This window comes from Tinamus guttatus, unplaced genomic scaffold, assembly GCF_059628265.1.
Source record: "Tinamus guttatus ecotype Peru unplaced genomic scaffold, ASM5962826v1 Tinamus_guttatus_pri_ptg000149l, whole genome shotgun sequence".
Taxonomy (NCBI): Eukaryota; Metazoa; Chordata; class Aves; order Tinamiformes; family Tinamidae; genus Tinamus; species Tinamus guttatus.
The window spans coordinates 1,852,234-1,996,412 of record NW_028288683.1 but is presented as its reverse complement, the minus strand read 5'-3'; the positions used below and the strand labels follow the sequence as shown (position 1 = coordinate 1,996,412).

Below are 144,179 nucleotides of genomic sequence, written 5' to 3'. Positions count from 1 at the left end.
GCATATTCTTGGTAAACAGACTGGATTGTGTCAGAGCTACCAGCTCCCTTATCTGTTTCTCTCCTCTCAGACGCAGCCTGCAGGATTTCATGCTTTTGCTACCACCTGGTTAGCTGGAATATTTCTTGCTTATGGCTTTGCACATACATCACAAGCTAGGTGTTGTTTTCAGATGCTAATGATCAAAAATAGTTTAAGACTGCCTCCCACTAATCATGTGTTGAGCATCACAAATACTCAATATCAACAAACAGATTTCTCAATGTTTGCTATGTTCTGTCCTTTAGCGAGCTGCGCTCCCAGCAGCTGGGACCTTGTTTCAGCCCTGCGTATCCACATGCTTCTTGCCTCTGCAACACGCTGCTGGTGACTTCTGTGAAGGCTTCTCTTGCCCACTAAAGTTTCTATTAGCTCACGGCTGAGTCAGTAATGAGAGGAGGGAAAGGAAGCACGGAAGAATGGCTATAGCTCATCAATTTTTTATTCATTAATACTTGCACCACAGTCAATGAGAATTAGCTGTAGAGATCTACAGCACTCATATGAGACTAATATAACTAGATTAAGCGTGTGCTGCATTTGTTTAGGTAAGTTTATTAAAACCCTTGAACCCTTATATGGGGCAAAATGAATATACAACTTCTTATATTTTAACTTACATCACTCATAGATTTGAAGATGCTTTGCAGTAGTTCTTGTAAATTGTTTTGGCTACTCTAATATTTTATGACTAATATTAGTTCAAACGAAAGGCAAACAACTGAAAAAATAGGCAGCTAAGGATAAATTGCGTTAACTAACCCCACCTCTTCCACCCTAACTCTTCCATAATACTTTAGAGTTGTTAAATTAGACAAAACAGGAGAAATATCTGAGCTATATCTTCCAGTCCATGCCACTGCTTCAGTGCAGATTCCATTCTAGGGACATCATTCTGCACAGATGTTTGTCTAGCCTGATTTCAGAAAATTTCAGTAAAGAAGATTTGGTCCTAAGCTATCTATTCCAGTGTTACACTAGCCTTACCGATTGAAAGATTTTCCTAATATCTAAACAGTATCTCCCTAACGTCATGGAGGAGAACACATTGCTTTTCTTTTGCAGCTACTATTCAGGATTTTTAAGCCTCTTATGTTTGTCTCCACCTTCTCCCATATAGAGCTCCCATGCAGCCCTCTTTTTGTCACAAATTATGTTTTCTAGACCTTATTCCCACTGATCTTCTCTAATTAGCTCTTGAATTTTGAGTAAACGCCTATCAGCAGAAGCCTTATCAGCAGTGGGTAAAACACAAAGTTTCCTTCTCAGGTCTCAAGTGTTTTCAGAATAACATCTCTGAATAATGTCTATCTTTTTCTTTGAGAGCCTGATGTTGACTCTTGCTAAACTTTGACTGTAACTCAAGCGTTTATTTCTGCTGGATAAAGCCTGTATTTCCTATCACATATTTGCACTACTGATTACAACCACCCAACTATGAAACTTTGCAGTTGTCCTTGCTGAGTTCAATCCTGTTTTTCAGATTATTTTTCTAATTTGTCAAAAAATTTTTGAATTCTATCCCTTCCTTGAACATGACTGCCACCCACTTCCACTTGCTTCCACTTCAGATATAAAAAAATATTTTCTGCTGTCTGAGTCATTACAAAAATTGTTAAATAGCACTTGACCAGACCAGACCCATATGAAGACCCATTTGACATGTAACTCTAAATTGAATATGCACCTCAGTTACCTGGGGACTGAGAACACACCTTCTCTCAGCTGTTTTCCACATAATCATAATTTCATGGGTTTCTGTATCTTGTGCATGAGAATTACATGATACTGTGCCAAAAGCCTACTGGAGTCAAATGTGTACGATGCCTAATGATTCCTCCTATTCTTAATACCCGTTGCTCTGTCATGGAAGAAAATTAGATTGGTCTGACATAATTTGCTCTTGACAAATTCATGTTGGCTGTTGCTTAGCTCTTTGTTGTCTTTTAGAGGCATGCAAATAGTTTAATTAATAGGTTCAGGATCGACATTAAGATGACCGATATTTTAAGAGTTTCTCTTCTCTCATTTATAAATACATAGGTAATACGTTTGCCCCTTCTCAGGGTCTGGGACCTCAGTCATGTGTCTATTCTTTAACAAATAAGCAGTGAAAATGCTGCAACTGCCACTGCTTTATCTCACAATACCCCAGGCTGAATTTCCCTAGGCTCATTTGGATACATCTAATGCTATTCAAGTATCTGAGATGTATTCTCTCCCAATTTTAATCTCAGTTCTTATCCTGTTATCTTTGTTATTGATTATTTTTCTTGCCTGATCATGGGTTTCGGTGCTGTTGTTAAGATGGAAGGAAAAAAAACAGGCCTTTTCCCTATCAGAATCTTTCTCTTCCTTTAGAGAAGGAGACCAACTCTTTCCATGGCTTTCTTCTTCTGGCTACAATACTTTTAGAATACTTCCTTGTTAACCTACCTATTTATTTTTAGTTGCATTTCACTTTTTGTCTCAACCTTTCATTCATCCCCATGTTTTTATACTTACTTTATATAATCTGGCCAAGTTTCCAACTTCCTGTTCTCTTCTTTTTTGTGTTTTCAGTCATTGAAAAACTCATGATTTAGCTACATTTTTCTTTTAACTTGCTTCTGCATTAGAACAGTTTATACTTCTGCCTTTAATATAATTTTTACAAGGAACCATCAAATCTACTGAAACTCATACATTTGTTTTCCAGAAGATGTATCTTTACAATTCTGTGAACTTTTAAAATGATTAGCTATTGAGGTCCACTGCTTCTACTTTTCCTTCCTTGCTTACAGATTAGGAACTCTGACATTTAATGCCCAAGCTGCAAAGCAACTTCTCATTTTCATCCACGTCCATCCAGTTGGCTTGAATCAAATCTAGAAGAGCCACCTCTTTTCCAAAAATTCTAAGGATTTTGTTTCCTAGAACACTCCTAGAACTTGCTGGTTTGTCTCCTGTTTCTCTGGTTTCCTAACAGATGTCCTGAGAAGCTAAATTCCTGCATTTCATTAAGTAAATCAGGAGCCTTCACACAATTTTATCGGTTTATAAGAACGTCATTCTTCTCATCTTCTTTGTATATTCTTGATTTGCAAGTAAACATCACCATTCCATATTCCTTCCATGAGTTATAACCTTCCATATTAATATTCTTGTCATGTAAATTACTCGAACAAGAGCCTGTTATGCCAATTAAGTTATAATTTTGATTGTGTACTATCAGCAATTCCTGTTAATCCCCACAGTTCTGCTATACAGGATTGTAAGGAGTTCAGTAGATTGCCTTGTCCTCTTTCTTATTCCTCTTCTAACCCTATTATGTGTATCTTTCTTTACCTTTCCTACTTTTAGACTTTGGACCTGATCTGCATTTTTCTTCCCAACATAGATGGACTCTTGCCACAAATTAGCATTATATCTAATTTAATGACCTCCTGACTATGATTGCAAGCGTATGCCGTAACAATTAGCAAAGATAAACCAGCACAATGTATTTTAAAGACCGTTCCTTCTCTCCAACTAACCTGTAAGTGGCTTAAAAAGAAAGGAGAGGCCTGGCTAAAACAGGAGACCGATAACCTTTGGCAGGCTTAAAACACAGCCTTCACAGGAGGGAAGGTACTTGTTTGAAGGAACCAGACTGTGACACGGGGAAACATCTGTGCCACAGTCTGGAAGGGCAGAGGTTGGGTAAGATAAATATGTTTGTAAAATGCCATGCAGTTCAAGTCACGCATCACTACGCCCTGCAGAAGCAGAGTTCCAGCATGAGCCATTTTGCACCTACAGGTGAGCACCTCTGCGCATGGGGCCATCAGGACCACAAGCATCTGGGGAGCTGACGTTCAGGCTTCATAAAGGATCAGGACTTAAGAGAACATTTAGAGCTAGACCAAGAAAATCATACAGACAGAGGCTGAAACCAGGAAGAAAAAAAGAATGCTCCTGAACTTCAGAATAACTGAAGCCTGGGGGACTCGTGGATTTAGACCTCCGAAGACAGTCCACATCACTGACTCAAAGGACAAGTCAGTGGCTATACTCTGACCTGACCAAAATTATCATCAAGCATATAAAAAATACATATTCCTATACTGAGTTTTCTGCACTTTTTAAAAGGATGAGTAAGGCTTTTTTTTTCTTTCATTTTTTTCCCTGATATTTGCAAAGGCAGATAACTGAAAGACTCCCTTAACGTAATGTAATTTTACCAGAAGTCATCAAGAACTCTACTGAAAAAAAATGTAAAATAGGACCACGACCTTTGGGTTAACTTGAAAGGGAGGTTTTGAAATGCTTTTTAAAATAAGGCCCAGTTTTGAGGAAATAATTAAAATTGTGAAAATTTCTGCAATTTAATAATATCAAAATTCCCTGAGTTACTGAAGCTCCACAGATAGTTACAGAAGCTATTAGGAAGAATTTGCGGGGATGTAAGAGAGCCTTTCAGCATCTTGTGGAAGTAGATTTTCTACCAGATGTTTTTAAAGAAAGAAAAAAAGCATATTTTGATTCTATTGAATCATCAGCTGCATGAGAATTGTCTTCTCAAAAACCCCTTAAGCACTTTCACTGTATCAAACATTAAGAGGAAATTTTATTAATTATTTTTTTCTCTCTTTTTTTTTTCTTTACATGATAGAAACTGGCTTTGGAAGCTTCTCAGGAAATGTTCTAACATTGTGAGGGAAAGGACCCTATATTCTGGGATTTTTCCAGAACATTACTATCTATCTAGGGCATGATAGTGCTTGTAAGTTTAACAGAAGATGTTGTTTTTAATGCAGAATCCTCACTGCCACAGAATTATGTGAAAAATATCCACATAATATATTTTAATGCCACTGATAATTGCCATCATTTAGTAAAGTAAACCAAATTCATTGGAAGAATTTGCTTTCTGACTAGTCAGGCTTTATTCAAGCAAGATTTTGAAACTCTCTGTGATGATCGCATGCATAATTGCTGCTGTTGCTGCTTTTCTATGCTCCCACTTGATGTTACATTTTTTATGAAAACTGATACAGAGCAGTCACCATGAATTTACCAGGAATTAGCACACAACTGCATCTGAAATACCACAATTTCCACCTACCTAATGTACAAAAGCTATTGGAGTGGTTCAGAGGAGATCTGAAAACTGGATGGCCTAGCCTGCTATACAACTTCGAGGAATCTTAGGCCCTGGTTACACATTTAGTGGCAGAGCTGCTCAAGCCGGTGTAAGCAGCTCTCCCACCCCTCCAGCTGCTTCTTCCCACCCCTGGGCCGCCCACAGCCAAACAGCTGTGCCAGCACAAAGCAGCGGGCGGTACTGGAACAAGGGCTGAGAATGAGGAGGGCTGCCTAAAATCACTGAAGAAACACATGTGATGGTATCATAAAGGACTAAAGTTCCTCAGGTGCTTTTTAAAACTGTGTAACTATCTCCATTCAGTCACTGGGCACAATTCATCTGCATCACTTAAACAGCAGTTATGTCTATCTTTTCCTGGGACCAAACCCTGGGATAATGGAGGGGAAAAAACTATCATGTGGCCAGATGGGACTTCCTTGCTGTCGCTAGTCAGTCCTGAAGACTGAGTCCACTAATTTGTGTCCTCATAAACTAATGAAACCTTAGGTCACGTCATGGAGTTGTAGAACCAGAGCTAATGAGAGAAAAACATCCTACGGATATTCGAGCAAGTTTTGATTTGATGAAGATTTACTGCAGCATATAGCAATATAGCATATATAATCCCATATAGCATATAGCATTAGTTTAGTGTGCTAGTATAACCCCTACCTTCATAATCACAGCAAAAATCTCAGTAATGACTAAATGGCTATGATGATAAGTAAAAGCCTTGTACCCCTGTAGAAGGAATTTGGAAATATCTTAAAACGCACATTTCTGCTGTCTACACTGGAGTAAATCTGAGCAGCAGAGTGAGATATACTGAAAAATGTATTGTCAAGTTTAATGGCTATCATTTCTCTATTTTTTTTTTGCTTGGTACAAACATGGAGAAAAGTTAGAAAGACGATCTCACCTGTTCAACAGCAGCAGTAACATATGTCTCTTTTACACCAGAGGATGGACTCAACACAAGTTGTAGGGGGCGGAGTGGCTATACCAGCAGGCAGCTAAACAGCTAGAAGATGAGAGGGGCAGCAGCGTGTAAGGGTTCAGAAATGCACTTGCACTTCAGTCCAGCAGGGAACCCACTGCGAAGCACAGCCTGTGTAGTGGGGTGGCTGATGACGGAGGGGTTCTGCTATTTGTCTCCTGCACAGGGGCAGGCACGCAGTCACATACAGGAGTACTCCAGGCTAACCAGGATTTTGTTTGCCCAGCTCCGTGAGTTGACTTCCCCAGCCATCCACTTCACCCTGCAGCAGGAGGAATCAAAGCAGGTCATTTAGAGGCTGTTCCTTCCAGCAGCATTAAGCAGATGTGGTAGGCATCTGCATCTCAGGCACTTCAGCAGGGTGGAAGAACCTTATCCTAGCCCTGAATACAGGGTAAGGTGAAACTGTGAATTTAGGGTACTACCTTGCTCCACACCAACAGGGATGCCAGTGACATTATCTAAGGCAACTTACCCTTATATTATGCACACACAGAGGTACTTCCACATAGGAGCTGTAAATGCATATCCTGACTTCCTGTGCGGTAACTTTCTCATGAGCCTACACCCTAAGCTAATTGTGCTTAACAAAGTGCCAGGGTGGAAGTGAGAATGTTGTAACTTTCTTGGCCACATGGTCACACACCGAAAAAAAAATGATTAATTTGCAATCTCTTCTTAGTTCAAAATAAACACTGACATATCACTTTGTGATAAAATCTATTCTCTTCAGATCTTTATAATCTGTCTCAGGAGGAGCCAGAATTGGAAGTTTCACATAAAGGTTCAAGGAATCTTCAGTAAAGATGTGTCATAATCTGCCTAGTATCTCTCTCTATCTCACATGCTTATACTCAGATTCACTAAGGATCTGAAACCTCAGGTTTGGTATCTTCTTCTGTACATATTTATTTTAGTTTAACTGTTATAGATTTAAATATTCTTGTTATCCATGTAAGAGGTAGGAACTTTTTCCTTTGCTGTCTTGGGAAGTTCTTGACCTCGATTGTCTACTGTGGCAATGAGTTCCTTTGTCTAAAATCTAATCTAATATTTTCTTTTATTGGTAGTGGATTTGTAAACTTTCATTTTCACTGACTGTTCCGCTGTTCCTATGTGTCAGACAGTGGGAACAGAAGCTCTCAATCTTTTTTTCAGCAACAAACAATGGAATCAGCTTTGGCAAACCAAGGGAGGGCTGAACTGCACTGAACAGTCTTTATGCAGACATAACTGTCCAAAATGCTGCCTTGCTGCAGCCAGGGATCAAAAAAATCATAAACTTTTGGAAATAGTATCTTAAAATGACTGATTTTTAGTTATGAATAAGTAATAAAGCTCAGACAAGCATTAAAATAAGGGCCTCAAAAGGCCAAGATTCACTTTTCAGTTATGTTGTGCAAGTTTCTAAAGGTGTAATGTGAAAAATTATTTGGCTTTAGGCATTAGGATTGCATGCAGGAAGTTCACCAGTTCCTCGTAAATTCCCTTCTTACCCTGCAAATGGAGATACTTGCACAGACTCCTCCGCAGGCTTCTGTAGGACAAGAGACTTCTTCCAGAATTATCAAAAAAACACTGCAAATAGCTCCTTCAAATACAAAATTAAAACAGTACATGTCATAGCTTGTCTCTCCCCTGCCTGAGGATGAAAAACACTCTTTCCTACTCCCCTTTGACTTAGAAACAAATTCCCAAACTCAAGTTTTTGAGGCGCTAAATCCCTGTGCTGTCCCACTACTCCTTAACAGTGGATGATTTCACTTCATGTTCTTCAGGACATTTGGAGAGGTTAGTTCAGAGCCTCATGGAACCTCAAGACCAAATTCCTCCTTGATTTACCCTCTATTTACCATCTATTCTTCCAAGTTCCATGTTATTTAAACATGAGAAAAAAAAATGGACATATAATGGCTAACACTTGGAAGCTACTTGCATGGAAAGGGAAGACTGCAGCAAAATTCAAGGAGCTAATTGTCATCATCTGCAACTTTAGTGCTTGAAAAAATAACACAGCAAGATCAAAAAACTGCGTTGCAGAAAAACTGGAAAAAAATAAAAGAATGAAAAATCAGTTTTGTACAGGTTGCAGTAGCAAGGATTTGACTGAGAAACACTGTCAGAGCACATGAAATATGTAGAGGTGTTTCATCAGAATTATGAAATTAAATAGGATGAGTAAATTAGGATAAAGAGAAATTACTGTTTGATGGGTGAATGTGGAAAGTATAAAGTTCTGGGTACCACATGTGAAATCTTTATCTCACTTAAGTCAATGGGAATTTTCTAACTGATCTTTCAGCATCTGGATTTCATGTCATTTATTCTTCAGATACTGAAGAGTTAATGTTGGTATATGGGCATGTGTGTGTATTTAATCAAAGTTTTATCTTCTTTCGATAGAAAAAAAAAAACTCAGGCATTAATTAGCAGCAAGTAGTCGAGTTGGGCACAGAGCTGTGTGGAAAATACAGTGGAAACAGCAAAGTGCTCCTTCACTGCGGAATGGAGTTCACAGAATGAAATAAAGCAGTAGGCTGGAATAGTGAACTATCCTGGACAGGGAATTAGGGAAGAAATGAAATAGGCCAGCTAGCCAGGAAGCTGCAGGGCTTACTGGACAGCTCTGATTTTAATGAGTCTCTCACAGGCTATGTTTGCAGAATGTCAATAGTACTCAGGATGTATTTATTTCATTTATGAATAGATACCTCTGTGGCAATGATGAATAAACAAATAAATATCTTAGAGATCGCTTAACACTCAATGCAACGTCTTCGCTTGACGAAGCTCTGTCACAACACAGGAAAACACGTCATGCCACTAAGCAATGGCTGATGCGATGATGAAGTACCAGGATACTGCAGTCAATGGCAACAATAACTCTGCAGATAGCACCACTGATCTGATGTGCATAAAACGTGAGTGGAGGGGCTGCCTAATCTTTAGTGGGGTAAGCACAATGGCTCAATGCTACTATTCCCTGACACGATATACTGCCCAACATTTAAAAAATGAGTGCTTAGGTTCTTATGCACTTATTTAGGAGCCTGACTTTCGAAAGTGGTGAGCAGCAGAGCCAGTGGTCCTTGCAAGCCATTGCACATTTTGTAGAATTAAAATAACCTCTCAGTACGTATTTAAAATATGTGTTTTTGAAACCATAACCCTTGTGCCTTCAAGGTGGACCTGCACTCAGACCCACCAGGTATAGGGAACTCTGAACTGACTTACTCGGGGCAGGATGTGGCCCAGGGTGAAGGCGCGGGGTGCACAGCCTTCGCTCTGGGACTGTGGTCAGCCAGGCCTGGAGGCAGGATGGGTTTTGCACCTCAGGACAGCAGTGCTTGCGAGCGAGGACGTGCGGTCTGAGGCCTCGCACAGCACCCACGTCCCCACAGCATCTCTGGGGACACCCCCTCTTCGGTCCTTTGCGGGGGAAGAGCTCCCCAGTTGCTTTCGTCCTCTCAGGGGGGCAGCGTGCGGAGGCTTCCCCAGCGCAAACGACTCTGCCGCCGCTACCACCGCCACACGGGCCGCGGCACCGCTGGGGCGCGCGCGGGGCCGTTGCGGAGCCGTTGGGGCGCGCGCGGGGCCGTTGCGGGCGCGGGGCGGGGCGGCAGCGGCCGGGCGCCGGCGGGGGAGGAATGTCCGCGCCAGGCCGGGGTCAGCGCAGGGGCCGCCGCCGGCCGCCCCCAAAGCCCGGAGGCGGCCGCCCCGCGCTCGGCGCCGTGCGGATCCGGACTGGGGGCAGCAACTTGGCGACCCGGGGACCGCCGCGCCGCCGACTTTCTGGCAGCGCCCAACGGGTAGCGAAGCGCAGTGTGAATCAGTCCTTGCAAACAAATCCTTTTTTTTTTTTTTTTTTTTTTTGCTCCTATGCCTGTCAGGATTTCTGGAGGCGAGCACGAGAGAGGAGGAAGAAAATATAAAGATCCCCGCAGACCCACAGGCGGAGCCGCGGTGCCCTGCGCGCCCGCGCGGCGGGGCCCGGGCCTCCCCCGCGGGCTGCGCGGAGCGGGCAGCGCGGACCCGGCCGGACCAGGCGGGAGCGGGCGGCCGCCGCCGCCCTCACTTCTCCCTGGCAGGGCACCGCCATCAGACGAAGTGGGAGGAAGAAACATTAACTCCAGCAGCTGTTTCTTGACCCCAGCTGTCAGTCTGCCCGAGAATATTTTTTTTTGGAGGGCCCTAGCGGGGAACAAAAGAGGGAGTTTTGGGGTGCGGGGCCGCGGGGGGTCGCCACTGCCCGCCGCGGGCTGCCGCTCGAGCCCGCGCCCGCCCGCGCGCGCCCGCGCAGCCCCGCGCGCACACACACACAGAGGCGCGCGCGCGCGCACAGGCAGCGCCAGCGCTAAGAGCCGTAGCTAGACTACAGTAATTCCCCAGCATGGGCGGCTTGAAACTGCTCGGGCTGAATAGCATTTGCTGTTCCGTCCCCGCGGCCGCCTCCCGCCGGCCCTGCGAGGAGCTGCTCTCTCATCCTCCTGGAAGTTGTGCTGACACAGTCTCGCTGCCACAAGAAGTTTGTCAACATCAAACTTGCCCTGTAGCCGCGCGCTGCGCGCACTGCCCTGTGCGCAGCCCACGCACCCGCGCCCACTGCGGCTGCCTGGCCCTGCGGTGCCTGTCCTGCCTCGGGCAGCGGCTGTGGCCTTCGCTCCCTGCCTGGGGCTGCGATGGGGAGCCCAGAGTGGGAAGCGGGGAGCACAGCCCGGCCCCGCATAGGCCTCAGCATGGCCCCGTGTCGGTCATGGCCTTCTCTTCCCTCCTTAATCTGCAGGGGGCCGCAGCATTGCTGCCCTGGCGTCGCCGTTGTGATGGGGAGCGGTGTTGCCGCGAACGCAGCCGTGTTGTTGGCGTGGAGGCATCTGCGCTTGTGGTAGCTGCCCGCCCTGCAAACAAAGGGGGATGCCAAAAACGTCCCTTCCTTGCCTCCCGAAACTGAGCAAAATTGAGAAACACTGTGTGGGATTTTCTGTGTATAAACACACGCATATGCACATAGATATGTGCACAGTCAGATAGTTGGACACCTTTATTGCCATAGATCTGAAAACTTTAGTTCATTCCTCACCCTGATCTTACGTTGGACCAAGGTTGCTTGAAGTTGTTTGAACATAATTTTTAGGGTTTGGAGGTTTCGGGGAGGGGGGAGGTTGGTTTTATTGGCTTGGAGCCATTCGAGTTCTCTGAAGGCTTCTTGGAAGGGGGATTAACTCTTTGTGTGGTTTACAATGCATGCTCTGCATGCACAGGCCTTTGCAGTGCTGTCCTCTTAAAAATAATGGGCCTATTTAGCAAAGCCACAACCTGGGCATGCAGAAGGGGCATGACAAAAGGGAGGAAGCAAAACGGAATGCAAGAAACAACTACCACTTAAAACTGCTGGCAACTGCTCTTTTTCCCCCATCTCCTTTGCTTTATATTTTGTATTTTACAGCTCCAGAAGGTTTGTGATGGCAAAGCAAGCAAGCATATCTGCACCAGTGTCCTCATCTGTACTGCGAGACCTGAACACTGAAAAGCTCTGTCCTGCACAGGGCTCCTGACTAGTTCAGCTCACACCAAGGAGGACACATGCTCCTTTCACTAAGAGAGCAATCCCGGCTGCTGGGGAAGGGCTCAGCCTGGCAGGATATGGCCCTGGAAGAATTACAGTATTTTCTGTGCAACAACCATGTTAATCTTAGCATGCTAGTGCCCCAAACATGTTTTTTATTATTATTATTTTCAGCCTGAACTGAGAATCTGTCTACAGCATTCTCTTGGTATCTAATAAGGATGCAGCAGTGGCTCTGTCCTCCCCAGCATCCTTAATAAGGGAAAAGGAAGAGAAGATGAATATTGAAATGAACGCGCCTCTGTGTGTGTGTGTGTTGGGGAGGAAGGTGTAAGGAGGAGCACTGGGAGGACTCTTGAGGGTAACCAATTCACGAGGGACAGACCATCAGCATCACTTGCTGCGTATAGACATCTAACTGTTCACCCTGGTCAACTGTTGGAATAAAATGGTATTTATATGCAATTTCTTCCATATTAACCGTAAAAATCCTGAACACATATGGTAGAGTTGATCAAGGGTATTCATCTTAAGACTAGTGGAGAGCATTTTTGCTGTTCGATTCAGTGATTGTAAACACTAGCTCGTGACCCCTCAGATGTATATAATGCCTCCTTATTTGGGGGCTGATCAAAGCGATACATTTTAATAACCTCTGAATTTAATTTGATCAGAACTGATGAATGAGTGCTCTTGCTTAGTTTTAATAAAAATTATGATTATGCAAACAAAAGATCACCAAGGTCATTCTGAAAGTCTGGAAGCTGCCTGAAGAGAAAACAGAGGTGCTGCTACTGCTCTTTAAGAAAAATCCCACTATGCCCTTGTGAAGTTTCTGGCAAATACCCTCTTACTGACTTTACTGGCTAAGATGATCATGCTGACCTATTTTTTTCTGTCCTTTTTTGTTTTGTTTTGTTTTGTTCTTTTCAGTTAATACAACTATGTTTGGGGGAATGGAGTGAGAGTTCCTTCAATAATTTACCTGGCACATGCTTCTGGCTTCACCAGTTGTGGGACACAGATGAGAAAACTGTGGTGTTTTGGGGCAAGTTTTCAGGAATACTGCCAAGATATTTTCTCCAGTTTTATTTTATAACTGCAGTAAACTGTAGCAGTGAAAACACTACCTAGTTTTTGCAAGCTTCAAAAATTGCTGACTGACTCAGGAATGATTATATGGCTGTACCCATTTGAATATGCAAAATTTGATACTTTTTTTTTTGGTGATACTTCTACCTTGTTACCTGATTTTTTTTCCAATGTGAATTGCCCAGACCTTAAATGAAAGGTATTAGCATATGTGAACACTCTTGAGTGCTGTGCTGATTTGGATTCAAGTACGTGCAAGTCAGATAATAAGTTACTTTGAAAATGTCATCATCAGAAGCATCAGTCAGTGTGAGGCTAAACCAGCATGTGTTCCCAAGCAGGGTTCTTCTGAGAGGACATCCATGTATGAAGTACATGTAGGACTGGGTGGGGAAGATGATAACTAAAAGCCTTCTTGAACTTTTTGTCATGTATTAAAATCACAATGACTACATTTTGACTACATTTTTTTTCTTCAAAAGGTTTTATTTTCATTTAAACATGCATTTTAAAGCTTGTCATGACATAGGGATACAAACCATGGTTCTCCGAGCTGATAGGAAATTCATCTGGTTTTAGGATCTTAATATGTGCCTTCCTTTTGGAACCACATCATTCCCAGGAACTGTTAACTAAGGGACCGTTCAGTATCATTCTTCAGATGTGCAGAGTTATATTGTTTTAATAGGACTACTCATTTATTTAAGTACATAACCTTGTAAGTTCTTTAGTCTCCCTGGAAGACGGATAATATTTTCGGTCCTTTTGACTTCAGCTGGAACCGGTAGTGCTCTTTGCATGTGAGCTGGTTGGCACCTTGATGGATTGGGCCCCAGGCTCTCCTAAGTCTGTTGTCTCAATTGACTGCAGTAGGTCTGCCATGAAAAAATCTGTGAATAATATAATGCTTTAACATCACAGATAAATAATGACTTTTTGTGTGTTTGACTTTTTAAATCTTCTCAGAGAGGGACAAATTATTCAATCAAACTGTTTATCAAAGCTCTTTCTGAATGAGGTCTCAAGCTACAGATTCATCATTATGAGAAACTTCCTTCTGAGACTTTTGCAGGGGTTCCTTCTCCAATCTGTGTCCACAGAAACATTTCTGCAACTGCAAATGAATGACTGAACAGTTTCATGGTTTCATGTATGCACATACAGTGTATAATGTCAGCAATTACTAAGATGACCCATTCATTCGGCTAAATTTGCGGAGGCAGATTGGAGGCTGCCCACACAAACGTCTTTAAAGATGACAAATTAAGAAATCCTGTGCTCTAACTCCACCCACTCACCACCATTTTGTTGGCAGGGCACAGAATAAATAAATAGGACTGCAGAATTTGCTTTTTCATGCACACAAGTAGGCATCGGTAGTGCTTGCACACAGGACACTCCAAAGTAGCAAACATTCTAATTTTCTTGTCATTAGTCATGCGGATCCCATGACAAATTTTTGTAAATTTAGTCCAACATAAGGTAAACAGGAAAGATAGCAGTATAGAGAATAAAAGGTAACCTCAGTTGGATAGTATGTCTTCTGTACTCTTAGTTTGTATATACAAATTACAGTCTAAACTCAGTCTAACAAACTGTGTTTTTAAAATATCTCCATTTATAACAGCTGTAACAGCAAGAACTGGTCATCAGCTCCAGTTAGAATACATTCACATGCGGTTGACCAGAATGCACTGATCATGTTTTTCTTGTTTTCTCAATAGTTAGCCTGTAAGTACACATCTTTTCATTTATTTAGTGTTTGTTTTGAAACTACTCTTTAAAGGTTGAAACAATCTCTGGAATTACAATATATATTAATATTCATTCACTGCTCATTATTCTCACACATTAACTTTTTAATTCCTCATATAACTAACTCCCTAGTATAGTGAATATTTAACCAAGTCCTCCAGGGTTGGTTTTATGCTTATTTAATAATAAGGCAGGTAGAGAGAACATTTTCTTGTGTGAAACTGAAGACACAAACATGGTGCAGCATTGTTCTGTTCAAAAGAAATATGATGGGGCGTTAGATACAGCTAAGATAAACAGAGCGCAATACAGTTGCAGTCCACAGATAGCTGGCATGCAGATATTATACGCAGGTGAAATGAAAGTGTCTGGAACAAAATGGTTATATCTATCTAAGTCATAATGCAAATGCTGTGTATTCCATGACGGCCAAGTCCTAAAATCCTAACTCAATAGATGTGAAATACATAAAAACATCAGAATGCATTCCATTGTAAATAGACTGGCGTTTTAAAAGACACTTCAAAATAGTAGATAAAACTTATCTTCGTTGCCTATTACCTTGTGGTAATTGGGTAGCATCCAAAACTTCTCAAATTAGTTTGAGGATCATTCTGAATCTAATTTGGGCTCTGATCGGTTTCATATTTTACACAAAATTACTTTTGCTTTAACCGTCTTGTAACACATCTTGTGTAGGTTTCTAATAAAAGCACAATATTTTCCATTAATAAAGAGAGGGTAATGTAGTACCGCCAGAGCATAGTCATGGTCAAAATCTCAAAAAAGGAGGCATTTTTGCAGGGCACTACTCCTGTTTCCATCAAGTTGGGGACAAAACGCCCAGAACTCTCACTGATAGAGAATCAGTTTTCTAACAATATTATGGTAATATAAATAAACAGAAATCATAAAAGAGGAGAAGAGGAAACAGTTGAGAAAAACGAACTGTTCCATGGTACATGAAGATGAAAATAATGTTTTTCTAAAATTTTCTGGCTTTTTCTTCATTGCAGTTGATAACCATCTCTGTGATATTTTGTGTAAGAGAAATTTTATGTTAGTGTGGATGCCAGTTTTAACCCGAAAATACCTTGCCTGAAGTTGGAATCTGATGCAGTTTTATAATGTGTATCATGTTTTTACATGTTTAGCAGCAGTGCTAATGAAAGTATGATATATGGAGAGTGTGCCATTTCTATGTTTGGCTAGAATGTATCTAATGCTTACACTTGACAGTGAAGATGAAGATGAGCAGATTTTTGAGATCTGGATACCTAGTTAACCATGGATTAAATTATAATATTAAAAGTATTTTTCTTCTTGGAAAAATACTTTGTCTAATTGTTAAAAAAATCTCTTAGTCTAGAAGGCTGGGGTGCTAAAGAAAATTTGATAACTTACGGTTATTGCCTTTGGAAGTACCTTAAGTTATGGCAGCAGTTTATTCATTGGTTTAGTGGCTACCTGTTTCGTAGTTGTGAATCACAGCAGAGCATTTAAAAGTCACCCCTGTGGACAAAATTTTAAGTGTTTCCTTCTTATAGCATGACTTATAAAATGTTTTGGCTCACTGCATATTAGGAAATTATGTAAATAATGCACCAAATGCCCATTTAGCATGTGGCTTGCCTAATGAATATACACAAGAAAAAGAATAAACATCTGAAGTGTGGATTTAACATTTCAGTGGCTCTCTAAAATGTGAATATGGTCTGCAAATCAACTCAGTAAAAACTGAATTCTGTATTTATACCCCACTAATGAAACAGGCCTAAATTACAGTATAAATTGCAGCATAAAGGCTGCTGATGGTGCCAGCACAACCCTCTATCTGACAGACCTTCTGGAGGATAAACCTTTTTGCTCAGTACCTCATAAAGCCATGCATAAAACTAACCAAGACCCAGCTTGTCTTGTTCTTGATTTATGCATTTTATCCGCTTCCCTTTCTTTTACCTCCACAAGTTAATGGTAGTCTTGAGCTTAGTTTTTGTTTACAGTAAACTAAATTAACAAAAGACGAAAAGGAGGCAAATACTACCGAGCTGCAGGTCCTGCCAAGTAAGTTTTTCTGATTATTTTGAACATTTCAATATGTAACATATGTCAGAAAATTTTGCTCTTGATTGACTGCTGTTGAGTTAGGGCAACATTTCAAAAGTGCTTGTTTCCTCTCATCAGTCATTAAAGGCTAAGTCTTCATCTATGATTTCAGAGTCTTTGCACACCTTTGGTGCTCAGATATATTCTGTGCTTAAGAACTCTTAAATTGATGCTGAGAGTTTCACAAAAGGGTCACGGTCTACACTTAGCTGATCAAGGGAAGGAGAAGCAGCTCATTCAAGGTCGGCTCTGGATCACCTCCTGGATCATTGCACAGGGGGGAAGGATCAGCATAACATAGTGCCAACATGGGCTGTTAATGAGAGCATTGGGCACTGCGTGGTGATACCACCCCGTGCTAATGCACAGTGAAGCAGCATAGTAGGAACCAGTCTTTATTTAAGGAGGAGGGAACATGGCTCTCCTTAGAACAGGCTGGCAGAGAGTACTTTAGAGTAGGGCAAAATGGCTGTGTTCATTCAGCTGGGTGTGTGCTAATGCAACTCCCACAAACCGTAGCTGGAGTTACACTGTAATACACCAGGGATGAACAGCGTGCCACTTGCACAACAATCTCAACTTTTTGCCTGTATGTTTATTGAAAGAGTGTTGCGATGCTCTCAGATTGCATAATAAATGCATCCCAAAATAAAGTGTTTTTGCCTGATAATGCTAAAGATTGAATCTGTCATCCAACAGCTGATTAAATACAGGCATGGAATTTTGATTTGATTAAATACAGGCAAGGAACTGAGCTAACAAGCAAATTTAGTGTTATGTTTTAGTTACAAAAAGGTATCCACAATTTATAATGTGCAGATATTGCTTACAAAAGTCTCATGAGATGTAACCAGCTCCCCTTAGCCTTGCAGACATTCATCATTGGCTGCCACCAGCCTAACCCTTAACTCTAGCCTCCTGTTTTGTTCTGTGGTAGTTCTGCGATAATCTCTTTATTTTGTATACCATATGTTAAAGGGAACACCACTCTGAGGTATACTGAGGTGCATCAGCTTAACTTGTACATGTGCTCCTGCTAGGGTTAGTTAGTGCAGTGAAGAAATTTTCCTTATGAAGAGAATTGCATCAATTGATCTGCTTGGTACTAGGAAATATGTTGATTATATGATTATGTAACTATGTAAATATGTAGACTAGCATGCTTGTATTTTGGCCTGAGAGTATAAATGGCTACATCATCATCAGGCTTGCCTAGATCTATGCAAGTATTTTTAGAGTACTTGCATAGATCTTGCATACATGGTGTAAACTGTGTGGGAATAATATGAGGATGAAAGATTACATAGCTTGTGTGTGGGAAAGGAGACTACTTAGTAACACAGTGAAAGCTGTATTTCTTCCCTGGAATAAAGTTACCTGAGTAAGGTGCAATAATCACACACTAATTTCTGAAAGTTGTGGAGAAAGAAGCAAAACCAAAGCAAACCTAATGCTGCTGGGTTTCTTTTTAGGCCAGAGCATCTGAGGAATTTGGAGAAGGAGGATGTTTGGGCTGTTTACTGTTTTTAAGAAAGAGAGAGAACAAGTAAATCAGTTTATTTTTTTAAAGGGTGAATAGTGAGAAGTGCTGCAGATTTTCCTAGGAGGAAAAATTCTCTTGATATGGTATTAGGAAGAACATCAGGAGGACAGCAACAAAAGAAGTCACCCCCTCTCTGCTAGCCCTGACTTCTGCTATGGTTCTGTGGAAGTGAGATGATAGAGCCAGCACCAGAAGAGCAATTTCTGTTTTTCACCTACGGAAGTCTCCATGCGAGTATGAGCTACAGGACACATTTTTCAGACAGCCCAGCACACTGTGAGTGATACAGAGAGATCAGAGATGACAAAATAGCTTCCAGAGGGTCCTGGGCTGGAGCTCAGCTGGGCTGAAGGTGCCACAGAGTCCTCGATGGAACAGAGATGCTCTCTGAGGGGACAGCTGCACTGTGCCCTCCAGAGCAGGGGCTCAGGCTGCCCACCAGCCCAGCTCCCATCGCCGTCTCCTTGTCTTACCACAAAGCTCTGGCACTTGAGCTGCCAAGGAGATGCGGCAATTCAGAGTCAAATGATTTTTACCCCCAAATCCATGAGCGTTCCCATAGATATGTTTCATGTATTCTGGTAATACTCAAGTGAGTACTTGGCTATTTATTTCATCAATATTTGTGTTATTAAACACAATAAGGACTGTATTCAGTTGGTAGTGATCTTGCCAATCTTCTAGATGAATTTTTGGGGGCGAGGCATCCAAATCCAGCTTAGTTACATATACACTGATCTCTATATATAGAAGTTACGTCATCCTGTGGTGTTTTTCATAGGTGCTCTTCCCAGCCAAGAGCTGTGTAGATCTGCTTGTAGACGAACTGGGGGTTGAAAGAAGGGTATCTTCTGTAGGACCTCTAAGTTGTTTGATCCAGAAGTTTGGAAGGATGTTTTCATGATTAAAACAGCTGAATGCTACTCTGGAAAATTGGATTCTGTCCCTGCCACAGAATTCACATATAATGCAAAGCAAGTCTTTCAACCATTTTTTTCATAGGTGGTCATTAAATGTGTCCTCATTTTTTTTCCTGCGTTCCTGACTCGAGGCTCTGGGATCTAGTTTGTGGAAGTTCTGAGGGCTTACGATTACAGGTGTCTCACAAAAAAATGAAGTCCTAGGCATGCCAAATTAAGAAATACTTCCCATTTCCTGGGAATGGAGATAGCTCAGTTTTCTTCTATAAAACAGGTTACTGTCACACTCCATCTCATGGGGTGCTGGGAAGACCCCTCACATGAAACTGCATGCTCTCCTTACGAGTGGCTTCAAAACCAATCAATAATTCTGTCTTCCAAATTAGGTTTAAATTCAGTACATAAATAAGGCCTACAACAGAATATTAGTGAATGAGGGAAAACATGAAAAATGTATAGCTGCTCATTAAGGGCTCATCATCTATTCTGTGCCTAGAAAGGTGAAAAAATACAGTACAATTCATTCACTAATTAGCTATATCAGAATGCTTATGCATAAGGAAGACAAATTAAGTTTAATTCTGTGTTTTATACCTTCTGATACTTGACTTTGCAAATGCAATGATAATTCTTTTAACACGCTTCTTGTATGTATAATACGTATAAATGCTGGTAATATTGCTAATTTAAATGTCCACAAATGGCCACTTTGCTTGTGGGAGGGTCACTTAAAGCCCTGGATAAATCCCCCTTTTATAAAACTGAAGAAATAATAGACACAGAAGTATACTAAGAAATAAATCTGTATATATATATGTATTAATCCCTTCAGCAATCTTTCCAAAATACTAAAGGGCACTTCTCCTTAATGAGGCCAGTACAACAAAAATTGAAGCCAAGATTTCAGAGAAATGTTTAGCCAAAAAAAATTGTTTGCAAAACAGTGTAGGTCAGGATCTTACTCTATATATTTTACATGGGTCACTTTTAAAAGCATCCCTGGACATGATAAAGGATACCAAATTTTAGGACTTTTTTTTTTTTTTACGGAAGATAAAATACAAAGGGGAGAAAATGCTTAAAAAATGATTATATTAAAAATGAATCCTTACCTTATTTGGAGAAGAGTTTTTGTGACTTTATAAAGACAATATCTTAATGCAAGATCATCACAAATATGAAGATACAGATAACATAAAGATAATGAAGCTGATTTTGTGGCTAGATGGCCGGATTTGGTAAGACAGATGCCTCGATTTTATATATGATTGAAATTTGGGGGTTTTTTGAGGAAGTACATGTTAGCTGCCTAACATATAACTGTGCAGAAGACTTTAGTTCTATTTCAGGCAAAAGCCTTAAAATGTCCCGCTATTCTGGTAGCTCAGAACTGTACTACACACATGGTCTCAGAACTGACATATACACTGTTGACAGCTATACCCAAAATAAGTAACGGGCTCATAAGATAATTCAGATTGGAAGGGACATGGAAGGTCTTTAGACCAGCCTCCTGCTCAAAGTGGGACCGGCTACGGGATCAGACTGGGTTGCTCAGAGCTTTGCTCAGTCAGGTCTTGAAAAGCTCCAAGGCTGGAGAATGCAAAACCTTGGCTCTTCTCATGATTAAAAAGTTTTTCCTGATTTCTAATCAGATCCTCTCTTGGGGCTTATGCCAAATGTATTTTTTTTAAATGTATATTTTAATTGGATTCCAAATAATCATTTCTGACTCCTTAACAATAACTTTTTAAACATGAAATTTCAGATGTAGCTGAGACTGATAGAGATAAAAAGTGATTTTCGCATGGATTAGTAACTTCGTATAATCAGAACATTCTGAATTGCAGACAAAATAGGAACAACAAAATAGATGAAAAAACATTGTATGATAAAATGTTTGTTAGCATCATATATGTAAATGATGAGCAATGCAGGTAGTCCCCAAAAAGGATAAAACTCAACAGAGCAAAGTGTAACTAAATAAACACTGAACAAACTCAAATTTGTATGAACTTGTCTTGCACACACCTTCCAGAAACATTATACACTGCTGCAGTCAGAAAGATCATCTGCAGTTTCTATGTGATTTTCATTTTATGACTGGCATTTATTGTTATAGCTCATGGATACAAACTTTGAAGAAAATTAATAATATCCCATCTAATGACCCTGTGCTTTTTTATATGCTGTGTCTTGGCAGGTCTGCTTAATAAGAAGCTTTTTTTTTTTTTCCCTAATTATCTTTTTCCCAATACCATTCAAAAGGTTTGTGTCAATTCCCTGTCATAGAAGATGCATATGGCACTGAGGTACTGAGTATATAAATCAGGAAAGAGAGCACCAGATGACTGGGAAGGAGGCATTTGCTCATACTACCTAACTACCCTTGTTCATCCATCCCAGGGGCCAGCAGGTCAGAGCTCGAGTACATCACATGTGTGCAGCAAGTCAAAGGACAGAAAAGTTCCCTTGTTACAGAATATTCTTCTTCCAACACACATTTGCCTGAATAAAATCTGCCGGAGTCATAACATTCCGGTATTTCAGGCTCTTTCTTTATAAAGCTTCAGCGAAAATGATGCCTAACCCATGCAGTAGGATTTGACTATCTATAACCAGCTGCTATAGATTCTATATAAACCTATCTTAAATAGACTAAGCACAAATAATAAAGCACAAAGGGGCATGTGTGTATAAGATGGAGACATGCTGCAGAGGTAAGACCAGGTGCCAATACAGTCATGAAGTTTATGTTAAGCATTGCACTGTAACCACACGCCCTGGAATGAATTACTGAGCTGCTTAAATGGTCATGCTGATGTTTTTGCTTATGAGTTCTTACCTGTAAAGGTATGGCCTCATAATTACTGTAATTACAAGGCTTATGAGTCTCATCACTCAAATCACCTTGCTCCCTCAAGACATTCTCAAAATTGCTATCTGTCTGCTTCTCACACACTCAAAAGGTAATTTTGAAGTAAAGTTTCCATACCGAAAAAACAACCCAAACAGTCAAAACAAAGAACTATGCAGCTATGTCATGCAAAGCCACATACGCTCCTCGGTTTCCTCTCTCAACCTCTGCCACGTCTCTCCCACCAGCCGCAGCTGACGTATCGCACCCCCCGTCTTGAGCAACCGTGAGCCGTGGCTCTGACCACAGCATGTGCACACGTTGCAGCACCGCGGCTTGATGATTAGCAAACAGCTAGTGTGGACTGCGTGTGCTGCACAGTAAGAATTACTGCATCGTTTTACTAACTGGTTCATGTCAAACAGCAAATGCTGATGAGGAAATACTGGTCTGTAATGTCTAGAAAACCTATGTGTCTCCAGGTATTTCAAGTAGCCTCAACTATGATACTGAAACCTGCATTTGGGCTGCATTGGTAAATATATTGTGGGTTAAGGTTCTCGATTTTTTTTTTTCTTTAAAATTTTAGTCTGACTTCAGTTAAGCATCACACTGAGCTAAGCAGTTCCCCTGGCTAATCATGGCAGAATTTATTTAGAATGCAAAAGAAATCCTCTATCCTACAGGGAATAACTGCATACTTAATTTTGAAAGTTCAAAATTGCCTTATGGCTATATGTGTGTATGTGTGAAATCTCAAATTTGAGGAGATGATGGCTGTTTAGCCCCAAAATACATAAAAATAAAAGAAAAAGAGGGGCATATTTAAGAGAGAAATATTTAGAAACGTATCGTCTTTCACAGTCCCAAAGAATTACAAAAATGATCATTCTCTCAAAGAATACTAGGTAATTTTTCTATTTAAATTCAGTTATTAAAGAGATCTTAATTCTGCTTTAAGGGTTTAATTGCTGCCTCATTGAAAATAATGTGGAGGGGCATCCAATGAAGAGAGAGTAGTCTATAAATAGAAATCACAACTAGAGAGTTGCTGCTGGAGCGTTCATGTCACTATGTAATCCAAACAAGCAGATAAATTAAAGAAAGTTCAACAAATGAAATGTAGGATAATATAACTTCCACTCTCTTAGTGTTATATCTCATTTATGTCTGACTTTACATCATTTGTAGTACAGTTATAGTTAAATCAGATTTGTGGCAACCTGAGCTTTATAAATGTCATCTCTTTAGCCTTTCCTGAATTGAGTTGTGGATATTCCCTCTCATGAAGTACTAAATATTCTCTGAAAAAGAACATTAGTTACAGAAGGAACGTTGGCTTAGGAGTAGCCCAGGGACTCGATGGCAATATGGGTTAGTTTAGACCTTAGATCTCATAAACAAAAATATAGGGAATCTGGTGATTATGTAATTCTTTAAAAAGCCTTGCGATTATAATAAACTCATATAATCTCCAGTAGACCTTTATCTAATGAAACAATCAAGAATGTTAAAACAATAGAGGTCTAAATCTGGACTTACTTTGTTAATATTTTTGTTGATGATGAATTCACTGGGATTGTTTACAGTTCTCGTTACAAGATTGGGCCCTTAGAAATCTTCTATTACAACTTCTATTTTCCAGTCATATTATAAAATCTTATATCTTCTCAGACACCAGGATGAAAAAAAATGTGAAGGAAATAAACATTGCTTGCTAGGAAAATCCTCTGTAAGCTCAATTAAACATTCTACTTTTTACTTATTTAATATCATGTCTCAAAATCCTTCATTCCAGTGGTCTGATTATCTCATCATCATGTCTTCGATTCCCTTTTACTCTAAACAATAATGTACATTTTCATAATAATTATACTTTGATTTTCTATACACCCATATTTTCATTTGAGTATCTGAAAGGGCCTCAAGTACTATTGAGTTAATCTTCAAAACACCTATTACATTATCATCATCATCCTCATTTTGTAGATAGATGAAAATAACAGCAAGAAGCAAGCAACCTGTCAAAGGTAATAGAGAGAGTTAGTGGCAGAGATGAAACCAGATGTGAACTGAAAACAGATGACACCACCCATGCCATTAGCCCCCGGTAATCCTCTATTTTGATAAAATAGAATGCAGCAGCTGTTCCTAAACTGCTGGATACCTACAAAAAGCTGTAATCTCCCAGTGTGTTAACTACTGCTTTTAACTGCTTCTGTGTCTAAACACTCTGTCCCAAAAAGGGAAAACATTTCCCAGACAGACAGCATTGAGAAGGGCTATTGAAGACATACATAAAAAAGTTTCCTACATAAGCAGGATGCATTCATTGATAAAACAATATAGTTCGAATGGAAACAGGTGAGATGACAGAAGAAGTTACAGGGCATTGAGGTAAAGGAGATTAAACAGAAAGTGACCTGGATTTGGATAAACATTCTGGATGTCAGACAAAGGAAACAGGGCTGGGAAAACGCAGCGCTCCCATTGACTTGGATGGGGTGGGTCTCATTTGAATTTATGCTTGGGGGTACATTCCAGTATTGTTACATATGAAATTAGTACCTCTCTAGCCTCTAACTTACAAATCACATACAATATGTATGCATCGTACATTAGGGATCTACAATTTAAATTTACATCCGATTTTGGCTTTGCTTTTTGAATTTGGCTGTTTTCATGAAAATTCCTAGAAAAAGAAGTCTGTCTATAAAACATGATTTAGTTTGAATCTCATTCAGTTAACTCTCAATTATCTGTGGACAGTGTGTGCCAGATGTAGCCCATTTTGTTATAGATTTTAAGCTAAAAAACTCTATGGATCAAAGTCATCTCTGTGCAGATCTGGCCCTGTGTCTCAGTGCTGCCCTCCAGATGTGGGACGATGGAGGGGCACTGATTCTGCATGTGTCCTTGTGGTGGCACGGAAATGGAGCGAATAAATCCAGCTGCACCAAACCTGGTGCTTGTACGTGGTTTTCTTCGCACTGTGCTTCTCTGTGCACTGGGAGGTCACACTAGCTCTGTGATGTTTACTTGACCCAGAGCCCGTTGGAGCACCTGGAGCACCAAAATGCCAGAGGGGCTCTGCAGAAGTCACTTCATGTCCATCTCTAGGCCTGTGCTGGCTAAGCAGAAACTTGGTTAGTCTCCTGCCAAGGCACTGCAATACTTTCCACTGTGCTCCATAATACCTGTATTATCTGGGTTTTGCCATTAGTCAGGTATTTCAGCCTCGCCATTATGCTGGATAATGGAGAGTAATTGTAGGACTAAATTAATTCTGACATACCTTTATCGACTTCTACAGAGTTACACAGGAGGTGAATTTGGCCCATGGATTTCATTGTTATGTTAAGAAGCTGTCAGTGCCATGTACAGATTAGGGGAGCTGACATTGATGAGTTGGTGATGCTAAAGTGTGCTATTTCACAGTGTTATTAAATAAATCATTCTAATTTCAGTGACAGTCTGCTCTTCATCCTCCTCTTGTCTTCCTGACTTTCTTGAACTCTTACTGTATTATTTACCATGTAAAAATGCTGCAAGTGATTAAAGTATGAGGACTGAACTTCAAGATTCACTGAACTTCAGTGTTTGGATAACTTCTGTGCTTTCCCTGTGTGACATATTCCAAAGAAATGCAACTGTATTGTCAATAAAAGAGCTTCAATGAAAGAACTGGACTTCTGATTTCGTATGCTAAGGGTGAATGTGGTCATTTGGGGAAAACATGTAGGAATAATAAACAAGAACTAGAAAATTAGCAGGTGTGTATTAGAGGGGAAAATGGGGACTGAGACCTCCAGACAATGGGTTAGACGATTCTACTGATGTAGACAGAGTTTGGAAAATTGGACCCCTCTTAAGTCCTTCTTTGCATTGATTTCTTTGGTGGTAACCAGCAGTAGTTTTCTGGGTCAGGAAGGTAATCCAGTGTAGGTTAAAATATCATTCTACCCAATATACTCAGTGCTAGAAGTTAACTATTGTCTGAATGTGCCTGAATAAATGTGCAGTTTTATTGAAAAAAAATACAAACTGCATTTGAGAATATCTCAGGAACTTAGCAGCTGATTTCAATTCTGAGGGGCTCACAAATTTCTGGAGCATAGCTCTCAGCTGAATGAAAAATGACTTTCACTTTGTCAAAATTAGGATAAACAGAGCATCACTGTCATATATTAACTAATATTAGTTTGGAATTTTCTTAAGTTTGGTTTAGGTAAGATATTCTAGAACATGTTAAGCTGCCCAGTTTAAAGCTGAGGGAGGATACTGGGCTTTATTTTACTCCATTTAGCACATTTTTAAAGTGAGGCTTTTAGTCTGCAATCAACTTTTAAAAGTATAGTATTTCCCTACAACATCTTGTTTCAGCATTTTCCTCTACACTAGCTAAAGGTTCTCTGTGTTCAGATATGTATATCTGCATCATTAATATTTTGATCTTTAGACACGGACCTGAGAGAAAGTCAACAGCTCAGCTGATGGGCATGGGCTTGCACATAGTATAGGCCCAGCTTTGAATTGTCTTTATATACCAAGGTCATATGCAGCAGAGTGTTTTTCAGAGGTACCCTCTGTGTCCTTTTTCTCACAGGTCTAGGCACTCTCTTCTTTCCTCCTTCTCTTTTTGCCTACAAGTTTATATCACTATCACTGCACTCAACGTTTAGTCCAGCATTCTCTCTCTACACTGCCTTGTTGAGCCATGAGTGATTTCCCCATAGGCAGCTCGCAGGAGTTAAATATTCCCTTCACGAAACTGAACTTCGAGCATTGAGCCAGGAATCCTCATTTTTTGGGCTGAGGATCTCAGGAACAGAGGATGCTCTTCAAAAGGGATCCTGGGAGCAGGCTGTGGGAAATCGAGATCAACGCATGGTTAACCAGGAACAACCGGCTAAGTAAGATATTCCAGCTAATGTCCTGCTTAGCTCAAACTTGTCCCAGCCAAGGCTGGTTTACCAAGCACCTACATGAGGCTGAAACCAAAAGTAGTCTGCAAAGGCAGAACATAAAAAGAAAGTGCATGATGTTTGCTTTGCAGTCCTTCTATGTTTGCTCTTTCTGTAAAGAATTTTTTCAGTTAGTTTGAAATGGTTTGGGAGGCTACCTGCCTTATTCACTAACATGCTTAGCTTCTGCTCTGGGCAGACAACAGAGTGTTGCTTTCCAGAAATCACTTTCCAGATCTTTTGCAGTCCTCTTTTTAGCAATCCATGACAAAAAAATGCCACACACACAGATATAAATTCATAAGCACAGTTGGTTCCATGTATTACTTTAGCAGTTTTGACCGTGATGTATTTTATGAATGTTTACTATTTTTTTTTTTAGCCTTTGAGTAATTGGGCTTTTTAATGTATCCTGTTCATTTGTATTTTTACTCTAAAAGCACAAATCATGGATTACAGGGCTGTGACCTGTTTAATATGCAATAGTCTCCATGCATCAGCGTGCTCTCTGCTCAATCTGTCAAGAAATTGCACTGAAAGACATGAAATTTCTGCAAGGTTGCTGATCACTTGCTACAGCTGTATGAATTAGAGGCCATCAGTGATATTTCACCAGCTTTAGTACTTGCAATCTTGTCCATTTGAGACTGCGTTGGGTGCTTTGGTGGTGAACAGTACCCGCTTTGCTGCCAATCACCCGCTACTCATTCCAACATTTTATCAGGGTTGTTCCTGGTACTTTCCAGCCCTGATATTTCTATATCTTCAAGCAACAAGAACTTTCTCTGTAAGCCCAGTTGATAGGAAGAAACTCCACAAATTTACTTTTCCATCTCACTAGACTTTCCATTTATGGATATGCTCTTTTTCCCCGGGCTTCTAAAAATCTAACTTGCGAACAGTAACAACGACAAAAAAGCCATTTCTGTCTTACATTCTGAGTTATTCATACATTTTAAATTATTGCTATTATTATATTTAAAATTTTGGTGGCAAACTTGAAAAACAGATAGGACTGATGACAATAACAAATGATGTGGCAAGAATCAACCTTCTCCTCAACTTAAATCATGAACCATAATGATAAAATGAAGGTAATTTTAGGAGGGATTCTCACATTCTTATCATGCTGAGGTCGTTCATTTCCTAGATTTCTCACAAATGTGCAACAAATGTCAACCAGTAAGTCACAGGTTATGACCTGGTGTTGGTGAAGATAATTAAGTGGTGGCCAGTTCTACTTGAAGCTAGAGGCATACACTTTTTTTTTTTTTTCATTGCTTTGCAGACTCTTCCGGAAAAGAATAGGCCACTAACCCATCCTGAAAGTTAAATAAATGACATCCAACTGTGTAGAAAATGAGGGAGAACCACAAAGAATACAGAGTGAGGAAGACAGGTGGATTCGGCAGCTATGAAAGGAAATAGGGAAGAAAGGTAAGAATTTAAGAGGTGTCCTAGTTGGGAAGTTATTTATTACTAAAATACCAGTGGACAGTAATGCTGGGATACAACATGCACTGAAATACATATATAGAGATATAAATATATACACTTTAAATCAGACTTTTCTAAAGGGATTCCTCTAGTGATGGAATCAGCTCTGTGTTAAATGCTTAGATGGTGTTTAAGGCAGAAAAAAGGGTTTGATAGTCTGGAAAACAGCCTTGAAGGGCTGCTATTTAAGTCATTGTAACTTTAAAAAAAAATGTAGGAGGATTTTTTTTCTCCTAGACAGCCTCAAATGAGGAAAGGTGGCTTAGTATATCCTGTGTTTTCTTTCCCTGAGCTGCACTGTGAGTGCAATAAGGCTAGTGGCACGGTTCATCTTGCATTTTGTGTCACAGGTAGCATTTGAAGTATGTTTTGGTTTGTACCTCAACTAAATTTTTTCAAGTGCAGTGTAAAAGAAGTTGATGATAGAAACATCCCTGATGATGACATGTATTTGCAGTCTGCAATTCACTGTGACAAACTAGATGATCTTTTGATGTCCTTTCCAACATCACAAATCTCTAAGAGCTGCATATTAGTCAGATTAGATAGTCAGGTCCAAAAGAGATGCTAAACTAGAATATATTAATAAATGAGACTGAGTGTTATATTTTGTTATATTACAATGCTTCTACCACTGTTTTATTTAATAGCACCATTTGCTTAAAGTAGTCATTGTTAATGGATTTGTTAATGTTCTATTTTGGTGGAATTGGAATTCTAGTTATATTCATTTGTTCAAAAGTATTAGCCTCATAATCACAGAAATTTATCTGCATTGTTTGACCAATGGTCAGTAGCACAGTAAGATGCCTGCTACTATGTCTATTACTTTGAAATGGACAAATTCTTCACATATCTTTCTCTGCAGAAAGGTGGGGGGGTAAGCTTTTTTTTCAGTTTAGGACAGCTTCTACTGTTGAATAATTTTACAAAAAAAAAAAAAAAAAAAGCCTCCGATTCTTCATGCTTCAGTTATGAAGAGATTCCCTCCTGTAGTTTAATTCTGTCAGTCTTCTTAAATAACGGAGTTTTTAACTTTTACATAAAACCTTCTAGCGAAGCTCAATGCCCTCCCCTAGGTGACATAGCTGATAATTGGCCTGCGCTAGCCTGGCATTTCCTATCTGGCCAGTCTCACTCCTGACCTCGGTATCTTATCTTTTGGGGAAAATGTTCACAAAATACATCTTTGCATGTTACACTGTATAATTTGGGTTCATAATGTTTTCCGAGAATGTAAGAGAATAAAAATCTCTTTCCTCAGCATCAATAGCTGTCAGTTTTGATTTGCTTTTATGTTGACTTTGAAATGAGAATTTTATATGTGGACCTGTAGAGCTGCACCAGATAAACTAAGTCTTTGGGATAAATTCTGGAGTTTTAATATTGGGTTATAATTTATAAGAACCAAGTTATATTAATCGTATACATGTAAAATGAATCATGGTTCTTGTCTAGTTAGCATCTTGAAATATTCCAGGCATTATTGTGCTTTGAACTGATTTCTGATTTGCTGATTTTAGTAAAACTGCTAGTGGTAGGGTAGTTTTGCTTGTTTAATAAAACAAAACAGACAGGTGGTATTTGTTCATGATTAACATATGTATTTATTATAGATCCTAATAGTATTTTTATATGGTACTTTCATATAATCCTCCATTATAATGACCTTTGCTCCATTATCTGCAGATATTTTAATGTTGATTTTCCCATGAAGCTGCAAAGATTAATCAAAATTAATTTAGAAAATTATACTCTGTGTATTTATCTCTCTCCATCATTTAGCCCTCTTCATTATTCTCAAAGTCCACCAAATCCAATTTCCCTGCCTAGGAGCATCACTTTTGAGGCCTTCAGCTGCTATTATCTTACATTAATGACATGAGTATTTCACAAACAGCCTGTCTCAAATTGTTTTCAATATGTGTTGGTATAATAGGAAAAAATGAAATAAAACAAGACTGGGACATGAAGAATGAGAAACAAATGGTGGAACATGATGAATGGGCAACAAATGGAAAAAAAATCTGATAGCTGAAAAAATTATTACAATTTTAAAGTAAAACAAATAAAAGGAAAAAGAAAAGCATAAAAAGTGCCCAAACCAGAAGAATACATGATTTTCTGCATTATATGAGTACTTTCTTCAATACTGGTTGGTAGCTACTGGAATGGAGTAAAAATACTCACAAAAAATGTGTGCTGTTGATAGGCCTCTCAGTTTGTTTCCTTTGAATTTTCTCCGAGAACAATCACAGTACCCAAAAGCAATGATGTTGAGGGAAGAGGTCATGGATCTAGAAAATTTAGTTCCATCAGCATCCTAACACTGAGCCATCACAGCCTTCAACATGTTACTTAATACCTCTTTTACTACTACCAGAAAAAACAGACAGAACAACAGAAAAAACAAACAAACAAACACTACAAGCCTACTTCATAAGAGCACTGCAAGAATGAGTATTAGTTATTTTTGGAAAATAAGGTTTGTGTCTCCAATAACAGTTTTGAAATAGTAACTCTCTACCAACCAAGCTCTATCAGAGAGAATTTCCACTATAAAGTCTGCTGAACAACCTAAGCAGAAGAAAGTAGAATATACTATTTTTAATTCTTATTATGTTTCATTGGTACCAAGTTTGCGAGCTCTATTAATTTAATGACAATCAATGAAGGGATTTAAATTAAGCAATCAGCCATGATGGGTGTTTGCTAATACCGATTTCAGCTAGAATGAAGTCCAGCATTTCATTGTTGCAGATGTTGCCCGTATATGTAATCCCTCTTAAATTGTAAATATGGTACATTTGCTCCTGCGAGCATATTAGAACAGCAAATGAAGAAAGAATTTGCTGTAGCAAAAACGATATGTTGGTTTTAAGTAGGCTGTCTGATAGCCTCATGAGACATAAGTAAGAGCATTTTGCTCCGGCTATTCCATTAGTTTTTTATTTGGCTTGACTAGCAATATTCTTTCTTTTTTGTTGTAACACTCTGAAACACTCTGGTACTCTTCCTCTGAGTCAGGTACTAGCAATAATAGATTATTTGGCAACATTGTGCAGCATTGGAAATCAGGAGTTATCAGAAACCCGAAGCGGAAGAAATAGCATTAGAACCACCGTGAATTGATCGGGATCTGCATCACACTAAGGTGGATTTGCAAAATTGAATTTACATCATGTGAATTCCATCAGTTCCAGAACTGCCATGTTACCTTTTTTTCTTTGGGAAGCGTTTATAGTAGAGTGTTGCCTGAATTGCTTGACAGATCAATGGGTTTTGAAAGAAGTTGTTTTTCTTGGGAGTGAATAATAGGAAGAAGAGATGAAAAAAAAACCTTTCAGAGACCATTCAGTCCACCTCCTGTCTGATGAATGATTGTTCTCCACAATCATTGTTCAGGTTAATTCTGAAAGTCACAACCAACAAAGCTCCTATTATGGCTGTATTTTACCCTCAAGAATTATCAGTAGTTTAGAATAAAATGTCTGATGTGCTATTATCTGTTTTCATTGTAAGTTTATCAACATCTGTGTAGTGACACAAGGAACAGGACTATTAATGCTTTCGTAGGGCAGAGACAACATAGGAACTTGGGGCATTTGTTCAGACAGAGCACAGGTAAGGGAAGGCAAGGAAAGGACAGAAACACCCATGTTAGGGACTGTTTTAAAGTAATTTAAACTATGTCCAAGGTGTTTCCCTTTGACTCACTCATTACCCCCTTATGAAAAGCCCTGTCTAGAACACTGCAGGTGACCCAACTGGTACCAGATGCTGTGAGAAAACACTATGAGTCCCATCTGCAAGGAAAGCAGACAAAAAGGAAATGGGCAGAGAAGCATGAACGTAACGTCTCAAATCTGTCAGCAGCTTCAAGATTGAACCCTCCTTTAGTTGGTGCAGTATCCTGAGTCCTCGAAGGTAGATAGCACTTCACTGATACAGTTTGCAATAATGTAGGGATATTAACAGTTTCTCAGAATTAAGCATTTTAGACCTTCACTTCTGTAACATGAATAGTTATGTTTGTGATGGGGAAACTAGCAAGTCCTGAAAGATCAATTATTTATTATTTTTAATAATAATAAGCGAACATAATTAGTGAACATGGTATATGTTCGGTGTCAGGTACATATATAACACTGCTTATTTTTTTACAGATAGAAGTATGGAAAATCCTGTGTTCACGAAAAATATGACAACTGGTTTCAGCTGCCAGTTCCTTGATTTTTACAGGGCTGCATACTCACAATTTCAAATAATGTAGGTTGATCTGTATGTATGGAAACCATGGCTTAGTCTCTTGCAATCTTCTATTCACGGTCACATTTTTGCTAACTTTAATGTAAAATCAGGGCTCCATCAGCCATTTTTAAAATCAGTTACTTTTTAAATACATGATTCTTGCTTAAGAAAACCTGAAGAGACAGTAGCAAGGCTAAAATTAGAATTCAGGAGCTCTAGCTTCCAAGGCAAGGCATATTATGCTGCATCTTTTCAGTAACACGGGCATTTTCTATTAGCAAAAATGGCTTGCAGAATAAATTCTATAACGTAAAATCTTTCTTCAAAATTCAGAGCTGGATGACAACATTGTGTTTCCTCAGCAAATTTAACGAACCCAACAATTAAAGAAAATAGTCAGGAACAAGACAAATAATTAATTCCCATGAAAATTAAATGACTATATCATCGCAACTTATAGTTGTGATACTATACCCAAACTACGCCACTGCTTTTCAAAAAAAGAATCAAAATAATATTATATTGAGTTACTGTAACCTGCACAAAGCATATCACAGAATCATTCTCTAGAAAAATACTTCTCAGCAACAAAATTGCTTGTATAAAGCTCATGTTGAAAGTGATCAGGTTACATGGAACATTTAATTTTTCATGAATACCTGTGAAGATAGTATGAATATGAATCATGGTCTCTGTTTGAAGAACAAGGCTATCAACAGCCAAAATCTAGAAAATGGAATTCCAAAAACATGACGAATGGTTTACCTCAAGAATATTCCAGCAAAAATCCTGGGCCTTTGTGAGGTCTCCACACCCAGCAAATTACAAGCAAATGAGGAACTGCACAGTTGGAAAACTTTATAATATAACTAGCTAGAGCAAAGAATCATTTGCATGTGCAGATTTTACACTGAACAGGATGGTTTCCAAAGCTGATGGGCCATCTCTTATTTACTTTTCCTGTAACATTTTTAAAACTCTGTATATTTATACTGTTTTCAGCCAGATTTTTAAAACCAACACTTGAAAGCCATTCTGCTTACGTCTACTGAAAACTGTGCATTCTGTATGTATGACTGTTTGGATAGCTTAGTTACTCTGGACAATAATTTATTACAGAGAAATACTTGGTTTAACAGACTTGTAATTTTACAAATAATTTATCTGGCATTTGTCTAGCACAAAGGCTCCTGTGCACATAGGAAATACATGTAACTAAAAGCATTTTAAAACAGACAACACAGGTAACAAAATGAGTACTGAAATCTGCAAAAGGTATCTCCTGGAAATAGCTCAGGATTCCATTCTGGGCGAGATCCACATTTCTTTAAAAAAAATAAAATAAAATAAAGGACGAAAACAAAAAGCAGTTATCCCTGTCCAGAAAACTCTATATCTATTTCCTACTTAACCACCATGTTATGCTATACAATAGCGCTCAGGTGATCTGACCATTTTAATTCCATGTTCTTCTCTCCTTGTTTTCATTAGAGAAAAGTCATAATATATCATTATATATTTATATTGTAGGGAGAGAGCAGAGATTAAGTCTGCAAAACTAATTAGAAACATTCAAATAAAACTGGCATTGTTGAGCTTCTGGAAAAAGGCCAATCTCAACTAAATTTATCTAGCTCTAGCATCTTTTTTTTTCAGGGCCGAGGGAGAAGAGCAGATAGAGGAGAGAAAGAAAGGCCTTCCAGAGGCCTGTTGGGTACTAAAAGGTCTGCTGAAAACTGTAATGTCTGCTATATAGTCTCCTACAGCAAAGCCCCATAAATATAAAGGGCTGGAAGATGGAGTTGATTGGTAATCGAATACACAACATTTCACCTTGAGGTCACTGTTTCCTGTCTGTGCTGCCTGGTAGCAACTTTAAAGTTATAACCTTATGTGGGGGAGCTTGAACTTCCTCTGCAAAGTCTGCAGACTGAAAAAAAAAATCAGACTGCAGACCTGCCTTTCGGAAAGCTCTTTTATTTTAAAAGTAATGCAATTATGCAGTATTCCTGTGCCTTCACATGGATGGGAGCACTATGCCCACAGCGCCCCTGGGGTGTCCAGGCAGGGTATCTGAGCGCAGCACCACTGCTCACTGAGAACAAGGAACTGGGCAGACTATCGGGGGCATAACCCCTCTTCGTGCTCCCGTAGCAGCCCGTCCCCAAGCAGACCAACTTTTCGGCTGCCACGGCACGGTACGGCACGGCAGGCCCCGGGGCCACCCGTGCCACCACTGCCAGCAGCTCGTGGCCCTGTGCCAGCCCGCCCAGCGCCGCGCGGCGCGCACGGGCCGCCAGGCACCGAGGGGCCGGGGGAGGGCGCTGCCCCGGGCGGCCGCTAACGGGCCAGCCCGGCGTCTCAGCGCGGCCGTTACGGCCGCCCTCCCCCGGCCGCGCATGCGCGCGCCGCCGCCTCGGCCTCCCCCGCGCGCTCCGCGGGGCTGTTGCGCGGCGCGCGCAGGTGCCGGCGGCGGCCGCGGCCCCGGCGCCGCCCGGGCGGCGGGAGGGGCGAGCGGGGAGGCGGGACCGGCCGCGGCCGCCACCTGGAGCCGGCGGGAGGAGGAGGAGGAGGAGGGCGGCACGGTACGTGGCGGGGTGGCGCGGAGCGGGGCGGGCGCTTCCTCCCGCTCTCCTCACGGTGCCCTTGGCTCGGTGGCCGCGAGCTCGTCGCTCTCCCCGCGCGGGTTTCGGGAGGAGAAGGCCCGCTGTCTCCTTACATCTGCCAATTTCCTAAAACACGTCGCTCTATTTAAAACATGTGTGAGAACTGCAGGGCCTTTACGTGCGCTGTGCTTACAGCTGTTTTGCAATTCCTCATGCGGGCCTGCGAAATGTGGGAAATGCGGACATAAGAGTCTGTTTTCCGTATTTCCTCCTCCTCGGCCAGGTAACACTGGCTAGCTGGTTTAGCTGCCATTGAAAATGGTGTGTTTGGAAGTGCTACGTAGATGATTTGTGGCATGGGCAGACAGGAAGTTGCTATTGAGGGCCACGTCCTGAAAAGTAATGAACGCTGCTTGAGGTGTTGTGGCCCTCTTGGTAAAACAAGATGTAGAGCGGCTCTAGCTCCTGCTAAGTATTTCTGTATGGTGCTGCAGTGGTACCTGGTGTCTGCAAAAGGGTTGGATCAGCCACGTTTTTAACACATGCTCTTTGAAAGGAGAGAGGGGAGGAAAAAAATAAAAAAGGAGGAATCAGGGCAGGTTTTCTGATACAGCCTTTATATGATCCTAACGACCAGAGTTGAGAAGCGCGTGAGCAGTGAGGAAGGTGCTTGTTAAAGCACATTGTGGTAGAGCTGCCTGTATGAGCTGTGCTGCCTGTATGAGCAGGAGAGGCCGCTTTGGCTGGGCTTTCGTGGCCTTGGCCACCAGAGATGTTAGTTCTCTACATGTGCTTTGTGGAGGCATCCGGTTCCCCAAGGAAGAGATGTCAGGCCATGCATGCAGACTCAGCCACCGAGTGGCATTCAGCTTTTTTGATGGACTGATAAGGGAATGTGGACCACATCTGGCGTACTGTGTCCAGTTCTTGACTCCCTGGTGCAAGAAAGACAGGAACACACTGGAGTGAGTCCAGCGAAGGCCCAAGAAGACATTTAAGGGACTGGCGCATCTCATACGCAAGGGGAGACAGAGGAGTGAGGATGTTCAGCCTGCAGAACCAAAGGCTGAGGAGAATGTTATCGGTGTATTAGACAGGAAAGAACTTAGCGGTGAAGGTGAATGTTGGAACAGTTGCCATGGAAGCTGTGGGAGGTCCCCATCCTTGGAGATACCAAAACCCAACTAGTTGTGCTCTTGAGAAACCTGCTCTGGTTGACCCTAATTTGACTGGGGGAGTTTGGACTAGACAGTCTCAAGAGGTCCCTGCCCTGCTGTAGCTGAAGAACTGACTTTGTTGTAGTTTAAGCAACACAGTTTTCTTACGTTGTTTTCTTGTTTTACTGTTTAGTTGCTGCGTATCAGTGAAATTTTATCTATCAGTACTAACATTTAGTTTCTTCTGCAGATGTCCTTTAGTATGGCTCATGAAGAAGACTTCTTTTTGGAAGAAAAAAAATTCAAGCAGTACTGTGAAGAATTTATTAAACATTCACAGAAAATAGGAGATGGTTGGGAGTGGAGAACTAGCAAGGTAAAATAATCAAAGTATTGGCAAATAGTTCCCACCTAATCCTCTTCTGAATTTTTAGATACCCTTGCTGGCCTTTTTAGGCTGTTGTCAACCTTCACAAACTAGAACTAGAACAGGGTGGTTTGCATCGCGTGAAAGAAATAGCATTTTACGCAGCTCATCCGAGAACAAGAAACTGCAAAGGTGATTTAGCAGAGGATACAGGCCTGAGGATTAGACCAGTGCATCTATTACATAGACTGAGAGTTCATGAATCCAGAAGCTGCTGCTGGGTAGGATTTTGTAGAAACAACAAATGGGTAGGATTATCCTGTTCTGATCAGAACTTATCTTTTAACGAATATTTATTAGCAAGCCATTATAATGGTTGACTGTTCGAACTGTCCAGCTTCAACTTCCAGCCATTGGAAGATATTGTTGTCTTGGCTGAAGAGCCTTCTTTTATCAGAATTCTCCTTGTTTCACTGCTTTTAGATTGGAATCAATTCACCTCTTAACCTTGTCTGTGTTAAGCAAAACATATTGAGCTCCTTGGCTGTTTGGCATGTTTTCCAATCCTTTAATCATTCCTGTGGATCTCTTCTGAATCTTTTCCAGTATATCAACATCCCTCTTCAGCTATGGACAGAATGAGAGAGCAGATGTTGTATCACTGCTAGATTCAGATGTTACAACCTTCCTACTCCTACCAGGTTTCTTTGGTTATATACCCAAGGATCACTTTAGCCCTTTAATGCTTTAAGCTAAAATAGCAGATGGTGGGCTCCTGTATAGCTAATAAACCTTTGCAGGGGGTTGTGCCTAAGGACTGAATCCTTCATCCTCCAGTCTTTGTTCTAGATGTGTGACTTTGTATTTTTTATTAAAATGTTTGTTATTTCCTTGCTCACAGCACCTACTAAAATGCCTGTATTAGTAATCAATCCTCATTATTTGCTGCTTCCCTATCATTTTCAAACCTCACCAATAATAATTACATATTGTTTCTAGGTCATTAATCAAAATTTTAAGTAGCATGGGGCCAAACTAGTCCCACAGGACCCCATTAGAATCATTTCTTTTATGATGATTCTCCATTTTTAAGTTACATTTAAGATCTGTGAGTTAACCATTTTTTCATCTTTTTAGGGTGTATCATGTTTGTTTTGGATTATTTTAATTATATACTTTCTGCTCCCTATAGACTCTGTAGATGCCCTATGGAATTCTATATACTGTCATCACTTTTATTTTTATCAAGCAATTACATCTTTCTACCTTGACAAGATCTATTTTTATTAAAAATAATTGTGTTTACTGGCTTCAGCTTTTCATTTAGCGAATTCTATATCAAATGATCCCTGCTTGGGATGATGTCAAGCTATTATGTATGTAGTCACTCAAGCTGTCCAGTATATGTATATTAAACATATTGGTACGTGCGGGCATCCTCTCAAGTTCTCTGAAACTTCCACAGTGCTCAAAGACTCAAAAGAAAATCAGCCGTTCTTATCTGCTGATTTAAGAATATCTAATGATAGCTACTTCATGTTACTGTCCTGCTTAAGCATTCCTGAAATGAATATTTCCTAACAATTGTAGAATATGGCCAAATCATTTATATTTTTCTTCGGAAACAACAGAAATATTCTCAACACTTGCTTTTGCTATTTCAAATGCTGCTGTTATTTGCCATCTGTTTTAGGACTTTTTTTTTCCCCATACTTTTTTTTTTTTTTTGACTAGGTGAGCAACATTGCTTTTCTAGTATTCTCTTGCTTCTCATACCCGTTTTCAACACTCAATACTCTGGATATGTACTTATTATTATTAACTTTTAATTTCTTCTATTTATGGAATTAATTTCGCTATTTTTTATTAATTTTAATGGCTCAATTCCCATCCTTTCATGAATTTTGAGGAGAAAAATCATCCTTGTAACATTTTAAAGTGTAAGAAGTTCCAGTGTAAATATATGATAGCGCTTTTAGATAATTATACATTAGCATTTGTAACCCTTTCGTCACAGTTAAAACTGAATTTTAATAAGAAGTGGGAGCTTGTTTGTAGATACATTCTGTTCAGAACACATCTGGGCTTTTAAAACAGTGAAAATATTAGCCCAGTGTTACAATGCTCCCTTTCTTGCAAACAACCATTTGAAACTTTAGATTTCTGTCCAAGGCTATATTTATGAGGGATTTATTCTGCAAAGAAAGATGCTATGAGCTTCTGTGAGGAATTCAATGCATGGGTCAAAGTTTGAACTTTCTGTGAAACAGGAAGCTTTGCTGGAAATAGTGAAATGAGTTAGATTTTTGTTCTCTCTATAAAAATCATTTTTATCTTTTTTTAGTAGGCCAAGTTGGCAACTCTGTGATTTCAGTGTGTGATTAAAAACCTGGCCTTTGAGAACATCCATTTATGCTATGTAATCTGGAAAGAGGATTTTTGTTTAACAAGCTGTCTCATTGTTTTTCTTTTTTGGTGTTGTTGTTTTTGTTTTTCCTTTTTTTTTTTTTTTTAACAATATATGTGCTGTGGGTATTTAGGGCACTCATCATTTTCCTGATGTAATTCACTTGGATCCCATTCCTCATTCCATACTGGCATGAATAGACCCATTGATAGCAATAAGACCACACAAGTAAATTAGACTTGCAGGACTGTATTCTTATGTTTTCTGTAAAAATTGAATTTTAATGAAATTATATCCTTTTTTTTTCCTATTTTGCTGAGCTGGCTCTTGTGGCATAAATTCACATGGTCCAACCAGACCCTGTATTTAGAGCTTTCAAGTGAAATGTTCAAAACTATGTTATTTTTATCATCCGTTTTAGTTTTTTAATTGGTTTTGTTTTTCCCTTAAAAAGTAAAGCTTGAAAAAGCCAAGAGCACCTCAGTTGTGGGACCTGGTGAAGGCGAATTTGGGTATTAACTCTATAATCTAGCTAAATTCATCAGTGTATGTTGTCCCTTCACCAGCTTTCTGTTTTATATGTTTAGTTAGGTTAATCTAGGTAAAGATATCAAGGGCGCTATTGCTTCACTTCTGTTTGTGATGCTCGCTTATAAGGCGATTGGAAAGGAACTCCCTTTATCCATTTTGAGGATCAAAGTCCATGCTAAAATATTGATTTGTTTATAGGGAAAGATATACACAAATAGGTATACAAAATACCTTCACTATGGGAGTGCAGCAGGAAGGATGCCTCTTGTTCCTTTCACCCTTTCACCTCTCATGTTTAACCAGCAATTGTCAAGGAGGCTGCTGACTCCATGTGTTGCCAGCTGTCCATAGATATTGTTCATGGCATTCAAATGCTATAGATTGTGAAGGCTATAGAGCTTTGGTGAGTTCTTTCCCTTCTCAGGAAAAACTGGTTCAGGGAGGTGAATCTAACCCTTCCTTGTCGGGCAGAGCTCATGGTGCCTTGGAGCAGTTCACCTCTGTGGGTGGCAGCAGTACTTTCTCTGTTGCAGTCAGGGGGATAAATACAAGGCAAGTAGCTTTACTCCCATTGATTTTCACGAGAAGCTCTACAGCAGGAACTGTACTTGGAAGCTCTAGACTTCAGAGAGCTCGGAATAAGTGACTTTTGTATTGCTAAGTTCGGCCTAGTTTTTCTGTCACTGTTGTCCTGTTGTGTGTTTGACTTTTCAGAGCAGAGGATGCAGTTGCTTCTACAGTAGGACAGCCAGCAGTTCGGAGGATTCACACTCTTGATGATATTTAGTGGGAAAATAAAGCATGGCAGTAAGAGAAGTTATGAGCAAGATAATACCATAATACCAAGCTCATTATACTATCCATGCTTAAAAAATTGTAGATAAAAATGCAAACCAAGAACATTATCATTTTGTTTCAGGTATGAAACTTGTTAAGAGCAAAGTACACAAATAGCCCATAACAGATGCTGGAATTAGATATATTCTACAATATCACCGAAAAGACAGAACTAATGTGTCAGAATAGAACACATGTTGATTTCCAAGTCAGAATACATGAAATAAACTGTGTCAGAAATGATAGATTAACCAGAGAGTTAAAGTCATATTTAAATTTGCAGCCTTGTCAGGCAATTTAATGGTTTATTAATGAATTTTGTAGAAAGTGTTTTGAATAGAATTCTTTTACATCAGATGTTGCACATATGCTTTTTGTATTTGTTTGTCTAAAATAAAATGTAATGAAACAGCTAATAAAACCCAAATTTATTTGTTTCCTCTGAGAAATAAGTCCTTAACATGCAACTACTGTTCTTTGTGTTCTCTGTACTCTTTCGCTTTTTCAGAGTGTGTCAGAGTGTTATTAAACTTTTTTCTGTCCCCTTATTTCTAATTGAGGAAATAATGTTTATATATGTGTGAAGACAGTCAGGTCAGCAAGGGGAAAAGCCCTTAAAAGCTTCTTCTGCTATTGTGAAATTGTAGAGAGGCATTTTACAACAGCAGACCATGTGGCCAGGAAAATAGAGTGATAAAAAGGGAATGGCAGAAAGTATGGCTATAGCTTTTTCTGCATTTGACCCTCGGAGCTGATGAGGAGAAAGAAATTGTGACTCTGCACACATGAGTTCTGATTTTTTTTTTTTTTTTTTTTTTTTTAGGACAATAGGAAAGTTAGTGGGGGAGCAAAACTAATATAAATAAAGTATTAAGAATTGGGAAATTTATACTGGTGTAAATGCATTGCTTGAAATAGGTCAAATCATTGTCAGCTATTTAGTTCTGTGCGCCTTTCATGCGCTGCTTCCAATAGTTTGGCCCTAGTCTTGGTCCCCACATATCAGTTGACTCGGTTAATGGATACATTAAATTTTATTTTTGCTGTTCGGTCTTTGACTTGCTTAACACTGAGAACTTACCGAAACTACCTGTGAGGAGATGCTGAAAAGCAATACAATCATTCGTGCCTGCAAAAAGACTTAGAGTTTATGCCTAACTATCGTGCGGTGTTTATTTTTTACCACATTGATAGCATTTAGCTTTTTGGCTACAGAAAATATTTTTTCTTTTCTGTTTTCTGAACACAGGACTTTGCTGATGGTTATCTTAGTAAAACACACTTCCAAATAACAAATAGAAATGTCCCACCAGATCTCAAGGAGAAAAACAATGATAACATTGAACAAACCTTATTTATGCATGTTGAAGTAAGTACAGATTTTTGTATTTATAAACTTCGGGATTTATAAAATAAATCATGAACATTTATTATTATTATTATTATTATTATTATTATTATTATACTATTAAATACTTTAATACCTAGTTCCTCCAGAGGGGTTTCAAATCTTGTTATTTGAGACTGAGACAAAGTTGAAAGGTTATAGCGCCTTAGATATGTGATACTTTCATCATGGGAGGATTTTTTTTTTTTGTATAACGATTCACTACCATTAAACTTTTTGAAATAGATTAAGCATCAAGACAAGGTAAATACTAATTAAAGAAAATGTTGAGGTTAATGTTAATATAAAGTGATATTTACTGAAGAAATAAATAATGCACAGGAGCCTTATACTCACGGGGCTACTGGGCATCTTTCTGTTACGGCACAGATTCTTGCAAATATTGAGCAATTATTTGATGAAAAGAAAAAAAGTGATTTGGAGTTCTTGAAGAAATATAAACTTCTTCCAGAAAACAACGTTCATTAAGCTCAAGACGAATTGGTTTGAATAATTATTTGCTTGTTTGACTGCATTAGGCATCCAGATTATGACTAATCAAGATATAAACAGGAGAAACGTACTCCCTTGTCATGTCATTATCATATATGTGAAATGAAATTTTGGATTTTAATCAACTGAAAACAATGAATTCTTTATATTATAAGATGTTGAATTCATTGACAGGTATATTTTTCAGTTACTTCTGTGATAATTCCTTCTCTTTTTTCATTGGAACATTGATTTTTTTTTCCCGGAGAATTCTGCTACATGGTCTGAAATGAGTATTCTTTTGGCTTGTTTCCTGAAGGAAATGATACTTACAAAATCATGTATCTGTTAGTCTGTGATATCATCCTTCCTGCTGATTTTTGAGTTTACAGACTAATTTCAGCCAAATTTTAAAGAGCGTTTAGCTCAGAAGGAATTAAATTACAGTTTTCTGAAAGCTGATGGCTGGCTAGGTGAAAGATGACTTTTACCAGTGGGCAAAACTCTGCTCTTTGCCTTCTGTTTGGCTAGTCGCTGTGCATTTAGGACTGGCACTTTGGTCCTGCAGAGAACGCTGGGGAGCAGATGTGTGTTGGAATTCTGTTAATTGAAGGCTAGAGTACAGATGACACCAGCAGGAAGGAAACATGACTTCGTTTCACTGGTTATAGAACAACTTGTTTAATACATTGCAAAAATGTAAAAAATTTTACAAGCTCATTGCTGGCATACCAGCTTTTCTACAAATTCGTACCAATTATAAGCACAATATGCAAGTCATCTGAAAGGTACTTGAAGCATTTTAAAATTTTCTTTAAATTAAATTCTAGTATTTTTTAAAGGTTGGTATAGTGCTTCCATGGTTGTTACTTAGATGTCTTTATCATTGTTTGTGTATTTGCATATCACTGTTTGTATATTGGACTGAAGAGGAACCAGGCTACTGAAAGCATAACTATTTAACCTAGAAAATGGGAGAAGCGCACAGTTAATCATACTTGGCTATGGACATGTAAAACTATATATTCAGCAATAAAGAGAAAGATGGAATCAGTGACTGCAAAGGGGACAAATCTGCTCAAGTATGCTCATGCAAGTGTTGAAAGTCTGTTCTTTTCCACCTGTGTAAATTGTGGAAGTCTTGTTGAGCTGTTCTTCTTGAACAGGCTGCTATTTAAATAGATTTTAATTTTATAAAAATAAATTTTGCATCCATAAATTAGTTACTACAATTTCATTATAATTTTTATTAATTTGTGTTCTAATAAGATAAAGTTCATCCAAAAGTGCTGATTTGGGGGAAACTTGGAAACTCTACCACTGGATATGTGTGACCAATATTTAGCATATTTTCTTAGGATTTTTTTTTTAAATTTTATTTGTATATATTTGAAACCTAAAGGAACTCAAGAGAAGAATATAGATTTCTGTCTCAATCTGTGGCCATTTTCTGATAGTTTCGCATCTTTAGAATTACTGTTGTGCTGTAGCTTTTTGTCATACTGTATCTTTACTGCGTATTTCTCTGAGATACATGCATCTGTGTTTGATAGTCTGATCTCAATATGCGGTAAAGGATATTGTACATAGTTATATATAAGACAGTTAATTAAGAACAGCCAGAAAGCGGGGAGAGAGAGAGAGAAAAGAAAAAAAAAAAGGGGGATGAAATTGAAGTCCATGTAATCAATACACACAGATAGGTAATCCTTTTATTGGAAGAAAAAGCCCTGATAAAAACATAGAGAAAAAGACATTCTGTGGTATCTTACATCACGTAGGAGACCACAATATTTTTTTCTAGAGTGTTCTTGAAAATTAATATTAGAAGGGAACTTTAGTTTTGGCTGACAAGGTGAAACTTAGAAAAAAAAATTGAAGATAAATTTTTGAAGCTGGAGCGAAACAGAGTGAAATTATCCATGATGAGGCTGTAATTCTTGCTTAAGTAATTGAACCTAATTAAGTAAAAGAACATATCAGAAAAGAGGTGATGTTGAATAAATCACTAAGGATATTCTGATGTAGCAAAGAATACAAATAGGATGTTGAAACAGCAGAGAGGCAAAATTATTACTTTTCCATTTGTTTTTTAGCTGTCAAAAGATCCTAGAGTATGATAATACAGTGCAGAAAAGATACAGAATAGTTTTAAATAATGTTATTAAAATAGAGAAATAATTATGAGGTATCACAGCATCAGAAAATGCACTAATATTACAAGAGCCACATGGAACCTGGTCAAATTATTTGAAATTTTTTTTTTTCATCTCATTGCTCACGCAGTCAATTAACTCACTATGTGGTACCTAAAATGTGTCTTCTTAGTAGAAAAGGACTGAGAAAGTTCCTCTGAGATGCAGGTCTCTGATTATCTGTTTTAGTTTAATCAGGATGTTTGTTTCAAAATGAAAAAAATAACGTTTTTCCTTTTCCTGGAGGAATTGTTTCCTGCTCCCACCCAACTTTGACTTTTGTTAATATACCTATCCAGGTAGTAAACAGAAACTACTAATGACGTTGTGGCTAACCCTAAACAAACTCTTGAGTGAGTCTGTAGAGGATATTCCTTTTTATCCAGTGAGATAGATTTAATCCTTAGCATATGAGCTAAAGTGATTGTATGTTTGTTTTAGGTTATTTTCCAATGTATTACAAAAGCTTGAGACAAAAATCAAGAAACTGGTGCAAACTCCCTGTGCCTTTTAAAAATTTTCAAGTTGTAACTGTGTTCTGGTTAAACTTTTATTGAATCAGTTGTTACCTGCCTGTGCTATACTCTGATGTCTATCATCTATATTTTTCCACATAAACCTGGTTTAACTCCCATATTGTGTTGGTTGATTGAACAATAAATGTTTGTTCTTGCTTGATCTAGACCAAATCTGTCCTATCAGGTGGTCAATCAGACTATGGTCAGTCAGTCCATGAGTATGGGATCCTACCTTCTTTTGCGTGACTTTTTATATGTGGAAACATATATTTGAAATAAATACTTGTCTATTGACAACCTTTATTCGCCAGGTTTATAAACATAATTCTTGTAAGTTGTTCATTACAAGGTCTTTGTGAAGACTAGCTATGATGATGAGCAGTTCCACTTTCATTGAAATTGGGATCATATCTGTCTGTGTTTGTGCTTCTTTTCCCCTTTTCACTCATTGTTTTTCTTTATTCTAGTCTAGTAAATCACAGTGAACAGATTTTTTTTTCTCCCTATGTCTGAAACTATTCAAATGCTATGAAGTCATATTTCGCTTATTTTATTATGAGCCTTGGGTAGTCCATTGCACTTAAACACTGCCTTTCATTGTAGACTTTAATATTTACCATCAACCGAATCCAGATCCGGTTTTTGTTGAGTGCTGTGTGGTCACCTTTTAAGCAAGGACAGAATAATTATTATCATATATTATGTGAATTGTTGACAAAGTGAAATAAACACTGTACAAAATCCAGAATGAAGAAGTCCTGCCTTAAAGAGCTTAAATTCTAAAAGAGTAAAATAGAAAAATCTGGATTCACTTTATGCATTCTTTTTGTTTATTATTCAAATAGCTCAAGGGAAGCAATAACTGGGAGTAAAAATTCTCTGTGTGTGGTTTGTCTTAGCTCTTTTGGGTATTGCAGAAAAGTGAGTCAGCGTGGAACCATTTCTGAAGCTACAACCATTGCTACTTTATGAAGGAGTGGGCAGGTTGGGAATGTCGAATGTCTGTTAGTACCTGATGCTGCTTTTGGAAAATGAGCACTGAGCTTTGCAAACATGTTAATTGAGTTATGTATTTATTTTTATCTGGACCCCACCTTTGCTGGCAGATATTCCTTACTGCTAGTGAAGATCTGCCCGAAGGAGGATGTGGGAACGTGCCTGACATCTTTCTCATAATTCAGAAATATCATGTGATTTGCTGTTCAGCTGTGCTGTTCAGTTTATAACAACTAGAAAATTCCAATTCTCAGTAATTATTAATCATTTTTTTCTTTAAACAAACTCAGTATTTTTAGAATTAAGAACAACTCTTTTTTTGTGCAAAAGTAAATAAGATACACTCAGTGTAAACATTTGCATAACCACAGTATTTGCTGGATGGTTAGCAAATGTGAAATAAAAACTCAATAAACAATACTTAAGGGGAAAAATGTAAATACACTTAATGGGTTCCAGCACTCACTGGAGATATAATAAATGGACGTTAGTAAAGGGGAAGAAATCATGTATTACATACTCGTTTAACAAACCAGTTGGTCATGAATGATCACAGTTTTACAGCAATGCAGCCACTTCAGAAACAGGTGAGTGTCTGTTTGGTCTTTCCCATAATTTCCCTGTTGCTCTGAGGAGTGAGTAAATGATGCTGCATCTGAACTCAACCCAAAGTATGTTCCAGAAAAGTTGATGTAGGAAGCTTTGGTACCTTTGATAGGAAAGAAGGAAGAATTATGATTTCAGCTGGTCTCACATCTCTTTGGACACTCTTGGGTGTGCTTGGCTTCGAAGGGCACTGCCACTCAGCCTGTGCGTGGCCACAGAATTGCCCTGTGCCTTGTAATTCAGTGTTAGCCAGGCCAGTGACTGGCCCCATCTTCCAGATTTACCGGATGTTTCATTTTGTTTAGCATGTGCACCATGAACTTTTGGAAATGCCAGGTCACAGAAAGGAAACCCAAATGGAAATCTGTAAAAAAATAAATAAAAAAAAACACTTATTCTAAAAGTATTTAAATTATGTTGGAAAATATAGCAAAGATGCTTGTGATTTTGCTTAAAAATATATTAATCAGAAAATAGAGTTAGCTTTTGCTAAACCACAAGAAAAAAATCTGGTGTGGATTTTATTAACTGTGTTTTACATGAAAAGCCGTGGTAAAATAATGACATTGTCCAGAAATATCAAGGCTGGATGAAACTTCAGTATAGACCGTTTTTCTGAGCTGGAGAAACCTCAATAAAGGAAGAATGCTGTGGTGACAGGAGTAATTTGCAGCACAGCTGACTCCTGCTTTGGGATGCCTTCATTAATGGGATATCTCAATCCTAATGGAGGGGTTTCTCTTAAAAAGACCTAGAGGACTGGGAAGTTTCTCTCCCACACAGGCCTCTACAGTTCACTTTCAGCGTGGCATCCCTGGCAAGTCTTGTTAACAGTGGTTACATTTAGCCTGCAACAACTTTGGTGACATGCTGTTGGCTCGACTGTCATTGTGGGTGGTGGGACTCTGATCTTAGTTCCTTATCTTACACAGTCTTTGATTTCTGCTGTTTTACCCAGTAGAATATGCTTAATAAGTTTTCACAAACCTTAGAAAAGATATCAAAGCAAATACATAAACTAATTATGAAGCTTTTGAGAGAACTGAAGCAGCACATTGTATGACCTCCAAAAGTGATTTCTTTTTAGTTCAGATGCTAGTTATATTGATTTCAACTTTTTATCTACTATTTTAGCATTCAGAGTTGTCACTTAATATTAGCAAATAAATGCTACATCAAACACAGGAAAAATATTCTAATTCAGTTTTTCTAACTGGATATGACAGTTCAGTTAGAGTTACAGTAGTTGAAGACATGGCATAACCCCAGCAGCGTGTCTTCCTTGACTTCTATAATAAATAAAGCTCTGTTTCCTGTGAAGCACACATTGAGGCTCAAGTAAGTGAAGATAGTTCTCCCAGAGTCTGAACTTTGAAAGCCTACTAACACCAGTGACAAAATTATTTATAATCTCCCTCACATGGCCCAGTGATCCTGTCTTACAGATGTTAAAAAATATTATTTTGCTTCTATTTAGTGCATTGTTTCCTGACATCTAGCTTGTTTGTTTGTTGGTTTGTTGTTGTTAATGTCTGGTTTTGTCAAATTTAGACAAGAAAAATCCAGACTGAAATCTTTAAACTTTCCTTTTGATTCATCAAGTTACAGTTTAAAAAGATTTTTAAAATATGTTTTGATGACATTAATTTTTTTAATGTGTGCCTTTTAAATAAATCATTTCTGTAAGGTGGTGAATAATAGTTTTTAAAGATGGTGCCAGACATATCTTCAACAGGAGTTGTTTTTGCCCTATGAATTATGCAGGTTAAGTTACCTTAGTGTTATGTTGTATCATATTATTTAAAGTATTACTGTTGACGTGTGTTATAACACCCCGTGGCATTTCCTAACCATTGCTGTACTTGGGGTAATAGCAATGAATAAACTGAGGGGGAGTATTGTCAGTAGGATCCCTTAACTCTTTGTCTTGGATGAAGAGATACCTTTTACTAAATAACTTGCTAGGGGTGCATTTGATTAAAACACTGCCTGGCTACCATACCAAATGCCTGCCCAGTTTGGCCTCCAAAACTGGACTATCAGCAGCTAAAAGGGAGATACACTGTATTTTAATGCAGCTCCTCAGTGGGGATGCAAGCTCGACAGATTGCATGAAAGACCCATATGAGTTACTCTTTATTTTACTCTAGCTTTGCTTTACGACTAAATTGTATAAGGCTAAAATGTTTGTTTCTTTGAATGCTCGTTGCTATTTGTGCTACTTCCTATACTTTGAACATCACTTAGATTATTACTAAATAGTTTCAGTATTAGTAGCGTATCTCACCAGTGCTCTTTAAGACTCAGTAGACTGCGTGAAACGTGGGCGATAGCTATTCTGCACTGATCAGCCCCGAGATATGTACAACACAAAAGGAAAATGCTCCAAACATGCATTAAAATTGACAGTGCCATTAAAATATAATAAAAAACAATATTCATGTTAAAGTCTGCATTCCTAAGAACAATTCTGCGCTATCTTTTTCGAGTAATCAAAAACCTTTGAGTCTTTTACTGAGCAACAGAAATGCTTTTGAAAACAACTGGTAGAGGGCTGTAGTTCGGCTTGGCTGGCAGAGCACAGGGGGATGCAGGAGCGCTGCCCGTGCCACGTGGCGTTCCGGAGGCCTGGGCTGTCGGCGCCCGCGCACGTGTACTGGAGCTGGTGGCTTTTAAATGGGAGTTGTACAGCGTTATCCTCTGAATGTTCTGGGGACTGCTCCTTTTTGCTGGAGTAATACTGTTATTTTGGGTAAGTGCCTGTGTTCTGTAGCAGCATTATCTTTCAGATCAGTGTATTTGTATTATACACCCATAACATACAGATCATGTTGGCTTGGAGCGAGTTTTGAAGGTTTAGGGCCTTGCAGTGAGCAGTGTTTTCTTGCAAAACAGGACAAACAGCCAAACCTCCACATGTTGCTACTTGGTAGAAACTTTTAAAGTTTGACAGCCCGTAGTTGGTGTATTTTGTTTATTTCTTGACATTGTTATACTTCTCTTAAAGTGTTTCTTAAGGTCCCTTGTTTTATTTATGTAGCACAGACCACGATCCAGCAGACAATCTGGAGGACTGTGCTTGGGAAGGTGGAGAGCAGAGCAGTGCAAAACTCCATCCCCTGGTGTTGCTGAGGTTCGACCACCCTCGGTAATACAATTTAAGTGTATCAGAAATAGCAAATTATCTTAAAAGCTGAAGAGTATACTATCCCTAAATAACTTGTTGCTCTAATTGCTCAAGTTAGGCCACACAGTTGCAACGTTATCTTCCTGTCAGTTTATCCACCTTAAGATTTGCTAATCATTGTTCCTGTCCTTCAAGCCGAGTGCTCTAACAATTGGTTTTTCTGTTCTCCCCTTTCCCCCCATCTCACCATCACTGCGTCTGGATGGATCTTGGTATGGAATATGGATCACTCTCAGAGTACAGGAGACAGTTCTTTTCTGCCCTTTAGTACAAAGGACAGTTAATACTCCTTTTTCCTTATGGGAATAGGTGGAATCCCCCCCCCCCTTTTTTTTTTTTTTTTAAGAGTAGTTTGTGTGTCCTGGATATATAACTAAGTCGCATTAAAGTTAATAAGTTAATTGAGATTTAGGATCTTGTGCTGCAGAAAAATATGTTCCATAGGTAATAAATACTTTGGTGCCTGTACTAATAGTAACTTTCCTAGCCTCATATGGGCATTCACAGTGTGAGGAGAGACTGCTTTCTTATTTTTCAAGGGTCAGTGTATGTCCTCTAAAAATGAAGTTATGAAAATATGCCTTTTCCATACTGGGCCGGTAGCCAATATGATACTACCAAAGTACAATGTTAAAATTTGCTGTGATGATGAACAGCCCGACCTCAAAATCATGAGTTTACAGCAGGAATTAATTTGATTTGGTGAATTTGCATGAGGTACAGGTGTTTTCCTGAATGAGTAAGACAATGTGTCTTTAATACACAGCAGTTTTTTTTTCTTTATTAATTCAGCTTGTTAGTGTTACATAATCTTCCTGCCCTGGTTTGTCAGGGACTAGTTCAGGCATTGCTTAGGTCTGTTTATTGACGATTTAAATGAAACCCTCACTCTTGTGCTATACACAATATACTGGAAGCCGATTCCAAGTAAAGGGAACATTGTTTAAATGATCATATATATTTGGGGACAGGAAAATATACCACTTAGCATACACTGACATCTGTAACTGGGAGTATTTCTTGTTGCGCAATGAGACATTTGCCATCGTGATCTGTGGTGGTAGCAAAGAAAATACGCAATCTGAAATGAACTCAAACAGCATTTACTGCTTTCCTCTGTATTCTGCAGAATGACTTAATGTCATATGCCAAATAAGATTTAAGTTTTGCTTTCTGCAAAAGAAAACAGTAAGGGATAGGAGCCCTCCTTGGGATTGAAAAGAATACTTTTTTTTCTATGGAATAAGTGATAAACTAAGATGGAGAAAGACTCTTTTAGCCAGAAGAGAGAGACAGCTGACTCTCTTTATGGCTTGTAAGAGGCAAAAGACTAGTGTTGTGCTGTAAATAATAGGTCATATTTTATAACATAAGCTTTGTGTCCATCTAGTGATTTTTGTAATATGAGTATAAGTATTTATTTCCATTTTTATTTTGTATGTTTTTCCTATTTGATAGCTTGCCAATAAAATTTCTTTCCAAGACAGCTGAACCTAGCATGCAGACTGACAGGGAACAAAAAAACACCTTCAAAGGAAAGCACATTAAAAAGCTTAGAAATCACCAGAAAGCGTTAACGGCTCTGTTGGCTGTTGCACAATGGGATGCAGGAATTGCAGTAATGTTCCTCTTCCATCTGGTGCCTGCAAACTTGCTGTTTTCGGAGGCATTCATTACTGTAGCAAACTGTTCACTTATTCATTCATGTGTAGCTGCCCATTATTCTTTGGAAAAGTCTTGGGTTGAGACCGGCTCAGTTCTTTGTTGCAAAGTGATCAGTGTCAAATATGCTACGAGAAGATGTCAGTCCAAATGCAAATATCATCAACTTTTAAAGTATCTCTTCATGTTGTGTGTGTTTGGAATGCGCTGTGAAGGTGTAGTCCCAGGAACTTGTCTTGACTGACAATACTCAAAGGAAAATCATGCGATATCTGTGCCAACATGTCTGTCTTAGACTGAAATTTCAATTTCTGTTTCAAATTTCCTGGCTTATGTAGCTAGCATCACAGCCTTAAAATTCCTCTATCTCCTAGAATTTCTGTAGCTAATTTCTGTGGTACATCTGGACTGGTTAATTTTCATGATTCAGAGATGGCTACTGGAAGATGTAATTCTGAGGGAAGAAAGGGTTTATGAACCAAAAGATGGGGAAGAATTGGAGTTGGCTTTTTCACTCTCGGTAACAAAAGGGAACAACTTTGTTTCGGAACTTGCCTTCTTATTTCTCCAGTGTGTGGGTTGCCACTCTTGACACTTTACTGTAGAGTGAAGGCCATCTCGGGTCCTCCTGAGGATCATCCGGAGGAGCCATGGCTCAGGAAAGAAAAAATGTGCATATCAACAGAGAGACCAGAGCATACGGTTCAATGAGGAGAGCATAACTTCTCAGCTTGCTGCCAGGGTAGTATTTACAGTTTTCACAAAAAAAGTTGCAAGTTTTTTTAGGAGAAAGGATAAATGAAAAGAAAGGATGCTAAACCAGGAGACAAAAAAGAGACACAGCACAGACCTGTTAAAAATGCCCAGATATTGGTATTCCCAAGTCTCTGAAATAATTATATTCATGTGGTAGCAATTTTTGATAATAGCAGCATACAAAGGCAGGCTAGGTTAGCTGTCTCCTATCGTAATTTTTGTCTCCTAGAAAAGAAACTAGTACTTTTTGTCCAGCAATAATGAGCAAATAAATACATTTTCTAAATAGTTTTCCTGAAAATATTATAGGAATTTCTATAACTGTAATTAGATTTTAAAACATTATTAATGTTATAATTAAAAGTCATGTAATAATAGGCATTTATGTGAATCTTGCTTTCAGAAAGCATGAACAAGAGGCTGAACTGAGAGTATGTGGGGAACATTCATTTTGGCATGTAGAGGATATTAGATACTTAACTATGCAACTTTAACTGTATTTTTCATGCTTTTCTTGAGCATTTGGCCTTCTTTACAATGATACATCTATGCTAGTTTGCTTATGGATTTTATCACTGTGTGCAAGTGATTGAAACCAGACAGGCAGTTAGTGGACCGGAGAACCTTTGTGGAAGAGAACTGTTTCACAGCTGCTGGGACATCACTGGTATTTTTTTAACTATTAATATGTTACTTGTGGGGAAAAAATTCAGTATTTCATGGAAAGCGAAAGGCAATTAAGTGAAACACATTTAGTCTTGCAGCTAATGAGAGAAGTTTGGAGAAACAAGCTACAGCTGGTAGGCTGGCAGTGCTGCAGAACAGCTTTGGAAAGATGTAAAAGTATATTTGTTTATATATATGTTTATATGTGTGTATACGCTTACATATATGTACATATATTTGTAGTTTGTGCAGTAAATGTCCTTATAAAAGATTCTTCAGAATGTTCATACCTTGGCCACTTTTTATTATTCATTATTATAATATGCTAATAATTTCCACATTTCCATTTCAAACAACCAGCCATTGTATTATAAAAATTTATAATTATTTAAATTCATGTGAAACTTCGTGTGTAGTCAAGTTTGTGCTAAGATCTTCGGTTCAGGGTTTTAGTATCAAAAGCATTAGGATGCAAGCGTCGCTTCTATAATCAGAAATTTGAGAAAGCCAGGGGCTATGAATATAAACTGTTTTCTTGACTGATTTCCTAAGGAAATAGGTCTAATGAGGTCATCCCACTGTGATGTACTTTAAAAGTTGTTGGCCAATTTTAGTCACATCACATTTGGCAGAACATCTTCATGCTTCAAAGATGCCAACGTCCTAGCAAATTTTGCAGAACTAGTCAGTGAGGTAGAGGAGAAAGGCCCTGGTAGTAATGCACTCCAATGACTGATTTCTACCTGGGAAATAAGATAATGGAGAAGAAGAAACAGGAACCATAATGGAATCATCAGATTTATGCAGGCTCTGTCTGCATTAGCCCTGTAGTTCAGTACTACGTTAGTGCTGGAGTTCAGATGTAGTTTTGGAGCAAATCCACTTCCCTTGGTTGAGTTCACAGAGCAGTTGTAGTGTGGGGAACTAGGGTTCTTTTGGAGGAAACTGAGGGGCACACTAAACAGTCACCACATCTTAGTGGGGACAAAAGTGTCCAAAACAGTAACTGTTTTTTTTTTTTTTTTTCCACAGCTTAAAACTCGTGTGTTCCTTTTTTCCTTTTTTTTTCCCGCAGTTTGGAGAATCAGACTAAGACCAATCTGAAGTAAAATCCAAGATCTGCATATACTGTAGGTGTAGGGGTGTCTGCACCCAGCACCTAATGTGTACCAGTATCTGTGGGTAATGGAGTAGTCCTTCTAAAGTAAGAGTCTAAGTTCCTATATAGCAAGTGGAGAGTGGTGATGCTTAAAATGTTAAGTATTTCCAAATAGAGATTTTGTCTCTCTTGGATTAGAGAGTAATCGTGCAAACATGGTTTTCTTTTGAAGACCCTCAAAGCCAGTTACTTCTCCACTGAAAAGGTCAGAACTTAAGCCCTCTAGGAACACCATTCCATTAGATGTAAAACAAAAGTGTAGATTAAGGTCTAGCTTAAGCAAATGGAATCCCATCTCCAACTTCTTTAGTTCTGCATTGTTCATTTAAAGGTCACTTTTGAGATGTTAGCAAATGATACTGACACTGTGGGAAGTGAAGGATCTGAAACAAATGAGTCAAACATGACCAAAGATCATCATTCATGAAATTAAATGGTTGAGTAGAGGGCAGGGACCATAAAAGTTCTCTGCCTGTGGAAAAACTTGTAGCATTATGTGATAACTTAATATGCGACAGAGAATCCACATGAAAAAGATTTTATAAATGTCCCAGCTCTAGGAATAGCCTTGTGTTTCCTCGGTCCAGAGACTCAATTGACCATAAGGCCCAAATCTGAAAGTAAGAAAAATCAAGCAGACAAAACGTATCAAAATAATTCAAGGTAATTCTAAGTGTATAATATTTAACAAACAACTTGATGAGCAATTTGAAAATGTTTTGTCACGTGAATTTGATGCATTATATAAAAACAAACATGAGCTGATTAAAGAACTGTGTGTACATAAATAAAGGGCTGCTTTTTCCTATTGAGATCTTTTCCTCTTTTTTTTTTTTTTTTCTTTCCCAACACCTGTGCTGTGGGAACACAGAGAGTACATTTGACTAACAGTAAGTAAAGTCATAAACCTGATGAGCCTATGGGCCTTTCAGAACATGTTGGGTATATGGATGTCACGACTCTACATTCTTCAGCATAGCCCAACATCTCTTTCGCAGATGCATAGAGCACATAGAAATCTTCCACTCTGTGCCCATGAATGGAAGATCTGTATGTGTGTGTGGAGAGTAGAACTGTGCCCAAACGTTCTTAGTGTCAGATGTTAACATCACCATACAAACTGTCAGCCTTTTATGCCGGCATGAATTACCGATCCTGTGTTTTATAGACATTCTGGTCTTGGTAAATCTGTCCTTAATGTCTGGACATACACATTCTTATCCCTTGCTATTGTGCATATGTGTTGCTCTAAATATACGTATAAAATAAATCCAGAATGTACAAAGAAAGTCTAATGATTGCACCAAGCTTTATTACCCTGTTCATCTGTGCAAAAAGTTCTCACTTCTTGGGAAAACACTGGACTTAATAGGCATGGTAAACTGCTACCAATCCCTCATACTTACAGGAATGGCTATCTTTTAAAAGAAAATATAATGGGAATTCTTACAGTTAATTTGGCATGAGAAATACTTTATGTGTGGCTTTTTGCATATTTGAAGATTTTTTTTCTGGTTGTTTTTGTAATTATATAATGATATTATTGCATGAGTATTGGTAGCTTTAGCAGATTTCTGAGCAAAGGTATGGTAAATAACCCAGCCAGCTTTCGCTGAAGTTCATCAAAGGGCTTGTGCTGACTCCTCTGTGAACTGTATGTGATCCTGCTTTACATAGTAGACTGACTTGTCAGACATGCAAGGCTCCATTATATCCAGGCTTTTAAATCAAACTGAATCATATTTTACTAATGAAGTTAAAATATTTCTAAGCCTAATTTTCAAACATTTTAACTAATCTAAGCACTCTTTTACACAGAGGTTTCCAGACATCCAGAATAATCTGGCCATCATTGATGTAGGTACCATGTTTCTTGCCACTGCTGATCAGATCTGTTGTATGAGACTTGTGCCCCATGTAGTTCTCCGCGTTTTTTCACTTCTTATTCTAACAGTATATATTTTCTTTGTCCATGCATCAGAAGGGCATTCTGCTGCAACAGTAGATTCTAATTAATGTAATTTCAAACTCATCTCTAAAATTACCTCCTACAATATCAAACTTTCTTAAATCTGTTTTCTTAAATGATGGAAGAACACAGTAACTATGCATGAGGAACACGACAGCAAAGTGCTCAGGCAAGTCAAATCAAACCCAAGTGCCTAGGAAATTTAAAAATAATAGTTATTAGGATCTGAGCACTTACTCCATGAACAACACTTAGTGGTAATATGTAGACATGCTTACAAGAAGAAGATGAGTGAACAGAAACAAGCGTTATGAGTAGATGGGGGCTGAGCTGGAGCTGATGCAATTCTTTGGTAGAAAAGCAGATGAGTCCATTCTAGTCAGTTAGAGACTAATTTTAGAGCAGTTTGCAGGATGCCATAAGTTAGATTAAAGATAGTTTCACTTTCAGGATCAGGAGAATGGAAAGGAGATCAGAATGGTGGTTTTCCCCCTGCTTTTATTTTTTTGGTCGCAGAATCTTCTAAGTTCTCCGCTACCAGGACCTAACTCCTGGCAAGTAAAGGAAAATCTCTAGAAATTCTAAGTGTTAATTAATTAAGTTTTATACAAATTATTGAGTTAGCCAATAGCATGCCAGTTTAAGGGGGAAGAATCCTTGTAAATACTCTCTCCTACTGCCCTTACACATTCTGTATTTACATATTATTTATTACAAATAGCAGAAAAGCAATAAAAATAACATTTTTAAAGATTTTTTAAGCATTTAGCCAAACCCTGAAATAATTTATGCTGTAAAGTGTTTTTTTCCCACAGACCTTGTTTTTCTGCTGTTTTTTTTTTTTTTTTTGAAGTAGTTATAAGTGCTAATTCATGGAAACAGAGTAGCTATTTCAGTTCATTGCTTTGTTAGACATAATTAACTCTGTAGAGAAGTAAGATACTGTGTTAACCCAAGCAGAGTATCATGCTAATGTGGCTATGTTGTTTCTGATACGTGAACCATGTATTTCTAGAAGTTGTACATAAGCTTTTGCTAATACAGATGATTAATACTGATATTGTCAGGAAACCAGTTCAAACAAAAGAAAATAACTGCTTACACTGAATATTTTCCATCTATATGGAAGGTCTACACCTTCCATATTTGTATTCAGTAGTGTGTTATTCCCTGAGTCCTACTGTAAAATGAAAAGGAATACATACAATCCTCTTCCTCTCCTTATTTTCCTTCTATCCTTTTGCTGCAGTTTATAGATAATGTTTCTTCTTGAGTATTTTTAGTAATGGTAGATAAATAGCAATCATATCCGTAGTATTTGGAAGAATACAGAAACCTTCCACAACTCATCCCTCCAAAAATAGGTTAAGAAAAATATTTGTCATGGAACTAGAAATCAGTTTTGGAGGATTTGCAGCTTTTTTTAGGTTAAAATAACATTTGAAACAAGAAGTTTTCACCATGTCAATAATAGCATTTGAAGACAGGCTTATAAAATTACACTGCTCCACTGATCTGTTGCAAGTAATTTGTTGGTGAGTATGGTGTTACTGGATTTAATTGTTCTTCATTTATTATTTTTCAAGTCAGAGTCTCTTGAATGTAACAGCCAGTGGGTTTATTTTCACCATTTGGATTTCTCAATCAGTAGAAAAGAAAACTTTCAGATTTGGCTTTAGCAATCCTAAATGTAATGAGGGTTACAGAATAATTGGCCTTGGAAAGCAGGCTTGAACGGATGTGTTATGAGTTCAATCATTTTAAAATAAGCAGTTGAACAGCTTAAATCTTTTAAGTTTCTTAATTGCAAAAGAGAAGTTTATTTTCTTAAATTTGTGTAGTGATATTGGCTGAAAGCAATATTTGAATGCTTGGACTTCTTTTGAAGTGCACAAAACAGTCTGAAATGCAGAAAATTAGGAAAAGAAAGCATCTTCAAGGAGTGGAGGAAAGATAGAACTTAAAATTTTTTCTATGAAATGAGAATTGCCAAAAAGTAAATCTGCCTTAATTTTTGAAAATAGGTCTGAAAAGTTCCCAAGACAAGTGACAAAATGCTCTTTAACCTTCCACATCAGTTTAAAAGAGACTTAAATATAGGGAAAAGATTATTTTTTACCTTCCACTTCAAGTAAATGAAAATTAATTATTTTCAGTAGAGACCATTTCAGAAACGGAAAAATGGCTAATGAGAATGGAAATGTATAAAAAAAAGGAGGCAAGAAGGAAGCAAAATTTGAGGGGACACTTTAAAGTGGAAAGTAACAGATCGTTTTCATTGCAGAGTTGTTCTGAGGTATCTTCTGGGTTGATAATGTTCGACTGCAAAAAATAAACTTGTTTATTTCTATTAAAACAGGCAAAAACTGTGGGTTTATTAGCCTGATATTGATGGTATTCAAGAATTTTTGAACAAATTCTTAATGTAGAAATGATGAAAGGTTTAAATTGAAATAGCAAGATGAGTTTATGAAAGTTAGGGAGGGTATTGATTGAACTGTAACCAATATTATTTGTCAAAAGATAACTGATTTGTGGGGAAAATGGAACTCCTTGCTTCCAATCCATTTATATTAATATCACACAGGAAAATTAATATCACACAGGAAATACTGGTAGTGCCAGTACTACTAGAGACCAGTACCAGTACTGGCAGTGCTACTGGTCCTACCAATCAGAAGCTGGTCTTTAAAAATATCTTATATTTTAACTATTAGTGGAAGAAGTAGGAGAGAATTAATTAAATTTGCTGATGGTGAAAAAGAAAAAAAGAAAGAAGCACTGCCAATACAGCAGAAGATAAGAAATTTCTGCAGAAATAACCAGAGGACCTTAAGGAATGACATAGCAGAAATGGGATGAAATGTGTTGGGGCGAAGTCTAGGTCATGTACTTAGAGAGTAAGGACAAGATGGTTCTCTTTGAGAAGTTAGTGGCTCATTAGAGGGAAAGGATCAAAGAGAAGCAAAAAATGAGTGTTTTACTTGATCACAGAATGACTGTGAGTTAGAGAGATGAAGTGATCATGAATGATACACGGACAGCTTGGATTCTGCGTGGTGATGTGCTCCCAGCTGAAAGAGTTACTAATGCTGTTATACAGTCACTGCTAAGGCCTCATCTGGGGCACGGCTTTTGTAGAGTTTCAGTCTCTCCTCCTCAGGAGAGTAAAAAGAAAAAAAAGGATATTCAAACAAAATAGTGTAGAAAGTTGTTGTGGTCAGCAGGCAAAAGCAAAGCTTATCTTATGAGAAAAGACCAGAAGAATTTCACTTCTTTAGCCTAGAAAAATACAAATCCGGAAACGGAATATGATTTATCCTTGTTAATACACTGGGGAAAAGAGGTTTTAAATGCCAGGGAGTGAAAGAGTTGTTTAAGCTAAACTAAAATGTTGGCACTAGAATTAAAGATTATAAATTGACCGATTTAACCGGTAAAGATTCTGAAATAACTTTCCAAAAAGAACAGTAGTATCCTGAAAACAGTTCGTTTCCAGATAATAGTATATAAATTTAGGAAAAGATATACTATAATGTGTGGTACCTGTGATAATGAGAGACTGAACTCAGTGACTCAGGAGGTCCCTCCTTCTCCTATCTTTCTGCATTGCTGTTAATAATTTTGTGCTATCCAAAGACATGTGTTCAGAGTTAATGCTTGTGTTAATATGTATTGCATTTTGCAAGGCTGCTTTAAGGGTCAGAATAGGAAAGCAAGAGTTGCACAAAAATTTTTATTTGCCCCTGTGAAACAGGGCTTCCATCCTTGCAGTATCCCTGTGAGAAAGATTTTCACTTTTGAGCTAGACAAAGGGTCTTAAAAATGTGGAATCTTATCTTGAGAAAATGTTATCCAGAAAACTGCTCATTTTTTGAATTTTTTCTTATTTTTTGAAAATCTGGCTCCTAAAAGTTCTGTTTTCGCATGACGTGGCATGGGAATCCTTCCTCCTTTTGTGACTTCCCCCAAACAGATTAAATACACGTTTCCTGCAGAAGAAACAGAGAGAGAAGAAGAAAAGGAAAGCTGGTCAAGAACTACGCTATCAATTCACTGTTCCAGCATTTTCCCCTTAATGTTTGGAGTCCTGTTTCATTACTGAGACTCCAATGTAGCACAGGGAATAAGTGTTTTAGCAAAAGCCATAATGATTGTGAATGACACTGAGCTAAACAAAGCCTTTCTTTTTGCTTCTGCCCTAGGGCAAAGAGCAATGGACATTTCTCCGTTCAGAAGCCTTGCAAGGGGGACTGGAGACTCCTCTTTTCCTCTCTCCCTCTGCTGAGTTTTGTGTTTTTTTGTTTTTTGGGTTTTTTTTTTTTTGAGTTTTAGATGCCAAAATCTTTTCAAGACTATTGTAAATAAAATGCTTCTTACAAATTGTTTAAGTTTAAGAAATGCAGTGACTGTTTGGTGGTTTGAGATGACACAAAAACATACTGGGAACCTGAAGTGTTTTCTTCATTACGTAGCAGAGCTATGTCGGGTTGAAGTCTCTGCAAACAGCTAGGTAAGTGAGCAGAAGGGGACAGGGAAATGTTGAGGGATCTGTGGAATAAATTGGAAGAAGTCTGTGGGGCAGGGCGAATAAGTGGGATGGGTTAGACCTAAACAGCCTGTGCTGCTGCTTCTGCCGGCTCCCCGCTAGTAGCCAGCAGCAGTGATGAGCTCTTGCTGGTCTTGCCTCTTGATGCCCAGTCTTAGAGGGAAACATTCTGACCACCACCTTCCGTGGCCCATCTCAAAACCAGTTTCTTTGGGAGGATGTCTGCATCAGAGGGGTTTTCCAAAGAAAATGAGAAAAGAACTTCTGCCTAAAAACTGCATTCTTATTAGATAAAAGGAACCAGGAAGTGCTTAAAAAGCCAGGAAGGAGATGTGATGGGAGATCCCCTCCTGAGCACAAAGCGCAGAGAACTGAGAGCCCCAAGGAGGTAATCTTTTGTTTTGTGAGATGAAATTTGTTTTCATTTGTAAGTCATCTACTGTTAAAGATGAACAGACCTTGCAAAGTTACTTCTCCGGGGAAGATGTATCCGAGGAAAGCTGGGTGTAAAGCTGTCAAGCAATCTACAACCTGAAAGAAGGCTGGGGTTTTCTGGAGTTGGGCAACAGGAGGAGTCAGTGTGCACCTGGCAGGAGCTCCAACTGGTCTGGCAAATGTCTTGGCAGGAGAGGGAAGAGAGGGAATAAAGGAGAACCCTGAGTTATCCCCCAGATCCAGTTTGCAGCTTCAGAGAAGCACTTTTTAACCAGTCCTTGCAAATGGCTGATATTGAGGGACCATGCTGGAAAGCATGGAGAGCTTCTGGAGAGCAGGTCTGCAGAGAGGGACCTGGGTGTCATGGTGGACGACAAGTTGACCATGAGGCAGCAGTGTGCCCTCGTGGCCAAGAAGGCCAATGGGATCCTGGGGTGCGTTAAGAAGAGCGTCTCCAGCAGGTCGAGGGAGATGATCCTGCCCCTCTACTCAGCCCTGGTGAGGCCAAATCTGGAGTATTGTGTCCAGTTCTGGGCTCCACAGTACAAGAGGGATGTGGAGCTTCTGGGGAGAGTCCAGCGCAGGGCTACAAGGATGATCAGGGGCCTGGAACATCTGCCCTATGAGGAGAGGCTGAGGGAGCTGGGCCTGTTCAGCCTGGAGAAGAGAAGGCTGAGAGGGGATCTAATCAGTGTATATAAATACCTCAAGGGAGGCAGTGAGGAGGATGGTGCTGGTCTCTTTTCACTGACAGAACTAGAGGTAATGGCCATAAACTGAAGCACCAAAAGTTCCGCATGAACTTAAGAAAAAATTTCTTAACAGTGAGGGTGACAGAGCACTGGAACAGGCTGCCCAGAGAGGTTGTGGAGTCTCCTTCTCTGGAGATCTTCAAAACCCGCTTGGACGCAGTCCTGTGCCACGTGCTCTAGGTGACCCTGCGTGTGCAGGGGGGTTAGACTAGATGACCTCTAGAGGTCCCTTCCAACCTTGAGCGTTCTATGATTCTATGGTTCTATGTTACAAGGTGGAGCATATGTGCTATTAAATGGTTCTTATAACTCACTTTCTCCTGGCTGAAGGTGCAGTCATTTGGAAAAAAGAATAAATGTTTTTAAAAGTGCCATTTTATATATCTGTGCTGAAGACTTGCCCTAGTGAAATAGATGAGTTTTGAATATTAACACTTCTTAACTTCCCTTGTTCTTGCTCTCAACCCCATGCATCTGCATGGACTTGGTTCAAGCTTATTATTTTACTTTCGTGAAGGAAAAATGAGCCAATATGAGGTAAAGGGTTTGAGGTGAATGCCTTTTTGATAATGATAAAATGAAGACTGAATAAAAGTCATCCATAAATGAGTTGAATTTTCATTTCCTTCTTTTTTTTTTCAAACTGGAGGAGCATTTTCTTTTTTTTTTTTTTTTTTCAGAAATACTGTCTTCTATTTCGTTTTTAATACCCAGCTGTTCAGCCAGCTTTATGCCCGTGTTAGGAAAACAGCCTAGCTTTGGGTTTTGTGTAGGCGCTGATCTATTATGGCCTGCTAGGGCTCTCTCCCTAAGGTGCCTCAGAGGCTCAAAAGGATCCCAAAAGCCGAAGCTGCAGCATATAAAAGATTAGTGTGTTCTCCACACAGGCTTCTGGAGGCCCGTCCTTTTCTGGTCAGGTGTGCTTGGTAGAGAATGTCCATACAGTCAGGACTGGGCTGGGGATATACCTACCATCTGTGCAGGCAATGTCTTAGTCAAGATTTGTGCTGGAAAAAAAGAGAATATTAACCTTGATTATAGAATTATGGTTTTCTACCAGAAAATCTAATATTAATGTGCTCTTTTTAGGTTAATTTTGTCTGAGTGAGTCAGACAGTTCCCAATTGTGATTGGCAATCAATAGCAATAATATGAGCACTAAGTCATGTTTCTTCATCAAAATGACAAGCCTTAGAGCAGACAGTGTAATTGTTTGCTTTTCTGCGCAGATAGAGACATGATTGCTGTGCTTTTTCCTAAGGAATGGCTTTATGGGGGCTGAAAGAATTAATGTGTAGAGTACCAGAGGCAAAGACTTATGTAAAAATAGGAAAGCATAAATGGAAAACAGAACGGACATTAAAAAAAAAAAAGTCAGGCTAACCATTCACAGCCGTAGTTAATGACAGATAGTTCCTAAATATTTCTTCAGAAGTCTGAAACAGCATGGAGCACTTTAATGCATATCTTCTCAGAGAGCCTTCTTACGTAAAACAGAAACAATATTGGGTACATACATACGTATGTCTTTTAGGGAGAGAAACAAGGATTTCTGAGGTTATACAAGTAAAATAACTGCTAATTCTCAACAGAATCTAACTTAAAACCTGTAAAAGTCTGTAACCAATTTCTTAACTTCCCAACAGGGCTGATGAGCTTTCCTCTTCTCTGTAGCCTTATCTCCATAATGAAGGATTAGATATTATTGATTCTTTTTATTTTCAGTTAGGAGGTTATATATTTATATCTAGCATCTGTTTTATGTGAGTGTTCCAAATGGCATATATCTGCTGGCTCAGTATATTACTCAGTATATTATATGTATATTACTTAGTATCTGTAATCACACTCAGAACCAGTGTGATTAATAGACAAGCCAGAAAAACTTAGCTATTTCTAAGGTACTGAGTGATGAAAGCTACAGAAATTTTACTGAAAATTAGATGGTTTCTCACCACGAAATTTCAAGGCAGTCTGTCAGGAGGAGGACTGAGGCAATGCTTAATGGTTTCAACATGGAGCTAGCATCTGAAAGGGAATATGCTGTGTAAGACCGGAGCCTAGCCCTGATGCCTTGTGCAATTGCTGTGCTCACAGTCATCTGATTCACACAGTTAACATGTAGATATGACTTTTATTTAACACACACTCAGCTGGGAAAACCTGGGCCTCAGAAATGCCCAAGAAGGAAGCTGCAAGGCCAATCTGACCCAGGTATCCCATATTTACTTTTATGTCTTTTCCTTTCTATTCCCAGTCTAACAGAGTCGTGTAAAACTGTGTCATGTGTCAAGGAGATTGCTCGTGTGCGACTTCCATCAACCACAGCAAAACGAAACAAACCAAATCACCGGGAGAATAAGCAGTTATATCAAGCGCAGGGTCTGTAGCCAGACAGTCAGTTTTGGAAAGCTCAGACCAGCCCTGTTGGACACGCACACCATCCATTATAGCTGTCAGTAACAGCTAGCTACAGGCGTAGCTAGTTGTTCTTATAAAAATCTTATTTCATTTTTCATTCTCCATTTGTGCTTTCTGACAAAGATTACATTAAGATTTGGGATTTTTTTACTGTTTTATGTTAAAAATAAAGATTCTCTGAGAGAAACTGTGATTGAAGAGCTAACAGGAATGCTTACCCAGGAAAAGGTGAGAGAAGAATTTTCAGTCAAAATGTGAAAATCTGTGTTTTAAGTATGCTTTCCGCACTGACCTCCTTGATTAATCCTTATTTGCACAGCAGGGAGATTTCTGAAGGCACAAACCCTCTCCGTGGTTCGGTTAGAGTGCAAAGCTAAAGACACAAGCACACCTTGCATCTCCTGCTGATTCCCAGGTATTAAATTCTGTGGTGGATTTTACACTAGAAATTATTTATTAGCATAATAATATTAGTTACAGGCATGGGCATATTGTTTTCTGTAGTTATCACCAGCAATAGCCTTGTGCTATTGCATCTCTAAAGAGATTCACCAGTTTTGGTGTACGCAGGTTGAGGTGTTTCTGCATGTATTTTTTTCACTGTTCCTGAAAAGTCAATTTTACTTTTGCTGACGTGGGGACATCCAGCTCTCAAAAGCACGTTGTCTTGTAGTTCATAGAACTATTTGTCAGTCTTTTTGGGTCTTAAGCTTAGGTATTTAATACAGAGGTATTAAGTGGTATAATACCATTATTCCTTTCCAGATTTTTTTTTTCTCAAAGCACAAGTTTCAACAGTGGCTAAAGCTGTGAAGGTTTTAAGAGCTATTTCAATGTCCTCTGAGACATGGTTATGTTAATATGGCCCTGTGATTAAAAATGCTACAGACCTTTTGATAAACCATTAAGCATGGTTAGTACTGATTTCAGTTTTAAATTTAAACGGCTATGAAAAGGACTTTCTAAACACATTGATATTTTACCACTGAGTGATCACAGCTTGATAATATTTGATTTTTGTTCTGGAATGTCTGATTCTGAAAACAAGAGTGTCTTTAAAGTATATTTTACTGTTATCCATCGGTTTAAATGTTGCTGACCTTCATAAATACTTAACTCACTGAAGCTTCAGAGCTGTTTTTTAAAGTCATTTTGCTAAAAAAAAAAATAGAACTCGAAGGTAGCTAATTGTTGTTTGGGATGCTTGAAAATACAGAACACTGTAATGCAAGTAGCCAGAAAAATTAAATTCAGCTTTCAGTCTGTTGGTAATTTAACACATACACTTGATCAAAGTTGTTCACCTTTCTATCTTAGGTTTCATGGACCAGTTTGTAGGAGTAGAAGTTAGCAAAATAAAATACTTTCTAATCTTGATACCGAATAAACAGTAAACCTTGTAATGTCACTTTGTAAGGAAAGTGCTTTATACTATCCCATAAAACTGCTAGGTCGAGACCTTTACCTTGAATTAGTCCCTCATTGCACTGTGTTTACTTTCCTGTCAGCTATTCCCAGATTACACAATGAATATTTAGGATCTTGCCTTCCTTCCATTTTGCCTTTTTTGTTTTTTAATCTGGAATTGAGCAAGAAGCAAATGTGGTGCTGCTGGAAAAAAAAAAAAGTTTTGTACACAAAGACTATTTGTGAGGAAAAATTCTCAAAATGGAGCCTTTTGGTAATTACGTTACAGGTGACAAACCTAAACGTTAAAGTTAGAATAAACTGTTTTCACAATGAAACTGTATATAACCAGTGTTTAGCACAATAGTCTACGTTCATCTTCTGTGTGACACACTGAAACATATAGAATTAAGCAAGGGATAAATTTGACCCCGTTTTTCTTGTTTTTATTGTCATCCAGTTTCTAACTCTACAGTTTTCCCTGAACAGTGGAGAGGGGAAACATTAGACTGTCCAAATGAAACACAGCGTATGATCTGAGGAATTCCTGCTGCATGTTTTGTAGTAATGAGAGCATGTATATCATTATGGATTCCCCTGCTGCAGGTTGTTTATTCGGCTGGAGTAGCAACCGCATTTTCTATTTGAGTACTAACATATTGTGTTGTAAGTGGTTACATATTTCTCTGGTGACCCATATCTCTGAGCGATGGGAGGACAATTCCAAAACAACAAAGAAGAAATGCCATTTGAACAAGACTGGAGGGCTGGCTGAGCCCCCTCTACCCGAGGAGCCCCTTTGAAATCCAGCTTCCTGTTGGGGAGCGGGGCCTCTCTCGCTGCTGGGGAGGAGATCCTGGTTTTTCTTGCTAGGTATGTTCTAGTTGCTAGGAAGGGTGCAATGGGTAGATACGAGTGTTTGTACTTGAGGGAGAAAACAGGAACACCGTTTTTAATTCCACTGAAATACAGATATTTTTAAAGCACTCTTAGAAAAATATAAGAAACTACTGGAAAGTCCCTGAACATTAAGCCAAGTGTGTAGTGAGTATGCTCTGCCAGCGAGCCATATCCCAGCAAAGTCCCAGCTCTTAGTGGGGCTTAGTTAGGCTGCCCCGGCTGTGGTCTGTGCTGTGCCAGCGTAACCACCCCTCGTCCCCGGGGGGACGGACGGGCTGGTCCCTGCGTTCCTCTGAGCGCCCCTGCGCTGCGCGGCAGCCGCTGCCCTCCCACCTTCGCTGTGCGGCTGATATACAGGGCACATCCACAGGGGCTGTAGGTGCTCTATCCCTAGACCTTGGACATCGAACAGTTTCAAAGTGACATCTTTGGTTTTATCTAAATTCAGATTTGTGCATTGTCAGTTGTTTTCAGAGACAGAACACAACCGGTATAAAAGTAGCCTTGTACGTGGTGAGCTGTAATAAATTGATTTTGGTTTCACAGTGTATCATGTAAATGTGTTCTTCAGCTTGTGAAGTACTGTGCTCGATATGTTCACACAGTAAAACCCTTGTAAAATGATTTGAGAAGTTCCTCATGTCAATATTCAATGGATGATTTTTTTTTTTTTTGTGACTAGTGAGTGGCTTCATTTTTCTTTTTCCACTTTATAGTCCACTTTCTTTAGTCCACTTTATATTTTTAGTCAGACTTATACACATGCAATTCTCTTTTCCTTAGTACTGTTTAAATGAGCACTATATTTTTTTTAGCTCTTTCCCGATGTTACAGTGTGGAAAACTGCATTATGCTTCTGATGGCACAGTACGGTATTTTCACTGTCCACAGTACCATGGTGGATATAGGCTGAGTAGAGACCCTTTTTATGAGTGAGAATCAGGCTTGATTCCCAGTATCTGTTAGGTTGTGCACGCTGCTAGGATAATCAAATTGAATGTCTGGCTGATTAATGAATTAACTAAATGAATCAGGTCAGCAAACTGATAGGGCTTTAATTTGGAATTGCCTCCGGCTTTAAGGTACCCTAAAAGTTCCTCCACCTTCGTCAAAGCCATGTCGTGTTGCTACTCACAATCATCCAAGAAATAAGTTGAGATCTTTCTACTTTAGGGTAATGTCTCACTCATAAAACCCTTGTTTGTACCTTACCTTTGTCTTACCACCTGCCCCAAATGTGTGTCCCTGTACTTGCTACCAGCAATTTCACACCACAAGTGTGGATTTCTGCCTCCTGCACTGTAGACAGGGCTCCCCAATTTGTATCATCTGCAACATTTGTCAAAAATATCTGCTTTTCTACTAAGATTTTCAATGAAAAAATGAAGCGAATTTGTTTTACAAACTAGTTTTTGAGGTGTTCAGCTAATCAACTGTCTCCAGGTCAGATATTCTCCTTCTGGCACATCCCATTACTATCTCCCCTTTTTCCAGTTTCTTATATATTTTTAATATAATCCCAATCTTCTCCAGTTTAAATAATAATTTCCAGTTGGCACAGTATCAAATGATTTACTGAATCCAAGAAGATTTAATCTATTGCATTTCCTTGTCCACTAATTCAGTTATCTTATCAGAGAACGATATCAGGTCAGTCTGGCATGCTCTTCCTTTGGTAAACCAATGTTACATCTTATCCCATTTTCAATATAGCTCTGTATGTTTAATTATTCTTTCCTTCAAAAATTGTTTCAACTGCTGTATACTACTGAGGTCAGGCAGGAGTTACCTAGACAATTCTTTCTGTTTTCTTGAGTACAGATACTTTACTTGCTATTTTTCATTCAGATATTACCCCTCCAGCATGATTCAACAGATTCCCTGCTGCTGAATCTCTAATTTCATGTGTGCCTTGTTAAAGCCTTTTAGACTGGTGTCCTGGTCCCCTGCCTTGGTTCCTCCCAGTGACAAAGATGCACCGTGGTTATGAGACAAATGTGCCTCCCTCCTCATTAACTACTATGTAGTGCTCCCAAGTTCAACATTATTGTGTAATGAGACAAAATTTGAGTTTAGTTTTGGGTCTCTCATTATTTGCATCTGTCTGCATTATTATTTTGTATTTGAACCTCAGCCTTGTTACCTCTTCACATTCTTTTTTCCTTGTTCTTCTTTTACTTATGTCTAGTAAGTGTTTTGCCATTTTAAAGTGTAAATTCTGCTTGAATTTTGGCAGTTCTGATGTTCTCCCTCTAACTTCAAGATGGAGCTTTTTTTGCTTGTCATTCCTCTTTTCTATTCTCTGTAGTTTTTTTTGCATGCTCTTGCTATCCTCTCTGAGGTGATTATTCACTGAGTTAAGTCTGGAGCCTTATACTAGAGTGTTTCTTCAGTGGTTCAGGATGCAAATTATAGGCAGTTTTTGCATCTCTGATTTAAATAAATTTGAGCCTTTTCCAAAATCCAGTCCTTCATCTTTTTAGTTCAGCTGCCTTAACTCATTAGCTCCCTTCCTTATAGGCTTTTTTTTAGTGCTTTTAATATCATAAGGTACAGACTTTATCAAGGTTCATCATGACCAGTTTCTCTTGATGGATACACAGTACGGCAAAATCCGTATAAATATCTCTTCTGCAAGCATCTGCATACTAAAGGCCTAAACAGATTTCTCAATGCATTGTATGAACATTGTAAACTAAAAAAAGTTACTTCTTTAGTTTGCAAAATTCCAGGCTGATCCTAGGAAGCAGAGCACACACTGTTCTACTGTCCAAGATAATAAAAGTTTTAGTGATCTCTGCCAATCTGACCTTGGGGAATTTCCCACATGATCTGAAATCTTTGAATTGGTTGTTCTGGAGTGTTTGAGCAAAACACCGCAGTCAAGTGCCCTTCACGTGTGTATGGGCTGATATTTCTGTGTTTGCTTTCACTTACATTTATTTGAAATGTTTGAGTCAGGCTCCTTTTGCATAGGCACCTATCCTGTAATACTCTTGTGTAAAAATAATTTATTTTTAATTCAAGGACTTTTTAGTAAAGAAATAATTCAAGTATCGCATCTAAGAAAAAAGTAGATCTTGTGAATGTTTAAAACATTTATTCTGAGATATGTAGTACAAAGTTTGTCTCCTGCAGCTCGTGGCAGTCCTGATTTCTCTAATGCTATTTGAGAGATTTCTATCCAAGTACAATCCTGCATGTCCTATTTGTATTAGTATAAACCCTATTCTTATTTTTTCCCCTCAGATGATTTTGACCGAAGCCAAATTATCTTTATCTGTGTTAAGTCACTTTACCTTACTCACAGCTGGAATGTAGGCACTGAAAATGTCTCTCAGACTTGTGCTCTTATAGATTGCAAGACTACAATATTGAAACTGAAAGTCTTTTGCCAGAAGTCCCTGTTTCTTCCCTCATGGCCAAAATTCTTATATCAGTATGGTGACAGATATTTCCATTTTACCGCTCTGAGTTTCCCATACAAGTCAAATACAATCATTGCTGTGATCACTGCTGCCAAGGATGGTACTTTATTCCTGCTCTTTCCAGCTTTTGTTTTACTCTTTTGTTATTCATAATTTATAGTTTCTTCATTTACAGTTTTGTTCTTTGTTTAGGTAGAAGACAAATGTTTCACAACTTTTTTCTCCCATTTTCTTATTTTAAAGTGCTTACTAACTGTGCTAGACTTGACTGTGAAGAGTAGTGTCACATGCTCAAATGATGTCTTTTTGTTGAAAGAAGTCAGTTTTCTGTGATGAAAGCCTAGCAATGACTAAATATCCCAAACCTTCCAAACAAAGTTAATCAATAAATCATCAGTCAATCAACACAATGATATTACGCCCTTGCCTTCCTGCTCCTGAGAAGGTAAACCCCAATGAATCACAGATTTTCCACAGAAAGTTCCATTAAATCTTTGTTTCTTGGAGCATTTTCTCCTGGCTGGGGTGGTTGCCTGTGAGTCACTCCTGTAGACGTATGGCTGTGTCTCAATATGACTGACACAAAGTAGAGTTTCCCACACTTTCATCTGGATCTGTGGCTTGGAAGCTGTGTGTTCAATGGCAAGAATTATGAAGCATTATACTGCTGCTAACTCTTTGTCCTGTGTACCACATGGGGTAAAGAGGCCTTTCAGAAAAAGATCATGAAATCATATAACTAGATCCTGCATTCAAGGGAGCTGAATTGCTTTGACAACTTTAATTCCTTTATCTCCTCCCATTTAAGTGCTTCAGCTTACTGCTTGTTGCAACAACTCTGTCTACATGCCACTCCACTTACAGTGTACACATATGTGCATGTGTTCATGCATGTGCAAATGTGATATAAAAGTCAACTTTTGCCTTTTTTTTCTGTTACGTGCATAGCTTTATAAAATCCAATATATGAAATGTGCTGGTAATGAAGAATTGATTCCTATAACTGTAAATTCTTGATCTGCTCACATATTATTTCCAGACTCAGCAAAGTCTTTTGTGCTCTCTACAAAAATGTGGAGGTCCTCTTGTACCTGACACATTACAGAATAGGGGCTGCAGCAGGAATGTTTAAAATATCATATGGACGCCAGGCCTGTATTCTAAAATTATTCCTATAGGGATTGTAGTTGACTTTCCGAAACCTGTGAACAGAAATTAAGAAAAAAAACAAGTAAATTGTGTCTTTGATTTTGCTGTAGCCACAATGGTTCATAGCCTCTATCTGATGAATAAAGTTACAGTCCAGGCTGTTAAAAATATGTTTCAGGTATTTTTAGTTATATTTTCTTCCTCTGCATTCTTTCTTTTGCAAATGCTTGAAGTTTAATTTTTAGGAAGGTATGCTCTTAGCTAATTCTAGATTGATTCCTTTCTATAACTAGAAATCATTTAGGTGGTAAATAGGTTGCTGTTTCTGTGGGACCCCGTTTGGGGTTCGTGCAGCAGCACGCAGCATAACAAAAGGTTCTTTCAGCAAATGTTTAGGAAAATACTTTCCAGGAGATCTGCGGAAGATTAGAATTACTGAGTGTTCTCCTCTTCGGCTTCCTGTTTTGGAATTAAATGCCTTCGGGACACTTGAAATATCTCAGTTTTGCAAAGCAAGAGCAATTTAACCAATTAAATACTCCATCCTCTTAGATATGGTTTCAGTCAGTTGTAAATAGGGTCAAATACGTAAAATAGTCCCTGAGATACCTTAATCAAATTTGAATGAATAAATTAACTCCGCTAACCATCCAGGAACTTTTGAGAGAAGTTAGAGGAGATAAAATGTAGCAAACAGAGCTACATTCTAGCTTTTTCTGTGCACATGTGTGTAATTACTATTTTTTTTTTATTATTATTTCAACTCCTGGCACCCTTTATTTCTCATCCTGGGGATAACAACTTTCTGATCAAGTCTTCCCTTTTTACCCTCAATTTTCTGTTGACACCAAAGGAAACAGAAATAAAAAAAAAGAAGCTTAAACAATCTGTCTTTATATTTTTAGAATTTATTAATGGGCTAATATATTTTACATAGATTAGCTATAAAATTTGAAGAAAAGTGTAGATATGCTGGTGGTATGACTACGTATAGAGAGGTGTTTTCAAGTCCCTGCACCTGCTAGTGAGGACTTACTCCAACTAAAGAAAGAAGTTCAAGACATGAACATAAACTCACACGTTTAGTGGTTCTGATTTGTGTAGAATAGCCTTCGCAGCTTGGTCAAGTGTCTGTGTGTAGAGTTTGTACCGTTTCTTTATTTTTGTAACCCTTCAGCTACACTGCTGCTAGTTGGTCGCTGAGCTCTTGTCGTATTGGTGACCATTGCAGGTGTTTCCATTGGCACACTGCAGCTGGACTGTTTAAATGTACCTAATTCCTAATGGGTTTTCTAGTGAAATAAAATTTGACAAACAAAATTTGCTTGAAGATGGAGACTGTTTGAAAGCTCATTCCAATAAGGAACGTGGTTAATAATTCATACAGATTTTCTACTTGGTTTTAAAGCATTGTATAGCAAATGCTTATTTTTGGAGTGTAGCAGGCTTCAAGGTGCGGTTGTACTGAGTTGTGTAAAACTGTTGGTGGTGTATTGGTACAGTTGAGATTTTTTTCTACTTATATGTGTACTTATTTTCTTGTAGAAGTCTCCTGAGTGTTATTCAGCCACAGTAATGAAGTATAACTGTCCTTACTGTTAAAAGATACCTTAACAGTCTGTTTGTAATTGTGAGAATGCTCTGCATTATATCTTCTCATTTGAATTTTGTGAATTTTAGCTACCTTTTATCAAACTGCAATTACTTCCCTGTAAAGACTGCCAGCAGCTAAATTTGTATTGAGATGTGCTATGTACTGCATTCCTGGAAATTAATAGTGTCACGTAATACAGCAAGGCAGTTTTACTTTGAGATCACATTAATAAAAGAAGTCATTCAGTATTTTCTTTCCATCCACTATAAATGTCTCCAAGTATACATTTGGGATGGTTGTGATCAATGGTACTTGCTAACATTATCTTTATTAATAGTTAGAATAGAGAGTATTTCATTTGAAAATGAGCTGAAAGCCTTTCTACCTGTCCAAATCTGAATACAGACCTTTGTATTTTTTTGTATAACAGTGATTGAAGAGTAGGAACTAAGTACATCTGTATTACAGGAATTTACAGGAAAAACTATTTTTTGACTTGTACCATGAAAAAAAAATACATGGATTTTTTCCTGTAGGAATTTTTTTCTCATAGAAAACAGCTTTAGAGCCTTAGTAGGAATGAAAGAAAAGTACTGTATGTGCATTTCTTTTAGATAGTTGGAATGTGAAAAATATTTATTAATCATCCTTCTATTCAGTCTTAATGGAGAAAAAATACGATTGACTGAATTTTGTGAAAAATTCTAGGAATTCATTTGAGAGATAAAGAGTAGTCCAGCAAAAAACACTCTTACACCTGCTCCAAGAAGAAAAAGAATGCTGATTCTGATATGAAATATTTTTATATATCAGTCTTTTTTTTTAGAAATTATAAATAAATTCAATTCATTATTATTTTGAATTATTGTAAAATTTTTGAATTAAGATAGTTTTGGAATTAAAATGGATCATTGTATTTTATTTTATCTCTCCACTATCTTAATAAGAAAATAATGTATGTGCTCCAGTCTTAATGTATAGTTAATTTAACTGAAGCTCCCATGTTTGAATGTTAGCTGTGATTAAGCTGTGTAGTTAATGCTTATTGTTTCTAATTGTGGTTGTGTAATATAGGTTATGGACAAACTTAGATTAGCCTATCAGGTAACTTATAAATGGCGTTGCTTTGACAGAGACTAACTTTATGAGATGCTTTCCTCTTCTTGCCACTGAGCAGCAGGCAGCGGTGCCGGAGGAGGCGTGAAGGCCGCTCCTCAGCGCGGGCGGTTGGAGCCAGCAAGGCCTCCCGAGACACCGGCCCTGTCCCACTGCAGTGCTGGTTACACAGCCCGCCACAAGCCTTTAGAATTGCACCATCCCTGCTCTCCCTTCAGCTGCTTTTGATTGTAACCTTTAACTTCACATTTCTTGGTTTTACAATGCCAGATTTTATAACATTTGATCATTCCTGTATATAACTTTTTCATTTACTTCTAAACACTGTCAGTCTTTGCATCATTTTCATAGAGTTTTCCATCCAATAAATTATTGAGAATTTATGTAAGTGAGAATTCTGTGAGGGGTTGTAGGAAATTGCTGTTAGTCCCCACTTTGAATTGAACATGGCCAAAACTGTGTTGCTGCTGAGATTCTCAAAGCGAAAATAATAGTCTTTGTTCTAAAAAGATAAAATTGACCCAAAACACAGCTAAAATATTACCTTTGTATTGTAGCCTTTTTTTTTCTTTTTCATATTATTAAGCACAGAGTCTAAGAAGCACTTAGGTCTGAAGAAGTAATAATAATCTCATAATCTCATTTAGTAGTCATTAGCCTTGTAACAGGAGCTTTTTGCAACCTGTAAAAATGCAAGGTAGTAATAAAAACAGTGGGAAAATGTTACAGGATAGTTTATGTTTGAAGAAAGACCAGTGATTGATAGAAAAATTTGATCATACTCTATTTTATTTTTTTTAACTTCTGTCGTTATGTCAAGCTAACTGTGAACCTGAAAAAAAATTGTGCACCCCTGTATAAATGCTGTGTCTGTTCTTACGCAGCCTAAAGCAGTGTGAATGAAATTCCAAAACTTAAATATAATTAAATATAATTTTCCTGTTGTAACCCTAGAATAGAAAAGTTTGCAAGTCTGAATCCCTTGAGGTTGAGTCCGCCAGAGAACGTGGATGTCCCGGCAGCTTTGGCCAAAGTTGAGATCCACAGCAGGTTTCTCAGCTGCCAACGTAGCCCGGGATGTGCCCAGGAGCGCTGGGAGCCCGAGTGCCTGTTTGGTCATGCCGTGGACGTGCAGTGTCTGCCCTGCCTCCGTGGTCGGGTCCACCAGGGTGCTGGGAACACCAGTGCGGAACGGCCTCTGCGAGACATGCCCGGAGGCAGCGACGGTTGTCCTGTGGTGCCCACAGTGTAAGGGAAGGAATGAGCAATCCTCATTTCAGTTTTTCCCTTTGGCAGAGGAACTTGAAGCTGCTTTGGAAGAATGCCTTACTCATTGGACTTTAAGGTATCCCACTTATTTTCTCCTATTTGAGTTGTTCTACGTTAGATGAAGCAGTTAAGTACATACTGGATGGGATGGAGAAAAAGACTATGACTCTTTGGCGTCGTGTTCAGAGTACTTAAAGGATGGAGTTCTTAAGGGATGGAGTACTTAAAAGTACTGAAAGGATGGAGTTCTTAGGAGTTCCTGCCACCGCATCTGTAAAAGTATTGTATACATATTAAGAAAGTTTTATGTACCTTATCTGTCCTCGGTGAAATTTCTTACAAACGGGCTTGTGGCAGAGAAGAAGAGAACCTCTACCTCCAGTTGCTTCTTGCCTCACCAGACCTCCTTAGTAAGGGGACTTACTTCAGCGAATGCCTAATTGCAAGGAGGAATTACGACAGTAAGTGTTAGCGTGAGGCAGTGGAAGTAAAGCATCCCTGCATCTTACAGTGAGGGTGCTCACACCCTGGAGAGGCCTACGGCCTAGGATGTGGCCCTCTTTTGGAATGGTGCGTGCTCCAGGTTGGTCACTTCTTCCCTTGGCAGATGGGATTTGTCAGTGCGGCTCTTCTGGTTCTCTGCTAAGTGCCTGTGGTGGAGTCCACCGGGAGAAGTTTTCTAACGTTCAGTGTGTCGGTGCCTCAGCCCCGCTCAGAATGGGTTCCTGTACTTACTGTGTTACAAAGAGGATAAGAATATGTTTCTTTTGGTGGAGGGATGAAAACACCAAATTCTGCATTTTCTGTGCAACAACACGGGAAGAATGAAGAGCAATTTTGAAAGAATTCTTCATTTTTATATGAAGAACAAATTCACAACTGTTCTGTTTTCATGGTCCGTTGCTTCTTTCGCTTGAATAGATTTTGCTTTCACTTGTGATAACAGTTTTAAAGCAATCAAAAGGCAAATCTAATTTCCAACCATTAGAAATGATTGTTAATGCATGAGAGACTACCACAATTTTGCATGCTGCATCTTTTTGGACTGGGAGTTTTGGTTTAGGGCTTTTGGCATGCTTTGGATGACACAAGGCTGTGTTTTTTGTTTACTAACCTGTATTTTTCTGTGGGGGAAAAAAAATCATTCAAATGACCAGATTCTTTAGCGGTGTCATAATCAGAGTGCTGATTGCAGTTAGAAGGTTTTCCTTTGGGAAATGAAATATGTAAGGAATCCATGTGCCCATTGGAATCCATTGCCTTTTTGCCTTACCTCACTTTCGAATTGTTCCCTTTGCGGGTTAATGATTCTTCAAGGAAACAGTAGGGAAGTATCTTTGGTAACATCACTAAGTGATATAAAGGACTGGAACTTTTTTGGTTGTTGAAGGGCAGTTTTTAACCAAGTTCTTCACCTGGCTCATTGAATTTGAAGAAATTTATGAAGATAGAAGGGAGGATTTTGTAGCCACATACAGAAACTAAAACCTAAAGATGAGTGAAGTCTTAGTTCTCCTGGCCTCTCTTCTTATCCTCATCTTGCCTCATCAGTAACTAATGATAGCCACCCTGGAAAACACATGGAGATTGTTGTATTTCCCATATATTCCCCATATATTTGAGATAAATGAGCAGTTTGGCAATGTGTATAAAATTTTTTGAGACTGGTGGTGAAGACATTTGTATATTATTCATCTTATACTTAAATTATTCAGGAAGATATCTACATTTCTGTGAGTTTTTACAGGCCATGATACCATGGAGTGAGTTCGATTAGAGCCTATACAATTTAAACAAAATATAAATGTTTAGTAGTGAGAGCAAAATACTGGCAATCACTCAGTGCAAACTGAAGTTCTGTCGCTATGTTAAGATAAAAAAAAAAAAAACATAATTTTGAGATTCTTGCAAGTCTTTGTTTTGCTCTTTTTTTCCCTTGGGATTTTTTTTTTATAGCCCTCCTTGCATATTTAAAAATACTTAGTTCGGAACTAGAATCCAGGCTTCTTTGTAGTCTAATGTGCACAGTGGTCGCCAGGCTACTCTCCTGCATCACCCGGTTTATCCTGACCATGGAAAGTGGTTGCTGAGGGCACAGGAGGTCTGGTTCTCCTCCCAGGCTGGGGCTACTTCTTGCACTGTTGCGATTTTCTTCTGGATTTTTATTGTAGGAAGGGAAAGGAGAATCCGATGCAGACATCTGAGGCCTGCGGACGGGTGGGGGAGAACTTAGCGCCTGCACTGGAGGGACCAAAACCAACTGCAAAATGACCTGCAGAGACTAGAACAGTGGGGGCTGCAGGCAAAAAAGTGAGGCACAGTCCAAATAAATGTGGAGAACACCCAAGAGGAAGAATAAAGAGCTCAGATACCATCTCACCACGCTGCCGCACCCACCACATTAAGCTCTGCTTTAATTCTATCTGATGAGCACTGTCCTACCATTCATTTTTCATGTTCAGATCTCTGTATTTGCCAAAGGGAAAGTGTTGAATTGGGAGGGGAGCTGCTCCATGAAAGCCCTTCTGTTTCACACGGTAGCTCCCAGTCAGTTCTGGAAAAAGAGGACACACAGGAAAGAGAGTTAAAGAAATGCAAGCGTGGGACATTTGGTTTTAGGTTTAGAGGCTGAAATGAAATTAAGTGTAAATATATTCTAAGCAGTGAAATCAAATTTGCTTACTAATCCAGGTTGCATCTCCTTTTTGCCCCCTCTTATGACTAAACTAGCAGTACCAGTAACTGTGCCTGCGTCACCTTTTCCTCTCTTTCCTGCTTGCAGCCCAATCCTTCCATGCTTATGCAGGAGATCTTCCCAGGAGGCTTGCCCGAAGCACAAGGAAATTGAGGTCAAAACACCAAAAAAAGAGATGAGAAACCTGGGAATTGGGAGAAAGGCAGCAGCGAGTAGATATCCAGAGAGATGTGGCTGCCCTTGGTTCAAGCACTTCCCTTTTGGCTACTGCTGCATTTCACAGGGAGTTGGGGCTGAGTGAGGAGCCCTGGCACAGCCTGCCTCGCTCTGGGTGAGGTGCACGGAGGGAACCCTTCGGTGTCAGCAGAGAAAAGTCCCCTTCTTCCAGGTAGCTCTGTCTTCTTCCCAGCGTACGCAGCCGGGTGCTTCCCTGGGCCTTCCCTTTCCATGGGAGGCCTCTCTCCGGGAGCACCCTGCCTTCATGCACACCTGGCCATGGCTCTTCAGCCTCCCCATCACGGGTCCAGCTGAAGAGCAGTGAGACCATCTGCCTCTCTCCAGCTATCAAAGTCACTCCCTACCAGTGGGTTTTAGCTTTACTTCTTCACCAGAAGGAATAAAAATAGTAACTTTTGATAAGGCTACAAGTATGTTGTTTTGCCTTCAGAGTGGCATGCAATGTAATTTCTTATCTATTGATTTAAATAATTCAGCATTTTAAAAGGAACAAATCAACTCGATTAGGTTAGGGGATACTTAAATGTTGAGAACAACTTTACATCAATTAAAATTAGTGATAATTCATTTATGAGGGAACTAATATAATTAATTAGATGGTAGCTGTGTATCTGTTTTATCATACATACATTGCTGTGGGTATAGTGCTTTTAAACATCTGCTCAATAGTCTGTTATGATAGCACAAGAATGCTTTTACGTGAGCGTAATAGAGTAGCAGATGCTTCCTGATGACAACTTCCAAATTTGTTTAGGAAACAGTCCGTGTGTCCTGGATTTGCAGTTTTAACTTGAAGCATGGCAGTCATGTAACAAAATTGTATTACCAAAACAAGAAATAAAGAAATTAAATTATTTTGTATCATTTTTAAGGTTTGCAATTTAGTCAAAATACCTTCATTGTTAACATTTTATTTTTTTTACTTAGGCATGTGTAGTTTATCTTAGCAAGGATTTAAATAAAATTAGGAATTCGTTGCCAATTTTTTTGTTTTGCTGCGCTTATATGTATGTGAATCTTTTTGCAGCAGTTATGCAACCTTCTCATGCTAAAATTGATTTCACTATTGTCTAATAAATAAAATGCAGTATTAGCTCAAAAGAGATAGAACAATAGTATACATTATAAGGAAAAATAGAACAGTTACATTAAAGTGTTTAAAGAGGCTATCGTGACATTTATGACAAAAATGAAATTCTCTGACTTTTTTGAAAAATTACATCTGCTTTTTGCATCTAAGGCTTTATCAGTAAATGTTTGGAAAGGAAAGCCGGTTGGTTAAAGGGCAGAAAATAAACTTTGCCTTTTGAGTTGGTGTAATACTCTTTCAGGCTCCATGGCTTTATTTAACCATACATAGATTTTTAGATATTCCAAAGATCATCCTAAATTAACTGTGCTCATTTTAGTCATCTCATCAGTAAAGTTTATCTCATCAGCTAGAGAGATACTATCAAAACTTTTAGGCTCCAAAATATAGTTTCCCTACATAAACTCTCTGCATCATACTTACAGAGACTGTAAATACGGGATTACACATCAATGCTGTCTCTTTTTATGGAAGAAGTCTTGCCACTGCTGTTTACCAAAAAAAAAAAAAAAAGGGATTAGAAATGGCTTTAAGGAGGATTCAAGTATCTGTCTATGTATGCAGATCACAAATACAATGCACACACTTGTCACCAGAGATGCAGCAGAAAATATATATATATATAGAGAGAGAGAGAGATCTGTTTATCAAATCCTATTTTGAGTAAGTGTAGAGTCTTCAGAGCAGCCCAGTGTCCGTCTTGTTAGAGAGCAGAGGAGTGTGACTTGCTTGATTTCAGTTGCTGCTAAACCAGCACTCCGAGGAACCACAGGATAATGCAATAAGAATGTGTCCACAAATATACTGCTCTCCAGAACAGTAGTGTGTTCAGTGAAAAGCTGCTTCTTTCCTTGTCCACTGAGCTTCCTGCTATCAATCTATACAGATCTTTTGGAAAGGCCACTTCGGGATAAAACCACTCTTTTTTTTTTTTTCTGGAAATAATAGGATGTTGTGGGAAGTAGCTCAGAGTCTCATGTCCTGGTAAAGGCAGGAGTTCTCAAGAGGATTTACTCACTGGCCATTTCAAGGAAAAATGAAATTAGAAAGATTGGCTCCTTTGTTTTCCTTTTCCTAATCCAGCAAATGAAGACCGAAGTTGCTTACCAGCTGCAATCTTTGCTAACCCAGCAAGCTGAATTCTTAGGGACAAAGTTGTTCCTAGCTTCATTTGTTACTTTCTGAGATAGTAGGATATTTATAAAATATGTTTTCCCAAGGGGTATAGAGCTTTGAGTAAAATTATTTCTTTTCCTCAGTGTTAGGAGTTATAAAAAGAATATGATTTCTTTTTCGTTTAATCTGAAATAATAGTAAATTAGATATTAATTTCTATTGTTACAGATTAGAGTTGTTCTTTTTTTAGGCATGATGCAGAGTAAGCAGAAGGAGGAGTATGCATATAAATGTAGCTTTTTTGGTGGAATAACAATATTTAATGTATCAGCAGTAGAGAGGTAGTCTTTTTACTTCCAGGAGAACAAGAGAATGGAAGTAGCTTGGCAAGCGTATTTTAACATGTTGTACATATTCAGTTTTATTTTAGAGCAAGGTAAGCTAGTGACTAAGCAATAAGCAAGGCCATAATATCTGATGAAACATTAATGTCTCTACCACATGATGATTTTGTTTTAATCTAGGTTCAGTTGTGAATATGGATTCTTTCCTTTCCCCATCTCTACAAACTTGAAAATCAATCTCTTTTTTTTTAGCATTTCTTTTATCACCTTCTTAATTACTTAAGTAATCTGCTACTTTCCCTTCCTTTATTGTACTCCTCACTGAAGCATTGAGAATTTATTCAGTTTTAAAAAAGTTAAGTTTACTAAAGAGAAGTAGTAGTATTTTCTTTTCCTCATGAGATAATTTTTAGTAACGTTAGCTCTGTATTTCACATCTGATCATAGGAACTGACATGTGGGAAGAAGAAAAGACTTTACTTGCTTAGTCTGTTACACATTTTGATAGGAACCGGGTAGAGTGTATGGAATTCTACCTGGCCTGTGAAGTTAGATACAGCAATCACCATTGTCCCTTCTGGCATGTTGTCTGCAATATCCCTTCATATACAGGTTTTAAAGCTGGGTTAACACGAAGAGGATTTTCTTTAATGTTCCGTTTCAGTGTTTAGATATCTGTTTCCTGATAAGCTAAAATCAAGCATTCCTATAGCCGTCCACCATTTCCCAGGATACTTCTCTTCTTTGAGAACCTGTGATTTTCTCATTTAGTGTCTAAAATTGTATTTTCAAAGCTAAATCTGAAGCTAGGTCTGAAGCCCTGGTCTGGACTCTCTGTTCCTGATCTCCTATCCAGGTGCCTCAGCAGCATCTGGTTGTCTAACATGCCTACTTTGGGTGAAATCACTTTTACCTGGGCTGTCAGAAAGGTTTAAAGTATTCTCTTTGTGATGGCTGCTATAGTTTATCAGTTCTTGTATCACATCATAGATTGAGGAATAAGCAAGGTGAGTTGAGAATGAGAGATAAAAATACAAAATAGCTTTAAATTTCTAATGTGTCAAACCAACATGACTTTCAAAGGATGTTGGTTTTTCTTTTCTGTACAACCTTATTCCTTTTGGTTGGACAGGGAGTAGTGTGCCAACATTGGCAGTTGGTTGGCAAAAGCAAACTCGTGAAGTGCACACCCAACCTGTGGGGCATTAGGGCTGCTTACTTCATGCATGTAAATTTGGGGGGTTGAAAACTGAACAAGTCCACACCCATTGGATCTTCTTGGAAAGTTTATTTTAAAATATTTAATCTTAATGGATTTATTAAGTTTCTGACTCCATTTTCAGAGATGCTGAGTATCAACAGTTTCTGGAAAAAACATCCACCTCCTTAACCACCATCTGAATGTTAATTCAAAACTAATACAGTGCTAAAGATGTTGAGAGGTTTACATCATGACTGGAGTGTATCTCAATGCTCTGATTAAGTGCCACCTCTTGCAATTTTGAGCATTGCTTACTTCATGTGTGAAACATACAGTGAGAGGAGAAAATCGACTCACCTTGAGAAATGTTATAGCAAAACCGACATTTTGCAAGGAACATTTAAAAACAGAATTTTTTTGGACACAGTTGCTCTGTATTTTGGCAAGCAAAAACAGGTTATTTAAGGATATGGTTTTAAAATGGTCTATACTAAAGGTAATGCAGAGAGATACAGCTACAGCTGCACCTTATTTTACAAGTGTTCTGCCATAGTTTAGAGAGAGATTTGTGTTTTTATTTTATCTACAAAAGCAGCTTGTGGTTATAAAGACCCCAGTTCTGCAAATCTTTGTACATAATTCAGAGTTTGAAATTTGGTAAGTTTATGAGGAGTCGTTGCAGGTTTTGGATTTCAGTGTTTTTCTTGCTAGTACAAAGAAATGTCTTCAGGAATTCAAATGAGTAATGCTGTGCAAGGGGTGATCCCTATTATGTCTGCTCTTTATGTTTATTAAATTAATTACAGTAGTGGTAATTAATTTCCCCTTGTTGCAAATACTCAAGTTGCTGGATGATTTTGTTCATGTTTGTTGTTTTAGGAATCTTTGGATGATTCTCAAGTAGATGGAGTTTGTGCAACAGCAGAAGTGCTTCGCTATGAGTATCATGTCTTGTACTCCAGCAGCTACCAAGTACCTGTGCTGTATTTCAGGGCATGCTTTTTAGGTAAGAGCCTTTTTCTACTAGACAAAGAGAAGATGAAAAATATGTAGGATGTGGTAGATGTTAAAAACAGATTTTGTATTAAAGTAATGAACAAAGTAATGGCCATATGTAATAAGAAAATCAGAGATGAGACTGTTCACCAGTAAATTTTCTAATACACCAGACACTGATCTTCAGGACCTTGAAGTAGATGATATCATCTCAGCCTGAAGGAGGCTGATCTTTGGCTCCTGGCATCTTGCCTGTGGTTGACTAAAACTGCCGGTCATTTTTCTTGTTCTTTTCTTTAAATGAATACAAAAAAAAAAAAGAAAAAAAAAAGAAAAAAAAGAAAACCTTAAAGCTGCAGGTCCGAATTTGGCTGTGAAATGAGTGGACATAATTACAGTGGCTTCAGCAGAACTGTGTCTGTTAATGTGAAGCCTGAATGTGAGCTACAAGCCCAGGGTCTAAATATATCTCTAAAACTGTGTGCTGTTTTCTACTTAAATTTGCTGTTTAGAAAAAATAACAACAGTATGGTGTTGTCTTTAGTCATTTTTTTATGTATTAAAACTGTTTCTTGAAACACCAATGGATTTTCTTTCCTCTCTAATACGTACTTCTTTTACTCATTACTGAATTGCTACAGCCACTGTGATTTCACTCACCATCCTGTCAGGAAGGAAGGAGGAACACACGGCCTCCCTCCAAGGCCACTGTTAGTGTCACTTATTTAATCAGCAAACATAGAGTGATCACACTGCAGCATTCACTGTGCTCAGTTCCTCTCTGCCCAAAGACCCAGGGCTGGGGGATTCAGATCTCCAAGTCTTTTCATTCAGTCTTCTGCATGGTAACATCAGCATCTTTTGTGTTTTGAATAATCTCCTTACTTTATCTAGATGAAGATGTCTGAATGTTGCCAGTGATATCTTTTTCTTTTTAATTAAAAAGTAGCTTAAGCTGCTTTGAATGTGTTTGGTAGATTTAATCACTCTCTGCCTTATATTGTTTAATGGTTTCTAATTTTGCAGTGTTAGCATTTTAAAAGGCACTTTAGATTTAAAACTGAAGAACAAATTCTCATAGATTCCCTGGTGAAAATATTTTAGTCTGAGGTGCAGTTTCAAAGAATGGATAACTTGGGGTAAATTTTCAAACTGGGACATGGGGAACTGGGGACATTGCTCTGCCTTTACCACCAACAGAACACTCATTTGCACACATCCTTCTGTAAGTTTATTTCTGGAATTATTACAAGCTTTTACAAGTATGCAGTATTTTGCATTTAAACTTACTGTGCAGACAGAAGGATAAAGAAAGTTTTGCTATAAGAGGCAGATTAACCTATTTGTGGTACTGAAAAAATGTCATCATCTTGGCTTTAGCTGAATTAACAGTACCCTGTTTCTACACAAGAGGATGGAAATGCTGCAGGTAGAGGAAATAGGACACTATTTCTACTGTACTGTACTTTCATATAATTAGTATTCACCATAAGCAGTTAATCACCAGAGAAGAGCTCCCAGAGACAAAACAAGTTGTTTAGCTTGTCAGCATCAGGGAATCGGAGGTGTTGAAACATGACTCCTTATAGCTGGAAGTGGATATTACAGAAGCTAGTGGATGATCTAATGCATAATCTTAGTATTATGTGCCAACAGCTCCCCTCACAGTACAAAACTGTAATTGTTCCTACAAGTATAATTACGTTTTAAAACATTTCTTGGGAACCTTTCACAATGGAAAGCAAGGATTTTTTTTAATAATTCCTATAATCACCTGGGTTTTCTTTAACATTTAACATTCTCTGACTCTTGAAGAGAGAAGCATAAAAAATGCTGGCAATAAGCACTTTTCCGAGAAGGTATTCAAGTGATATTCTTGCATTTTAATTCTCGGTAGTTTACTTTTGCAAATAAAAAATTCTGTCATCACAGCAAATTATTTACCTAGTGTTTGCAATGCTCTTTGAAGATCCCATCATGAGGTTTTCGGGAACATACAGGTCATGATCAACTCACAATCACTTGAGACATCTGAGCAAAAGAATCTTTTGTCTTGCCTTGGATCTAACATGGAGAAGGCTGGTAATGCGGTGAGATTTATGTCTTTTAGTTAGAAAGCTAATGGTCTGCTTGTGGTAACTCCCTCACCCCTTTCCTGGACATTTAGCAATTTTCATGGCATCCTTTATCTAAAAGAGTTGGGGAAAAATCTTCCTCTGAAACCTACATTGGTTTAACAGCCTGAATCCCTACTGTTGTTTTTAGCTTAAATTAACAGATTCGGCTCCTTCCAAGCTTCATGGTTTCCCTGGGCTTGTGCGCGCGCTGCTCCAGCTCGTGCTCCCGTGGAGCGCGTTGCGAGCAGCCGCAGGAGCCGTACGTGCGCGCAGGCGGCTGCCGCGCTGCCCTGCTGCGCTGCCGTGCTGCCCTGATGCACTGCCGCGCTGTGCTGCTGCACTGCCCTGCTGCGCTGCCCTGCTGCCCTGCTGCACTGCTGCGCTGCCCTGCTGCACTGCCCTGCTGCACTGCTGTGCTGCCCTATGCACTGCTGCGCTGCCCTGCTACACTGCTACGCTGCCTTGCTACGCTGCTGCCCTGCTGCACTCCCCTGTCGTGCTGCCCTGCTGCCCTGCTGCACTGCCGCGCTGCACTGCTTCACTGCCCTTATGCACTGCCACGCTGTCATGCTGCACTGCTGCACTGCCGCACTGCCCTGGTGCCTGCCGCGCTGCCCTGCAGCGCTGCCGCGCGGCTCTGCTGCCCTGGCAGTTGCTGCAGTGCCCTGGTGTCTGCCGCGCTGCTCTGCTGCACTGCCCTGGCGGCTGCTGCCCTGCCCTTCTGCCCTGCTGCGCTGCCCTGCTGCACTGCCCTGCTGCACTGCCCTGCTGCACTGCCCTGACGCCTGCTGCCCTGCTGCACTGCCCTGCTGCGCTGCCCTGCTGCACTGCCCTGGCGGCTGCTGCGCTGCCGCGCTGCGCAGGTTTGTCCAGGGCGGCGGCAGCGGCAGCGGGGCCGGAGGTGGGACGCAGAGCGCGGCCCCCTCTGCGGCGCTGCTTTACGGAGCCACTGCTCCCCGGGGCAGCCTGCAGAATTGTAATTCTTTGGTTCAACTTGACTGAATAGTTCTGCATGTTTTGTTCGCAGTACTCACTTCCTCACCTTGTATGTTTTAATAGCAACTGTTGCTGGTCTGTCTTCCAACTGAACTGTTCTAGAATAATTAAAACCTCCCTTTCTTGCATGTATTTGAGTCTAGTTTCCAGAGACTGTTTTGTGTCTGGCAGTACCTCCAGATACAGGCTTCCAAAATAGTTGCTGTGGAGGTTTTCTGGTGATCTGCTCCTGTATCAACATGATTGGCATCTTTAGAAGCCTATGTCAGTGAGGACTTAAAAGTTTCTCTCCTGTCTGCTAGCGATTGTGCTCAAAGGTTTTAGAACAGTCCTTCCCACAGGAAGACAGTTGCATAGTGTCCATATCCCTGCTTCTTTCTAACTTGGATGAAGTAATTTCTTTTTTGGAATTCATCTTCAATCATCTTTTTTTTTTTTTTCCCAGAGAAAGCTTGATATGGAAAGTAGTGCAAGGTAAAGGTTTGAAATTTGAACTACGATAGAACTAAAACATTTAAAATGATATCTAAACTTTTGGGTAATCTCTAGGGACTGCTTTACAAGGAAATCTTGTTCTGTGCAAGGAAAAACACTTCAGCTAAAATAATGATTAAATATGATGCCTCTGTCTGAAAAAGGGTTTGAGAACATTATAGGATACAAGAAGCTGTTTTTAGGGCACAGATGTACGTTTTTCAGTAACTCATGATACTTCTCACAAGTATATATTCATAAGGGGAACCTTACTGTCTACTTAGTCAGGAGCTCTGGACAGTGGTCTGCAGGATCTAACTTCTTCAAAGCCAGTGTCATGTGTGACTTGCCTCTCAGAAATGGGAGACCTTCTTTCTTTCTCCAGCTTCCAAGATTACCAAATAGGTAGTTGAAGAAAGGCATGAAGCCCTGCTGAGATCTGATGTCAGCAATTAGCCTTCTTGGAGACAGATGGTAAACGCAATTAGCCTTCCCCTTAGATGCTGGCATCAGCCAGATGGGCTGGGCTAGGTCCAGTAAGCTTTCTTTAATCAGTAGAGTAATTTTTCTCCTTTTTTAGCCTCTAAGATGTCAAGAAACTTTGGTCTTTTCTGAACTATCATCAACTAAAGCCGTCCATTCCAAGACCCCTTGTCCTGACAGTGAGCTGGCAGCAACACAACCACAGGTGGACATGGGTGGACATTCTACATGCCAAGAATAGTTTAACTCTCTTATTCCTCTTTTTCCTACACAGGTAGAGGAAGCTAGTAAAAATCATGCTAGAAAGTAGATAGAGAAAGCCTAAGGTAACATAACTTTCTCTGCTCCTGAAGGAATGAATTTATGCCCCTGTTCATAACAGTGCCAGGCCTGACTGATGCACTTTTCCAGAAATCAGACTTACTCTCTCAACTCAAAGGCAGGCCATTATGTCCTTGCTCAGAAAAAGTAGCTGCTCTTAAGATCATGATGGTGTCTATACCTGTCTCATGTTAACATATCATGGCTTCAGACATAAAGAGATTGAATAATTTGAATCAACAAACACTCTTCTAAGATGTGAACGGTGTTTTTCTCTTGTGTGGCAATGGTTTCTTAAGAGTAAAAAGTACTAGTATCTCTTTGAAAGTATTTCATAATGAAGCCTCAAATGGATTTGTACCATTTCCCAAATGTCTCCAAAGTATTCTTTTAAGGTTGAGATTGTAAAAGAAACTTGATACTGGGTGTAATCTGAGTGGAGGTCAAACTTTGCAATATATATATTTTTTTAAAAAGCCAAGCCCACAAACTTTAATTAGAAATCAAATAAATTATCAAAACTATCATAAAAAAAAGAAAATAAGTATAATACAGCAACTGGGGAGCCTTCAGTGGCGTTCTCTGAAAATCCAGTTGGAGTTTTATGCCTGGAGAATTTCTGCCCTCTACAGAAATGAAGGTATCAAGTCAATTGGAACTGTGCAACTCCTGTGTAGCCTCAATGCCACGAGTCACTACTGTGATGGAGCCCTCAGTCCTTTGCTGATTAACTATTGCTTATTCTTATGACTATTGCTTTTTTTTTAAAAAAAAAAAAAAAGGTTATTTTCCAGACTCTTTTGGCCTTTTCTTGCTTGGTGGACCTACAAGCCACTATTGCTGGGTGATGTACAATTCGTTTTACTCGGTGGCAATCTGTAAATTAGTTCATGGGTTGAATTATGCAAAGCATACATATAGCCACAAAATTTCACTTAAGGCAACACATCTATTCCTGGCTATATGCAGGCTAAGACACGGAGCTTTGCACATCTCAGCAGCTGTGCTGCTGTGGGTGGGTGTAGACGATGCATGTACTGCTGGGTGAATCTGAAGCCTCCCTTCCTGCCCCTTCCCTTTGCACGGTGCCAGTGCCTTCTTCTCCTGCCTGGACTGCTTGAGTCCGGCTCCGTGTCTGGAACGAGGAGAGGGAAGCAGAGAGGCTGCCTGGCTCAGCAGGTGCCGCAGTGGCCCCATGTTGCCAGCAGCAACAACTACAGACGTCTCTGTGGGCTCTGCTGGATGCCGGAGGTCTCGGTGGGTTGCAGGAACGCCTAAGAGGCTGCTAAACACGTGAGCGCGGGCAGCCCTCGGAAAAGAGGACCCAGAGAATATAGGAGTGTGTTTTGCGCTGTGCTGGGAGCCGTGGATTTCTTTGGATATACCAAATGTCTTCAGTTACATCATCCTAAACAGCTAAAGGTGACCTAATTCACACAAACCAATGAGTTTTAAAATGTAAAGCTCTCCTCCAGCCATATTACCTGAAATGTATTTTTTTTACCAGGCTTCCCTGTCTGCTGACAGAGAAACAAGAACAAAACCAGAATAGACTACAAATTTCCCCCTCTTCCCCAGAGGCTTGTAGCATACTAATCCTTCCATCGCCATTTGCGCTGCAGTTGCTTTTTTTTAATTTGTTTATTTGAGGAGGAGAACTAGCAGACTTTCAGGTCTTTGTGCCATAGAATAAGATAGGGACCTAACCATCCACCTTACTCAGTATTAAAAAACACATCACTTTTTAAACCAATTCTAAGTTTAGTGAAGTATTTTGAAAATAAGGCAGAAAGTTCAAATCTTAGGGAAATTTAAATCCAAACACATTTAAATCCAAACACATTTCAGTATAGAAGTGCTTAATCCAAGTGCCTGGGTCTTGGTACTTGATACCTTTATTTTTACCTGAGTAAAATATTGCAATTACTGTATGTTAGCAGTTGAAGTATTTTACTGACTGTGATCTCACTCCAGTGCAACACTTTGAGTCTGGATTTATTTCTACTTTCTCTGAAATAAAAGTAACTTCAAACTGAGATATGATGGAAAACTTACTGCTTTTTATATATGAACTAATAAAATCTATGGGGTAAAGAAAAAATCCAGGTAATTTTTAGCTAAAATGTGACTAGTGTTTCAAATGTATATGACCATTTCTATAAATGAGATGGTTGGGGTCAGAGAAATCCATCCAGAGTGTGTGATTTCAGTTTGCTGAAGTATCACTGTAAAAAATTCACACATAGGAAGAACAGAATAAACTCTGGAGTGGTAAATCAGATTGTTATACATTTGTGGTGCTCTAGATTTTGCATTTGGATTTGTATTGAATTGCCTTTGCGGGTTGACTAGAAAACATGGAAAATGGCAAATAACCATGGCATCTTAAATGAGGTGCATGTGAAAGATGAACTGTTTTACTAATAAATTCTTCCAAAGTTAACTTGTGCTCTAAGAACTGTTGTAACAAAATTCTTAGTAAACTCTAGGCCATCCCCAGCATAGCCGTGATATCTGCCATCATAAGACAGAGAAAACATGCATGTCTTGTGTTCTTGAACATAGGAAAGTAAAGCTATTTAATATTGTTTGCCTCTCAAATGCTTAATTTGCTATACATCTTCATGTTTCTGCTATATGATGCTTACATAAGGGCAGAACTTGGTGCTGTTTAATAAATGCGTGCAGAAAATAAGATAAAATAGAGGCTGTAGGCAGCTGGTTTCAACTTATATCTAAACATGGCATTCAAATGTTAATTGGATGAATAAATCTTGTTCATTTTACAGACATGAAAATGTCACTAGAATAGAACTATTTATCACAAGATAATGGTCTCTGACACCTGATAAATGCCAAGAAGAAGCTACTTATTGAAAATGTATCAAAATATTCTATTGCTGTTTGTCAAAAACAAATATTGAGGCAAAATCGACATGCTTATTTTCAGTGGTTGACACTTGTATCTTGGCATAATTCTAACCTGACAGATAAAAACCTGGTTCAACAATGCCATATAAATGCAGCCCAACAAAAAAAAAATATATAGGCAGGCATCTGCAGAGGAACATAGATTACCAAGGGACACTGAACTTCTGTCAGCAGAAATTTGTTCTTTGAATATTTTTCCATTCTCTCACAATGAATTATGTGCATTTACATGAAACAACTGATGATGGTATTATTTTGTGGTTTTTAATCTCTCTTGTCCAAGAACTGTTTTACAAAATTATTTCAACCTCACAATTTACAACCAGAAAAGTAAGTTGTTGTTCCCATGTGACAGAGAAGAAAGCTGAACAGAGAGTTTGGGATAGTTTTATATGCTTATGTGGTCAGGATTTGGGCAATGCTGTTGAGAGGTTACAGCGCCAGGAGTGGTTCAACCGTATTTTGTTCTTTTTTTTTTTTCACCCATCTGCCATAATTAGTATTTTCAGGTTTACATTTGGTGTTCCGTATGAAAGCCATATCTTGCTTGAGAGTTTTGAATGTGCTTGGTTGTTCTTATCTCTTTGCCCCCCCAGATGGTAGAGCTCTAAGCCTGGATGAAATCTGGAAAAGTGTTCATGCCTGCTACCAGGCTCGGCTGCTGGAGGGGCCCTGGGACACTATCACACAGCAGGTGAGAAACCACTCGTCCTTTGCAAAACTGGTGAATGCAATATCTGTGGGAATCCTCAGTGCTCTTGTTCCCTCCTGGAAACAACCAAAATATACTGAAGTCCAACTGAGGCTATGCTGAGCCAGTTACCAGCATACTTTTATTTTTAAAGATGTGTCGGTGTTCACCTTAGAAGACCAAATATGGCAATCTCACTCATTTAAAATACTTTTCCTAAGTTAAACCTGAAAAAATTGGTGATGAATATTCTTTGGTTTGGGAAAATATGGGTTTAATAGTAAACTTCCCTAAGTAAAATATGTTAGTAGTATGGTAGCATTTCACAGACTGCCTATGAATTAAATTACCAAAAAGACTGTGTAATTTTTAGTCTTAAGTAGACCTGCAATAATCTTCGGGATTAAAGGAAAGAAAATTATTCTGTCTGTCAAATATTATTGCTGACTAATGTGCTTAAGAATAAGTAGTGAATGAACACAAGAAAAAACAGATGAGTAGACAGTTTGTTATGTTACTGTCTTCTTTTAGAGTTAATCAAATAACTTCTATTGAAAGTGGTCAAAGTCATGATAGCTGTTTCAAAAACAGTCATATTTGCGCATAGAAAGAGTGGGGAATGGCTTGGAGATGAGCTGGTTGCTCCGAGTTCCTCCCTGGGCTCCAGGCCTCCAGTACAACTTTGGACAAAGAACAGAGAGTCTCTAGGTCCAAGTTTTCCGTTGTCAGATGTAGATAAGGTGGTCACTTTTCTTCCTACCCCTTCCATTCTTGTCTTCCCCATCTTAGCTCTTTTCAGCAAATAGCAAATTTGGTTTCAGGAAAATAGCAATTTATGATGGCACAATATGGAAATAACCCCAAGTGAGATCTGTTTAGAGGTATTTCCAGTGAAAAACTATTCCTTGTACTACAGAAGCTTCTTGAGAACCTCATAGGCATTGAGGGTCTGATGTTTACTGGGCATTTCTAAGGGTGACTGTGAGCTTGCAGATTCTTTCTTAATACTTGCCTTTAAATAAACTATCAATTATCTATCTTGCCTTATGCAGAATTAACATCAGCAAATTAGATTTTAGTAAATTGGAAATGGGTAAATAACTTTCTCCACAATAAGATATTGTAGTTTAGATTTACAGTTTTGTGATTTATAGCTGAAATAGATGACTTACAGCTAAAACATGCATAGAAACTAATATATATGGTATATAGCAAAAATGGCACAGAAAGACTATTCATTTAACCCTTCACTACATGCATGTTTTTTCGCTTGTAGTACACAGAGAGCAGTGACCCTGCTATCAGCTGCTAGGACTCCTTTAGGGCTAACATCTCTGGTATTTTCAGCAGAGCTGTTGTAGCTCGTGGGTAGATTGTACTCCCACCTGCAAAAGTGCCTCGGAGAACCTGCAGCGTGTACTCCAGCAGCCCCCTTCTCCGTGCTCTCCCACGTTCTCCTGTGGCCTGAAGCCACATTCAGACTCACTTGCTGTCTGTCTGCAAAGCACTACAAGAACCTGTGACTTGCTGTAGGTAATAAATCATAATATAGTACTGCTGAGAATAAAACAAAGAATTTGTGTGGAATGTATAAAATCAGAGTGATGGAAGCTAAAAAGAAAACCAGGTCACTCCCACCCAGAGATTATTTTTACCTCTTAAGGAGCAGTAATATAAAATTGTCCTGCATCTAATAGTTGAAGATGTGTATGAGACACATGCATCCAGAGGCTTGCAGAAACAGGTTTGGTGAGTGGTAATATGTGTGGTATGCTGAACCTATAGTCTCTGTGGCACCTCTCCAGAGGCAGGTCAGCCGCTGTGAGCACAGCAGCAAACAGAAATGAAGGTATCAGTGAAAATGTTTTGTAGAATTGAATACAGTTATAGCAGTAAAATACTACAAAGTGTAACATTAAGCTGCGTTTCTGTTTTTAAAAAAATGAGATTACAGACTAAGTTTAACTGTTTCTCCCAGAATACGAAGTGTGTGCCGAAGGCTGATGGCATAGTTGAGGCTGCTGGCAGGTAGCAGCTAGGGAAGTTAAGATCTCCCAGTAATTCCATTACATAATTATTTAGCTTTATTTCTACATCTTTCATGCTATCAATAGGTTTGTGTGTAGTTGCTTCTCTCTGAAGACCTGGTACCTGTGGCTTAAGGCCGTTGAATTTCAGCTCCTTCAGTGGGGCTAGCCTGCTCTACATCGGTATTGAACCTGATCCAAAGGCCCCAGCTGCATTCCTGGTTTGGAAATGTGCTTTCCCACATGGCTGCAAGAGAGCGCCTCCGGTAAACTAGCTTTAAGAGGTCTACAGTTCTAATTTTAGATGAAAGCAGAAAGGCAGCAGGCAACGAGGGTGCATTTGCTCATGGTCATTCAGGCAAGTGATAGGAAGACAAAGGGAATGCAGAGTGTGTGGAAGTGTTCGTCTCTGGAGCTGAATCGGAGAGCAGGGAAAGCACCAGCACGATCAGCAGTGCCAGGCGTGTGTTCAGTGCCAGCAACCACTGCTACAGCAAACCCTTTCCCTTGTAAATTGAGAGATACATATGCCAGATCAAATACAAAACAGCAGTAAAAAATCAAAGTATTCTCAAAGGAATTAGAGAAGATAATAAAAACATACTGTAAACAGTAGCCTGCAAGGCTCAAATCAAAACAAGAGTTAGGTCCACGAGTTTTTTTCTCCCCTCCAAAAAGATAAGAATTCTGAACTGAAACAGAATTTTTTTCTTCCCCTTTTGCTTTTCGGCTGACCCATTTTGCTATATGGGTTAGGCTTGGCCCCCAGGGACACAGATTGTGTAGTGGAAGTCATTGGGCAAACTTACCAAATCAGGCTTGAACTCTCAGTATGTATGAACAGCAGTCAGAGAAAGTTTAGGATACCCAAAATAGAGCAAAAAAAAATTAAATTCTGCAAAGAATTCACTACAGGGAAGAAAATTTGAGCAAGGCACAGTAAATGCACAGTGTCACTTAATTTTTAGGTAGAGCTGACTTTGTATTTTGATTCAATAGTTAGCAGATCATTAGGAAAATAAAAGCACACTGAGGTGCTGTTTTATCCCACAGTTTCAGTAGCCTGTTCTAATCTTTTGGAAACTGCATTTTGTGAAATGTGGGTGCTCTGCTTATGCACTTTTGTGATACAACTGTATTTTGGCTTTTACGCTGTACCCTAAAATACATCTGAGATCAGGAACTGAGACACTGGTTACGCTCCAAAAAGCTTAGCATTAGTTGCCAATATGATTTACAATACTAAAGTAATATTTTAACTTTTTTGTTACTTTTTATTATTGTGGAAAGTCACGCTTATTTTCAAAGGCAGCATCTTCAAACATGTTCTTCAAATATTTTTCCTGGCTAGATTATTTTTATTACATTAAGCAGAAGTCAACTAGTTACTTTTCATAAATAAATTAATATGATAAGGCTGCATAGTATTTTATAATGATAGCTGATAAATGGTGATGATTTAATTGCACTTCCTCTAGTAATAATCTTAAAATGCTTAAATGAAGTTCCAGTGATTGGCTTTCTTCTGTGTTAAATCTCCCTAGAGCCTTCAGTCATCCCTTTCCTACATCCGGTGATAACTTGCTTTAGCTGTTTTAAATAATACAAATCAATTATAACACACAGCTGTTTAACAAAACTTCTAAATGTTGCTACAGGTCTCTGTGGGTATTTCCTGATGGCTTATAATGACATCAATTTAGCACACCTGGTAAGATCTGTGTGAGCTAGAAGTAGCTTAATTCTGTATTGACAGGAAAATTAAGGAGTATTTATGGATTACTGTTGCTTTTCAGAACTGTTGCCAACTCTGATTTTAGCTTCTTTTGCAAAGAATTAGGAAGAGAGTTGAGACATTGCCTGCCTGTGTCCTAAGTAGTTTATCTGGAGTGTGGCGAGGCTTTCGAGGATACCCGAGATATCTGTTGCACGAGAATGTCTCTATCCCTTTTTGGATTAATGGATGCTAGAAGAGCACTCTGTACAAGAAGCGCCTTCCAAGTCTCCTTGTAACCTTTCTTGAACTGCAAAAAACGGAGCTTTCCCTGGTCCCTCCCTTGAATTCTCCCTTTCCCTGTAAATTAGGCTGCAGCCCCAGCCCTGCGTCCCATGTGGCAGTGCTCTGGGTAACCTCGGGGCTGCCAGCCCTCACACTGCCCCATTCCTCTGCTCCCCCCTTTCTAAATTGTTTTTTCCCTAAATGGTATTGCTTTTTGGAAGTATTTGTTGAGCCAGCTACATATCTGCCTTGATAGTAAATAAAAATCTAGCTGTTTGAGGGAGGGGGACAGAAAATAGGTATGCTAAAGTGGGAGAATTTGTAATAGACTGAATATAAAAATGAGGGTAAGGATCCTGGAGATACTTCATTTATTAATGGAAGATAAAGAAAGGAAAGGAAAAGAGTCTAGAAAAGAAAAAAGATGAAATAAGTCATTATGGGAATAGATGGATGTAAGAGAGTCACGTGTTTGATACTCTGATATTCAGCAAGGAGTCCAGCATGGTTTTAGGTAAATGCAGAGTGGCATTGTGTAACATGTCTCCGATACAATGATTCGTCTTTGTGTAACTGAACAACATATCTACCACATTAAATTCTAGATATGATTTTACTAGAGACACAGTGAGTTGGCAGCAGTCCAAAAGTGCCATAGTGAGATGCTAAATGGCAAGACAATTTAAAGGAAAAAAGGAAGAAAGAACACAAGAGGAAGAAAAGGTTCAAAAAACAGAAAGGAAAAGAGAGAACAGATTTCAAATGAAGGAGGAGAAATATTATAGATTGTAAAGGCAAACATACCTTACCACAGAGTAATGTATAATTTAATAACTAGCAATGTAAAAAAAAAATGCTACAGTTTTTCTCTAAAGGCTATATTTTACCTTTTATCATTTTGAAAATCTTTCCCAGCATGAATGGATACATACAGCATTTGAATGTGATTATATGTTTATAGCCATACCTTGGGCTTCAGGCAACATGGTATTTCATCCTGGTTGTAGAAATTGGAAATATGGAGACCTTAAGTACCTGAGACCGTCGGATTTGGCCCTTTGTTATGTATCTGCTTTTCAAAGTTTTTGCCTGATGATCATGAAAATGTAAGAACATAATAACTAATTCATCAGACATGTTAACTATATACCCACTTTCATGTAAGTTGTATGTTTTATGGCATTTAGTGGTAAAGCTGCCCTGAAAGTTTTAAAGTACATCTAATAGCTAAACTTCCAAATAATAATTGAGCTATTTGAAAGTATAAATTAAAAAAAAAAGAACAGAGATCTTCATATGTCTTACGTGATTGATGTTTACATTTTTTTGAACTATAAAATAACTGTCTATGACGTGATGCTAGGATGACAGTCTGTGATGTTGAAGCCCTTTTTGCTGAGAATGTGCATGAAATATGCATCAGCAGTGCAAGAATTTTCATCTGAGACTGGCCAGGTGATTCAAACCAATTTTGGAGCAGCTGCATCAAAAGACGAAGACAATGATGTAGCCTCTGTGTGCACCTACATCACTGGTTTCTCCAGAGAGTGTGAACTGGCACTGGGTTGGTGATGCAAACAGTTACCTATTAGAAAGATCAGTTTATTTCACAAAGATCTTCTAAAGCTTGCTACAAAATATTAAAACATTTATCAGATTGGAAAATAGGTTAAAGCAGTAGTCATTTTCATTCTCTTTTTGTCCCGATGGATATTTATAAAAATATATACTAAGTAGAACAACAGGGGAAAGCAAGAGACTCACCTCAGAATACCATGTAGGTCAATAGTGAGCTGCTCTCCTAGGAAGTTAAGAGATTTACTCTAAATCAGGGAGAAAAGAAATCTGAATCTAGGTCTCTCATGTCTCAGAAGAGTTCTCTACTCTCTTGTAGAGTGTGGAGGGGAGCTAGAACTGCTCTTTTGTGTTTCTTTCTCACATGTTTTGTGCAAGACCTGATTTGGCTGACGTGAAGGCCTGCATGGCTGCAACAAGCCTGCGCTGGGAGTTATGTCAGGGCACAGGCCATAAACTGTTCAGGCTTTTCAAGATACAGTTGTTTATGCACATGCCCAGTGGCAGAAATGCGGGATTTTTCTGGGAAAGAATTAACACTCTGCAAAACAGACATTTCTACAGCTAGGAGGCAGCATGTTGAGAAGGCTGAGGATTTTAGGGATGAACTCATAAATATATGTGCCATGGTACATTTCTGATTCTTGCTGCTTGTGCCAGTCCATGTCTTGGTTTGTTTTTTCCTCTCCTGAAGCAAACTAGTGAGAGAATTTTAAAAACTAAAATACAGCAACTTGATCATAGTCAATACCAAATATCGCTAAAATTATGTTTTTAAGATCATAATGTCATAAATCCTGACCTTCTTCTGAAAAAACAAAGTCATAAGCACAATCAAGTATGCATGCCAAGGCTTAATCAATGTTTAGTGATGAGGGAATGTAAAATCAAACATCCAAGGATAGAAATCAAATTGCCTTATTATAGGAGGCTTAACAGTTGAAAAACTGCCCGATAAAACAAGAATGAAAGCTTGGTGGCTTGAAGATCCTGCAGAAATAATCTGAAAAATAAATGTGTGAGTCAGTACTCTGAAGGGTTGTAGAGCACATTCCTCTTTTTTTTTTTTTTTTTTCTCCCTCTTCAGACCTGGTTATCTTTATTATCAAAATATGTATGAGAACGCAGGAATACGTGAGGCTCTCCTCCCAGCTACAGGAAGGGGTGCTTCATTCATGACACTTCAGTTCTGGTTTTGCCAGGCAATATTTGGCCAGCATTTGGCTTGCTCTAGTGTTTTGCTGCCATTCCAAAAATCACCTGTGGAGCATTGTGACATTGACTGTAAGTTCAGTAGTTTATGAGGACACCGTAAACCGAATTCTCAAAGTTATATAAATTCCAGTCTTCTGCTAACCTGAAATTCTGCTTCCAAAAGGGTGCAAGAAGCTTTGGGATTCCTTGAATGAGAAATTTCCTGTGGTTCCATTACTGTTCTGTCCCTATCTCTTGTCATAAAATTTCTTCTTCATAGATTTTCCCTTTTGGGGCAGTGCAGAAGGTAAACCTAATGGTCTAACTAACCAACAGCAATCTCTAAAAAACACCTTCCTCCAGAGTTCATTTCTCCGTTGGCGGGCTCCTGCCATTCTTCAAGCACTGTAATAGATTCTTAAATACAGGGCATCATTGTTGTGCATATGATGGTCTGTTAAAAGATTCTCCCCAGTTCTTCGAGTCAGCATAAAGGCTGCCCTTGTATAACCTCTAGAATGAGAAGGTGTGGGCTTTGATAGCCCTACTGACGGAGTGAGGGCTCGAGGTGATCGTGCCGTTTTCTCCTTGCGTTGTTTGGGCGTCTTCAGGTTCAGATTGTCTATTGGAAGAGCAATGAATTCCTCTGAAATATTAATGCATTTCTGAAAAGACACCTTTCAACTCCTTTTTGAGTCTTTGCCAACAACTAATAAAGCTGCTTGCGTTTACTAATAACATTTATATTTCAAAAGTTAGCAGCTATGTCCTATGAATAACTGATATTAAGCTTTCATAATAGCAGTTAGGAATACTCTTGTGTCTGATTTTTCCCCAGTACTTATTTCTTGATTTCGTGTGGGTCAGATGGTTTTATTCTGCCATTTGGTCCTTTGCATGCAATTCTAGTGTTATCCTTGTTCTATGTCCTTTCTGTTACATGAAGAATAGTCATCCAGATCTAAACTTCCCCCAAAACAGCACAGAACCACACTATTTTTATATTAATCCAGAGTCTGCTCTTTTTCAATATGTAGTTAAGAGTCTGAAAGACATGCTTTTTACAGTACTTCAATAATCCTGTCCATTACATCACTTAATTTATAGCTGTGTTAACAGAAAAATCAATAAACATTATTTCTAAAATGTCAGGGATGTTAATGGTGTGATTTAAAAAAAAAAGGCAAAGGGATTCAAAACTCTGAACAGAATGCATTGATACAGTGTTGTAGAGGCACATCTTGCTAAAACTGTGGTAGAGAAGATTTAAATCATTATGGCTCAGTCGTCTTGAAAAATGTGTGTAGGGAGCTATTCTTAGACATACAAATCTTTCTTGCCATATTGTGGGATTTTGCTAAGTGGGGGAGGCTGTATACAGTATATCTTAACAGAAGGTTGCTAAGAGTGCTTTTAAATCATTTTGAGTCCTATCAACAGTTGCTATGGATCCCCTCCTAATATTTTTGGAAAATTATTAGTACAACTTCCTAAGGAAAGGGAATCTTATCAGCATAGACTGGAAACCTGTTTCGGAGGAAAGAATCTCAGAATGGGCTAGTTAGGTGAATATTTATTTCTAACTAAAATTTCCTGTGGTATATTGACCTTCTGTGTTTAAACAAAGCAATAGTATTGCACCACCTAGGAAACAGGTTTTATTTTGAAACAAAGCACTAAGTCATAGTGTGAAGCTGCTCATCAGTTTAGTCTTGCTTTTCTCTACAAGATGTTAAACACTTAATGGCCTAAACAGTCCTGAAGTGCTAAAGTCCCGCTAATTTCATAGGGGCAGAAACTCAAGCAGTGGCCCTTTACTAAACACCTCAGTACATACCAAGAAGCTTACTGGGTGTGCTTGTGGAGATAAAAAGGGGTAGGATGATCCTTGGCAGGTTCCTGGGCACCAATCAGGGCAGAGTTTCAAGTCCTAGTGTTACTGTTGCTGGAGTCAATCGGTTTTCAGAAATGGAGATTTAACAATGTTTTCCACACAGATATGTAATTAATTGGATGAATTACAACATAATAGTATTGATTCTATTGATTCGTTTTACTTCTGCAGGAAAAAAAAATGTTTCTGTGAACACTTTCCATTCAGCCTGTGAGATGATTTCTCTAGCAGTGGTTTTTCTTCCATGGTTGTGGGCCATGGAGCTTCATTAGCAGAGGTTTTGTGCAAAAAAATCTAATAGTGGGTTCCCTCCCTGGGCTGGCGGTGCTCATTGTGGGCTGCCAAGGGCTGCTTTTCTGTCTCCTTCCAGCAGGCACTTCTAACAGGCCTGTTAGAAGCTCCCTGGACCCCTGCAATTCCCTACTGGAATGAAGCTTGTTATGGCACGTTTCTCCTCATTGAATGTTTTTAGGAAAAATTGTAAAAGCCCCTCAACAATTGCACAATTGAAGGGAGTGAAGATCATATAAATCACATATGACTCACAAGTCATTGAAAACATTTAAACACATTTCCTTTTTGTTTTGCGCAACAAATGTTTTTAGTCAAGCCCTTTGACAGATACTTTATTAAAGGCAATCAGAGCCCCTTTTTGGCTTCTCTTTTGGTGCATTACATAGGCCTGACAGCCTAATTCAAGAATAAGGAGAGAGATGACCCCAGATGCCCTGCCGCCTGGTGGACAGGGCTCCTGCAGGAACTGGGACTTCAAGGCTCTTTGTACTCTCAGAAGAGGTAAGCTGCAATCCTGAGACCGGTGATTTAGCCTTGCAGGACATGGATTCTGTGCCCCCTTGGCATTTTCTGATGTCCACTTTTCGGAATTCCAGCCTCCACTGTGCTGATTGTTGCCAATCCAGGTTGAAACCTATGTCCATGCTATCTTGTGTACAGAGATCCTTAAGTGCCTAGGACAAACTCTTGACAGAATGGTTTTTAGGTAGTACCGTGTTTGTAGCCTTAGTTTGGATCCATCATTGGGAGAATAACCACTAATATCGACAAACTTGCAGTGCCTGTGCAATAACATAGAATTTTCTGTTTCATTAACAATTCAGACTACTGGTCCACCAAAGTTATTTCGAGAAGCCTAAGTCAAAACAAGGGCTCAGTCATGCCTCTGTGGACACTTCGTTGCCTCTTTATATCTGCTCTAGTTATATTAGTGTTCTGTTACTCTGCTGCAGCAGAAATCTGTTTTCCTTTTATTACCTCGTGGTAACTGTCTGTCTTATGACTCTGTTTTAGCTATCAGATATATATTACCTTCTTGAGAAACTGCAAAGACGACACAGGAATATATCTCATTTGCTGATTTCTTGTGAGCTTTCTTTTCCCAATACCTTCTTGTCCAGAAATTTTTTGGATCATAAAATAAACTCTTCCAGGGTGTGTTTGTCAAATGCCTATGTGGATTTTTTTTTTCTTAGCTCATCATTTCTTAATCAGAGGATGAAATCTGGCTCCAGTCTTGTCTTTCCCATACTTTCACAGCTTGTTGGATCTTTCAAATTTGCACCTTCCATGAATCTCGTAACTTAAGAACAGATTTTAAATAGTAATTAATTAAGACTATATGCTAGATAGCTAAAATGGTGACAACTGAATTAATCTTCTTTTGGCAAGGATGGAAAAAGAATCATCTGTTTATTTTTTTTACAGAAAATGACTGAGTTGCCAATTGTGACAATATAACTACAGAACTACCATTTTTTATACTATAGAGTTTTCTTAAATAATTCTCACTGCAAGTTACATGATACAGAGAGGTATAGGCTTTTAAAATGTAGTTTTGTCTGAATGTCACCTAGTGCTTTTATTATTTTCATTCTTAAATATAATAATTCAAACCTACTTCAATATATATATGAAAGACTTGCAGAAAAATCAGCAGCGTTGGCTGTTCTTGATAAATGTTGTGCTTATCCTACAGTCACTGTTAGGTTCACCTTTCAAGGATACTGTGTCTGCTGTTAAATTATAAAAAATATAAATTTAAAAGAAAAGGATCACACTGCCCTCAAAACTGTAAATATTATAAAATGAGCCAGGTGAGCTGATTTTGGGACATACAAATAGGAAAAAGGTCTTGGTTATCTGTTTATGATCTGTTGTACATTTTGTTGTATCAAAGTATTACATTAAGTTAGATTTGCACAAAAATGGATCTACACTTTAGATCTTAAGGTATTCTTTTCTGTTGTCCTCCATTTCCTAGTCACTTCTTAGAAGAGTATTATTTTTTTTAATCAATGTAAAACAGGAAGTCCCTAAAAATAGTAAAATTTATGCTTTAAACCCATTTCTTTAAGTGTGTCACCTGCCACTATTGAGAACACTATTTCTGGCATACAGGCTTCGCCAGTGAATTTCTAAGTTGCAGTGTGCATTACACCAGAGAGGCAGAGCTGTCTTCAGAGATCGAGGATAGAGGTATTATTCTTGTTTTGGATGTAACCTGGAGCTTCTGATAGCTTTAAAAATGGAAAAGAAAGATTGGTGCTCTTGTGCCAGCCAGCTGTGGATGTGCTCAAGTGCCACATTCAGCAGAAGCTGCAGCTGTCAATGTAAGTAGCAGTAAGGTAGCAAAACAGAGCTGAGGTGCAAGTGGAGCATGGTGGTCAGAGCTCTGTCCAGAGGCAAAGTTTTCTAGCAAGCTATAGATAAAAGGCTGCATCCAGGCTATGATCTGCCAGGCTTAATGACAGCTGGGTTTTAAGGTGTCCTTTATGAAACGATCAGTGTCCATTTGTGCTGTGAAGTGGTTGTTCCTTCAAAACCTGCATTTCTATGTTCTTGACTCAGGTGGCTTGAAGAAGCAGGTATGAAGTGGTAGGTGTGGTTCATCTTATAGAAATTCTGTCTTCATTAAGCAGCCTCTTATGTTTGTTTTGTAGAATCTGCCAAAGAAACCCTGTTTTCCTCAGAAATCAGATTAATTGCCTCTTCAACTTGGACTTCATACTTGATTATGCATGAAGTAAAAGTAGTGTCCAGCTCACTTTTCTCTACCTTTGTTGGCGGTGTGGGGTCAGTGGTGGTAAATGTATTAATAAAACCTCACTTGTCACCCAGCTTAGTTGATATATCTTTGGCAATACATAGGGAGCAGATACATGGAATAAAAAGCACATTTGTATCTCTTCTTCTGCAAAGAGAAACTTGAACATAAATCAAAATCTGTCTGCAGCCTTCTCCTCCAAAAAGTGGTTCAGTAATGACAATTTTGCTTTTGGGATCTCTTTTTCCTTTGTTTTTTTTTGTCTCATCAGAGTCCCTTTAAGTTTTCCCCTTGCTCAGTACCACTGCAGATTTATTTTGATTATCTAAGAAAATGCAGAAGAACAGCAGCAGTTGCACTTTTGTAGTCATTCTTCAGTGGGTACAGACAGAAGTAGGTTGTTAGACCTTCAGAGGGCTCAGCAGTGGGAGTGCTTCTGTGAGCTTTACTGCAAAGTTCCAGAAACTTTTCTCAGTTTTATCAGTAGGATGACTTGGCTTCTGTTCATAAATAGAAATGGAGATAACTATATGTATATTTCCTGTTCCAGGTTATATATTGTATCCCATAGTCTCAAATGGAGCTTCTTGTAGTAGGCCTTGTTAGAATGGATGGCCATTACAGCAAGCACATGTGTTTCACCTGCCATTTTGCCTTCTCTGAAATCTCTTTCAGTTTTCATTCCCCTGTAACCAATACCAATCCAACTACTATAACTTTTTTTTTAATGAAATGTCGATTTTAATAGAAATGTTGCAACTTAGAATACAGGAGCCTGATACAATTAGTATAATTGACATATATAAAAATAAATAATGAAAAGGGAGATTGCCTGTGAATTCAAGAACATTAAGTACTTCTATTATCATAAGTTTGAGTGAAGGATTTTTACTCAGAAATGGGCATTAATTTTGGTGAACATGATTAAAAGTTGGTGACTTGATTTTAAATGTAACAGTTCTAAAACTGGGGAAAAGGAAGCTGTGCAACTTTGTTTATTGCATTACTATTTCCAGTGCATGAAATGGCAGAGGTTATGGGGAACCAGTTTTATTATTCCTGCCTTCTTCTTCTGCCCCAGTGACAGGGATTGCAAACGCTGCTGGAGGAATGGCTGTGAGCGCCTGTGCTAGCTGTGGCGTTCAGCAGCAGGGTTCTGCATGGAAGTTTTGACATCTCTCCATGAATGATTTCTGTCAAAGGAACATCATGCAAACTCGATGAGGGCAGTGGTGGTTTTGGACACAAATCCCTTGCACTGTCATAAATGGAGAGGCCATAAATGTTATGATGGATATTCTAAGGCACTTTAATGTAGCACTGGAGAAAATAGAAGCTATTACTACTTGAAGAGCTCTAGTTATGACAGAGAAAATAAATGGTGCTGTTTTCAGGAGATGTACTGACAACAAAATACCTGCTGGCTGGGGAAGAGAAGAGCCGAACTCAGTACAGCTACCTACAGCCAATTACCCGTTACCTGAAATAATGTTTATTTTTAATTTAAAACTGACATGGATAATATTTCCTATATGCACTGCTAGATAAAATGACATGATCCAATCTGATAGAAGTTTTGTGCTTAATTGTGGTTGTACTTAGGAACTACTCAATTATTGCCATTGCTCAGATTCATGTCTAACATTTCACAGCATTATAGGTATTGCAGAAGATAGGAGAGGAAGTTACTATTTTACATTTTAAACCTTCATGACCTTGGAAGGGACAGTCCAATTTCATTAATAGATGATGACAGAATGGGTGAAAGATCAAGTCTTCACATCCCTGAGAACCTTTATAAGGATGGGCCTTCTTACACCATATAGGAGTAGGTGCTGCTAAAATGAAAAGATTTTCAGTCCTCAGGGAGCCTGTGGCTGTGGCCCAGGGCTCAGGCGCACTGTCTAGCATAAACCTCAGTGTCTGAGCTCGCCAGTTTCACCTCGCCATGAGGCAGCCCAGGAGATGTGCACGGATGGTTCCAGGTGCCCAGCGGACAGGGAGCTGTTGTGCTGCCAGCACCTGGTCCCATTCAGTCTTGTGTCGCATCCCTAAGCAAAACTGCAGTCATTTTCAAACTACCCAATGCAACATTTCACATCTTTCATCCATCTGTCTTTTATATGGGTTTGTATGATGGAAGTTGAGGTAACAGCTACGGAAATGGGTAGTGAACATCCTTACAAATCTTTCTTGTTGTCACCTAATAAAGAGGTCTTTCTGCAGAAGGTAAATGAAGCAACATCTTGAGGTTACAAATTCACTGGAGCTCACTGCTGCTTGTGAAAATTCAATTTCCCATGAAAGTGGGGCCACACTCAGAAGGGATATGCAGATGTATGATGGATTCCAATTCATGCCGCTGAACAGATAATATTATGAGTCACTGAAGAAAATAATATTGTTGATTTCAAATAAACTCTCTCCGTCTGTCAGTCCGTTACTGTCCAGAAGAGTTGAGCAACCCATAGATGGGTTCTTTTTGTACACTGCCAGCAAGCAATTGTGGTTATTGGCTTGAAACTTGCACACATTGCTCTGAAAGTCTATTTCTACTTGACATATTGGAAAAAAAAAGATTAATTCTAAACTAAAATATGAGACGATTGCTTATTATTTAGATTGAATTTTTGCCTGAAATCCCTGTATTACTTGGTATTTTCCATGTAACTGATGCAGAGATCAGAGTGGCTGAAGGCTAGCATTGCTGCTGGGGAATTTAGCTCAGGACACATTTCACTACGCATGGAATATCATCATTCCATCATATGGCTGCAGTGGATAGTAAATATGCCCATGAAGCTGATGCAGAACAAACTTCTATTCACTCTTGCAAGATGCAGTTTTGATAGCATTTGAGAAAGACTTGGGATTCATCGTAGTGGGGATTTGCAACCCTTGAGACGTACAAAGAGCAGTAAGAGTGTGAGATTCCTGGTTCTGCTGCCAGGGTGCTGCAGGGCTGACCTGCACGGGCTGCCCCCAGGGTGACAAGATGAAGCACCATCTCCAGTCCTGAGCTCACCTGCAACGCCTACCACCAAGGGCACTAATTAATGCCTTTCGTTGCCTAAAACCTGACAATTGCCAATGCAGCCATTGTACCATAAGCACTTCTGGCTCCTGACAGCCTCTGCCAGGTTTGAGCTGGCGACCTGGCAATAAAAAGCCTCTCTAGGCCACTGTCAATTCCAAAATTCAGTGTTTTGATAACTCTTTACATTTTTATTGGCAGATGTGTGATACTTCCTCCTCAGAGTGCTGTGTCAGTGATTTAACCTTGAGTGTACATTAAGCCTCATGGGGATGCCATTATGTACAGGATTTGGATTTTAGGATTTGACTGAATCAGATCTGATGCTATCGGAATGTTTTCCCAGATTGTTTAACAGCTATTCTTCCTTGCCTCAGCCTTTTCCCTTTTTAGAGGCTTTTGTGAGCTCCTGCTTAATGGGCCTTGGCTCAAGATTTCTTTTAATCTCTTGTGCTTTTGTATTTTTCCTGTCAGATACACAGTGTGTGGCATATTCCTATTTTTTAGGCTTTCAGCAGTTCTGAGCAGAGTGGCATTCTTTCTATTTCACCCCTGTTATTTAGGGTGAAAAAAACACATGCATGCAGTAAGCTTATTGAAAAATTCCCACTTTAACACAACTGTTCTTGAGATGATGCCTGTAGTCTGTATTTGCTGAAGGATCAGTGTAATAATGAATTTCAGCTTCCTGGATTGGAAGTAAACAAATAATTGAGAGCACTTTGTTTGCAAAGATACCCTAATAACTGGAAACCAAAGACACTCTGTCTTCCTGAATGTTTAAAAAAGGCACCTTTAGGGCATCTGCCATTCCCAGAGCCTGGCCAGTAAGAAGTTAATAAAACTCCTAGGTGATTTCTGGTTTACAATTCATAGTTCTGTGGATTACGGTGAGATTTAGGTCACTCTGGCAGTACTGTTGCTTCAGAAAGTGTAGGAAGCAACCTGTGATAATATTCAAAGGAGAACATAGGGGACTAGTTAGGAGGAGAGTTTGAGTAACTGAAATTAAATGTTCTCAGAGGCTTGATACCAACCCAGGAGCTGATGTCTTGATCCTGTAACAAACACCTCTCCCTTTATAGCCGCTGGATCAGGAAGGAAATAAAGTGCCTTTCCACCTCCTTGAAGACTAGTGGAGAGACTGCAGGGAATGTGGAGTGTGAGCAGGTTTCCTATCCCATAAATTGATATCAGACATGGGGGGACCAAAGACATTGCTCTATTGAAAAAGTCAACAGTGATGCTTTTTCACATATATACCTGATTGTTAGACTTTGAGAGGTTTTCCTGTCTCTCTCTACCATGTTGTAAGAAGAACTAAAAGAAGAAAGATGTAGAATAAGGTTAATAATCACCTTCACAAAAAGCACATTCACAAAAAGCAGCCCTGGTCTCCATTGCTCACTCACTGCTGATTTGCTCAAGCAAGAAATTCAGGATAGAACAAAAGATCAGGGCAAAGGATAACTGGGAATGACTTGTCTTAATGGTCATCTTTGAAAATTGGTTTTATGGCATGCATTTATGGCAAGCCCAGATGATTTTTTTTCATTTCTTTGGGGAACATCTATTCTCTCTTTACACTTTTTCTTCGTATAAGGAAGTTGGCTGAAATTGTTACTTGCTCTTATCTTTTCTTCCTTCCTGCTTAACAGCTTCATAAAAATTAACTATCTTTTTTGTTATCTTTGAGGAATACCATTGGCACCAACTCTGTCTTTTCAAGCATTATTTGGGGGACATAGTGTCATTTAAGTCAGCATATAATTAGAAAGGATTCTTAATGCAAACTGGCAGTTTTTCTCAGTGGCAAAGAGCATCAGTTCACTATTATGGACAGCAGATGGTAGCATTCTTGCATAAGTTATCCGTTTGCACTGAAATGTAAAACAAAGCTTTCTGAACATTGTTTTTTATATGTACTGAAGCTTCTGGGAGTTATTTAAAGTTCTCTTAGAAACAAAATGGTTTATCCTCTTGAGTACATTTCAGCATAAGAACCAAGTGTCCTTCAACTGTAAGAGATGTGATTTAATATTTAATAATATGGAACATGTCCTAGTCTCTGGAGATGACAGAAGAACATCTGGTGGGACAGGATTTGTTTTTTGTTTGCGGGCAAGGAGCTGGAGAAGGAGTTTTCATGGTGTAGCAGAAGGGCTCTAAAAGGCACTCACAGATCCTCTGGAATCCGAGAGCAGCTGCACCAGGCTGCTCAAAGGCAGCTCCTCCAGGAGCACAAACTTAGTGTAGTTTCTTCTTCACCGTCCAGAGACAGAGCCAGCACAAAGAGAAGAGCTAAGGAAAAGGACCTTTATTCAGAATAAAACACCCATTGCATCAGTCCTCACAGGCAGTGTCTGCGGTGGCCCTTGGGAATAGCACAGGCCGCTGGACCACAGCTGATCAAGAAGCACCAGATGGAGGTGGTGATCCTGTTACTCTTGCAGTCGCTGTCCATGCCCAGTTCTCCTCACCCCTCCACCTTGTGTCATGTGCCTGTCAGCTCCAGCCACAACGAAACACAGTCTGGGTTCAGCTGTAGTTGGCTATCACACTGTTTCAAATTTGACATCTTCTCCGGAATCACTTTCCACCTATTCCCCATGGTGCTGTATTAAATGCTCCTTACTGAGTATGGGCATGAAGTAGGATTTGTTTATTTTGGTGCTACAGCAGTAGCAGTGACCTCAGCAGCAGTAAAGGAAAACGACTTGCCTAATGCAGGGAGTGTGGCACAGCTGTGCTGCTCTGCTGGTGCCACCAGCGCAGGGGCAGGTGAGATGGCTCGTGTGGTTTGCACTGAGTGCAGGCTTGGCTACGTCAGCACATGTGTTGTGTTTGAGCATCTCTTGGAGGTGGAAGGGAAAGCTTTATGGAGCATCGTATTGAGTTTTCAATAGCATCGTGTGCTAGGTGGAAAGGAACACAGAAAGTCTTCTTTATCATACTGTAGGGAGACTGACTCCAAGCTTAATTGTCACTATATATATATATATTTGTGGATGACTTTTGCTGAGGTTCTTGGGAGACAACTGCATTTTAGGACCTTTTCTACTACTCTAGCCTAAAAGAAGGACATCCCACCTAGTGGAAGTTAAAGTCCTTCTGAGGGCTATGCCTTCTTTCTTGTATTACCTCACAGACATTTAAATTTTACTTAGATTTTACTTCCTGGCATTATTTGACAAGATCCAAGGACAAAGAATCAAAGCTATTTGGAGTTTTTTATGGAGCTTCTTTGTTTTATGTGCCACATTTCATGAAACTCTTGTTTACACTGTAGCTTTGGCTGTTTGCCTTCAGGTAGTGCTGATACTTCAGGTAACTGGAGCTGCTCTGAAAACCTTTATATTTTAACTGACGCTATGACATAACCCGATTGGATTAGATAAGAGAATATGTGCTCAAACATTAATTTTCCAATGATCATATCATTAGAGTAACAATGTGGATTAAATTCTGAGATACAAAAAAATATGCTAAGGATTAAGTGGACTGCTGTGTCTTTTTTTTTTTTTTTTGCTATGCAAACTGTATCTTTTCTGTTGCCCTTTTTTGAATAATAAAGTTACTGAGTTTTTTTCTTAGGAGCATCCCTTACTTGGGCAACCCTTTTTTGTCCTACATCCTTGCCGGACTAATGAATTCATGTCTGCTGTACTGACCAGCTCACGAAAAGAGAATAGGTGAGAAACACTAATTTTGCTTTGTGAGGTTTTATGTAGTGGGTGTAAGGCAAAAGCAACTGTTAAATAGATATGGTTAAGACAACTCCCCTGGTCTACGTGGGATAAAATTCTGGATTGTCGCTTAAAAGCTGAAAAAATAAAATAGTCTTGATATATAAAGTGAAAGAATAGCTTCATTTGAAATTACTTTATGACTGTCAAGTATACCTGCAATTCAGAGAAGTTTGAGTAATATGTTTTTTGTTTGTTTGTTTTCTAGGCAGACAAATTACATTGCGTCATGGTTGAGTATTGTGGGCCCAGTTGTGGGTTTAAATCTATCTCTGAGTTACGCAGAACTAGCGTCTGAGCAGAATACAGAAGCTGATGTAATTGAAAGGTAAGAGAGAATTAAATCACCTTTTTCTCTCCTCATCCCCTTCTGCAAGAAGAACATCAGACAGATAGCTGGCAAAAAAATTCAGCTTCTTGCTTGGAGTTCTTGGTTCCATTCAGTTAGGACTCATGTTTTCCGAATTTCTTACAGAGCTGCCTTATTGCCTTGTTGTTTTTCTTACTTTGCGCTGAAAGGTTGCACTGGGAGATGCCCTTGACACTGCAATCACCTTTTCTGGCTCCCAGGAGGTCCCTGATGTATCAGGTTCTGTATTCACTATGTCAGAGCATTTTATGGTGGTCCCTCCAGTTATGGTGATCCTTCCAGGTTGATAGTGTGACCTAGCATAATTCTGCTGCAGTGATTTGAATTTCATTCCCTCTCCTTTTTTTGTTTGTTGTCCCCACTTCAGGCCTCTGAGCTGAAGGACAGATCATGGTTAGCTGAATTAAAGCTACTGCAGACTTTCCTGGGAATCGAAACACAGACCAAAGGAATCCTTCCTGAGTAGCAAGCAATACAACTTGGCAAGACAACTACTGAGGGCTCTTTCCTGACAAGAGTTCGCCTGTTTATGTCTACAGACCTAAGAGTTGGCTGCAGTTGCGACAAGTGTCACCAAGACACGAACTCCTTTGTGACAGCATTGACCACTTAAAGATTGTTTTACTGGGGTTGTGGCCATAACAGTTCCTCACACAAATGTACAAGCCTGTGGTTCCTTGATGTAGAATCATAGAACCACAGAATGCTTAAGGTTGGAAGGGGCCTCTAGGGGTCATCTAGTCCAACCCCCCTGCACACACAGGGTCACCTACAGCACGTGGCACAGGACTGCGTCCAAGCAGGTTTGGAAGATCTCCAGAGAAGGAGACTCCACAACCTCTCTGGGCAGCCTGTTCCAGGGCTCTGTCATCCTCACTGTCTAGAAATTATTCTTTAAGTTCCTGTGAAACTGTTGATGCTCTGGTTTCTGGCCGTTTCCTCTAGTTCTGTTGGTGACCACCAGTGAAAAAGAGGCCAGCACCATCCTCCTCACTGCCTCCCTTGAGGTACTTATAGACACTGATATAAAATTGAAATGTTGGATTTTGTATCTACTAGAAGTACCTATTAAAAATCATGTTTCTAGAAAAGTCTGCAGCATGTGTGAGGACATGTACAGCAAAGCACTTTAAGAGTGTGGTTTACACCGGTAGCAATCAGTGCATGGACTGGGACTAGTCTGCCTGGGGGCCACCTTCTGTGCCACACTTTGACACAAGGGCCCTCCGGTGTGTTCCACAGGGGGATGTACTTTGCTGCCTGCTCCATACACACGATGTAACCCGTCCCACGGCGCTAGTCCCAGGACTGAATAATACTTCATTGAGAATATTCTGTGTACGTCACGCCTCAGGAAACAAGCAAAATCAAGATTCTAGACAAATAGATTACTTATAGTCTACATCTGACTAAGCATGTACAATTCTAGAGTTCGTGATGCCTCATGCTGTGATATGAGAACATCTGGCTTTTTCCTTCTTCACTGCCTCCAAAGGAAGCTTTGCCATACCCTGAGGGAGTTACTGTTGTAGTCAATTAGTATTTCTCATTGTACTAGTAGTTGTTCACAAGTTCAGTCCCCAACCTGCAGCCCTTATGCAAACCTCCCCTGATAGTTGTTGAATTTTGAGTAAGTAGAAATTGCACAGTAGTACAATCAGTGAAAAACAGATTAGAAGTAATTTCATATAAGTCATCTTGGATTCCTTCCCAATCACATTTTATTTGTAGTATGAACCAGAACACAAGTGCTGAGCAGTTGTGATGTAATTATGGATTTTACTTTGTATGTTCTGCAATATGTCACTTGCATACTGACTCCAATGTATATAGTATCAGAGCTGGAGGTGTAAAATGCATAGGATTTTAGATTTTTGGTTCTCAGATATTTTGATTGATCGCATATTTTTAACTTGCATCATATGTATTATTGGTGGATTGAAATACAGTATGGTCTTCAAAATTCCATTGGTGCAGTTAAATTCTTTTGCCAGTCCTTTGGAATTAATAATGAAAGTGCATGACTTATCCTGTTCTGGATTATAATATGAAAAAAAAAATCTGTGTTGGAATTTTAAAATATGGCTTTCTGTTCATGTGCAGGACAGCAAATACATTGTGTTTTTAACACTTACGGTAACATATGCTTAATAATTGCATCCATATCCCATTCTCATATTTAAGAGAGATTTGTGCAGGAGGAGAAAAACAGGTAACAGTTTTAGGAGCCACATTTGGAGGGTTAAACATTCATGGCTGCTCCGTGATTTCATTTATTTTCATTTGTGCTGCAGTGTAAAACAGGAGTAAAGCACTAAGCCATTCTCGGCATTTGTAGGCAGCTCTGTGTCAGCTTCTCCTGCCTCTGCCCAGCACTGGCACACTGTGCTGGCCTGCCCATACTCCCGGTCAAAATTCACACTGGCCTCAGGTGGCTTTATTTACACTAGGGTCTGAATTAGCTTCTACTGTCCTGGGGATCAGGGATGCAAAAAGAATTGACAGAATCACTCACCTAAACCATCGATGCTGAGTGCTATGTCAGCACATCTGAGCATCAGTTATGCTCCTTTTCCTGTAAGATCACAGATGTTACCTGGCACTGTGCTGTGGGTCAAATGTACGGAAGAAATTTCAATTTTAAAGAACATAAATAATAGAATGCAAATCTGAAATGCAGAGTGGCTTTGGGTTTGGAATAATTCATAACTGGAATGCTAGTTTCACTGTTTAAGATACTGGTCAAGAGAGGATCCTTGATAAGGAAAAAAATAGTGACTCTTGAGCACCTTTGAGTACTATTTTCAGTACCAATTTTTAGACCTTGAGAAGCTTTAGCTGCCAAGATGCTGCTGTGCAGCGTGTATATTCCCAGCTTCATAGATGTTTCTTGGAGACAAACTCTTCCTGTTTTTGTCTTGGAATCTGAAACTATGGCATGGCAATTCATTCATAATAGAGTTTGACCAGTTGGGTTTCTCCACTGTAGACAAGACTGCTTATTGCAAGTCTGAAGTATCACTGTCCTGCTCTGAATGTCAGCATCTCATCCGTGACACACTCTGCATCAGTCTGTGCAGCTTGCAGCTTGTAGTTAGAGACAAAAGAAAGCAGATATGAAGGAGTCTGGAAGAATGTACTTCAGTCGCCTTTCCCACTCCCTTAGTATTCCTCTGCACTTCTTTACTTTTTCCTCTTTCATTCAAGAGTTACAAAGAAAAAAAAATGAAATTTCTATGTAGGTAATAAAGCAGTAATTCTTTTCCTTTTAAGTGCAAGAATTCTCAATGCATCGTGCTGCTTTCTGCCTTAATTTATCACTTGTAACCAAAATTGAAGCTTATTTGGACAAGACACTGTGGATTGTACTGACCTGAAGCTTTCCTCTGTCAGAGACAACCCTAGGCACTTGTCTAGTGATGGCTGCGCACAGCAGGATGCTGCTTTGTCAGTACCCTGACTGTCACACTCTGACTCATGGACATGCTCAGACAGTAATCCGTCTCCCTTCTAGACATCCTACAACCACACATTCGCTTGGCTAGAGACTCAGCTTGCTCCCAGTTTCTGAAGCTGTCTCTGCCTTCCTTCCTTCCTGAGGATGAAGCCCTTCCAAATCCATCTGCAATGCCCTGACCTTGTTCCCGCAGCTACTTAGACGTGATGATGATAATTGATAGCATGAAATGCATTGAGCAGTCTGAAAATTTCCCCACCCCAATGCAATTCGTAACCTTTTAGCGCCATAGATACCTAAGTAGGAGGGCAGTATCATCATCAATGTCGGTGTTTGCCTGAAATGTGCCCAGGATGTCACTAAATAAAAAATCAAGAGAGCTAGAAAGGACAGTCTAAGCCTAAGATTGAGAAACAAATAAGGGATAACATAAATACGGGAGCCAAATTTCCTATTTAGGTAGTTGTAATTTCTAATTACTTAAGTGGGAGGTATGTATCTAATTCCCTGTTTAGATCTATGTCTTAATGACTTGTGGAAATTTAACACAAAAGGCTTGTGTTCAAAAATCTTACTTTATTTCCAAATCAAGTTAACTAACTGTAGCACTGTTTTGTAATTTTACTTAGCAAATCTTCAGAAAATTCTTAGATCTGAACTTCGGGTTTCAGATAAATACATTGTCTGAAAGATGGCAGAATAGAAGAAAGAACATTTCTAGATGCAGAATTTTGTGAGTTTGCTCAGTCGTTCATCCCTGCTAATCTGGGAAGACATATTGAGGACCATTGCTTTCGGGGACTTTTCTAAGAGAACTGACTCATACCTGCCCTTGGTTACAAGAATCAGCCAGAAGAACAAATCTTGTGTGTTCGACTAAGCCAAAAATATGCTGTTCTTTGGAATGCAATTACCAACTACATAATCCCCCTCTTTGTCAGCACAATCAGGTTAGAATTTAACCCCCAATCTGGTCTGCCAGAAGGTTTGTAGTTGGTTGGGTTTGGTTACTAAAAGAAACATTCCCTGGGTTAGATTAAATGCTTGTTTTCACACCAGTAAATGCACTTAGTTAATTAGAACTCAATATGGTGAAGTAATCAATATCAATTCCTGTTGCAAGTCTGTGAAGTTCAGCAAAACCTTTTCAAGAACTTTTTTTTTGCCATTTACTATGGCTGTAACTTAATAAATTTGGACTTTGTATTGCATAGCATTTCAGCCTAGCACAAAAGAAAATGATTTCTCTTTCCTCCGAACTGGGGAGGTTACAAACCAGTTTCTCCAAAGCTCTCTCTTCTAAAGTATACAGCATTCATGTATATCTGTACATTTTCTATCAACATGTAGGCTTTCAAAAATGTTTTGAAGAGGATTTGATAAGAGCATCTCTCAGCAAAAAGTTCTTACCATTTAGAAGAAAAGGTGTAGTTCACAGCAGCAAAACTGCTACATCAAGTGGCTGTATCATTGCTTCCTAAATGTCCAGATCGGACAGCCATAATAGGAGAATAACCCAGAAGAGAAGATCTGTGTATTGAATGCTCAGGAAGAACGAGAAAGGTGTTATGCTTGTTATCTCTATGTCCTAGTTTTCATTCGTCTTAAAGTGTCCTTTAAAAAGCCCTACACCACAAGGAAACTTTCTCTTAGCCACTTATGGGCTTGTGGCAACTGCCACCTCTTGAAGAATTTCTTCTGAAAATGAGAAAGCAGTTTACTGCTATATTACCAAAGGGTAATTTTACAGAACCTCGCCTGAGATACCTGCTTTTTCACAGCCCGTTCGTTAGAAAACAACATGCTTTTCTGTAGTATTATTTTTCAGTAATGTTGTTAGTACAACACACTGGAAAAGGTAGCCCTGTGTAAAGAGACAAGGCCCTGTGCTTCTCGGTCGTTCTGCTGGCCTCGGCAGCAGGGGCCAGAGGGAGGAAGATGCTGTTCAGGTGCTTCGTTTCCCCATGTTTCTTGCTGCCTCTGTGAGCAGATGTTCACCAAGAGTCACCTGCATCACCAGAACCAGTCTCTGGTGCTGGGTCTGTCTCTGCTGGAATACACCGCCATGGAATATGGAGAATTAATGACTGTTGCCTGTGCTGAGGGAAGCGCCACATCTGATGCCTGGCTGTGTCCGGAGGCAGCCAGAGCCCTCAGCCTGGGGAAACGCTGCCTCGGGAGCATGTGCGGACAGGACCTGGCACACTGCAGGAATGAGCAAATCCTTTTTTTCCCTTGCACTTGGTCCAAATCAAATCCTGAATTGAGTTTTGGTGGGTTGCAGCCAGGCCTCACTCAGCCAAGCACTGATCACTTCCCCAGGCTTTGCAAGGTTCCTTCTCTTGCATCCAGTAGTCAGTCAGCTCTGACAGGCTTCTTATGATTAGCCAAGTGCTTTAATGTTTATACACGTTGTGCTAATAAAGGAGAAGCATGGACTGCTGGATTGGACTGTGGTATCTATCAGATAAGTTCATCCCTGTTCTGGGAACTGCCTGAAGTCCTTTTTGCTGCAGAAGGTTTTGGTTGTATAACACGTAGTTGTAAGGCTTATTATTTATGCTTAAAACCACTTTAGTAGTGATCTGGTGATTATGTTTGGCTTGACTCATCCTCTTTTGACTTCTTTGCCGCTGTGGCATCCAGATAGCACAAGTTATTGCTAAGCTATGACAGAATCCACAGGAGCATTTATTTGCTGGAAGAATCGTGATGCCTGAGTGTTGACTAGATCTGTGACCTTGTAAATGTGTTCATAAAGCAAATGATAAAATTCAGCTCAAAACATGCTATTAGCTTTAACTTTACGCTTTTCTTTTTGTGCTCCCAGTTCTGTATGTTCTCCCACTCCTTGTAGCTAATATTATCCCTTCATTTTAATAATAGCTTATTCTCACTTCTGCTACGTTGCAAGCATTTAAAAGAAGCCCCTAATTTAACCAAAACTGTTAAAGGTACAAATGGCTGATGCAGTAATAAGCATTTGTATTCCCTTCCGTGCTTCACAGCCTAACATGGCTTCAGCTGAATTCCCTTCACAAACTCTAGTGTTGGTATATGGCGGGTAGCCACCATTTGGGTGCCTGAAGGCAATAAGTGAACAGAAAGTATCCCAATCTCCTAACAGAAAACTCGTTCAATCAATTAAAAGCTGGATTTGCCAGTTGGAAGGTTTCCTTTGTTAAAATGCACATAAACAACTTCTTAGTTTGCACCTTTTATTTTTCAGCTTTGCCCCTCTTCGTACTGACAGCAACATCTAGTGGCGAGATTATCTCACAGCAATGTGCTACAGAAACTAAATCAGAAACTCATGTAGATCCATCCACCTCCCCAGTAAAACCTTATATCTCTTCTTGTGCTTTGCTTTGCTAGATTGACTTTAGAATTTGAAAAGTTACGTAATCCAATGACTTTAACAGTACTTTTTGCTGGCTGGAGTGGAATGCATTTCCAAAAGGAGCGTCATTGGAATCCACGCTCATAGCTTTCGTTAAACAAGAAAATGAAGTTAAAATAACAAAAACAGGCTCATTTTGTTGGAATAACAAGCCTGAAGCTAGTGATTCTCTGAGCAGAAATAATGTAGCTCCTGTAGAAATGGACCTGGAATTTCTACACCAGTGGTTTTTGGTAACATTGCATACATAAGACCAAGATTTCTAGGTTAAACTACCTAAGATCTGTCTCTACCACTAGGAACTGGGGTCAGACCAGCAAGTTCAGAACCATAGCGCTATGTTCAACAGCCAGGTTTTGCTAAACCATTCATTCTTCCTATAATCAAGACTCATCTCAAAAGAAGCTGACAAAGTTCTTGCATGTAACTGTGTAGCCATTTTTTTCTCACTTTTGAGTCTACACCTGATTTGATTAAAATTATTCATAAATACAGCTGTACTGTTGGCAGCCAATTCATTCAAACCTGGCTGTCTGCTTGCGTCCTCCTTCTCCTAGATTAGAGCTAGAGTCCAGACACTTTGTAGAGGAATATGTGTGCATCTCTACTGCAGCCTATGAGATTGTTTCGTGTTTCACATATGCTTCAGACACAGCCACAGTAGCCTAAGGACAGACCTGGGAGTTTGGGATGCTCAACAGCACGGTTGAACTCACTGCGCTTAAACAGCAGCTTAGAGTCACTGAAACTGTCAGAAATACTGGGATCTGGAAGGTTCTCAAGATCTGTCTGCATAACATCTTGGATGAAAAGAGAAAACATCCAGAACACACATGAAAGGAAGTACCATCAGTTAACCCTCTACTGTATAAGAAAGCAGGAGGGTTGGGACTAGTGATACTGGGTGCTCTGGGAGCAAGGGAGACGATAGCTGCTGGTGTCATCTGTCGAACCTCTCCTCTTGACCTGTGCTCCAATGTGCTAGTTGTCTGAATTGCACATGCACTTGGATTTCAACTATATCCAAATCTGGCAGAGGTTCAAGAGGCCTCTTCATATTAGCTCCTCTTGTAAACCATGCCTCAGATCATGTTGTTTCTTCCCTGCTTCCAGCTGTGTTGCAAAAGCAGAAATTCTGCTGCTTCTTCAACACTCTTCTTCTCTTGCTCTTGCTATCTCAGTCCCTTTTTTCTTTACCCCAAGACCACATTGTCTCTTTTTCTTACTTTCTGCCCAAAAGGGGCACCAAATGCACCTACCTTCTTTATTTTTGCTTTCCTCTTTTGCTCCCAACACAAAACCTAATTGCAAAACTTGGTTCAGAGAGAAACTCTGCCACCCCTCTGCCCTATTGTTTGGCTTTGGGAGGGCAGTGCAGAGCACAAAGCCGGCAGAAATCTTCAAACTGCGTCCACCGGTTGGAAACCTGCCCTAAGGAATGCAGAGAAACGGCTTGACGGGCTTCCTCTCGGATGCCTAAGAATAAGCACACTGATGGGAAAGGCTGTCGGAAGCAGCATGCACCTCACTACGGAGGCACTGAGGTAGGGTCTTACCCGGGAAGATAAAGGGGTATTAAAGTCAAGTTGCTTGTGAGGGAGTCTTAATTCGGGAACCACCAGCAGAATCTTTTCCAGTGTTCCCCATTGAAGTCAAAGAGGAATCGCAACCAAATTCACATTCATTTTGACAGCAGTTACAAGGATATGGGAAACACAAGTTTGTGCCTAATTTGAAGCAAGGATTTAAAGGCAGATTGCGCAGACTCCACGATGACTAAACTACAAAATATTCAGTGGTAAAGATTCTCAATCTGTTCTTGAATTTATTCTGTTTTCATATAAATTAGTTGAATACTATTTGGAGCAGAGCCTCTCAGATGAACACACAGATGAATCTTGATTATAATGTGAGAATTGTTTACACTCTAACTTCATCCAAATAAATATTTTGAGCATTTCATTGCACAAAATAGCTCGAATATAAAACAAAGAACCCAGCCCTCCGCTGCGGAGGCCTTGTGCAAAATGTGTTTTCAGTGGCCAAATTTAGGTAAAAGGATCATCTGCAGAATGAAGGACCTGACAGCAATGTGAAGGCTAAGGGAGGGAGAATTTGGCCTCTTTGTTGTTGAGGCCAAATTATTATTCTGTATTATGCTATATCCAGCATCCATATTTTAGATTGATGCTGAAAAAGTGAATAGAGAATCTTGAATTAATATTCAAGATTAAAAAAAGGTGAATCTTGATGAAAAACTTCCATTTTTCAAGTGTTTGATTACAGCACAGAGATCTCTTAAACCATACACACAAAGGTTCTGTTTGCAAAACATTTTCTGTCTAGCAAAGATAAAGACAAGAAGCCTTACTCAAAACCAAAGATGCATTAAAATCACTAACACAACAGTTAAGTGGTGACAAGTAACATCGGGAATGAATGAAAAGAAATGGGTATCTTCCCATCAGGAAGATTTAAGTCAAGCTAGTTTTAATTTACACCTCATATGAAAGCAACCGGGTAAGGGTCCACATGCTGAGTAGGGCAGGAGATGAGATAGTTTAATAATCCCTTTGAGCCCTAAACCTGACAGCTTGTGTCACGTGTTGCGGGTCTTAACACTAGAAACTAGAATTGCTATTATCATTTGAATACCATGAATACAGGCTAGTCTGGTCTCAACGTTGCCAGTGACCAGGCTGTTCTTCAAAGGTAAGTGTAATTTCTCTCCTTCCACCTTTGCTGCTTGAAAGGATGTTTTGATGCCTCGTGAATTAAATAGTCCCACAGAAATACCAGGTTTTGGCAGCACAGGCTAACCTAGCATAAAGAGACTCATTTCTGTTCCTGTACAAAGTTTTGTGACTAGTAAGATGACAAGCTAAAATTCCAACTACACTAGCCAGGTGCCTGTTTGTTCTAGAAGTCTGCAATCAAGTTCCAAAATATGTAGTACTACTTGGAGGTAATACAGGTATTTCTCAAGCAGTATCTACACTCAACCGCCAAACAGACCAGGAAGCAACATGTAGTATCTCAGGTTTAAAAACAAAACAACAAAAACCCCATAGTTCTCTAAAGGAATTAAGCACAAAAGGCACTACTTGGTGTCTAAAGTAGTACAAATGCCCTCTACTCCAGAAATATCAACTCAACTTTCTTTGTAGAATTCAGTGATATTTTACAAAGGTGGAATTCATTGCCTCTCTTTAAAATAAATGACCCACAGTAAGTATTTTCTGATGGAGACTGATCTGGTCTTGCTGCTTCTCACAGAAATTGCATATTTTTTAAATGTTAAGCACTTATATTTCCTCTACAGATGCTGGACTAATGCTAAGAATATCCTCCCTGAAGTGTTTAAAATCTTGGTGTAAGAGACAAAAATAAGGTTTTTGTTAAAAAACTAACAAGCAAAAAAACATCCTCTCAGAAGCCACCTTACAAAGCACACACAGGAGTTTTTCCAATCAAAAATTTTATTGATATTCTTGGCAGCTCAATTTCAGTTCATGATCTTGGTCTCTCCTTCTTGCCCTTGTACAAGGCCAACAGAGAAACATTGGCTACTTTGACAACCTTGAAACGGACTCCAGGAATGTCACCCACAGCATGACCTTTCCGACCAAAACCAGCCACCAGAACTTCATCATTTTCCTAGAATAAAAGACAGATCAGTTAGAGAGCTGCACACACTGGGTTTGTGCACCCTTCTGTATTAACTTGCATTAAATCTGAGCCACACCACAGACTTCCCAAGAAAAGGGTGGAAGGACAGCAAAGTGAAGGCTGTTGATTGATACACCTAAGTTATGGGACATTATCCCCTTCGAAGATGAGTGTGATTCAATTTGCAGTAAAGCTGCTGAGAGTGGCTTAGTTAGCCAGCGAGAAGTACAAAAATTCCTGACATTTTTCCATCTGCTTTTGCAGATGCAGAATTAAGATACACACAATTCAAAACCTCATCTTGCCTAATTCCATCAATTCTGAGTACAACTTTGTAAAGGCTGTTTCTTGAAAACTATTCACCTCAATGAAATTCAGGCAACCATCATTGGGCACAAAAGCTGTTATTTTTTTGCCATTCTTGATCAGCTGGACTCTGACACACTTCCTGATGGCAGAATTGGGCTGCTTAGCTTCCACTCCACTAAAATGCAAGCATGGGAAAATACATTAGCAGAAATCCACGGGAATAATTAGCACATAACCACGAGCCACGAGTTCCTGTATTACTTTACACTGGCTCCCGAGCTGCACCTGTAGCACAACCCCCCACATTACCGGCCGGCCGCCCACCCGAGGCTCCGCCGCGGCACCACGCGGGCCCGGGCCGCACTTACACCTTCTCGAGGACGATGCCCTTGGCGTGCGAGGCGCCGCCGAAGGGGTTGGCCTTGAGCGCCGTGCCCAGGTGCGCCTTCTTGTACTGCTTGTCGTGCCACTTCTGGTCGCGGCGGTGGCTGCGCAGCTTGCGCGCCGTGCGCAGCCCGCGGCACTTGCCTGCAACACACGCGCCGCGCCCGTGAGGCCGCCGCGCGGCCCGCCCGCTCCCGGGGGCCGGGAGGGCGCCTGCCCCCCGCTCCCGACCCCAACCCCGCTCCCGACCCCAACCCCGCTCCCGACCCCAACCCCGCTCCCGACCCCGCTCCCGCTCCCGACCCCGCTCCCGCTCCCGGGCCGGCCCGCGCGCAGGCCGCGCTCACCCATGCTGCCTCTCAGCTGCCTACGCGGAAAGAGAGGGGGCCTCGGCGCGCCGCGCCGCCTAGCCGCGCCGCCAGGACCCCACGGGCTGCCCCGCCGCGCCCGACTGGAAACTCGCGCCGGCAGCGGCGCGGGCAGCCGCAGCGGGAGGCGGGGCCGCCGCACCGCGCGCAGCCGTTGGCGGCGGCCGTTAACCGCGGCGACGCGTTCCCCGCGCGCAGCCTCCAAGTAGGTGCCGACTCCTCTCTACTTCTTCGTTAGTCTTTAGTTATTATTATATTGTTTTCAACGTTCCTTAGCGCGGACGTGGCGGGGCGGCGTGCGGGCTCCTCTAGTCGCACGCAGCGCCGGGGACCGCGCCCGGGGACGCGGGAAAGGCCGGTGTGAAGGAGCCGTTACCTGCGCCAGGCTCCCCGCGCGCCCCTCGCGGGCGCCTGCAACGTTTTACAGGGCGAAGAGAAACGGGAGGGCTGCGGCGCTCTCAGCCCGGGGCTGGCCGTGCTTTTAGATGCAGATGCTCCTGAGAGAGGAAGCTTTGTACCCATAACGGCGGGAAAAGAGACGCACGTTTGGTGTGCTGTGTTGGTTACACGGGCACGGCAGCAGCGCTCCTGTGGGGAACGAAATGGCCTCACCAGGAGCTGCCCCTTCTTTCTGCCTTAATGCTCTTAGAGGTCACCTAATGAAGCAGGCGAGGAAATGCGTGTTGAGTTCCACCTCCTCAGCACATTTGCGCAGCAGACATATGTCAAGGTGTTCGCAACATGAGCAGCCCTCTCCAAGAATGGTTTATTTAGCATGAACCAGCAAGATACCCAAGGAATTTAAATGGTCGCTGAGCCAGGGCTCTCTTCCTGCACATTTTGACTTAAATGCTTATATTCCTCCTTTTTTTTTTAATTGAATTTATACCAGAGTAAAACTCTGGAACAGAAACAACCATTTGTTAATTTTGAAAGCTACTTTAAGTCAATTCTGCCAAACTTCAGCAATCTGCAGATGCCAACTGAGCAGACACAGCTGCTTTAGCAGGGAATCCACTCCTAAAAGAAAAAGTCATGAACATTCATTTCCTTTTTTGGAATTACTGTGAAGGGGCAATAATTATCTAAATGTATCTTTTTTTAACACAATGTATGTTTACAGCTTAAATAGAAAATACATACTTGGGGTGGTTTTGAATATAAGAAGAGGAACAGCCCTGCAATCTGGACAGAGTAAATAATCAAGTCAATAATAATAATAATAATAAAAACAAAACCCAAACCAAATAGAACTAGAAAGCCGAGGAACATTTTCAGGAGATAACATAATATTACTATAAGCAAGTATGTTTAGCAAATGCAATACCAGTTAGGTAATTTTAAGGATGTGGAAATTACTAAACTACTTGCTTTACAATTTTAAGAACATAAGAAACTTTTAATATGTAAAGTTTGACTGGGAAGGAAATGGATGAATTAGTAAAATAGATGTATTGAAACGGACTATAACTTTTGGGTGCAAAGGAAAAATATATTTACTAATGTGTTAAGATCTTCCAAGAATATAGAGATGATACTGTAGATTTTGCTATTTCTTGTTTTGATTTTTAGACTTATATAGGATTTTGTGAAAATTCTGGCATGAGATTTTTTTTTTCTTTTGACCATATACTTCAAAACATGTTATTGTTGTCTGCTCCAAAACCAAGTTGCTGCTCAGCTTTAGAGTCATCCCAGGAAAAAAATGTTCACTCAAACACATCACCCCATGTTTAATACTGGGCAGGGTATGTATTTGTATATATAAACCATTTACTTATGACATAGAAAACCACATACATATTTATTAAATGAAAAAAAGAATTTATTAGTTATTAGCTGCCACAAAGGAATTTACGATCTTGGCCTTTCTTTCTTGCCTTTGTATAAGGCTAATAGAGAAACATTGGCTACTTTGACAACCTTGAAGCGAACTCCAGGGATATCGCCCACAGCGTGACCCTTGCGACCAAAACCAGCCACCAGAACTTCATCATTTTCCTAGAATTAAGCAGTAATCAGGTTATATATATATATATATAAAAGTCATATTTAATTCAAGCTCAAGTTTAGGGCTAAATTCAAAAGCTGCTTTTGTAAGTTTACATGCCCATGTACAATGTAGCGTAACCAACCAAGGCATTTGCTGAAGAAGTCTCAAGCTTGAGAATTCCAGCTCAGTAATTTCACAGTCCACCTTGCTAAGCAGGAAAGCAGCTTTCATTGGAGTACAACTCCTCCCTCTCCCGGAATGCATAGCGCCCAAAACGTAACTACTGAGCATGCTTACACTGGAGCAGTTAAGAGTGCTGATTTTAGATGCAAGCTGCTCACCTCAATGAAGTTCAGGCAACCATCATTGGGAACAAAAGCTGTTATTTTTTTGCCATTCTTGATCAGCTGGACTCTGACACACTTCCTGATGGCAGAATTGGGCTGCTTAGCTTCCACACCACTGAAATTAAAAATGAATTGCTTTAAAATCATTAATATACTAATTCACAGATCAGTAAGAAACTTGGAGAGGTTCATTTGACATAGCAGTAAAACAGAAGCGCCACTCTCTTTAATGCTGAATATCAGAATGGTTCCTAGCCTGCTTTTGCCCTCTACCCACTGAAATTCTCCCAAACAACTCTCCAAATTCTCCCAAACAACTCCTGGCTACAGCTTGGTAGTCAAAAATCTCGGGCTATTTTCCAAGGGCCTGCAGTAGGGGCCCCTTGGCAGGGAGGGTTCCCTGCCAGCAGGTCTTGGTGCCATGAGTCTCCCCAGGCAGTTTATTACTCTGCAGATGTCGTCCTCCCACACTGGTTGCCTCAACCTCCAGTCACAGTTGCAATAAAAAGGTAGAGGATGGAAACCAGAACCATCCTTTGGCTTTGGATTTCTGGCACTATCTAGAGTAGATGCTTAGCAGAGAAATAAATAATAATTCTGCGGGGAGGCTCTCACCCATCCAGTGGCAGCTGCATAAAAACTTTTTCTTCCCCCTCTGGAGAACTCCAGTGCTGGTACATAACCCCTTCTACATTTAAAATGTCCCAGTTGGCTTAGGAGGTAGGAGGTAAGTCCACCACCCCACTCCAGCATCCCGCAGTTCATCTCAAACCCCGCGCTGCGATCTCCCCGACAACGTTCGAGCGGCGGCACCACGCGGGCCCGGGCCGCACTTACACCTTCTCGAGGACGATGCCCTTGGCGTGCGAGGCGCCGCCGAAGGGGTTGGCCTTGAGCGCCGTGCCCAGGTGCGCCTTCTTGTACTGCTTGTCGTGCCACTTCTGGTCGCGGCGGTGGCTGCGCAGCTTGCGCGCCGTGCGCAGCCCGCGGCACTTGCCTGCAACACACGCGCCGCGCCCGTGAGGCCGCCGCGCCGCCCGCCGCGCGGCCCGCCCGCTCCCGGGGGCCGCGCTCGCACCGGGCACTCACCCATGGCGCCCCCGCCTCCGCCCCCCGCACGGCCGCCCGCTCCCGGGGGCCGCGCTCGCACCGGGCACTCACCCATGGCGCCCCCGCCCCCCGCACGGCCGCCCGCTCCCGGGGGCCGCGCTCGGCACCGGGCACTCACCCATGGCGCCCCCGCCCCCCGCACGGCCTCCCGCTCCCGGGGGCCGCGCTCGCACCGGGCACTCACCCATGGCGCTCCCGCCGCGCCACGCAGGGAGCGCCCACAATGCACCGCGGCGCCGCCAGGGTCCCCCAGGCCGCCGGGGGGACTACAGATCCCAGGGTGCCTCGCGCCGCTTCCTTCCCGTCCGCTCCTCCTGTGAGGTGGTGGCGTCAGCGCCGCGAGGCGGCCCTCCTTTCCCAACGGTCACTCTAACCGCCGCGGGGGAAGGCCGCCTAGGGGCGGTGGTGCCGTGGGTGCCCGTCTTGCGAGAGCAGTCGCCATGGCGGGTTTATTCGCAGCCACGGCTGCCTCCTTCCCTTTCCTCTGCTCCTGAGAGAAGGGAAGTGCCCCTGCGTGCAGTGCCGTGCTCGTGTTCGAGCAAGTGCCCTTCTATAATAGCTGAGGGGAAGGGGTATTTCTTGTCACTGCTGTCTCTCGTTACCCGTTTCAAACTGCCAGTATTTTCTAACAATTGCTATATAGCATACCCTATCTGGTAATGTGTAAAATCTAGTCCATGTGTCCTTAAATTCCTCTTCCAGCTGACAGGAGAAAAAAAAGTGGAAAAAGAGCATTGGTAATGTGGTTGTGTTGGCTCATACCTAAGATTGTGAATTGCCACTTTAATGGCACATGCTTTTCTCAGGTAACTGAGGGGTATGAAATGATGACTGCCCCTGTTAAATTTTCTGAGGGAGTGGCAAAGCCCCAGCATTGGGACCTTTGCAGTGGTAAAATAGAAAGAGGTTATTTATTTATTTATTTTCTTTCCTCTAAAAGTAGGCCAAGGATCAGTAGCCTTATGCTTTATAGGAGTTTCATTACAAGATTAATGTCTATAATATCCCAGACTGCATGATGGAAATGAAAGTTGAGAGGTCTGTGGGCACATTAATTGCCCAGAGAGGGTTTTTGCTAGAACAGAGATAGACTTTTGCGGTATATTAAGTCTCACTTTCTTTCCATGTTTGCATTGTATTTCAGGAATAAGTTCACTGTACTTATACCTAAACCAGATGAACACTGAGTGTCTTGAAGTTTAAAAGTAGTGATGTAAGTAAGTGTTTATACCTAGCCCAGCGGTTGCCATCTACTTTGGTTGAGGTGTGTTCACGTCATTTCGTAAGCTGCTCAGTTCACAGTGACCTGATGTGTCATCTGAAGGCAGTGGTAAACAATGTTGAAAATAAATCATGCCAGTGTCTGCCTGAGGAGATGCTAGCCAAAGAGACAAATTATCTATGTTTAAAATTATGTCTGCAGTTTCATTCGTTGCATGCAAACTCAGTGTGTGTATAATCATTGCAGCATCAGGCAGAGCAGCTGTCAGCTCTAGGTCTCCATTAACATTTATGTAATAATTTTGTTTGACAGAGGGTTTGCTGGACTGAAGGGACACGTTTGGGAATGTGCGAGAAGCCAGGCATGCTGATCGCCTAACCTGTCAGGCTCTGTGAGCTTTTGCTTCACAAACCTCACAAAACTGTAAGTCCGTATACCACTGATAATTGCTGTCTGCTTAACTACCTTTGTGCAAGATTAAAAAACAAACAAACAAAAAAACACCCAAAACAACAACAACAAAAAAACCCCAAACAACCCTAAGGTTTTAAACCCAACACACAATGAAACCTCCTGCTGTCTCCTTCTCAGTTGTGGTATGCCTTGCAGTAGAAATGTTTGAATTATCCCTATCTTTAGGAAAATAAGATATAAAAACAAAGAACAAGCAACCAAAAAAACCCCAACAAGTAGTAGCTGCTTTGTTATCACAAGATATAAGTTGTGTGTGAAGAGCGATCACTTGTGAAAACTTACTGTTAGATTGGGAGAAGAAAATGAAAAAAAAATGATGTTTAATCTTATTTGAAATATTAAACATTTTCAACCTACCATAGTTGATCTTGTAAGGTGTAAACAAAATTGTTAAACACCTGTGGACTGTGTCCTTCAGGAAGTTCATAGACTATATATGTGAGTAGAATGTGTCTGTGTGTATTGTAAAGCACAGTATTTGGCTTTGCCAATGATCCCAAACTCTTCTCACGCTTTGTCCACTGTATATGTGTTATATAAACATATATATATGTATAGAAGCACAGTAAACAAATGACCAGATTTTGCTACCCTGTTTCATTTCAGTGTAAGACAGGCAAATGTAAGTGGTGATTGGTCTGCTGAAACTTAAGAGCTCCTCAGATTACATCTTGTCATGTAATTTTAAGGTGACAGCATGTAGGCTCTGTCCATTAAGTTTTCTTTATAAACTCATCAGTGTTGTGGAAATGGTCATTTTGACATTATTTAAAAGAAAGAAGAATTTGCGATAACTTCTTTCAGTGCCTATCATTTTTCTTTAGATAATCACACAAGTCTGTTCATTCCCGAAGGTCATAAAAAGAACGTTTTTAACTACCTCAAATGCCTAATGCTATCAGCAAGTGTCAAGAGTCAGGGAAAGGCTTTTTCTTCATGCTCATTGTCTCTGTCAGGATTTTAGATTGTGGCTACTGATCAATGTATTACTATTGGCAAACATAACAGTAATGTATCATGACTGAAGAAGTCATATTTTCAATGATTTGTCCTGGTAGATTTTTGACCAAATTAACATATGCTAGGGCTCAGGAGTACTGAAATGTTAACATGTTAGTGACCTGGTGGCTTTAAAATTTCAGAAAGGTGTGTGGCCTTTCTGCCTCCCGTCAGGATTGTCTAAAATTCTTACCTTAGCCATGTCTCTTTACTGATGTAATAATTCTAAATTTAGCATCATAATTTCTTGTGCTTCACAGAAATGTTAGAGATTATATTCAGCCAGTACTTGTGTACCACTGCACTCCCCTATCTCATTTTTCAAGCGAGGATTGTCACATAAGTATCTAGAGTCCTCCCTAAATTGGATAGAGGCAGTATATTGAAGACAAGCTGCTGAGAGATTTTAAGATTAGTGCATACTCTCTGTATCACACAAAGGGAAATTAAGATGGCAAATCCTTTTTAATAGCTACAATGCAAAAGCCCCTATCTTAATCTCATATCTGGAATGCCATAGGCAAGAGCTCTTAGTCGGTGAAGTAGAACTTGCTTATGTGGTCACATCTGCAGGTATTTGGACATTTTTTGCTGACAAGCAAGAAAGTGGTGTGTGTGTCTGGGATGTGTATGTACATAGGTGAGGGTATATGTGTGTACACACAGTTTTTCAGAAGAGCAGTTTGTGATGATCTCCTGTGTGGAGAAGGGCACAATATGGATGTAAGTTTCAGCTGAGCTTCCTTTCAACCATAGGTTCAGCTTGCTTTAGTCTGCCGTCCATGTTGTTGCACAGGCAAAACACATCCTTCCTTGAGGACTGTGGAGAGCAGCGGAAAGGAGGATCCAGTTTCTTTGTGGTGAAATTAGTCATTTGCTACATGGGAAAAGAGTGAGACCTGGGCAACTGAACTGGATTTTGCTTTAATTTTGCTGTTTATTACATGATCCCTTAGATAAAAAATGAGAAAAAATGAGGTAAGAAAAAGAAAACTTAAAAATGTAGAGGAAACTTCAAAGTGTAGAAGCAGTTTGCAAGATAAAATAAAGTGTTAATTCAGAGAAGAAAAGGAAGGCAAAGAATTCTGGGGCAAAGGGAGTGGAAATTGAAAGAAAAACAAAAAGGTGAGTTCAGGAACAGAAAAAAAAGTGAGACGGGACTTGGAAGGATCATTTGGGGTCAGCTAGGGAGAAGGGAAGTAACCTGAAAAAGTAGCAAGGACAGGTAGGTATCATTCTATTCTATGGTTCTAGGTAAGAAATGATGTGAAATATTGAGTCAAGGCGGGCTTTATGGTTTTGGAGGTTTCAGTTGAGTGTACAGTTTGAATTTCTGGGCAGAGAGGCTGTTACAGAGTAAGGCAGAGGTGGTGTATATTTTGAGAAGGCTGAATAGGATAACAAGTAAATAGAAGAGGTACCCATTCCTGCCACCCAGTTCCTGGGACCAGCCTGATACATTCATAGGGATGTGTATGGGTCCTTATGTCACTGTGACAGCAGTCTGAGCACCAAGGTGATGTAATTCACAGGGCATTTAACAACCTGTTGTCCTTAAAGCCAAGTATAAAAGCAATTGAGCATAAAGTCAGGCACGCACAAACTGAATCAGCTCTGAAAAAAAGAAATTGCTTTTCAATATTTTACTTCTAAGATTACTGTGCCTACTTTCACACCTGTGAAATGTGTTTAATACTTTGAAGGTGTTAGGAGGCTTCTTTAAAATGCATATAATTCTGAGGTTATCCTCCGTAAGGGAATATTTCAGATGTGCTTTGAAACAAAACCTTTCTGTTCTTTTAAGGTTAGATTTTTTAAGTATAAGTAAGTGATTTTTCAGCATAGCTCCACTGTGGTTTTGGAGCTTTGAGAGACTATCTGTTTTTTTATTTTGTTGTTTTGTTTTCTTACTTAACAGACAACTCACATCCTGATACTATTTCCTCAAACCCTGTAATCTTTCATCCCCAAGGAAGCAGGGATGTGACAGCGGGAGGTGCGCACAGTCAGTACAGATCTAAGCGTATGAAGAATTTCTTCTGTGAGCATCCTGTGAAGTGCTGAAGGGGCAAACGTGGCCTCTGGTTGGTGGGATCCACTGTCTGTCACGCAGCCGGGGAGAGGCAGACGCCCAGCTCCCTGCTAGACAGAAGAGCAGATGTGCTTGGTGTGGAGGGGCTGACTCTCTTCTCCATGGAAAGAAACACTGCAGTTAGATTCTTACTCCTTTATTTATATGTGGGATTGTCGGTGTCTGTGGAGCAAATGTTTGCAATAGTGGATGACAGGTCAGTACCTCAGTGCATTGCAGCGAACTGTGTTGGTTAAGTTGAGTACATGTTTAAATGTTGTAGTTCAGTCGGTTGTGTTGGGTGGAAACAGATTCGATCACATCTTAGACATACTTTCAATTTTCTTTTCAGGTTTAAAGCACATGGAACTAATACAGAAATGAATTATTTTGAAGCCTATATTGCATTAAAATGTGATTTGAAAATTATTTTATATGTGAGACAAAAGAGGTTGAAAGGGAGTGTTTTCTGGGATGTGTCTCATATTTCATTACATTTTAAATGATTCTCACACTAATTGTTCTTGCTCTGTGTAAAAAAAGTTATAAATAGATAATTGTGAGGGTGTGAGAACTAGTGCAAAAAATGTAGGTGCTAAAATGTTCTGCTCTGTAAAGTGAATATTTGAAGCGTGGGTTCAGCATCATAAAAATATTAAAATGCAGACATTACTAGAGATTTGATTGATCATTGTTTATAGTGCTATTTCTTTCTTTAACATAATTTAATTGGTAGCCCAAATCATAGCAAGGGAAAGGACTTTCTAAAGCTAAGCATTAGAAAAGCAAAAATAGCCCACATTGCATTGTTGAATCATGCCTCAAAGTCACTAATAACACATGGATCAAATATGTTGATGAAGATCACAGCTGGTAATAGAATCTGTGCATTTATGACAGGAAAGATGCGATGATTTGGTTAATCTACTATTCAGAGATTTGTTAGTCACTGATAAATAATGCAGTATGTTTTCATTTAAATAACTTATTTCTTGTTCTTCTCTGATGGTTTTCAGATTTGTTAGTGCCTATTTGTAACTGCACATTTCTACAACTAGATCAAAATTTGAGAGAAAGAAATGAGGGGAGCATTCAGATGATCTTTATGATCACAAATGAAAATGTGATCCTGATGCCAGTGATTTGAATGGATTTTTTTTTTTTGCCTTTGGATTCAGTGGGGACAAGATCATATCTATTCAATATCAAGCTGCCAGAGGTTCTCTGAGACCACTTTCTTCTTTATTTCGAAAAAGAAAGCTTGAGTGTTTTGTTAGATCTGATCCGGTTCTTAGCAGACACAGTCTGTTAAAGGTAGTGGCAGTTTCGCCTGAGTTGAAGGTCTAGACCGAATGCCAGTAGTCAATACATGATAAAATAACTATGTAAATCTGGCTCAGTATGTTTCATCACAGGTGAGGCTGCCCAAACGTGACACAGAATAATTAAAATGCAAGATCTGTAAAGAAACATGGACTTCATATATTTCATAATGATATAATTTGTGTTGATACATTTTAAAATAACATCTTAGGGGGAGGAGATGGAATTCTTAGAGAGATAGATTTTGCCCTAATTCTAGTCTTTTGGGCTCATACTTTCATAACCAAAATAGCTTCAGTGATTTACGACCAGTGTCACCAGGACTTCATGAGTCCTTTGCTACCCAGCGCTCAGCAGGTATGTCTTTTAGCCATAACATTGCTTTTAATGCATTTGAAGGTTCATGTGATATTTTCCAATGAAATACTTCATAAAATATTGAAATTATTTTAGCAGCCAGAGAGGTAGCTTGCAGCTGGATGATGTTAGTAATACAGTGATAATTCTGGAGCAATCCAAGTACTACTGTAAATTTTTCCATCTGACGTAGTCTGTTGGAGCAGCAGTATGAAGAATGAAAGGTAGTATGAACATGGCTGCCTTTGAACCACTTAGTGTGAGATAGTGTGAGAACTATCTGTGACCACCTCTGTCATTCTTGAGTGCTGGATTTATTCACTCAGTTCACTTGAGGGGCCAAGGGCTGCTCACATAAAAATCTTCAAGAGCTGGAGTCTGTATTAACTTTTTTGGATAAATAAGCCAGACTTCATTATCTTATAGAGATGGATAACGTTATCTGGTAAGAAGGAATTTACACTTCTTTATACTTATAATCTTATTTAATTGGGTTTTACATAGTGATTAGTCAACCCAGTGCTTTGTATTAGGGCTAAGCCAATTTCATTTGGATTCCTGACATATTTAGAATGGTAAATTCAACACAGAAAAACACAACTGGATGTATCTGGGCAAGCCATTTAAAAACTGGTAAGGAAATGCTGTTAGTCATCAAAATATATGCTACGTGTACTACTGAAGTTGAAATTATAGGGTAGAATGGCTGAAAAAGTTATTTTAAAATTAAAAGTCCACTGTACCCTTCAGTATGCTAAAAGTGATTTGCAATTCTAGCACCTTTGCTGGTAAGTGGAGAAGAAATCTCTGTTGATACCTGTTTTCCTGTGTCTTATAATTAAGTGTTAATTTCCTGTGTCTTATAATAAGTACTACACAAAAGTGCATTAATATTTTTAATGCCTTATTACTTTTTTTTCATACTTTGATATGCAAAACTGGCTTCAGGTTTTGCATAACCTGAAGGGTAATAGGTTCTAGCTGCCAGGGATCACCTGTAAATTCTGTTTTGTTTAGAAAAGCTACTGATTTGACAGCATGATGATTATTGAAGGCTACGACATTTCTGTCATGGATAACATACATTTCTGACACCCCAGGGTTCTGCATGTCAAAGGCAGCTGACTGACCTGATAAAATCAACGTGAACTTGTGCTTGCTCAGAAGAACTGAGGTGATTGTTCCCTGCTGTCACTCGTACACTGGCTGTGCCATGGCAGCTTGGTCAGGCTAAGGAAAAGCAAATACTGCACATCCTGCAGTGATGACTCTCCTGCACAGAGAGTTGCCCAGTATGCATGAGGTGAGGAGGTTGTAGCCGGCGCTGCTGCTAAATCAGGGCTACAGATAACTCATTAGACTTCTAGGCAGCCTGCAGACTTGTGCTAAGAGAAGATAAACAGGAATACCTCAGCAGAGTTATTTCACTTGCCTGCCTCTACCTGCCTCTCATGTGCATAGGAAGACTATCTTGTGGTTGAGAGTAGTTGTCACATTGTGCTACCTCGTGATGGTTCCTAGGTCACTCTCCACTGCATTCCTCATGAAAGCATGAATATTTCATTAGCGACGCACATTCATGTATATTTGAGTATCTGCATGCTCAGGGAGGAAATGTAACGTTTCTTCAGGAGGAGCGTGGCTCTGTGTTTCTTGGGGTTTTGTGTGTGCTGTAAACTCTATTGTCACACGCCTCTGGCCTGAGGTCAAATGGATGGTTATCACCACTGTATTGCGGGTGTAACCCCATGGAGCTGACTCTGCCTTTCCCAGGTAGGAAACTAAATAATGACTTTTTAATTGATTCTCAGGAAAATAAAACCAACCCCTCCCTTTCTCAGAACAATACAAAGCTTTGCAGACCTTTAGTGAGGGAATGAACTAGATTATGCAATTTTACATTGAACTGTCATCCCAATAGTTCAGTCCACCACAGCATGAAAATTTCCATACTGGAATAATGGCCCATGAGCTTTTGACTACTATAGTTAAATGTAGCATTAATATTCTTAATTAATTTGCATTAATATCTCTTCCTGTGCCACATATTTATAGATATCATAGAATCATAGAATCCTTAAGGTTGGACAGGACCTCCAGGGATCATCTAGTCCAACCCCTGCATACACAGGGTCACCCAGAGCACGTGGCACAGGGCTGTGTCCAGACAGCCCTTGGAGATCTCCAGAGATGGAGACTCCACAGCCTCTCTCGGCAGCCTGTTCCCATGCTCCGTCACCCTCACTGCTAATATGTTTTTCCTTAAGTTCCTGCGGAACTTTTGGTGTTTCAGTTTGCGGCCGTTTCCTCTTGCTCTGTTGGTGCCACTGCTGGGCAGAGGCCACCCCCTCCCATCATCATGAAAAAAAATTCCCAGTGAACTGTGTTGCCTCTTCTGACCTTAAAGCCCAATGTGTAATAAAAGTAGACTAGAAAGGGAAAATTCTATGTGGTCAAATCATGAAGTGATCTTAGAAAAAGTATTCCTGAGCATTAAAAGTGAGTGTGATTCACTTCAGTTGCGTGTCATGGTGGCCACTTCCTTATGACAGAAGTTAGTTTTCCTTGGACTGAACTCTTGAAAAAGTTGAAACCTGCTGGGTTACCTGAAGTTACTCAGACATGGACTCAGGTTGCAATAGCCTTAAGTAAGAACAGGCAAGAAACATGCCCAGTGTATCAGCTAAGTGACATCCTAGTGTGGTTTCGAAGTTCCCTCTGTCCTTGAGGGTTAGCAAAACCATCTGCTCCTTCCTTGTGAAGCACCTTTTTTTTTTTTTTTTTTTTTTTTTAAGATAGAAAAAAGGTCATGAATAGGTTGTTCAGGGAATCATAAGGTAGTTGTCCAGTCTTTTACTTATCTATCAAAGTATGAGCTATTTTTACCGATCTCTGAACTGCTTACTCTTGATGTGAACTTTTCACTGAGTTGTGCTCAATGTATTTAACTGAAACTGCCCAGCTGACTTTAAACAGTGTTGTGTTTTATGCCTTTTAATACATAAAATCTTTGTAAGGTTCTTTCAGCTCTGATTAAAGTCACTGCAGTGGAGCAGCAGAGCTTAGCAGCCTTTTGCATTTGTTACAGTTTCTCTGGAGAGTGGCTTCAGTTGCTGAAGGGACTGAATAGCCTGCCTGATAGTCTAGAGGAAAGCTGTTCTGCAGGCCTGGTGTTTAGGGACAAAGTGACGAGCTGAAATGGAGAGTCCACTTTCTGTTTTGCCTTCTGGGTTTGAGGATTTGGCAAGGAGACACAATAGATCTATTCTCACTAGTGCACAGTGTGCCCGTAAAAAGAAAATTTTGCTGGACAGACACAGATTCAGAAGGACGAGCCTTCTGCCCCCTAGAGCTGTGAATATAGACAAGACATTACATGTGAGATCTGGGCCTTGCTGAAGTCAGTAACATTTTATTGATTTTTAGATGAGCCAGGTTCAGTGTGATCAGATTCCCTGACTGCCTGAGCTGCACTGACGGGCCAGCAGGAAGGCTTTAAGGCTGCTGTTTCTCCTTCAGTTGCATTAGCTCTTCTGCCTTGATAACACCATTAGGGGTACTACAGTGACAGTTAAGTTGGGGTAGCTCCCGCAGTAAGTCCTAGCGGGTCTCACAGATGCCCACGAGGGGATCTCTTTAGAGAGGAGGTTTACCCAGCCGTTTGCCAGGAGAAACTAAGGCTTGAGCCTAAGTTCAAATAACTCACAATGCTGCTTGCATTCCTAGTCCTTACAATATATTAGTCTTTGTACTGGGCGGAAAGAAGTAGGGTAGTGGATGGAAAGTCCTTGAAAAAAGATCCTGATCTCTGGGTGCAGGAGATGCCTTGACCAGTTTTATCACCTACTGAGGAACACTGGCAGTAGGCTTGGGAAGTGGGGGTTTTTCCTCAGATCAGCAAATAAATCCACTATAGCGAGCTATAAATTTTGAGTTAGTTGCCCTGGTATGGAGAGCGGTAGGAAGGGCTGTGCAGGTGGCTGTGGACTGGAACCAGACCAGCTCCCAATATATAAAACATCCTGAAGGTCTGTGTTAGCATCGCTGCTGCTGCTCATAGTCTCTGTAGGCAAGTGCAATCTGCTAGTGATTATGGAAGGGACAAGAAGGGTATGAAGCCTTCAGCAAGTACTGTAAGGAATGGCTGAGGGGCCTGGCCCACCTCAGGGACCAGTGGTACTAAAAGTGCTCTGGCTTTAGGGTTATTCTGTGCTCCTCATGTGGCCTTAACCAGCCAAGGGTCGTTCTGCTGAATGAAACTTTACCACCAGGAGCTCTTCATAAATTTGGTGAGATTATTCAGATTTTAAATCCAGATATCATGCAATAAATATTTTCCTCCTCTCTTCTAGTTCACATGCATTTTCAGATCAAGATCTTCTGCAAAGAAATGGTAAGGCTTTAGTGAGCTGAATGCCTGGATACAGGGTCTCTTAGTTCATCTGTAAAATCTTCATTCCCAGATGTTGCTTCCATTGTCATTTGTGTTGCTTCTGTCAGAAGTTTTATTAAACTGTATCTTTAATGAGTACTCTTTAAAAGATTTTTGTGGCTAAAATAGTCCTTTACTGCCTCTGAGATTTGGGTGAGAATGTGAAATAAAGCAGTATTCACTCATTGGAGCTGGGGAAGTGTTTGTGAAGTAGTCTGGCACCTGTGAAACTTTGCATTCCTGGCAGCCAGTGAGAGCTTTTATCTTATTTGTCACAGATTCACATCTTTGTCGGATGCAGGCAAAGAAATCACTGCCCATAGACAGAGGCTTTTGTCATGAGATTCCCTACAGACCCCTTCTGAAAAGTTGCCCGTATGAAGAAAAATGCAGCGTCTTAAGTGTGTGTGGGATAAATAAATAAATAAATAAATGCATAGGAATAAATAAATGTGTAGGCTGAACCGTTTAATTTTGGAGTCCTGGAGTTCTCACACGTAAAGGCCTCAAGATATGCAGGACTATGCTTTTATAAATGGTCAGTTGTTTTCTTTGTAGACTTATGACACACTTTCTTCTGCAGGTCGACGTCTTAACGGTGGTGTGAAGCCAAAATTTAACATAAATCAAGTAGCAATTACACAGGTAACACAGGATATGTAATTACTTTCCATAGTGTTTTGAGATCTTTTAACTTACATTGTTGCCTTAAATGACATATTATTTACATAAAAGAAAGAGCCAGTGGAGTCTAGGCCATGGTGGTGTGATCATGATACCTGTAGCACAGTACATCTATTCTTCTGAGCAATGGGGTAACACTTTGGGTGCAGTAGCTGGTGGTGACTGTCAATGAGTTTGGGCACAGGGTCATTCTGAAAGGACCAAATCATGATGTCCATATTCAGCACAATCACATCTGACTGCAGTGACCAGTCTATTTATGTCTTTTATGTGCTTGGTACAAACAGAATTGCTGAAGCAAAACTGCTGGTTGCTAAATTCAGTGGGACCTTTTTCTCCATCCAGCCTGTATGTTTTGTTAAAAAAACTGATGGCTGGAAGATTTCCCATTAAGCACCATGTAAAAGATGCAATCTAATGTAAATAATATGATGATTTTGTTGTCTCCTGTACTTATGAAGAAAATTGGCTTTTAATTTCTCCCAAAGGCATTTGTAATGCTATTGCTTGATAGCTGTTGTGTTAAATTCTCTGACTGTTGTCTTAACCTTGGTTGTTGCTGCAAGTACTGAGTAATTTTAATTCTTAAATCAGGCTTGTGCCATCTGTAAGGTCAAGTATCAGAGGGGTCTTTCAGGGTCTGAGCTGGAAGACTTGATTTGCTAATCTTAACAGCAAAAAAAAAAATCTTTCTTTAAGCTAAGACAAAGCTTTGGAGCTTAACTACATCCTTGCTGCAGCCTGATAAGATGGTGTTTATGACTGAAATACAGAATACTTCTCTTGTGCGTGCATGATTTGAACTTGCTCTCTCATATTACATGCAAGGCAGCCATGCAGCCATTACATGCATTAGCATCCTCAGATTTGACATGTCTGAAAATGGAAAAGAGACTGTGGTGTCAGGAAATCTTAGCTTGAAATATGAAAATGAGGATTAAATTTTCAAGTCCTTCCTGAGCTCTAGCTCATTGTCTCAAGTTACATTGCTGGCAATGCAAATCAGACTTGTTTAGCTGTGAAATTTGACTGGGAAGGGTTATTTTTTTTCCTGATTTCTATAGAGGACATGAAACCCTCAGTAACCAGATTTTAAATTTCTAAATTAATGGTTTTATAAAGTTAGAGATTCCATTAATTTATAAATTCATAGATCCATACAGAAGCCTTTACAGAAGCCTTTTCAGTAGACATCTGTTTTTAAAGCCATCTGTGGCCAAAATGCCCATAAGTAGGTACATTTCTTTCACCTGGACAGCAGTCTGATGTGCTTTCAGCATAGTAGACTGTATCCTTGGCCCCAGCTTCGTCCTTTTTAGTGTATTGCTGTCATGCTTAGAACTGCGCTAGTGAGTCTCCTCCTGGGGTGAGTATCTTGTTATTTTCTTTCTTCTTCTTTTTTTTTTTTTTTTAATTTCTATATGAATTACTCCACAGTGTGCTGGGATATGAGGGGGACATGTTAAGAATGTGATATATGCTAGTGATACTACACCAAGAGAACCAATAATTCTTATTTTGGCTCTCTGGCAAGTTGTACTAGAGTTAGAAGCCTGTATGGTTCCCACCTTGAAAAGAAAGAGTTGGTCAGAGACTTCTCTGATTCCTTAGTCACAACCAGTCCAGCTGAGACTTGGCTCAGCAAGTGCTCTCTAAGTGCTGACCTCATTTATTTTGATCAGATACAAGCTAAATACTGATATGCTCTTTTATGTGGTCAATCAGGCGGTCAGCTACAACTTGAGCAGGAAAGAACAGTTGGAAAGAGAAGCTAGGAGGCCGCTCGCTCACAGCCACTACAGCCCTCTCAATGTCACCGTTAATGGCATCCCCTGCATTCTCTTCTGGGCCAAGAGGATCATGATTAAATTTAAAAACCACACTCAGCTGGATTTGACAGAGAAGACGTTTGGTGTCCATGCAACTGTGGATGTTGGAGATTCTAACTGCAGTGAAGACAGCGCAATGTAAGGTCTCATCCTACTCTGCTAGTGAAACTAGTCCGTGAGGTCAATAAATAGCTCCTGGAGGAGCAACCCTTGTAGTATGTGGCTTGGAGCACCCACACGCCAGAGGCGAGCTTGGTTTCAGAGACAGTACCAAGATGGTGCAGTATGAATGGAGACGAGCAACGTGCCACGGCTTTGCACTTTAGAAAATTTCAGATGTCCCTAGTGATTGTACGTAAGCTGTGTGTAACAGCTTCACAATTAATATATTTATTACAGCTTAAGTGATGCACGTGTATTACACCTGATTACACTTATCAACAGGTGTCAGAAACAGCAGGATTTAAGTTTGTGTGGCAAGTTAAGTGTGCAGTTCTCTACTGTACAGTCTGGGCCTTATTCAAATTAACACCTAAACTGTTCAATTTTGATGGAGTAAGATTTAATCCTTTTATTTTTTTTCTACAGATTTCAAAGGTATACTGAGGAAAAGGCTTATGTATAACTGTGCTTAATCTTCTGTGCTGTTTTTTCTCTTATTATTTCTCAAGTTTTTATCCAGTTCTACATCATTTTCTCTTTCACTTAGGCTTTCTCTGAAGTTTGGTGACATTGACAATCTAAAGGGACTTGTTATTAGGTAAGTTTATATGATAAGTTATTAGGTAATCATATGTTGATCTTTCGATGCATTGTTGTGCAGTTGCCTGTGAAATTTAATTCAAGATACTTTGTGTGTGCAAAAATAGTTTGATAAAATTGTTGGTTATAGAATTAAGCCACAGAAAAGACTTGCATTTAACAGGGCTTTTTGACTACTTATTTTGTTTTAAGGCATTTCTTTTTCTCTGAGTGTCTTACTCATGAGAAAGGATCAGGTTATCTCTGTTAATTTCCTCCTGCTTGAGGATTTCACTAAATCTTGCTAATTTACTACATTTTTGTTCAGGAATTCTGCTGAAAGAACTGATGGTGTGGGCTGCTGAGGCATCAGGCTGCGACCTACTTCATTTGCTTCTCAGTGATGCAAGGAAAAAGCGTTGATTGTCAAGTAATACTACATGTATATGTTTCAAATTTGTGTAATACATGTACAAGCTGAATTTTGAAAAAAAAATCCATATCTTTATGCAAGTGCAATGCCAGCATTGCATATATATTTTCCGCAGCCATTTAGGAGAAAAGAAAAAAACCTTTTCTGCTCTGTAGCCAGGTGTCTGGGCAGCCGCAGGCCAGTAGTGTCCTCACAGTGCAGCTCCACTGCTTGACATTCACAGTAGTAACAATTCCTGTGGCCCCCTCGCTGTGGGGGGAATGGCAGAGAACTCCAAAGCGCTTTCCAGACTCTCTTAAAGGGGGAAAAAATGCGAGAGTTTTCAGTAATTTAAATGAGCACATCTTTGATAATTTCAATGAGTCTTTTAAGATTGTTCAACGTGTGAATTTAGCAGTTCCAGCTCTTAGCTAGACCTGTTTTTAATTAATCTTTCTTCCCATACAATATTTTCAGATTCTTATTAACAACCAGTTATTACCAGCTGTCTGTTCAGAATTGGTTCAGTTTACACAGACTGCAACTTCTTTACAACCACTCTGTACAAGCCACGTTCAATGCAACCAGAATATATGCACCGTCGAGTTACTCCTACCACTGTGACCGTGTGAGCAGCTTGCAGAGATATGATGCACTCCTGATACCCAGCTCCGCAAACGATGTTTCAAAGCTCTGGGAAGTCACTTTTATTGATTTCCAGGTAATGGCAAGGAATTGAACCAAATAGATACATTAGATAGACTGATGGAAAGTTTGGCACTTTGTGCCAAGAACAGGTTAGGATCCTCCACTTACAGCTTATAGGATCTTCATGAAATGCAGAATAGAAATTGAGTAGAAAATAAGCTTTTAATTGTTGCACCCTTGGCAAAGGGGATGAAAAGCTATATGCTTTTTCTATGGTCTCTTGATTGGGTTTCCATTCAGTGTGGGATGTGAATGTCCCTTTCTGAATTACATTCTGACCAGGGCTCTTAAAACTAGCATCAGTAGCAGCATCAGTCACTGAGCATGTGATTCATCTGAGTTTTGATGTCTAGGAATTTTAACCTTGTGCCCTATTTATAGTTACCTAGGTCTGCCTCTAAAGCTAGTGGATAATTTCCCTGGCTCATTCTCCTAAAGTCCTAACTTTATGATAAGATCAATGTTATTTCAGAGATGCCTAAGAGGACTGGACTAGGATGTCTCACTTTAGATACCTAAATGAGTGGATGGATCCCATCTCAATAGCTCTGTGGCACTGGACTGTGTGCCCTAACTCTCTTTCACTGCAGGGCATTCAGAATGTCTCTGCTTCACAGCCGAGAGCTGAACGTTCCGCAGGTGATGAAGAAGCTTTTTGATTTACTGGCCTCCAAGTTATTGACCCTTTTCAAGGGGCAAGAAAAACAACAGCCAAAACGTGTTCAGAAAAAAAATATTTTTAATGAGGGACAAGGAGAAAAAAATATATAAGTAAATAAATGCAGGGAAGTAGGTCTTGAGGTAGTGAAGAGCTGAAAAATGGGTATAGATGGAAAGTTGATCTGCACTTTCTCACCATAAGGTAAACCACCCAGGGACCTGTTTTGGTGAAGCAGACAGTCCAGTTCCCTGCATACAGACTTTGTAAACGTCCTGTTAGAATATGTTTCAGTTTGCACAATTTGAAACAGAATCTGCAGATTCTCAACAAATGATGCTGGAAATGCTCTATAAACTAGAAAGGCACAACATTTACAATTACATGTGACGGGGCTATCAAAAGTGATCACAGAAGATTTTGTTTAAAATAAAACTGCAAATCCTTTTGGCCCCGAGCTAAGGGGATTAGAATAACTGGCTGTTTCTACAAGACTGACCTGGATAAACTCTGATTGTTAACTTCAGCCAGCACTACTAGATACAGTTTTGCAATATGAAGACATTAGGTTAGGCTGTCTTACAGGCTTTGGTAGCCAATTCATGGAGGAGTTTGCAATGAGGACAGTAAAGATTTTATTTAACTTGCGCCCCTCTGTTTTCTTTATAGATTCAAGGTTTTAACATTGAAGAAGGACATTTTGCCTATGCGAAAGACTGTGCATCCTTTTTCTCTCCAGCAATACTTATGGGTTTGGTTATGTCACTGATTCTGCTTCTGGTTCTTGCCTATGCTCTTCATATGTTGATCCACTTGAAATCTCTTGACAGGCATTACGAATGCAAAGCTTCTCCTGCCTATTTTGTACAAATGAAAGACAATGACATGGGGGATGAAAAAGAGCCTCTGAGAAGCAGTGGAAATGAATCCTATGAACTTAGAAACCAACAATTCTGTAAAATCTATATTTAGCAGTATACATCTGTCTCAATGAAAAAAGTGGTATTTTTCTGCTGGCACTGTTCTCTTTAGTTTGTGCGGATTTTTCACCAACTGATCAACAGAAAAATAGGTAACAGACTGTTTAGCCAGCTCCTGGCTGTTATTTATTGATAACCATCTGAAAGATGCTTTGGAAAATGGGAAAAGACAAAATAATCCTTGTGGAGTGAGAGAATTCATGTGGTGGGAGTTTATTTCTGTAGTACAAAACCAGAATGCGTATCTTTACAGCCAGCTCACCAAGTCCTGAAATGAAAAATAAGTAATGGAACCTTTGAAGCTAAATAAAGATTAAAATATATATATATATAAATACCCTTCCTGGTTTCTTCCTTCTTCCTGGTTTCTTCCTTCCTTTGTGTTTGATTCATTGACTGTACTAGAGTATCCTGGCAAAATAACATCCATTCCTTTTTCAGTGTAAATCTTCCTTTTATTTAATTCAGTCATTCCCAATCACTTGCTCTTCACTTTGTCCTTCTCAACTCTTTCTTGTTTAGACTCTGCAGAGCCATTGTGTATGTATTCGTCCACTGCATAGGTGAAATAGTGAGGACTCTTGCAGCAGCCTCTTGATACTTTTCACTGCCTGAACTGGAGGCTTTACTGTAAGGAGCTGGTGGGAGAAGAGCAGACATCTGGTCAAAGGCTTACCCTTAACTTCCCGGCTCAACTGTGTGCCAAAAGGAGGATTATGAGCATTATACCCTGTAATTCTAGGTTAGCTTCTTTTCTATCAAATCCTATTGGTCTCCCCTTGAAATTTGACTTGAGGAGAGGTATCCAGTGCTGTAATTGAAAATACATGAACACAAAGTAGTAGAAGCTCCTGAGCAGTGAAGGGAGGCTAAGATATAATTTTCACTTCTTCTTCTGGTCATTTAAGATACTGCCTTCCCAGTAATCCTTTCCTTTCTTAGAATGTGGGAGTTTCTCAGAGTTTGGGAATTCTGAATTAGCCTGTAATTTAGTCCTGGCTTCTGGCAAGGAAGAAGGCAGTCATGTGCTAAGCATATTGCATTTACATCACAAGTAATACTAACTCCAGCATTTCAGCAGATCTTCTGCAAAACTAAACTTTGTAACCAACTGCCGTTCTTATTCTAGATAAAAGAGCTAACTAACTATTTAGTTTTTTTTTGTTGTTGTTGTTTGTTTGTTTGTTTTGTAAACTGTGCTGCACTGATCTTGAAACACTGTGAAAGATGTCCAAAACTCCTACTTATTAGCCCAGGTGGCACTCGAACTAGCAGTGGAGTCTGAAGCAGTTAGTTCCTACAGGAAAGCACTTCAGAAGGAAAGAGCGTCTTTGAACAAATCATCAGCTGTAAAAGACAAACTTCTGGGGACTTGTAAAGGCTACCTGTGGGCATTTACTGCCAAACAAAAGAAACAACAAGGGCATGAATGCTGGGGAACCCAAAGGAGGATAAAATGATGAGATGTAAGCAAAAGGACTGCATTCAATATGGAGCACCTAAATACTCGTCTATTTGATCCTTTCACTTTGCGCCCCACGATGGCAATTATACAGTAATGACGATGCCAGAAGGAGTTTTTAATGCCAATGCTAACAGTTGATGTTCTCTTTGGATGTGGAGGGAGGTGTTGTGGTGTCTGGGATTTGCCTGTCCATCAGGCAATAAGTATCTAACACTAATCTGTAACAGCGGGGCTCTCAAAATTGGTGGAATTCAGTGACATAAAATACTTGTTCTGCAGAACTGAACATACTGGGTTTGGGCATGGCAGCACTTAGTATTCTCTGGGGTACAAATCCCACTCATCCCACATCCCACAGAGCTGGCTTGCTCTCTTTTTAGCGTTTGTTGATGCTATGCAAGTAATTCTTATTTATTCTGGGAATATGATTGCAAATAATTTTCTTGCATATTTTAAATAGGCAATATTTGCACCATTCTTGCAAAGTTCTTCTGGCCCTGACAAACAGGGATGAGGGAGCTTTCCTTTAACCATGTGCTTCGCTCCTCATTTGCCCTCCTAAAGCTCCTTCCGTGGCTGTTTTCCCACCCATGCTATATTCCTTTTGTCCTTATCTTATTAGGGCTGTGTCTGGCAGCTTTATGCTCTAGCGCCTGAGCAGCCCAAAGCTCCAGCACGCGTCCATGCAGGATTTTTGGTGTGGAATTAAATGATGGATGTTGCCCTGTCAGCAGTAATGCAAATGAGCAAGAGAGACAGAGTTCTATCTGGTATTTACCAAGCTTCAGAAGAAAAAGAGGATTCAGCCAAAGTTCAAACACAGACAAGAGAAATAAAATTCCTCTCTTTTTTTTTTTTTTTTTTAGCTTTTACTAAGTGGCAACAGCAATTGATGTTATAGACAATGTAGCTTGGGTTGAGGAGAACAGCAGGTAATTTTCTTCTCTCTGCTGGGACTTTGCATGTTAACTAATGCCTGACAGTGA

The 144,179-nt window shown here is 39.7% G+C and overlaps 4 protein-coding genes across 5 annotated transcripts; 2 read left to right on the top strand and 2 right to left on the bottom strand.

The window, feature by feature from the left end:
• Positions 1 to 36,704: 36,704 nt before the first annotated feature.
• ATG10 (autophagy related 10) lies at positions 36,705 to 110,218 on the top strand. The gene is made up of 7 exons (XM_010213200.2): positions 36,705 to 36,830; positions 41,846 to 41,965; positions 82,772 to 82,898; positions 90,807 to 90,904; positions 109,280 to 109,377; positions 109,640 to 109,759; positions 110,169 to 110,218. Exons 1-7 carry the CDS (start codon positions 36,705 to 36,707, stop codon positions 110,179 to 110,181), a joined length of 702 nt encoding a protein of 233 aa, XP_010211502.2. The 3' UTR covers positions 110,182 to 110,218.
• Positions 110,219 to 120,119: 9,901 nt separating this feature from the next.
• LOC104566423 (uncharacterized) lies at positions 120,120 to 121,910 on the bottom strand. The gene is made up of 5 exons (XM_088522113.1): positions 121,765 to 121,910; positions 121,392 to 121,614; positions 121,005 to 121,243; positions 120,691 to 120,811; positions 120,120 to 120,315 (listed from the first exon to the last, which is right to left on the bottom strand). Exons 1-5 carry the CDS (start codon positions 121,908 to 121,910, stop codon positions 120,169 to 120,171), a joined length of 876 nt encoding a protein of 291 aa, XP_088378239.1. The 3' UTR covers positions 120,120 to 120,168.
• A 1,292-nt stretch (positions 121,911 to 123,202) lies between these two features.
• On the bottom strand, positions 123,203 to 125,026 carry LOC104566762 (small ribosomal subunit protein uS12). Its single transcript, XM_088522112.1, has 4 exons — positions 124,890 to 125,026; positions 124,566 to 124,799; positions 123,723 to 123,843; positions 123,203 to 123,389 (listed from the first exon to the last, which is right to left on the bottom strand). The coding sequence occupies exons 1-4, from the start codon at positions 125,024 to 125,026 to the stop codon at positions 123,243 to 123,245; spliced, it is 639 nt and encodes a 212-aa protein (XP_088378238.1). The 3' UTR covers positions 123,203 to 123,242.
• A 4,417-nt stretch (positions 125,027 to 129,443) lies between these two features.
• Positions 129,444 to 142,047, top strand: LOC148595162 (V-type proton ATPase subunit S1-like protein). 2 transcript variants are annotated; one of them, XM_088522099.1, is made up of 7 exons: positions 129,444 to 129,821; positions 135,637 to 135,677; positions 136,300 to 136,361; positions 138,126 to 138,367; positions 138,939 to 138,989; positions 139,860 to 140,103; positions 141,418 to 142,047. In XM_088522099.1, the coding sequence occupies exons 1-7, from the start codon at positions 129,727 to 129,729 to the stop codon at positions 141,718 to 141,720; spliced, it is 1,038 nt and encodes a 345-aa protein (XP_088378225.1). In that variant the 5' UTR covers positions 129,444 to 129,726; the 3' UTR covers positions 141,721 to 142,047. The 2 variants fall into 2 exon arrangements, with proteins under 2 accessions (XP_088378225.1, XP_088378226.1); XM_088522100.1 differs by lacking the exon at positions 136,300 to 136,361.
• Positions 142,048 to 144,179: the final 2,132 nt, after the last annotated feature.

Excerpts from the sequence above, each read along its gene's own strand:
- ATG10 (XM_010213200.2), top strand. The coding sequence starts at position 36,705 with ATGTCCTTTAGTATGGCTCATGAAGAAGACTTCTTTTTGGAAGAAAAA. Across the intron at positions 41,966-82,771 it reads CCTTATTTATGCATGTTGAA|GAATCTTTGGATGATTCTCA; the intron begins GTAAGTACAGAT and ends TTGTTGTTTTAG. Across the intron at positions 109,378-109,639 it reads AGCTCACGAAAAGAGAATAG|GCAGACAAATTACATTGCGT; the intron begins GTGAGAAACACT and ends TTTGTTTTCTAG.
- LOC104566423 (XM_088522113.1), bottom strand. The coding sequence starts at position 121,910 with ATGGGTACAAAGCTTCCTCTCTCAGGAGCATCTGCATCTAAAAGCACG. Across the intron at positions 121,615-121,764 it reads GCGCGGGGAGCCTGGCGCAG|TAGAGAGGAGTCGGCACCTA; the intron begins GTAACGGCTCCT and ends CTAACGAAGAAG. Across the intron at positions 120,812-121,004 it reads GGCATCGTCCTCGAGAAGGT|TGGAGTGGAAGCTAAGCAGC; the intron begins GTAAGTGCGGCC and ends CTTGCATTTTAG.
- LOC104566762 (XM_088522112.1), bottom strand. The coding sequence starts at position 125,026 with ATGGGTGAGTGCCCGGTGCGAGCGCGGCCCCCGGGAGCGGGAGGCCGT. Across the intron at positions 124,800-124,889 it reads GGGGGGCGGGGGCGCCATGG|CGCGGCCCCCGGGAGCGGGC; the intron begins GTGAGTGCCCGG and ends GCCCGGTGCGAG. Across the intron at positions 123,390-123,722 it reads GTTGCCTGAACTTCATTGAG|GAAAATGATGAAGTTCTGGT; the intron begins GTGAGCAGCTTG and ends GCTTAATTCTAG.
- LOC148595162 (XM_088522099.1), top strand. The coding sequence starts at position 129,727 with ATGGAAAGAAACACTGCAGTTAGATTCTTACTCCTTTATTTATATGTG. Across the intron at positions 135,678-136,299 it reads AGATCTTCTGCAAAGAAATG|GTCGACGTCTTAACGGTGGT; the intron begins GTAAGGCTTTAG and ends TTTCTTCTGCAG. Across the intron at positions 138,990-139,859 it reads CTAAAGGGACTTGTTATTAG|ATTCTTATTAACAACCAGTT; the intron begins GTAAGTTTATAT and ends CAATATTTTCAG.